The sequence below is a fragment of the Xenopus tropicalis genome, chromosome 4, assembly GCF_000004195.4.
Source record: "Xenopus tropicalis strain Nigerian chromosome 4, UCB_Xtro_10.0, whole genome shotgun sequence".
NCBI lineage: Eukaryota > Metazoa > Chordata > Amphibia > Anura > Pipidae > Xenopus > Xenopus tropicalis.
Window position 1 is genome coordinate 115,987,399 of NC_030680.2, and position 108,599 is coordinate 116,095,997.

At 40.3% G+C, this 108,599-nt stretch overlaps 4 protein-coding genes and 1 long non-coding RNA gene across 10 annotated transcripts; 2 read left to right on the forward strand and 3 right to left on the reverse strand.

Annotated features, from left to right (window-relative positions):
- Window positions 1-254: 254 nt before the first annotated feature.
- l3mbtl2 (L3MBTL2, polycomb repressive complex 1 subunit) lies at window positions 255-30,421 on the reverse strand. Of its 6 annotated transcripts, none has more exons than XM_004913802.4 (19): window positions 30,319-30,421; window positions 29,578-29,809; window positions 27,236-27,369; window positions 25,965-26,088; window positions 25,754-25,833; window positions 24,116-24,233; window positions 23,725-23,859; window positions 22,705-22,793; window positions 22,119-22,350; window positions 21,852-21,931; window positions 19,000-19,104; window positions 18,517-18,664; window positions 17,456-17,538; window positions 14,917-15,151; window positions 11,583-11,648; window positions 10,837-10,932; window positions 4,095-4,145; window positions 2,400-2,549; window positions 255-2,090 (listed from the first exon to the last, which is right to left on the reverse strand). In XM_004913802.4, the coding sequence occupies exons 2-19, from the start codon at window positions 29,774-29,776 to the stop codon at window positions 1,981-1,983; spliced, it is 2,235 nt and encodes a 744-aa protein (XP_004913859.2). In that variant the 5' UTR covers window positions 29,777-29,809; window positions 30,319-30,421; the 3' UTR covers window positions 255-1,980. The 6 variants fall into 6 exon arrangements, 5 of the variants coding, with proteins under 5 accessions (XP_004913859.2, XP_012816923.2, XP_012816921.2 ...); XM_012961469.3 differs by lacking the exon at window positions 30,319-30,421 and adding an exon at window positions 30,299-30,316; XM_012961467.3 differs by lacking the exon at window positions 30,319-30,421 and adding an exon at window positions 30,090-30,279.
- Window positions 30,422-31,257: 836 nt separating this feature from the next.
- LOC116410290 lies at window positions 31,258-33,904 on the forward strand. The gene is made up of 2 exons (XR_004222242.1): window positions 31,258-31,424; window positions 33,717-33,904. It is a non-coding gene; the product is annotated as an uncharacterized LOC116410290 (long non-coding RNA).
- A 7,784-nt stretch (window positions 33,905-41,688) lies between these two features.
- On the reverse strand, window positions 41,689-50,838 carry chadl (chondroadherin like). The gene is made up of 5 exons (XM_002934737.5): window positions 50,739-50,838; window positions 47,282-47,442; window positions 45,313-46,971; window positions 42,889-43,055; window positions 41,689-42,035 (listed from the first exon to the last, which is right to left on the reverse strand). Exons 2-5 carry the CDS (start codon window positions 47,432-47,434, stop codon window positions 41,849-41,851), a joined length of 2,166 nt encoding a protein of 721 aa, XP_002934783.2. The 5' UTR covers window positions 47,435-47,442; window positions 50,739-50,838; the 3' UTR covers window positions 41,689-41,848.
- Window positions 50,839-55,249: 4,411 nt separating this feature from the next.
- Window positions 55,250-63,707, forward strand: hebp1 (heme binding protein 1). The gene is made up of 4 exons (NM_001004901.1): window positions 55,250-55,514; window positions 60,579-60,717; window positions 61,814-61,994; window positions 63,309-63,707. Exons 1-4 carry the CDS (start codon window positions 55,437-55,439, stop codon window positions 63,481-63,483), a joined length of 573 nt encoding a protein of 190 aa, NP_001004901.1. The 5' UTR covers window positions 55,250-55,436; the 3' UTR covers window positions 63,484-63,707.
- A 1,641-nt stretch (window positions 63,708-65,348) lies between these two features.
- On the reverse strand, window positions 65,349-75,975 carry gprc5a (G protein-coupled receptor, class C, group 5, member A). The gene is made up of 4 exons (XM_002934728.5): window positions 75,877-75,975; window positions 72,063-73,029; window positions 69,990-70,051; window positions 65,349-68,785 (listed from the first exon to the last, which is right to left on the reverse strand). The coding sequence occupies exons 2-4, from the start codon at window positions 72,991-72,993 to the stop codon at window positions 68,690-68,692; spliced, it is 1,089 nt and encodes a 362-aa protein (XP_002934774.1). The 5' UTR covers window positions 72,994-73,029; window positions 75,877-75,975; the 3' UTR covers window positions 65,349-68,689.
- Between the last annotated feature and the right edge of the window lie 32,624 nt (window positions 75,976-108,599).

Here is a 108,599-nt window from a genome sequence, read left to right on the forward strand (position 1 = left end):
GCTGTAAAAGACCATTGGCAATCACTATTTATTGGGCTGTTTGGGCCTCTGTGTATTGGAAATGTCAGGGCCTATTCTGACTCCCAGTCCAGACCAGTATGGGACCAGCCAAACCTAATTTGAATTGAAATTACTTTTTAACACAAACCCTTTCAAATAAGTGGGGAAAAATAATTGTTTTTATCTGAAAAAAAACATTTTTTTTCAATTCAATACAGCCTTTTGTGTTAAAATAAAGTCACATATTACAAGGATTTTTTTTCTTTTTACAAAAAAGAAGTTTATTTACAAAAATAAAGTATTTATGCCAGATATTACAAATTACTTTAACTGACAAAATATATCTTAAAAGTGTGTATGCTTTTGAAGGGCAAACAAAGGCTTTAACAAATCTGTGTATAAAAGTTGTTTACTTGCAAGCACAATGTCCCATGTAGAGCAGAACTATGCAAGTAAAGTTCCCCCTTCACGTCCCACCTCACTGGTAGGGCACTCAGCAACTCTTCATGTATCACAGATTATGCAGTTGTGAACAGCTGGATCAGGAGATGGCTGGTATCCAACCGCTGATCCCAGTTACCACTACCCACAATAAATGTTTTGCAGTAAACCTGCTGAGGCTTTTTTTCCTATTTTTTGGATTTCTACAATTGTATTTGGTTGCAGCACAGAGCAACAACTAGAAGCTAAAGCTTTTTTTCGTAAATATTTTATACAAAGTTCACCAATCATTTTTTAATTTTATAATACAGCCACCAGGTGGGCACCAGCTAGAGCAGTGATCCTCAACCAATGGCTTGTGAGCAACATTGCTCGCATATTGCTCACCACCCCCTTGTGTTGCTCCCAGTGGCCTCAAAATAGGTACCCATTTTTAAATCTCTGGCTTGGAGACAAGTTTTGGAAGTATAGAGATGCAGTTTTACTCCAAGTAGAGCCTCCTGCAGGTCAGCAGTCCTTATGGGGCTACCAAATAACCCCTTTTTTAATGCTTGTGTGGCTCACAACACTTTTTACATCTGCGTGTGGGTCACAACTAAAAAATGTTTGGGGATCCCTGATTGAGATGGTAAAGTAACCTCAAGGGTGGGTAACACAGAGGGCAATCTCTGTAACTGCATAAAGTTGCAGTACATGGCATTTGGTACAGGTGTCCAGTCTAAGTAAACAGCCCTGCACACATTTGATAGGTACTCTTAATAGAAGAGCAGCTATGAAATCAAAGGCAATTTCTGACATAATGAGAGAAAAAAAAACTTATATAAAGGGCTAAGAGAAAAACACAACTGCAGCATATTTGCCTTTCACATGGATGTGCCAGCATTTTGTGAATGAATAGAGATTCAAGTTACTTATCTTAAAGATTTTAAATTGAATAATCCCTATACAGTGGATAAAAGAATGCTGCAACTGGATATCAGACCCCTCTTCATCCTCTGCAGGTATTTCATCAACATATATTGCTCAACAATTGACCAAAACAAACAAAAATACCCCCACTGTATATACATAATAATATTTACATAAATACACATCTTTTTATGAAAACCCCCAGGGGCCCTATTTACAAAGAGTAGACAAGCACTGGCCGCAAAGGGATTCTGTCACGGAAAAACATGATTTTTGCAAAATGCATCAGCGTTGCTCCAGCAGAGTCCTGTACCACAATCTGTTTTTCAATTTCATTTTGAAATTTGACATTAGGCTAAAATGCCACTGTTGAATCCATCATCTACAGTCCCCAACCTTTCAAAACCAGTTGATAGAGGATGATTTCATATAAAGGTCACATGGGCCAAAATACATACATACATACATACATACATGCCAATAAGCATTCTTCAAAGCAATTAACACTAACCAACTGTTCTTAATGCTGCCTATGGTCACTTTCATTCTGTTTACAAAAAAGCACAAGCTGGCCTTCTTGGATTTGCTTATTACATGAACAGCTATATTATTGTTACATGTAAAGCTGCTTCATAGTTCCACCTCCTCTTCTTCTTTAATTTCCTTTTTCATGTCCTGGTTCTTTACTTGTTCGAGTTCACAAACCTCCATCTCTTCTTCCTTTATTTGCACTGCGATAACTGCAAGACATGATACAATGAGTAAAATGCTCTGTGTAGCAATGCACCACAAGATTTAAAAGAATGAGAATAACTGTTGGTATACTAATAGGCAGTAAAAGTATATTCTTCTAATGTGCAAAAATAAGAGCACTATAGAGTTGTTATCACTTTAATATACCAATTTGCCACAGTCTTGCTCCAATAATTGTGTGTACTTTGTTAGATAAAGATTTCAATTTTGCCATAGCAGGGATTTCTCACAACTCTTCACTAAACGTTCCATGCTGTATGGTTCCCCCAACCCAGACACCCTCCAATTCCACTTACTCTCGCCTTCTTCAGACTTTGGGTTGCACATATTCTCTCTGCTGCTGCTGCTATCTTCCATCTCAAGGTCAGCTGGCACAAGATCCACAGAATTCTTGCCAGCACTTGTGGAAGGCACCACTTCCATGACATGCTTATTTGCTGGATCATCTTAAAGTGAAATGTAAAAACACTGTGAAAGAATAATAATAATAAGACTAGAAAGAAGGTAAGAATGCACCAAAGGATGAACTAGAAGAACTAAAATAACCTAAACTTATAAAGGAATTCTGTCATGATTTTTATGGTGTACTTTGTATTACTAAATTACACTGTTTATATTGCAAGCAATTCACTCTACCATATAACATTTTAATGTTAAACCATTAAATGCATTTTTTTAGTTGTAATATTGTGCCTGAGTCTGCGCTATCAGAAAGAGCCAGCACTTCACAACAGAACTGCTTGCTGATAACCTATTGTTTCCCCTACTCCAGTGCTGTCCAACTGGCGGCCCCCCTCTGTGTGGCCCCCCACCTGTCTGGCCAGCATTGTGTCACTGTAGGCTGCCTGTGTGTGCCATACACACAAGCATCATAGAGCAAGCAGAGTATGGCACACACAGGCAGGGTAGGGAAGGCAGAGTATGGCACACACAGGCCGAGTATGGCACACACAGGCCGAGTATGGCACACACAGGCCGAGTATGGCACACACAGGCCGAGTATGGCACACACAGGCCGAGTATGGCACACACAGGCCGAGTATGGCACACACAGGCCGAGTATGGCACACACAGGCCGAGTATGGCACACACAGGCCGAGTATGGCACACACAGGCCGAGTATGGCACACACAGGCCGAGTATGGCACACACAGGCCGAGTATGGCACACACAGGCCGAGTATGGCACACACAGGCCGAGTATGGCACACACAGGCCGAGTATGGCACACACAGGCCGAGTATGGCACACACAGGCCAAGTATGGCACACACAGGCCAAGTATGGCACACACAGGCCAAGTATGGCACAAACCAGCCAAGAATGGCAAACACAGTGAAAGTATGGCACACGCAGGCAGGGTAGGGAAGGGAGAGTATGGCACACACAGGCAGGGTAGGGCAGGCAGAGTATGGCACACACAGGCCAAGTATGGCACAAACCAGCCAAGAATGGCACACACAGTGAAAGTATGGCACACAGGCAGGGTAGGGAAGGCAGAGTATGGCACACACATGCAGGGTAGGGAAGGCAGAGTATGGCACACACAGGCAGGGTAGGGAAGGCAGAGTATAGCACACACAGGCAGGGTAGGGAAGGCAGAGTATGGCACACACAGGCAGAGTATGGCAGGTTTTTGCTGTACTACAACCATTCATATGGGTATGGTCATGTGATAACATGGGTGTGGTTTCAAGTGGGTGCAGTTTCAAAAAGGGGAGTGGTCAAAACTGGCTTCAATTATCGGCCCTCCACCACGTAGGTCGGAAAAATTCCGGCCCTCGGTACAACAGAAGTTGGACAGCACTGCCCTACTCAGTAACTGAAGGAGTCATGACTTGGCTGAGCTAGACTTGGATTTACTAGTGAGTGCTATTCTCATACATGACAGAATCCATTTATGGTCAATTTGCACGTATCTGCTTTTTCTCAAAAATTCATATATTGATCAGTGCCTACTGTAGTTAAATCAAAGTTTCTCAGATTTTCTTACTTTTGTCTTCTGGTGTCTTCCCTACAGCTTTAGTTTTCTTATTATATTTTCCTATATAAAAAAACAAAGTGGCATGGGAAATTGTGGCAGTGTAGGTTCCATTACGAAAGTAAAAAGGAGATTTTGTGATACTCACCGTTAAATCCTTTTCTCTCAGGGCGTCTGTGGGACACAGGGACCATGGGTATAGTAGGTACCAGCAGGAGGCAGGACACTAGAAGAGGAAGAAGAGAACTAACCCCTCCTCCCTGCTACTATACCCCCACGTACTTCCTGCCTAAGCCAGTTTTGTCACAAAGAACCATAAGGTAACGATCAACTTAATAACTATATACATGTAGGCAGAGAGAAGTTCAGAAGGTTTATCCGCTTCCAGGGGGGGAAGCCCTGTGTCCCACAGACGCCCTGAGAGAAAAGGATTTAACGGTGAGTATCACAAAATCTCCTTTTCTCTTGCAGGTGTCTGTGGGACACAGGGACCATGGGGACATACCAAAGCTGTCCCTTGATTTCAGGGTGGGAGAAGCGGACTGATAGGTAATAGGAGGACTAATTGATTGCCGCCTGTAGCACCTTTCTACCGAAGTGCGCGTCAGTTGCTGCGAAGACCTCGAATTGGTAGAATTTGGTGAAGGAATGAATGGAGGACCAAGTAGCGGCCCTGCAGACCTGTTCAGCTGAAGCTCTGTTTCTGAAGGCCCAGGAGGATCCTATGCCCCGGGTAGAATGACCTGTGATGCGAATGGGAGGGGATTTTCCGCGGGCGATGTAGGCTCTGCGTATTGCCTCCCGGATCCAGCGAGATATGGTGGTCTTGGATGCCTGGTGTCCTTTCCGTTGGCCGGAATGGAGAATGAACAGAGAGGTTGTGGCTCGTGTGTCTCGGGTGCGATGTAGGTAGAATTTGAGGGCCCTCACTGGGTCGAGGGAGTGTAGCGCCACTTCCTTGGGGGATGTCGGATTAGGACAGAATGATGGGATGGTGATGTCCTGATTGATGTGAAAGACCGATACCACCTTGGGAACAAAGGATGGTAGGGTCCGTAGTACTGCTCTATCCTCGTGAAATATCAGGTATGGAGGTTGGCTGGACAGTGCATTGATTTCTGACACCCTTCGAGCTGAGGCGATGGCCAGAAGGAATACCGTTTTCCAGGTTAGCCAGGGTAGGGGAATGGTGGCTAGAGGCTCGAATGGAGGCGCTTGTAGAGCCGTTAGTACCAGGTTGAGATCCCACGGGGGCAGAGGTTCCCGGAAGGGAGGGCAAATGTGAGATACCCCTTGAACGAATGTGATCACGTCGGGTAGAATGGCTAGCCGTTGTTGGAAGAGGATGGATAGTGCAGAGATTTGAGATTTGATGGAGCCCAGCGACAGACCCTTGTCTAGACCTGATTGTAGGAAGGACAGGAGGCGCGGGACCGATGGGTCCTGAAAGGAAAACCCAGCCTGGTTGCACCAATCTCTGTAAGTGGTGGTAGGTCTTAGAGGAAACGGGTTTTCTGGCTGCCATCATGGTCCGTATGACTTCCTGGGAGAATCCCTTTCTTTGGAGGACTATCGACTCAATTTCCACGCCGTCAAATTCAGGAAGGTTGGATCGGGATGGAGGATTGGTCCCTGAACGAGAAGGTCGGGGATCTGAGGTAGTGGCCACGGTTCTGCTCGGCTGAGAGCCATCAGTTCGGTGAACCATGCTCTTCTGGGCCAATGTGGAGCTATCAGAATGACTGTGCATCGTTCCGATCTGATCTTTCTGATGACCCTTGGTAGAAGAGGAAGAGGCGGGAAAGCGTATGCGAGATCGAAGTCCCACCTGGTCGTTAAGGCGTCCGCTGCCAACGCTAAGGGGTCTCGGCATCTGGACATGAATTGTGTCACCTTGCGGTTTTGGCGGGAGGCCATGAGGTCCACTTCTGGAAGTCCCCAGCGAGCCACGATGTCCTGGAATATTCCGGGGTTCAGGGCCCATTCCCCCGGATCGATCCGTTGTCTGCTGAGGTAGTCGGCCTGCCAGTTTTCGAGGCCGGGAATGTAGATGGCAGAGAGGCGGACTTCCTTCGCTTCTGCCCACGTCAGGATGCGGCTGACCTCGTTGAGGGCTTGCCGGCTCCTTGTGCCCCCTTGGTGATTGAGGTATGCAACCGTGGTGGCATTGTCCGATTGGACTTTGATGTCGCGCCCTGCGAGTTGGTTCTGCCAGTGCCCGAGAGCTAGGCGTACCGCTCTGATTTCCAGAATATTGATTGGAAGGCGGGCTTCTGCGGTCGTCCAGGTTCCCTGAGCTGAGAGATGGCCCAGGACTGCGCCCCAGCCTTGGAGGCTGGCGTCCGTAGTAAGGATGAGCCATTGGGGTTCTTGTAGGGAGCGTCCCTTCTCCAGGTGCGTCGGGTTGAGCCACCAGGTCAGAGCCACTTTCGTCTTGGACAGTAGTTTGAGTGGCTGGGACAGAGAGCTGCGGTTCCATTGATCCAGGATGTTCCACTGTAGGGCCCTTAGGTGGAATTGGGCGAAGGGAACTGCTTCTATGGAGGATACGAGTGACCCCAGTACCTGCATGGCCAGGCGGACTGAGGGCTGAGGGTTGTGTAGGAGTTGCCGGACTAGGCTCTGGATTCTGGCGATCTTGTCTGGTGGTAGAAAAACCCTCTGCTCGGCCGTGTCGAATACCATGCCTAGGAAGGGCATGCGCTGGGATGGTGTTAGTTTGGACTTTGCCTTGTTGATCTTCCATCCCAGAGCGGTCAGAGATTCCATAACCAGAGAGAGTTGGGATATGGATGCTGGTAGGGAGGGGGCCTTTAAGAGTAGGTCGTCCAGGTAGGGTGTGATGGAGACCCCTCGTGATCTCAGATAGGCTGCGGCCGCCGACATGATTTTGGTAAATATCCGGGGGGCCGAGGTGAGGCCGAAGGGGAGTGCGGTGAACTGGAAATGCTGGTTTTTGAGAGCAAACCGCAAAAACTTCCAATGGGGAGGGAAAATCGGCACATGTAGATAGGCATTTTTGATGTCCAGTGCCACCAGGAACTCGTTTGGGTTCATGGCTGAGATGACTGACCGGAGGGACTCCATCTTGAATCGGGAAAAGCGAATGAAGGCGTTGAGGTGCTTCAGGTCTAGGACGGGTCGGAATGATCCGTCCTTCTTTGGAACGATAAAGAGGTTGGAGTAGAAACCTCGATATTTTTCTCCCGAAGGGACCGGGACAATCACCCTTTCGTCCAGCAGGTCCTGAATGATGGTGAGGAAGGCCTTCTGTTTGTTTGAATCTGGGGGGAGTCTTGACATGAAGAAACGGTTTGGTGGTCTGGACACGAATTCGAGCCGATAGCCTGAGGAGATTATTTCGTGTACCCATGGGTCGGCGGTGAGGCGAAGCCACTCGTCTCGGAACAGGCGGAGTCTGCCTCCCACCGGGGTGAAGTTTTGTTGTGGAAGGTAGTCATGCTGTGGCAGCCTTGTTGGAAGTCTTGCCCTGGGGTTTCTTATTTTGCCAGGAGAATTTTGGACGGCCCTGAAATCTAGGTTTGTTGGAGGGCTGAGATTGGTAGTCCCTGGATGAAGATGATGATGTCCTGGATGGCCTTCCACGAAAGAAGCGTCCCCGTCGAAAGGAGGTACGGTTCTTCGGTTGTGGGAGTAGGGTGCTCTTTCCTCCGGTAGCCTGGCTGATGATTTTGTCCAGTTCAGGACCGAACAGGAGCTTGCCCTTGAAGGGGATGGAGGTTAGAGACTTTTTGGATGAGAGGTCGGCTGACCACAGTTTAAGCCAAAGAGAACGGCGTGCCGCTACCGAAAGAGCTGACGTGCGGCTGATGGCTTGAGCAGCGTCCAGGGATGCTTCGCACAGGTAATCATTGGCATCTTTGATCTGGGATGCCAGGGTCGCTAATTCTTGTCTGGGGGCGCCAGAGTTGATTCCCTCCATGAGGGAGTCGGACCAGGATTGTATGGCCCGAGATACCCATGCCGATGCCAGAACCGGTCTCAGACTTTCTCCGGCCGCTGTAAATGCGGCTCTGAGGAAACCTTCCGTCTTTTTGTCCATGGAATATTTGAATGAGGAAGCGTCGGGGACCGGAAGGGCAGTGTTCTTGGAAAGGCGCGAGACGGGAGCATCGACTGAAGGTGGCGTAGACCACTTAAGAAGGGTGTCCTGAGGGAATGGGTAGGAGCGTTGGAACCTCCTATTGGCTTGAAATCGCTTCTCTGGCTGATCCCACTCCGACTGAATGATGCTGTCTAGCTGTTCATGAGTGGGAAACATGGAAAATAGCATTTTCTGGCGTTTGAAAAGCGTTTGTGCTGAGCTCTGAGACTCTGGGGTCTTGAGGTCGAGGCAGGAGATTACTGCCGCGATGAGGGAATCTACGGCCTCTGATGGAGGTCTGGAAGGTTCCTCGGTGTCAGCAAGGTCATCATCATCCGATATCTTGCCCTCACTTAGTGACTGTCTGTCCCAGTCGGCTGATAGTTGAGGTGATTCAGGGTCACTGTAGTCCTCTGCATGCATGGGGACGTGGCGTTTGAGGGATTTGGGACGAGTGTCCAAGTCTTCCCGATCTAGCTTGTCCAGGAGTTTGTCCAGACATGCGGCCAGTTTGGGAATGCCCGTGGATAGAGAGACTGCCCAGGATGGAGGGTCCTGGCTAGGAGCCGCGGTCGGTATCTGTGCTGTGTGTGCATCTGCAGAAGTGGCATCATCCGCAGGTTCGGCAGCTTGGACCGGTGGAGTAGGGTCCTGGGCCTGGGAAGCAGTTTCAGCCGTAGTTTTGGAGCAGGCGGAGCAAAGTGGTTCCTTTCTGCCGGAAGGTAGGCGTTTGCAGCACCTGGCGCAGGCGAGAAATTTGACCTTGGAGGAGCTGGAAGCCCCCCTGGAAAAGGGGCCCCCTGAATTGCCCTCTGCCATAGGACTGAAAGAGTTAGTGCAGGAGCAAGCGAATGTTAATGCAGAGCACTACAAGAGTTATGGTGCTAATGCAGAAAAAAGGGGTGTAAACAGAGTAACGACCCGTGTATGGTAGTGCCAGTACAGAGCTAGTACACAGTGTCAGTACAAAGCTAGTACAGTGCCTGTTGGGGAGCTAGTACATAATTTGAGTACATGCCAATATAATATCCAGAGAAAGTGTAGTGTTAATACACCTATGTAGAATGTAATATGGAAAAATTACATATGCTCTGGGAGAGAGGTGCTTTAAGTGCTTAGCAATGCATAAGGGCAGTAGAGAAGCATTAGAAATATACACACATACAGTCCCCAATGAGGACCCAACCCCCTTAATGCCTTTCTCCCTCTAGCCAGCGCCTGACCCCTGCAAGTAGAAGTAGAAAAAATTTTGACCGTGGTCCCTGTGAGCCCCGTGTGCCAGTGCCTCTGCCCAGGGATTGCTGTTCTTGAATTGTCCGGAATGAGCAGAAGTGGCCGTGCGATCCGGAGGAAGGAAGGAGAGGGCGCCCAAGTGGAGGAGAAGCGCGCGAAAGAGTGGCGCGAAGATCGCTGACGTCACCGCCGAGCAGGAAGTGGAACGCATCGGTGGAACGCAGGTGGAACGCATCGGTGGAACGCAGGTGGAACGCATCGCTGGAACGCAGGTGGAACGCATCGCTGGAACGCAGGTGGAACGCATCGCTGGAACGCATGGAGGATAGACGCTACGGAAGAGCCGCATGGGACCTACAGTGAACAGCGCTTGTGAAGGTAAGAGGCTGAGGCAGTGCAGGCAGGCAGGCAAGCAGGCAGGGCTGAGCCGGGCAGACTAGGAAGGGGAGCAGAAAGGAGCACTTGAGGGCTGGCAGGACGGAGAAGGCAGAGCTGGAGAGAAGGGGGGGTTGGTTGTGCTGATTAGCCTGCTGGGAGCAGGGCTACTATGAGAGGCAAGCTTTAATGCCAGATAGTAGGCACAGTACTGGGAGGCGCTGGGCAGCTTCTGCGCTCTGTATTCAGAGGCAGGGTGTCTGCAGGGCTGTAACTTACGTGCCCCAGCGTCCTTCACTTTTTCCCACGTAGGGGGAAGCCTAAGTAGAGTAGCTCCTGTTGGAGGCCTCTAGGACGACCCCGGTTGCCAGATTGAATCTGGCCGAAGAAAAACAGACTCGAAGAGTAGGATGATCCTGTCTCCTTGTGGGACACTAGAAAAAACTGGCTTAGGCAGGAAGTACGTGGGGGTATAGTAGCAGGGAGGAGGGGTTAGTTCTCTTCTTCCTCTTCTAGTGTCCTGCCTCCTGCTGGTACCTACTATACCCATGGTCCCTGTGTCCCACAGACACCTGCAAAAGAAAGAGGAAAAGTATGTGTATGTGTATTTTTATGCTGAAAAAAGTAAAGGAAGCAAATTAAGGTTGGAATGATGTAAGAGTGTAAAAGGTGATCAATAAGCTGATTTCTTTAAGATAAGACTGTGGGCCAAAAAGGGGTAACTAGTAATTAGCAATCAGCAGGCAGCATATTATATATATATATATATATAGGCCCACTGTTTGGAAAAAAACATCTGATTGGTTGCAATTCATTACTAAACCTGGGCAAGGCCTTTTATTACATTACTCTGTCACTGTCATTTAGCATCACTGGGCAAATTTGTTAGTGGGCAGTAAACCATGGCCACCAATCAAATTATTACATTTATTGTTCTACCTTCAGCTGGCAGAAAAAAGCAATCACTGATTGCTTGCTATGTGCTACTGCCTATGATTTGCCCAGTGTTGAGAAATGAGCCCCTGTTGCATGTTGTCTTACGCTTGGGCTCTTCAAGCAGTTGGTTAGATATGTTCTTTGTGCTGTCGGTGGATCTTGTTTTCTTGTCTGATTTCTTCCCCTGAGGATTCTTCTTCTCTGGAATTTAAAGGAGGATGATAAGAAGGTGTTTTTGCACTGGTGCATGGGGTAGTGTGTAAACAGCAACCCAGAATGGAAGCAAGATTTGGGAAAGCAATGAAAATAAAAGATGGGGAAGAAGACATGATGCAGATAAGCATATTCTTAAGTTAAGGTGTCTGTACATGGGCAGATTTAAGCTGCCAATTGGGGTCCTTCAGACTGATCTGGAAGCTTATCTGCCTTTCTACGAGCCCCTCTGATGGGCCTGCCCGAGAGATAACTGGTAGATAATCAGCCAGATATCAATAGGGTAGGCTTGATTTTTCAGTCGGATTGAGGACTGTATCAGCTTGTTGACGCGGTCTTCTAGATGGCCTGTATCCCCATTGTTGTGGTCTGGTCATTTGGTCCTAGGGCCAAAAGATCGTATCAGCCTGATATCGCCCACTGATCAGGGAGAGATCTGAACAAGTGATCTTATGTTTATGCCAGCTTTAGTCTTGCTTTCCCACTCTCATCACACACAGACAACTGTTGAAGTAAAAGAAAGGCAGAAAGAGGAAGGAACAAGGATGACAGACCATCATTTCTTTCTTGGAACAGAATTTCAAATGACCTTGGCACAACTGGCTACGAAAATAAATGTTTGATAGAGGAACTCTTACTTCTCTTTCCAAATGCAGCTTTCTTCTTTTTCTTGACTTCCTTAGGCTTTGGCTCTTCTTTTGGTTCTACATGTGAGAGAGAACAGTGTATCATTGCAGTGGGGTGGGAAAGTGAGATAAGCAAAACATGAGAATGCTTTATAACGTGGTATTACCAATTTTTACTAAGTAACTATCTTATTACTGGAAACTAACTTACAGCGATACTGGTTCATTCCTGTGTAGGAATAGGAATCAATAGGGTGCTTAGACTCCCTTTCTGCAATTTTGTATTTAAACACAAGAAGAAACACTGTTGAGATGTTTAAATCTTCCCCCGCCCATAATTATCTCTGTAGGGACATGCTCTAGCCAGGGCCGTATTTACCATATAGGCACTCAAGGGCCTGTGCCTAGGGATACAGAGCTGTGGAGTTAGAAGTAAATTTGGGTACCTGGAGTTGGAAGTATCATTAACTGAGCAGTTGGAGTTAAAGGATTTATGAACTGATTCCAAAGCCCTGCAAAATACAGTGTTGGTGCTAACCCTATTGGTGGCCACAATGGTCTGCTGCGCATAAAGGTTTGCAGGGGAGCAAACCTCTAATAGGCTGGAGTAATAATGGCTTTATTTATATTCCTGTATCCACTTTAACTGTGTTAGTGTCTGCATTACCCTTTATATATTTTTGTACAGCCATTAATGATCATGCTTTACTGAGTCAGACCCAACCACAGGAATTTAGTGTAATGATTTCAATTACTGGCCTAAGTGCTCATGGAGCATGAAACACCTAAGGACATAAAAGTGTTGCTTAAATAAAGTAGATTGTTCTTAACGTATTTTTTTTTCATTGACTTTTTTTTTTGTTTTTCTCCTGTTTTTGATGTTGGTGGATAATGATTTCACTGCCCTACTGTACTTAGTTTGGGATCTCCTGCCAAAACAGTTAAAAATAAGTCCTTGCAATGCAGAATCAGAATCTAAATGGAAACAGCCATTTCACTGAGGTGCAGTCCACCCAGCAATAACTAGAAGCCATTAGAGCTTCATCAAACATATGATTTATTGTGGTCTTCCAGATCTAGAACTAAAAAAAAATCATATACACATTAATTAAAACCCAACAGGATTGTTTTGCCTTCAATAAGAAGAAGGAAAGGTATTTTACTGTCAAAAGATAAGCCAAATTAGTTTATGCTAGAATGCTATATTTATTCTGTAGAGAGCTGTACCATACCTGAGTAAACCAACCTTAGAAGCTCCCTCTGTTTGTTTAAGATAGCAGCTGCCATTTTAGCTTGGTCTCAGTAGCTTCAATGCTGCAGCTTTCGCTGCCGGTAGCTCTGATTACAAAGATTCGAGAGGGAGCAAATTCTCATGGTAGGGAAAGGAGGAAAAGAGGGAGAGAGGAGCAAACTCGTGCATGTGCCCTGAAGAATTATTGTGAGAGAGGGAAGTCTGACACTGAAGAACATATGTTCACAAAAGAAGACAAGAAATCCTGTGTTTCTTTTGACAGAGTGCAGCGTTTCTGTGAGTGCTTATGGCTGTATTTACATAGACCTTTCTGATAAATTTTACTTTGTTTTTACTTTTCCTTCTCCTTTAATGATATATTAGTGGGGATCAAGTACAAGGTACTGTTTTATTATCACAGACAATAAGGAAAAATATTTGATTAATATGAACCTATGGGAGATGGCCTTTGCAAAATTTGGAAGTTTCTGGATAACTGGTTTCCTCTGGATAATGGATCACACACATACAAATACAGCTGCTCTGTGATGGCCTCAGAGGTTGTCTAAGAGAATATTGGGAGCAACAACACCATGAAGTCCAAAGAACACACCAGACAGGTCAGGGATAAAGTTATTGAGAAATTTAAAGCAGGCTTAGGCTACAAAAAGATTTCCAAAGCCTTGAACATCCCACGGAGCAATGTTCAAGCGATCATTCAGAAATGGAAGGAGTATGGCACAACTGTAAACCTACCAAGACAAGGCCGTCCACCTAAACTCACAGGCCGAACAAGGAGAGCGCTGATCAGAAATGCAGCCAAGAGGCCCATGGTGACTCTGGACGAGCTGCAGAGATCTACAGCTCAGGTGGGGGAATCTGTCCATAGGACAACTATTAGTCGTGCACTGCACAAAGTTGGCCTTTATGGAAGAGTGGCAAGAAGAAAGCCATTGTTAACAGAAAACCATAAGAAGTCCCGTTTGCAGTTTGCCACAAGCCAAGTGGGGGATACAGCAAACATGTGGAAGAAGGTGCTCTGGTCAGATGAGACCAAAATGGAACTTTTTTGGCCAAAATGCAAAACGCTATGTGTGGCGGAAAACTAACACTGCACATCACTCTGAACACACCATCCCCACTGTCAAATATGGTGGTGGCAGCATCATGCTCTGGGGGTGCTTCTCTTCAGCAGGGACAGGGAAGCTGGTCAGAGTTGATGGGAAGATGGATGGAGCCAAATACAGGGCAATCTTGGAAGAAAACCTCTTGGAGTCTGCAAAAGACTTGAGACTGGGGCGGAGGTTCACCTTCCAGCAGGACAACGACCCTAAACATAAAGCCAGGGCAACAATGGAATGGGTTAAAACAAAACATAGCCATGTGTTAGAATGGCCCAGTCAAAGTCCAGATCTAAATCCAATCGAGAATCTGTGGCAAGATCTGAAAACTGCTGTTCACAAACGCTGTCCATCTAATCTGACTGAGCTGGAGCTGTTTTGCAAAGAAGAATGGGCAAGGATTTCAGTCTCTAGATGTGCAAAGCTGGTAAAAGACTGGCAGCTGTAATTGCAGCAAAAGGTGGTTCTACAAAGTATTGACTCAAGGGGCTGAATAATTACACACACCCCACTTTGCAGTTATTTATTTGTAAAAAATGTTTGGAATCATGTATGATTTTCGTTCCACTTCTCACGTGTACACCACTTTGTATTGGTCTTTCACGTGGAATTCCAATAAAATTGATTCATGTTTGTGGCTGTAATGTGACAAAATGTGGAAAAGTTCAAGGGGGCCGAATACTTTTGCAAGCCACTGTATGTATCTATAACTTTCTATCATAATTTTTCCTCTAAAAAAATTGAAATTTTGTTCTTGACCTGGGACCTTTAATAATATCCTGGGCATGTGTTCCCAGGAAGCGTATGTAGTAACCTTGAAAAAAACTAATATTTGTGGCACAAGAAATGCCAGCAATTCCTTGTTATTACTTTACATCACTTACTTTGACATGGAACTGACCTGCACAAAGTAGAGGAGAGATGGCAGAGCAAAGATTATACTAAAAACAAGTGCATTTAAAAACAAAAAATACCAATATAATGACTTTCATACCATCTTCCACAGGGGGTTGAAGTTGGTATCCAAGCAGTTCACACCAGCCTACAGGATAAATGTCAGGGGATTCACAGTCTACCCACTGGTCATATTCAACATCCCACCCATCAAAGTTAATTCTGAGCAGACGTTGGACCACTCGAGTAATAGTTGCCACACAGATAAGACGTGGTTCCATTAGATCCACTGCTTCCAGTTTCATACCTGGCTCAAAGCCATGGTTAGGACAGTCCTGGCCAGAACAGAGAAAAAAATTATATGAATTATTAAAAATATTGGACTCTCTATTATATAAATGGATCAAATTACCATCGATTTAAAATGTATTTTTCTTAAGTGTCCCTTATTTAAAGGGATGATCTGATAACAGAAATTGAGATGCAAAGCTAGTGGCTGCATAGTATCAAGTTTAGTAACAAGAGCAACATTTGCCCTGGTCCTATACCTAATAAGGGAATAGGGTGTTTCCTATAAAGGGAGGTACAGTGGTGTGAAAAACTATTTGCCCCCTTCCTGATTTCTTATTCTTTTGCATGTTTGTCACACTTAAATGTTTCTGCTCATCAAACACATTTAACTATTAGTCAAAGATAACACAAGTAAACACGAAATGCAGTTTTTAAATGAGGGTTTTTATTGTTAAGGGAGAAAAAAAATCCAAACCTACATGGCCCTGTGTGAAAAAGTAATTGCCCCCTGAACCTAATAACTGGTTGGGCCACCCTTAGCAGCAATAACTGCAATCAAGTGTTTGCGATAACTTGCAACGAGTCTTTTACAGTGCTCTGGAGGAATTTTGGCCCACTCATCTTTGCAGAATTGTTGTAATTCAGCTTTATTTGAGGGTTTTCTAGCATGAACCGTCTTTTTAAGGTCATGCCACAACATCTCAATAGGATTCAGGTCAGGACTTTGACTAGGGCACTCCAAAGTCTTCATTTTGTTTTTCTTCAGCCATTCAGAGGTGGATTTGCTGGTGTGTTTTGGGTCATTGTCCTGCTGCAGCACCCAAGATCGATTCAGCTTGAGTTGACGAACAGATGGCCGGACATTCTCCTTCAGGATTTTTTGGTAGACAGTAGAATTCATGGTTCCATCTATCACAGCAAGCCTTCCAGGTCCTGAAGCAGCAAAACAACCCCAGACCATCACACTACCACCACCATATTTTACTGTTGGTATGATGTTCTTTTTCTGAAATGCTGTGTTACTTTTACGCCAGATGTAACGACACGTAAATGACACGCACCTTCCAAAGAGTTCAACTTTTGTCTCGTCGGTCCACAAGGTATTTTCCCAAAAGTCTTGGCAATCATTGAGATGTTTTTTAGCAAAATTGAGACGAGCCTTAATGTTCTTTTTGCTTAAAAGTGGTTTGCGCCTTGGAAATCTGCCATGCAGGCCGTTTTTGCCCAGTCTCTTTCTTATGGTGGAGTCGTGAACACTGACCTTAATTGAGGCAAGTGAGGCCTGCAGTTCTTTAGAAGTTGTCCTGGGGTCTTTTGTGGCCTCTCGGATGAGTTGTCTCTGCGCTCTTGGGGTAATTTTGGTCGGCCGGCCACTCCTGGGAAGGTTCACAAATGTTCCATGTTTTTGCCATTTGTGGATAATGGCTCTCACTGTGGTTCGCTGGAGTCCCAAAGCTTTAGAAATGGCTTTATAACCTTTACCAGACTGATAGATCTCAATTACTTTTGTTCTCATTTGTTCCTCAATTTCTTTGGATCTTGGCATGATGTCTAGCTTTTGAGGTGCTTTTGGTCTACTTTTCTGTGTCAGGTAGCTCCTATTTAAGTGATTTCTTGATTGAAACAGGTGTGGCAGTAATCAGGCCTGGGGGTGACTACAGAAATTGAACTGGGGGTGTGATAAACCACAGTTAAGTCACTTTTTCACACAGGGCCATGTAGATTTGGAGTTTTTCTCCCTTAAAGGGACAGTAACACCAAAAAATGAAAGTGTATAAAAGTAACTAAAATATAATGTGCTGCTGCCCTGCACTGGTAAAAGTTGTGTGTTTACTTCAGAAAGTCTACTATAATTTATATAAATAAGCTGCTATGTAGCCATGGAGGCAGCCATTCAAAGGAGAAAAGGCACAGGCACATAGCAGATAACACACTATTGTATTCTACAGAACTTATCTGTTATCTGCTATGTAACCTGTGCCTTTTCTCCTTTTTTCCAGCTTGAATGGCTGCCCCCGTGGCTACACAGCAGCTTATTATATCAATTATAGTAGTGTTACTGTAGCAAACACACCAGTTTTACCAGTGCAGGGCAACAGTACATTATATTTTTATTACTTTAAAGCTCTTTCATTTTTTGGTGTTACTGTTCCTTTAATAACGTAAACCTTCATTTAAAAACTGCATTTTGAGTTCAATTATGTTATCTTTGACTAATAGTTAACGGTTTTTGATGAGCAGAAACATTTTGTGTGACAAACATGCTAAAGAATAAGAAATCAGGAAGTGGGCAAATAGTTTTTCACACCACTGTATATGGTGATGTATTAGAAACAGCCATAACTTACATGGTTAAATAATCGAGCAGGCGCTGCTTTGGAACCAGTTTTCTCCAAGTATTCATCCCAGGAAAATGTTTCTTTGGTATAGCCTGCAGGTCAAAATAAAAATTGCATGCTTTTTATTTGAAGGGGGAAAAAGCAAGGATGATTATTGCAATTTTTGTCAGGTGTGAATGTCACAGGACAACTATACACTATGAATGGTCCTTGCCTACATGTGATTATTAACAGTTCCAGACTTCTGAAATGCTGGTTGAACAATTTAAACATGGCTATGGACATCTGTGCATGGTGGCCCTAATGGATGTTTAGGATAATCCAACAATATATAGGATATACTTATATTAACTATTAGGTTTGGATGGAAGGCACACCCCAGTGTATATGGCTGTAACTCTAGCAGCAGCAATGAATTTACATTTATTAAGTGATCAGTAGTTCTTTATTTTAACCTCTGTTATATTAAAGGAAGAGTAACATCAAAAATGAAAGTGTTTTAAAGTAATTAAAATGTATTGTTGCCCTACACTGGTAAAACTAGTGTCTTTGCTACAAAATTGCTACTATAGTTTATATACATAGAGCCTCTCCAGCAGAATCCTGCATTGAAATCCGTTTTTCAAAAACACATTATTTTATATTGAATTTTGAAATTTCACATGGGGCTAGCCATATTCTTCATTTCCCAGGGAGCTACAGCCATGTGACCTGTGCTCTGATAAACTTTAGACACACTTTATAACCGAGATGCAAGTTGGAGTGATATCTTTCTCCTCCGTCTCCTTCACAGCAGCCGATCATCAGAACAATGGGAAGATAGCAAGATAGCAGCTCCCAGTACATATCAGAAGAGCACTCAATAATAAGAAATCCAAGTCCAGCTTCCCAATCTATGAATATATATGTTCACAGCAAATATTACTTAATATAATCATTAAACTTCTGTAAATGTTTAGCAAAATTTAAGTAAATCACATCCACTACAACCACCATGTTTCTGCTCGCCTCCTTATTGAATACAAATATGTGGCTTGCAATATAAATGCATTTAAAATAATAGAAATTACCTGGAGGCTGTGTCAACTCAATATCATACTGATGACAGAATCCTACAGGAAATATAGAAGGTGATGAGGCATGGTAACAAAACCACTCTGAGCCATCAGCAGAAGGTGCACTATCAAAGCCCACCATGAGATATCCATCCAACAGAATCTGTAGCAGATTGCAAAAAGAAAATATACAAACATCAAAGTATAAGTAGTAGTATAATAGTAATTATATCTAACATGGTGCCAGCAAAGAAACAGTGTACAAAGATAGAGGGTGTAAGCAATAACTGAATAATGGATCAGTGTTCTATGCATGGGCTCTAATAATAAAGTGTAATTTTGCACACCTTAGTGCTCTAGCATTTGGGCACAAGAAATGTACTTTATTGTATTTTGATATAACATAAAAATAATCTGCAGATTTTTGTTAGGTTCTCTGGGCACTCGATGGAGCATGATGAATTGTGTTCTTTATTGAACTATCAGTGTATTCCTTACCTTGCAGACAGTAGCAACACAGATATTGCCAAGATTTAGTGGGTCAACTGCTTCCAGCTTCATTCCCTCTTCAAACCATGTTCCCTCAGGATATGCAACTCTCATCTACAAAAGTTTTTTGCATAATGAAAAGAAATGCAATTCTAAGCAACTTTCAAATATATGTTAATGAAAGATTTTTGGTGGTTTTTAGGTTATTTATAAATGATAATGGGAAGCAGTGTTTCCCTCCTCTCCTGTCCCTGACTACTTGTACAGGTATGAGATCCCTTATCCGGAAACCCGTTATCCAGAGAGCTCCGAATTAGGGAAAGGCCATCTCCCATAGACTCCATTATAAGCAAATAATTCAAATTTTTAAAAATGATTTCCCTTTTCTCTGTAATTATAGAGAACATTGTACATGATTCCAAGTAAGATATAATTAATCCTTATTGGAGGAAAAACAAGCCTATTGGGTTTATTCAATATTTAAATAATTTTTAGCAGACTTAAGTTATGGAGATCCAAATTACAGAAAGATCCCTTATCTGGAAAACCCCAGGTCCCAAGCTTTCTGGATAACAGGTCCCATACCTGTACAATTAAAATATTGTATCAGCAGTCAGCTTCCTCCAGCCAAGACTTCATTTCCCACAATGACCTGAGAAGAAATTTGAGAAGCTTGAAAGGCATTTTGAGAACCTGGCTGGAGTGGTGCTGATTCTGACACATTGTTCCTGTAGTCCGGCAAACAAAGAGGGGAAAGTAAAGTACAGAGAGAAACTTGTCTCCGTTTGCAGATATAACTGGCTTCTTACACTTTTAGAACTTGCACTGTAACACCACACATTTTTTTTTTAATGAAAGGGGATGTTAATATTCTAATGTTTGTCTGAATGTGAACAGCTCATGTAATGAAAAACATTTTTCTAACTAATCTTCATTTTTAAAAGTTAAAGGAAAACTATACCCCCAGAATGAATACTTAACCTACAGATATTTCCCTTTTAAATCTTTTTCCTTGAGCTGCCACCTGCCAGGAAATAATGCAGCTGTAACAGGAAGTAGTGTGGGAGTAAAAGACAGAACTGTCCTTATTAATTGGCTGATGTGACCTAGCATGTATGTGTGCCTTGGTTTGTTTGTGTGCACTGTGAATCTAATGATCCCTGGGGGCAGTCCATAGTACTTAAAAGAGCAATCTTCTATTTAGGATTCTCCAGTGGCACATACTGCCATATCTTTATGAAAACAGTTTATTTACATGAAGCAGGGTTTGGATGTATAGTTTTGCTTTAGGCCTTTTCTACTATTGCAGCTACTTTTTGTTGGTCAGTTTCTCCAATTTCAACTAAGGATGGGAGCCACCAACACCCTGATTGTGACCTCATGTCCTGCAAACAGGATGGCAAAGGCGTACATTTAGCAATTCAGTATGTCCCTTTAATTTGCTTGCTATTGATCCAATTGGCTGAATCATACCATCAAATCATAAAAAAAATATATATAAAAATTAATCCAAATGGAAGCTCCCAAACCATTCAGTGGTGGGGGAAATTAAACGGGATGTGCCAACTTCTGGACCAGCAAAGAGCAGTTGTAGTGGGAGATAATGTGAAAATGCTATTAAAAGTATATGGAATGGCCACCTAGTGGAAGAGATGAGAAAACTAGAAAGGATTACACACATTATACATAACAGAAGCAGCATATATTAGAAAATATGGGAGCCATGGCTCTCTTTTTTTAAAATCTAAAGCCCTCATACAAGCTTAGGAATGCTATGCTAGACTACTGCCTAGACAAAAAAAAAAAACCCCTTCACAATAGGTTTCCAGATTCTTAACAATAATTAACTCGCTGTCTTGACTTGTCACTGGGTTTGTCTGATGGGCAAAATTTGTCTGATGGTCATCCCTACCCTTTTGTACCCCTCATTTTTGTTTGAAAACTGAACATCCACATTAAAGTTTTTTAAAGGGGTGGTTCACTATTTCATAGAATGTACTATTCTGAAAAAACACAAATTAATAAAATAAAAAATAAAAAAATTAAATTAAAATGAAGTTAATTTAAAGTTAATTTAGTTTCTGCTGGAAGTAACGGTCTAAGCAATTGATGATCAAGACACAACTTCAATTTTTAAGTTGAATTTCTGTTGCCACTAACATTGTAGCTGTGAAACAGGGCCAGAGGCAGAAGAAGCAGGTGTCTAGGGTGCAACTAAGGGGCTCCTAGTATCATGCATCTGCTGCCTGCAGCACTGAGAATGCAAGCAGTTGGCAAGTAGGTTGGGCAGACATGGGAGCGTCTGAACCTTGGGCACCTGTAGCTCTTAACCTGGCCCTACTGAGAAAAACATAATGCACAATACAAGCCATACATTTGGTTAATAAAGCGGTGACTGCAGGGAAAAAAAGAAATACTATGGGGCAGATTTACTAGTCCACGAATCCGAATCCCGAAAGGGAAAAAATTGTATTGGAAACTTTTTGCGACTTTTTCGTCGCCCTCGCGATTTTTCGTATCTGTCGCGACTTTTTCGGCACCGTCGCGACTTTATCGTATTTTGTGCGATTATTTCGTCGCCGTCTCGATTTTTTTGTATTGCGCGATATTAAACGCCGGAAAACCCAATCCGATTTTTTTCGTGACGGCGACGAAAAAGTCGCGGAAAATATACAAAAAAGTCGCGACGGCGACTAAAAAGTCGCGAAAATACCGATCATTACGAAAAAACGCGTTCGGACGCTTTTGGTCTGTTCGTGGATTAGTAAATCTGCCCCTATATGTTGGGAAATTAAATGTCTTGGCATTCTACCACCTTCTCTACAAGGTTACCCTTATTGTTCATTGGCTGTTACTCTTACTTGTTTGAAGAGGTGAGGCACTGCATCACAGTATACCTTGCGGAAAGTGGGATGACTGGACATTTCAAATCGCTTCAGGTCTTAAAGAAAGATATACAATAGTGAGTTACAAAATCTAAGTCCTCTGCCCTTCCACAACACAATTCAAAAAGTGACTGGACAGAAGCCTGTATTGTATTAACCAAGAACCAAAAAACCTTAGCTGGGAAGGATGCAATAGATATATTTCTATACAACATTTAGGAACTATATACAGAAAAAAATTACCTGGAGGTTTGATATTATGGCCAACCTTACGAGCCCATCCTACAGGATGGATCAAAGGGCTGGTCATGTGGCACCAGAAATCATCATTTTTTTCTCCATCCTCATACAAAAGCCTCATTCGACCTCCAATTACTGTATCCACCACTGCCGATCTCATTCGTGACATCTTCATCTTGTCTACAGCCTCCAACCGCATGCCCTGTCTGAATGGGCATCTGAAGCTCTCTGCCATCTGAACATAATTTTTCCTGAATTAGTAATTAATACCAAAGACAGAAGGCGGAGACTAAAGAATGAAAGAAAAGCAGTAAAAGCTTCCCAGGACCCAGAGAAATATACAATCCCTAATCCGGGGGCAAGATGGACTCATTCTTATCTATATTATTATTCATAATGTAAATGGGCAATTACAGACTTTACCATTATATCATCAAGGTGCCCCCAAACACCTCCCTCCTAGTGGTCCAACCCTATTGGTCCCACTTGCTATCCAAGGATCTTAGAAACACATGCCTCTGTTCCTTCTTCACAAGTCTATATATGTAAACAAGGGACAAATACACATTTCTGCATCTGTTTAGATAACCTTGACATGGAAATCCGCAGGTATGGTATGGGAGCCGACCAATTTCTTCATAAGGTATTCTCTCCAGTCTGTAAACTTTGAAAGGATGGCTGCAAGGTAAGAAAACATGTGAAAATCATCTTCAGTTTCTGGGTAATTTGAAGTTCTCTTTTTTGCTTTCTATACCATGTGTTATAGGTATTTTCTTTTGTACAAGATACTAATTAAGGGGCTGGTTGACTTTCAAATAACTTTTTGATTGGACTTTTTCTTTTTTTATAGATAGTTTCTGAATTATTTGCTTTCTTCTTCTGACTCTCACCAGATTTCAATTGGGGGGGAGTCACCGACCCCAGCAAAAAATGCTACAATTAAGTACTTATCGTTATATTAAGGCCATCTCCTATTCAAATTCCAGCCTCTCATTAAAATCAATGCCTGGCTGTAAGGTTAATTTAGACCACAGCAACCAGCTGAATATAAAGCTAAATAACTAAACAAACACAAATAATAAAACAATTATCACAGAATAGCACTCTCTACATCATGCAAAACATTATTTTAAAGACAAACAACCCCGTTACGTATCCACATAGCCTAATATGAGTTTGATATCCTGGGCACAGAGGTTTTGCCCAAGGCCACAATAAGTTGAGACCATGATTACCAATAACAGACCCAAACCCCCAAGCCCACCAGCATAAAGAACCAGTAATATCATATAGTGAAAATGTATTTTAGAAGATACAGATCATTTATATACGGGTACTGATAATCTTATTAGGCACTAAGGCATTACCAGAGTCTGCCATCACAGCATCATCCGCAGGGCATTCCACAATCTCACTGCCCTCACCGAAAAGAACCATGGTAAAAGCACACATTTCAGGATTAACAACTCCGCTCAGGAAGCCTCATATACATCTGTTGCCTCACCCTTTCAGTTCTCTCCATAGACATGACTGGAAGTACAGCTGTCTTTAGAAAACACCCATACTAACACACACAAAACTTTTTTTTATTCTGTGAAATATTTCATACACTGGGGTGGAACCAATATTTTGCTGTTTACTGCACACCATCCAATGGGATGAATTTCCACTGTTCCCAAGTTGCACCAGTAGTTATGGCTCGAGTCTTCTTCAAAACCTTCATACTGAAGTAAAGCCTTGTAACCTAAAGGAATAAGCATTGCAGTTTTAGGTACATGCAAGAACATATATCATATAAAAAATTTGTACATTATGTATATATTATATATATTATTATCGGAGTAAGGCTGGTGCATATTTTTATATTAGACGGGCTATGGCACACATCAGAAGAGAATCTGCCCCATGCGGAAGTTGATTTATTTTCTTTTGCAGAATTCCACAGGCCACAGAGAAATATAAAAAAAAAAACAGATGGACAGTTGCAGTTACAGTCCTACCTGCTATCTTGACAACTGAAGAAATCCAATAGACACGACTGGGAAGAACAGCATCCGTATTTAAACTCTCTACCTTAATCCCCTCTACAATATCATCCCACTGATCACAGAGAGGAACCTGTGCAGAAAAGGAATTCAGTGACTGAAGGTACAAAACACCCATGATGGTATGGCATTAGGCCAAACCCCCTACATTCTTGTTTTAATATTTGAACAAAATGAAAAACTTTTCATTAGTAATAGATTAACTAGTAGGCCCTGTCAGATGTGATGTGAAGCTTGTGACCAGACTGCAGGGAAATAATAGTTGCTTAGGCTATGCAGAGGCACATTCACAAAATCTTTAAAGGAAACAAGCACATTGTAAATATATACTCAGCTTTAAACGCTTCCATTAGGGCCCTGTGTTTCCCTGCGGTGCAGCAACCTGCATTCAATGGCAGGGAAGCACAGAACAAAACGCAATTAAGTCTTTCAAATGTTGCCTGTACTCACGCAGGCGCATGTAAGTATTTTATGCAAGTGAAATGCTTAAAAATAAAATAAGACCTTGTGTAAAAAGACAGGAAAAATAAAACCAAGTTACAGGTCCTTTCAGTTTTACTTATTGTAAACTGAAATTCAGGTTAAACAGGAAAATTCAATCATGTCAATCCCAGAACTAAATGTCTAACATTCACAAGTAAGTGTGGGAGCTGCTATGTCACACTAGAGCCGGGATCCCCAACCTTTTATACCCGTGAGCCACATTCAAATGGAAAAAGTTTTGGAGAGTTTTATGGAATCAAAACACAACTCCTAACAAGAAATGTTCTATAGCCTGCTGTACAAACCAGGCATCTATGCAGCCCCATAATTGCCCCTAAAAAATGTTTGAGATTAATGAATGCGATACATCAAATTCCAGTGGTGGAAAACCAATCCAGTGGCAGCCCAAGAATCTGCCCCTAATGCCCACCCCCTAATGCCCACCTTTTTCAGCCGATGATCAATGGACCCTCTGGTACCTGGATACCACAGAGGAACACATTGCTCTGTGAATAAAGAAGGGCTGAAAGTAGTAGTGGGGAAGTTGGAGGGGGAACTGTTATAGCTGGAGGTACTCACTGTTTAGGGGAATGCCAGACATGTGCCCTCCATTCCCCAGACCCTTCTTTAGAATGAGCACTCTTGCTATACAGGCCCTGGTAACAGTAAAGTCTGACTGGATGGTCTGTTCACAATGACAGGTAAAGGCTTTATTCAGGTCTCTGGTTCAGCAACTAGTTCCAATGCTACCCAAGGGCCAGTTACACAGTCTATTTGCAGACATGGTTTAGATCTAATCATTGCATCCTTTAGGACACTAGTAAAAATGTGCTCATTTCTAAGAGCACAGGGGGTGTAGCTTTCGACTAAGGGGTAAGTTCTTCTAGCATTCTGCCCCTAGTGGTGGAAGCTATATACAGCTGTTCCTGCTCCCCAGGTGATGTGACACAAGGATAGTGAATTGATTGGCCCACTGCTTAAATCCAGTTACTCAACAAGGGAAAAAAGGCATGCAGCAGAAACACAAATTAAGATGAAAATAGTTAAAGTATTTGTGAACAGAACATACACATCAGGTAATAGAAGGCATAGATTCCATCTAAAACTTACATGTCTGAAGCAGGTGACAGGGGCAGCCTCAAAGTTTCCTTCTGTAATGTATTTTCCCCAATCGAAGCCCAAAGCCAGAGCTGGAAAAGAAAATGAAGCCTCAAGTTAACAGTGCCCTATTAAACCTGAAATGCACCGAATGAAGGATTCAGCCAAACCCCAGCCTCTTTTGCAAAATTCTTTTTCTAAACATTTTTCAGTGAATCCTCACCATCTTGCCCTGTAGGTGTTCCGTCAACCGGCTGCCCCGTGCTCTGTGAATTCAGGAAAGCTTTTATTTTGGCAGACCAGGATGCCTTATGTAGTACTTTTGCTTTCCTTGTCGGTGGCTTGCCCTTAAACAATATTAATCAGCAAGAATTATTATACTGTTCCATTAAAGCATTGTAATTACATTTCTGTGGCTGCGTCAAAGTGCAATGATAGATGGCTCATTTTGTTGCATCAACAAAACGCCCACAAATTCCTTCCAAAAGCAAGTAGTGTAAATCGATGGAGGTAACACACAAATTGCATGAAAATGCCTACTACTGAATTATTGAGTGATAATGTGATTGATGTGTATTATCCAGGCTCCAAGTTGGCGCAACAAAAAACTAACATTTCTCTTTATTTCCCACTATTGAAAAATTGTATTTAATACCTTGGTGACTTTTACCTGAGTGAAATCACATTTTTGGGCTTTGAGTCTGTGTCACTTTAGGAGGCTGTGCCACCCAAAGCCAGACTAGATCCTAGTGTAATTGCTGGGGGGTATGTTTCAGAAGAAAATGGAAATGAAAGAAAAATGACACACATGCAGTGTGTTTAGATTAAGGGCTGATGCATTTAATACATCAAAACTGATTTTTATTAGCCTTGCTGCACGACTGCTTAGTTTCTCCTTGTATATCCTACTTAATACATAAATCTATACCAAAAACATGCTCTCTATTAAGACTTGATTAATAAAAGGGGAGAGCACTCTTATGCAGAATTACTGCTGCAAAATGCTTCATTGCAGATTATTACTTGGTATTTAGCAGTCAACAATAAAGGATTTTGCAAAAGTAATTCTGCATAAGAGTGCTCTTCCCTTTTATGAATTTGTTTGTGGATACATTGTAAGACTTACGGGAAGTCTGAGGATCGATGCACTTCAAAAGTTTTCATTTCGGCAGATCACTGCAATTGCTACAACTACTCACTATTAAGGCTATGTTTAACCACAATTTCTAAAAAGACAATCAAGTATCAAATTGCACAAAAAGGTCTTTAATACAAATGTGACCCATGTACAAAATTAACAGTGTGTGTGTTTCTAATGTAACGTGCCCTAAGTATCAGAAGTCAACACTTGGGACTGGCCTTCTCAATAAAACCTTAGCCTTCATTTTTAGTTTACAACCTCAAATGTATCCTTAAAGAAAAACTACAATGGAGAATAAAATAGCGCCAGAATTTGTTTAAGCATGTGCTACCAAAAAACATTTAACAGCCTACCTGCAGCCGGGCCAGAATACTGGCTTTCTTGGAGTTGGAGGAATAGCTACGTGAACAGGAGACATTACAGAATCTCTTTGTTTTGGAGAAGAAGGTTCCACGTGTGCCCACAATCCCGCACATCTCACAAATAGCTGGTGAGAGAAGAGGCAGAAGCAGCAGGTCAGTATAGTAAAACTTTGGTAGGGTAACAATTCTATGTGCCATAAAACATCCCAAAGCCATTTCTAACAAATTGGCTTTTCTTTTGCATTGAATGATTAATTTACATCTAAAATTTCAGGGGAAAAAACTGCTGTTTTGTTACAGCAGAACTAGCAACTTGCACCCATAGCATCTTTCTAAGAAATAACCAGCCCTATGCCAGCGGTTAACATAAATCATTTCAAGGCTCATTCACAGCCAGACTCACTGTCTGATCCCTTCAGTTACAATAGTATCCCTCAGCCTGTAAATAGAGCATATGTATGCTGATCCAAGCTGACAGTGCAATGGTGCACAGTGCGCAGTCACAGTGGGCACACTGTAATACACACAGCAACTATCATGGACTGATCTCAAACCTGCAAATGTGACTCCTTAGTAATTGCTGGCTCTAATTCATACATAATCAGACCAAGGATTTTTTTTAAATGTTATAAACAATTTCTTTAAGGAACACACCCAGCTCCTACAGTTTCCTAGCAATACAAATATATGTGTGAACTTCATTGTAACCAGAATCCTTAAGGCAAGCACAGTTATATAAAACAGCCATCACTTTAAAACATGCAAAGCTTTAATAACAAAGCAACAATGTCTTTAAAATGCCCTACCCCCCACCACAACCCTAATAACATTCAAATTAAATACAATGGTACCCTGCTTTCATGTTGAAGTAGGTTAGCAGCCGATGTCTGGCATCCACGGGCTCTGTGATTCTTTTGAGGCTGAGACAGGAGGTGGCTATACACGCACCGATAATATCGTTCGGTGCATGGCAAGTCAGCGAGGCGACTGATATCGCAGGAGGCTGCTGATATCGTTCAACTCGCCGATTGGATGGGTTAGAGGATTTTGATTGGGTGCCACTGAAGGCACCCGAGCAAAATCTATGTTCAGGGCTGAATCGGCAGAAGGAGGTAGAAATCCTATTGTTTCTACCTCCATATCTGACAATTCATCCCTGAACGTCAGTGGAGGGTTGGAACAATCTTTTGTGTGACCGATGGTCGCACGAAAGATCAAAAATCGCCACGTGTGTGGCCAGCTTTAGGGTAGGGATCTCTTCAGTAGTCAATTTCCTTTCAGTAAGAACCATGATAAAACAAAACGCCTTTTGCTCTTTCTGTCTTGGAGAACTGGGACAGTAACACCAAAAATGAAATTGTACCAGAATAATTAAGATATTATGTACTACTGCACTGGTAACAGTTGTGTGTTTCAGCTGTGTTTCAGAAACACTTATAGTTTATATAAACAAAGATGTTCTGTAGCCATGGGGGCAGCCATTCAGACTGTAGAAAAGGAGAAAGGGCACAGGTTACATAGCAAATAACAAATGAGCTCTGTAGAGTACAACAGTGTTTTACTGAGCTTATCTGTTATCTGTTATGTAATCTGCACCATTTATCCCTTTTTCAATTTGAACAGCTACCACCATGGCTACACAGCAGCTTAGTTCATATAAACTATAGTAATGTTTCTGAAGCAAACACACGACCTTTCCGGTGCAGGGCAATGTTCACTATTTCCTTTTTGGCTATGTGCACAAAAACATTATTTTGTGGGTACATTTTAAACTTATATGCACTTATTTAAACATGCAGTGCAGTGCTCAGGTCAGAATAAATTCTTTGTGTGCATGGCAGGCCTGAAATGGCAATCGCCAGAGGGGCTAATGTAAGATGCCATAGACAGTCACTATTTATTGAGCTGGTGGGGGAGCTGTTTGGGCTTCTGAGTAGTTGAAATGTCAGCGCCTATTTCAACTCCCAGACCAGACCTGTTACAATTTGTTGTGTGTGTTGGCTCAGAATGTGTGCACACACACTATCTCGCAGTTTAAAGGTAAAATTGGTGCAGGGCAATATTACATAATAATTTAGTACACTTTCATTTTTTAGCGAAAATTGGAAAAATTGGCATTCCTTTGGTACAGACTACTCAATGAAAGAGATCATAAGCCAACAACTAGTAGTGGCCTAGTCAAAATGACCTAGTTGTTTGGTACTTAAATATATTTAATGGAAGGCTTTTTATTGTTGATCAAAAAACAAAATGCTGACATATTTTTTGCTATAAGGCCATTATAAAGACCTTCCAAAACTGCAGTGTAATCTTTCATAATCAAATGTATGTACCTGGTTCAGCACTATTCTCCTCATTGGCCTTGTTAGCGCTAGAAGATGATTGCTGCAGTGATGAAGACCCTTCATTTTCCTCTTCATCTAAACTTGAATCCCCAAGACCAGAACTGATATCACTAAGTCCACTGCTATATTCTCTGTAACTGTCATAGCCACTGAAAAGATCATAAACATCTTCTGAATCGCCTTCCATTGAAAGATCCTCAAGGTGCCGGGATGAGCCAATCTGTGAACAGTTAATGGCAATCACCATCACTCTCAGCAAAACAAATGATATCATTTACCACAAACACCAAATGTCATACAAATTCTATAATCCAGATATCCCAATTAATCATGTTTTATTGTACTAGAACAAAAAATGCTCTCAGTGACAGTCAAGCCTACTCATTTCCCATTGGCTGACGCTCTGCTAAGTAGAACATATAAGGTTGATTGGTTAATTTAGTAGGTTAGAAAATGTATTTTATAATCTATTACATTAGCCAATAAAAGGTTACACCTACCCAACAATTTCTTGTTTAAATCTATGGCTGACAAAGTATAACATTGTGCCATGCAGATACGAGTGCTACTCTCTATTTAACAAGAATAAGGGAGATGATGTCTTATTTTAATGTGTATAAAAACAAGAAAATCTATTTTTCCCATACTACACCCTCTAATCCCAGTTAATGCGAGTGCCCAACAGTCCGCTTTCCCTGACACAACTCACAGTCCCAGTTCGCTACTTACTCCTGCAGCTGCTCACTACAAGCCTCATCCCACAATCTCTCACAAAATCCCGACTCCACAAATCTCGCGATATTCGGCGTCACAACTGCACGCAAGCGTAATGACGCACCGCGTAGCATAAATAGAAGCGGCTAGTTGCCCGCAATGTGTTTTTCATCTGCTTGCACTTCCTGCTTTTGTAATTACTTCATTCTTTTTGTTAGTTACCCGCCGTGCTCTCCTCCACCTCAGCTCCCAATATTTCCTCAGAAGTCATTTATCATTTCTAAGCTTTGACTTGTGCTCGGGAACTTAAAAATGACTTTATCCTGGTTGCTAATAGTCTCTCTGCCATCAGAGTGCTTTCTCCCCATTTGATCAAAAAAAGGAAAAAAACAAATTGGTGCAAACTAAGGTCAGGGTGAAGTTGATCATTTTCCAGCTTTTGCACGTTTATATATTTTTGTGCAGAATTAATTTAGGGTAAAATTGACCAAAAGTAATAAGTTTCTTTAGTGCTAAATAATGTGCACCGATAAGTTCAGTAGCAGAAGGTTCTGGGGCTCTTAAAGGAACAGTAACACTAAAAAATGAAAGAGCTTTAAAGTAATAAAAATATAATGCACTGTTGCCCTTCACTGGTAAAACTGGGGCGTTTGCTACAGTAACACTACTATAATTTATATAATAAGCTGCTGTGTAGCCACGGGGGCAGCCATTCAAGCTGGAGAAAAGGAGAAAAGGCACAGGTTACATAGCAGATAACAGATAAGTTCTGTAGAATACAAAAGTGTTTTATCTGTTATCTGTTATGTAACCTGTGCCTTTTCTCCTTTTTTCCAGCTTGAATGGCTGCCCCCAGGGCTACACAGCAGCTTATTTATATAAATTATAGTAGACTTTCTGAAGCAAACACACAACTTTTACCAGTGCAGGGCAGCAGCACATTATATTTTAGTTACTTTTATACACTTTCATATTTTGGTGTTACTGTTCCTTTAAAGGGACCAGTGCTGGCAGGGGTTTTCCTAGTTTATTACAGAAGCTGTTACCCATAATTATGCTTTTTTTTTTGCAGCCACAAAGAAGGGATTATGGCAATTTGAACTAAAAACATTGCATTATAGGTAAATATTTTTCCATGCATGCAACAAAATTTTCAGCTGGGTCCTCATCATGTTATTCACAGAATCTTCATTATGTCTTCTATACCATAAATATCCTGGGTCTGTGGTGTGCAAGCACTCACTATCAGCCATGTGACTACACAGTTTGGGGCGTATCAGTAATGTGAGGGTGGAAGTTTGGAATGAGAAATTTGTGGCGTCATCTTAACTAGTAATTCCACCTTAACTTTGCATACAAGGCTCTGCTCTGGCCAGATTTTAGGGACCTTAAAGGAACAGTTCTGTGTAAAAGTAAAACTGGGTAAATCAAAAATGTTTCTAATATAGCATACCCCCCAACTGTCCCGCTTTTCGCGGGACAGTCCCGCTTTTTATGGCGCATCCCGCTGTCCCGGATAGTTCCATGAATGTCCCGCATTGCGGGACATTCATGGAACTATCCGGCACAGAGGGATGCGCTTGCTGTACCGGATGTTCACGCTTCGTCTGCGGCTTCGTTATGCCTCTCCTTGCGCTGCGCGACAGGCCCTTTTATAAGGTTGCGCCTGTGGGTGTGACGTCATTACGAAGGCATAACGAAGCCGCAGACGAAGGCGGAGCGCCTATGGGAGGTACTGTGATAGGGGGACACTGTGTATTGGGGGGCACTGTGTATTGGGGGCTACTGTGTATAGGGGGACACTGTGTATTGGGGGCTACTGTGTTAGGGGCACTGTGTATTGGGGGCTACTTTGTTAGGGGCACTGTGTATAGGGGCACTGTATAGGGGGACACTGTGTATTGGGGGCTACTGTGTTAGGGGCACTGTGTATAGGGGCACTGTGTATTGGGGGCTACTGTGTTAGGGGCACTGTGTATAGGGGCATGTGTATTGGGGGCTACTGTGTTAGGGGCACTGTGTATAGGGGGACACTGTGTATTGGGGGCTACTGTGTATAGGGGGCTACTGTGTATAGGGGGCACTGTGTATGGGGGCTACTGTGTATAGGGGGCACTGTGTATGGGGGGTACTGTGTATGGGAGACTACTGTGTATTGGGGGCTACTGTGTATTGGGGGCTACTGTGTATTGGATGGTACTGTGTATTGGATGGTACTGTGTATGGGGGGGCTACTGTGTATGGGGGGGCTACTGTGTATGGGGCGGGCTACTGTGTATGGGGCGGGCTACTGTGTATGGGGCGGGCTACTGTGTATGGGGGGCTACTGTGTATGGGGCGGGCTACTGTGTATGGGGCGGGCTACTGTGTATGGGGGGGCTACTGTGTATGGGGCGGGCTACTGTGTATGGGGCGGGCTACTGTGTATGGGGCGGGCTACTGTGTATGGGGCGGGCTACTGTGTATGGGGCGTGCTACTGTGTATGGGGGGCTACTGTGTATGGGGCGGGCTACTGTGAATGGGGGGCTACTGTGTATGGGGGGCTACTGTGTATGGGGGGGCTACTGTGTATTGGGGCATAGTTATAACTCACTTATAACTGACTGCCTTCTCTCTATATTTGTATTTTAATGTAGGAGTTATATTATATATATATTGTTTTCCTTAGGTCGTTCAGTATGAGGGTATAGCACATTTTCATCTGCTCCCGCCATTTGATCTATATAAAAGTGGTATTTTTTTAAAAATGGGGTGTGGTAATTGGGGCGTGACCACAAAAGGGGGCGTGGTCAAAAATTTGCCACGCTGCGCGCGCCGTCTTTTTATCCCTCTTTTCATTTTTCAAATGTTGGGAGGTATGATATAGTATGGTTAGTTAGCCGGAAATGTAAATCTGTAAAGGCTGGGGCGGGTGGATAAAAGGCAAAACATACTTTTTACTAAGACTGGAGATAAATACCACCAGTAATGTTGCCCATAGCAACCAATCAGCAATTAGATTGGAACAGTCACCTACATGTTAGAAATATAAAGCAAAAATTGGTTGCTATGCAGCATCACCTGTGATATTTACCTCCAATCTTATGTCCCTTATGCCCCCCCTCAAGTTACTGATTGGCTACTGACTGGTAACAGGTTAGAGAGATGCAAAGGAGGAAGTAGTGTTCTGGCTATTGCTTTAGACACCCATTACCTCCAGCCCTTAAAGATTACATTTTTGGCTAACTATATTGAAAATATTTTTTTATTTGCACAGTTAATCTATTTACCCAGTTTCATTTTTACGCTTAACAGTTCATGTAAAGGGGTTGTCCACCCACAAACTAGTTTTTAGGCAGCTTGCTGTTATACATTTTTTACAATTGTTAATTGAATTGCGCCTAAAAGCAGCATTTGTTTCTTTTCTCTGCAGAAATAGCACAAGCTACTGATTAACAAGCCTGGAAGTGATCTGATTTCTTCTACATTGTTTATTCTACACAATTCCATGGGTCAGACCCAGAGAACAGAAAGGGACAGACAAATACTGCTTTCAGTTTCATTTGCAAAAAACACTGAGCATTTTAAATGACTATTTATTAAAAAATTACTTAGAATTTATTTTTTTTTGTAGTTCTTGGGTGTAGAACCTTTACCACCTTTATCCAAATTTTGCAGCATCTTGTTGTTTTTCCCAAGGAAGGCCCTCTGGAATCAAGTAACTTGCCATGTTTTTACATTATGCTACATTACGTTTATGAGTGGGGCTGTCTAACAGCAGCAAACCTAAGGTTGCAGGTGCTATAGGCAAGCCCCACCCTAACTCGGAAAATCCATTTATTCAGCTTACAGATGGGCCAAAGTTAGGAAAGGCAGGCAGAAGTGGTACCTCATTGCACCAGCATCATTGTGCCCTAGGCACCTGCCTGTTCTGCCTACCCTCAGCTCTGGCTCTGCTACCTAATAAAAGAAATAAATGAGAAAGTAACTCACTAGACTACAGAACCATAAGGACTCTTACATGTGAACATTTTCATATGCGTTCTTCTGTGGTGACTTTTATATGCATTGTACTGCAAGGGAAAACATGAGTTAACAAATATTCTTTCCTACTGCGGCAGTAATCACTGCACCACATGGAACCACCACACACCCAGTGGATGTGATAACAAGACATGTTAACTCCCCAGTTGTTTATCAGTAATACTCTTGCTTTAAAGGGCAGCTATCATCGAAAATGTGCCTCCCCCACCAGAGGTGCAGGCTAATGGAGCCCACATGCCAGCAATTTTAGAGGGATAGTGCCCTTTAAGGTCATCATAGCTGGTCACTGCAGCAACAGGTCTGTCAGTAATACTAATTTAGATATCAATCTAACTTACTCGCTTATTTGAAATGGATACAATTGTCACCTAAAGTCCTCCTATATCATGTGAAGCAGTGGCACAGTGAGCAAGGGTTAATAAAGTAACAAGTGTTTCCTGTGCATAGTGCATACTGAAGTATTGGTATTTAGTAGTTTTCTACCTGCTACTGGCATCTTCTCAACTTATGGGTATGACAATTTATTTTTACAGTAGAACCCCCATTTTACGTTTTTCAGGGGACCATGGAAAAAAGATGTAAAATCAGGGAAAATGTAAAATGAGGGAAATTTTTATTTGCAACACAGTTCCTTTATTGAGTTATTTCACATGGTTTAGCAGTTAAGTACTGAAACAACTTTAAACACATACAGTACTGTAAAACATTTTGCATTTAATGCATGTGTTTGCTAAAAGTTTGAATATCACTATAAATGAATAAAAAGAAGCGGAAAAGAATACTGTACAGCACTATATTGTTCCATCTAAAACAAAAATATGTACTCTTTTAACGAAAATCTGCACCTTGTACAGCCATTTTAATAGAGGACTGGTGTTTCTGTTCTGTTACAAATTCCCCATACTTGTGCAACTCTCGCGGTATTTTGTACGCTCCCAGATAGGCGATAGTGGTGATGCTGACCTTCCTAAGATGGCACCAGTGATCGCAAGATATGGGGGAAACTTTAATTCCTAAAGTAAGCTGTATTTTTACCTTAAAATTAAGCGATTTGCTAGGGAGAGGCATGATAAAAACAGTGTAAAATGCGGGAAATTCTGTAATGTATGTATGTAAAATCTGGGAACCCATAGGGATGTATTAAAATTGGTGGGACCACAACAAAATGGTGTCAAAAGCGGGAAAACTTTAAATCCGGGGACGTAAATTCGGGGTTCTACTGTATGTAATTTGCATTGATTAGTATTGTTAATACGTATTTGTAAAGCGCCAACATATTCCACAGCACTGTTCAATATATGGGTGTATACATTGAATATACAGATTTACATAAAAGAGCAACCAATAACATACAAGGGGTGAAGGGGCTAAATATTGTAAGTGCAACCAAAACAAAGTGCAATTCATTTAAAAAATAAAATTAGTTTTCATCTGGTGCTGATATTTTTATTAGTACCAGTGACAAATAAAACAATACCCTAATGTGTCTGCAGCACTCCACCTTGTCTCTTCTCTGGTTGCACAGTGTCAAACCCTTGCCAGGGATAAACCACATACAGAACAAAAGTCACCAGCACTCCTTAAATATGCCAAAATCCATCTGTATTGTATTTAAAAGATTAAAAGTAGCATACAAAAATACCTGTGACATCCTGAAACATCACAAGTATTTTTGTTTTGTATATATACTAACCATGGATGCACGATACCTACACGAAGCTGTATAACGCATCATCATAGATAATCCTAAATATAAGGGTCCTCCTGTTGAGTATGCATTATTGTTATTGGATTTTGTGTTATGCAGAAATTATTTTAAGTTTGAAAAACAGTTAAGTGATACATATTTATGTTTATTCGTCTTTGCAGGACTGTACATATGTAACAGTCCAAGAGAAACACACAATTGTAAGTAATGTATCTTTTTTACATCTATATGCATCACATTGCTTTATCACAGTGACACCTACTGGACAAACATCAGTAACACGGACACTTCATGAAGATAAGGACTGTAGGATAACAGATTATTAACATTTATTTATAATCGCCAACATATTCCGCAGTGCTGTATAATAATACAATAAGCTCACAGTTGGACTTTTGATGTCATTTGGTGCCAAAATTCACATATGGGGATGGTATGTAATGTATTGGGCCATTTGGTAACTGTGTCTTTGAAAAAGGTGGGACCAAAATGTCTGACTTTTTGTATTTCACCATGTTGTAATAAAGTTACACTTTTTTTTTAATCAAGAGAGTGCTGATCAACATGCAAGTTATAATATTTAAAAATTTTTTATAGGATCTAGGATTCTTCATTTTTAGGTTTCTGCTTTGACTGCCACACAAAGGGTTTACAGGGCTTATATATCATTCATGAAAATTCTTGCTGCCAAGAAATATTGTATTTTTTGCACTTTTGTGTCCCGCTCCACACTAAGCATCCTAGGAGCAAGTCAATGTGAAATACTTGTGACGCTATCCTGAATAAGTGCTGCATGGATTTGACAATTTATTTATAAGGAGTTCACTAGGGGAAGCACATATGTGTCACCTCTCTTGCCCCCTACCCATGTTCTTACCCCAGCAATTTGATTTGGCATGAGGTGCTGAGTGCAGGTAAGCCCCAGATGCATGTTGCACCCCTGAGAGCTCTTGCACTTGCACGTTAATAATTGAGGCCCTTAGTGTTTCTTTAATGTTTAAGTTGCCTTCCTAAGGTGTCTCTTCCCATTGTTTTATAGCTTATACATTTGATGTTGCATTGACTATAAATCACCCATTTTTTGTTTTGTACCCTTTGGATTGCCTTTTTTTCACACATATGGACCATTTTGAAAGTTTCAAGAGGTTATTTTAATGGTTTATTTATTTATTTGGTTCATAGGCCTGCTGCTTTATTCACTGGGGCACCTGCTTTGCTTTTGTACTCAGTAGACTCTATTCATAGACTCTATATTTACAGTAGCCTTACTTTAAATGTCTTTGTACTTTGTTAAATGTTTATTGAAGCAGTAGAAGTCTTAATAAATTGCATAAGTAAGTGTAAGACTGACCAGAAGGGATGACTTTGACGTAGTTGGCCAGCTTGAAGTATATTGCAATATATCGACAAACAATCCCAGTTTTGCTTAAAGGGGAGGGCATTTATTAGTAGCTTAATGCACAGAATGTCTTAATGACCTATATATATTGCAGAGGATCTCTTGTTGCTGTCTATATGTATTTTGTGGTCACAACCTCATTGCGCCCCTGCCTAATGGTTTAAAATTTAATGGTTGAGCACAACTTTCCCTTTTTGTGCTATTGTTAATATAGGAGCAGTGGCCAGCTCCATGTTGTAGTGTTGTAGCTCCCACCCTTTCCCAACTACATTCAGGTGATCCCAGTGGAGCCAATGAAAGGGCAACCATTTGGGGGTTTTAACCTTAACGCAAGCAAGTTGCAGGTAAATCTCAGTCCCTTTGTTAAATGCATATTAAAACAGTAGAATTCTTAATGAATCAAATAAGTAAGTGTAGGACTGGCCAGATGGGATGACCTTTACGTAGTTGACCAGTTTGAAGGTATTGTAATAGATGGACAAACAATCCCTGTTTTGCTTAAAGGGTAGGACATGTCTTAGACGCCACTTGCTAGATATTTTTTCTTGGACATTGATCTTCTGTATAATGTCCCTTTTGACATTCATTTATGTGATAAAATTGTGAGAACAGTAACTAGGGGGTATATGAAAGGTGAAAAGAGAGTTTCACCAGAGGGAAATTCAACCGCTGTCTGTTCTCTGGAATAGATTTTTTTATACAGCACCTACTGAGAAGGTTTATCAGTTTGTGACTCAGTGACGTTAAGAATTAAATTGCCCTATACATTTCCCATAAATACAGTGGCTTGCAAAAGTATTCGGCCCCCTTGAACTTTTCCACATTTTGTCACATTACAGCCACAAACATGAATCAATTTTATTGGAATTCCATGTGAAAGACCAATACAAAGTGGTGTACTCGTGAGAAGTGGAACGAAAATCATACATGATTCCAAAAATTTTTTACAAATAAATAACTGCAAAGTGGGGTGTGCGTAATTATTCAGCCCCCTGAGTCAATACTTTGTAGAACCACCTTTTGCTGCAATTATAGCTGCCAGTCTTTTAGGGTATGTCTCTACCAGCTTTGCACATCTAGAGACTGAAATCCTTGCCCATTCTTCTTTGCAAAACAGCTCCAGCTCAGTCAGATTAGATGGACAGCGTTTGTGAACAGCAGGTTTCAGATCTTGCCACAGATTCTCGATTGGATTTAGATCTGGACTTTGACTGGGCCATTCTAACACATGGCTATGTTTTGTTTTAAACCATTCCATTGTTGCCCTGGCTTTATGTTTAGGGTCGTTGTCCTGCTGGAAGGTGAACCTCCGCCCCAGTCTCAAGTCTTTTGCAGACTCCAAGAGGTTTTCTTCCAAGATTGCGCTGTATTTGGCTCCATCCAACTTCCCATCAACTCTGAGCAGCTTCCCTGTCCCTGCTGAAGAGAAGCACCCCCAGAGCATGATGCTGCCACCACCATATTTGGGGATGGTGTGTTCAGAGTGACACATAGCATTTTGGCCAAAAAGTTCCATTTTGGTCTCATCTGACCAGAGCACCTTTTTCCACATGTTTGCTGTGTCCCCCACATGTCTTGTGGCAAACTGCAAACGGGACTTCTTATGGTTTTCTGTTAACAATGGCTTTCTTCTTGCCACTCTTCCATAAAGGCCAACTTTGTGCAGTGCACGACTAATAGTTGTCCTATGGACATATTCCCCCACCTGAGCTGTAGATCTCTGCAGCTCGTCCAGAGTCACCATGGGCCTCTTGGCTGCATTTCTGATCAGCGCTCTCCTTGTTCGGCCTGTGAGTTTAGGTGGGCGGCCTTGTCTTGGTAGGTTTACAGTTGTGCCATACTCCTTCCATTTCTGAATGATCGCTTGAACAGTGCTCCGTGGGATGTTCAAGGCTTTGGAAATCTTTTTGTAGCCTAAGCCTGCTTTAAATTTCTCAATAACTTTATCCCTGACCTGTCTGGTGTGTTCTTTGGACTTCATGGTGTTTGGGTTGCTCCCAATATTCTCTTAGACAACCTCTGAGGCCGTCACAGAGCAGCTGTATTTGTACTGACATTAGATTACACACAGGTGCACTCTATTTAGTCATTAGCACTCATCAGGCAATGTCTATGGGCAACTGACTGCACTCAGACCAAAGGGGGCTGAATAATTACGCACACCCCACTTTGCAGTTATTTATTTGTAAAAAATTTTGGAATCATGTATGATTTTCGTTCCACTTCTCACGTGTACACCACTTTGTATTGGTCTTTCACGTGGAATTCCAATAGAATTGATTCATGTTTGTGGCTGTAATGTGACAAAATGTGGAAAAGTTCAAGGGGGCCGAATACTTTTGCAAGCCACTGTATATATCATGTATGGGCAGTTACTAGTTAACTTACCAGAATGTTTTGCATGTTACAGGAAATCCAAGTAAATACAGGGTGAATATACATACTGTAGAAATATACAAGACCCTAATGATATTAGTAGCTCTTCTAATCAATGTTCCAAGGAGGATAAATATTTTTCCATTTACACTATATTTGTTCCTTTGTTTTTATTTCTTTAAATAGTAAAATGTAATAAAAACTAAATCAAGGAAAACATTGCTGCTCTTTTATTAAGGTGTCCCTTTAATAGGCAGTGTTATCCGTAGCAAAAGTACAAAGTCAGCTGAAGGTCTTTGCTAATAAAAAGGAAAAGTTCCAAACAAATTTCTGGTATAATGAGTACAATGGTACAATATGGCACTGCAGTATACAACATGTATTGCTCTACTATGTAAAGTAGTATCCTGTGTGATGGAGAGATACATTTTTTCCTGTTTTGCCATTATATTGAAAAACATTGATAAAAGCAAATGGCAGAGGGCAGAATGAGTTTATATTTTGCCTTGAATGTCAATATAAATATAAAGCCTGACATCCTAAAGCATTTGAATAACCAACAATGCAGCTTCTTATTATAAAATTAAACTATAAAAAACAAGCGCAGTATTAAAAAATGTCAATTATATCTCAGCCTTAATTAGAGATGATGAAGTTTTATTGCTACACTGTTTCTTACAGTTCATAAAATACCTAAATTCCAGCTAGCCTATACATACCAGCAAATAGAAAAAAGGTTTAATATTTAGATGACCACCACCCTCATTCGCCAACTGGCATGCAATTTAAATCAAAAGGATTCATTTTTAATGAAAGCGACTATAAAACATAGATTATGCCTTGTCATTTACAGATATACATAGAATATATAAATGATTCCATAAGCTGACAGACCAAAATACACATTATAAGGCTGGTATTTTCTGCTGGATAAATGTCATATTACTGTGCAAAACTGCATTTTTATGCATATATCAGTTACCTTATGGAACCTTCATCCTAGGCTTCACCTGCCAATAAAATGAAAGACACAAGGGCGTACCTTTACATAGAAAGAAAAGAGGATTTCTCTTAAAGGAACAGTAACACCAAAAAATGAAAGTGAATAAAAGTAACTAAAATATAATGTGCTGCTGCCCTGCAATGGTAAAAGTTGTGTGTTTACTTCAGAAAGTCTACTATAATTTATATAAATAACCTGCTGTGTAGCCATGGGGGCAGCCATTCAAAGGAGAAAAGGCACAGGCACATAGCAGATAACAGATAAAACACTATTGTATAATACAGAACTTATCTGTTATCTGCTGTGTAACCTGTGCCTTTTCTCCTTTTTTCCAGCTTGAATGGCTGCCCCCATGGCTACACAGCAGCTTATTATATACATTATAGTAGGGTTATTGTAGCAAATACACCAGTTTTACCAGTGCAGGGCAACAGTGCATTATATTTTTATTACTTTAAAGATCTTTCATTTTTTAGTGTTACTGTTCCTTTAAGGTGCAGAAAGGGGGGTTTCTACTGTGAAGCTGCAACATTGTCTCCCTGATTCAGATAAAGTAGCTTAAAAAAAAAAAAAAAAAAATTAGGATAAAGGATAAAATGCCTCTTAAGCAAGTGAGAGAATACTGATTGCTGGTATTAATACACATATTAATGTTTTATGTCTACGGCCTGATTTTTTATCCATAATTTAGTTAGAAAGCCATTTTTTTACAACTTTCTTCAAAATCAAGGCAGCTCCAAATGGGTATTTTTCAACCTCCTCAAGATTAACTAGATGATAAGTAGGAAATTCTTTGAGGAAAAGGTTAAACTTTATGGACAGTCAGATCCGCTACGAGCGTTTTAAGATAACTAATACCCAGATTTTGACACTGCTTAGAAAACCAGTCCACACTTTTATTCAGTTCACTTCTGAAACAATGGCTTCTGCATGAGTGCCACTCTTTGCTATTAAGTTCTAGTAATGTGCAAGATGCAGAGATGTACGATGTGCTGCAATATAATTTAACACAACCATATAGGTTCCTTTGCTGCTTCATCCACGTTTTGTTTTTCGATTGGCAGTTGGAATGTGCTGTGATCTTTTTTTCTTGTTACTGTTTGTTTTTCCTGCATCATTTCCAGGGCATGTAGAGAATGGTGCATTTCTGACCTTCTGTCCCTTTGCACTGCTTGGAGCGGCGCATGTTGCCCCCACCTTCAGATTTAGACTGTTGATCCACCTTAGGTATAAAATAATAGGCAGTTAGAACATAACCTGCTAAAGAGTGGACCCAATAACTTTTAAAACAGTTTGTAGCATATCAATGTATGCATTTACAGCACCTGTAATTGTGTGTGTATGTTGCTTATAGCTGGAGGACCTATTGAACTACTAGCGTATGTATTCTACAGACCATTGGAGCCCCCAGTAAATATGATAGGGTTTAAGAAATGACAGTAGATGCCCCGATATTCTTGATATCTCTGAGATTCAGTTGGTGCCTATATACTATATTCAGTTGGTGCCTATAACTATATACACTTCTCTCCTACTTAGAACTGGGTAAATGCACAATTCCCTGTAAAGACTGAGGTGGTCATATACTTTATAATCACAAATGCTCCTTTGGGCACTTCAAAATTGTACAGTGCAGCCCCCTACTATAGATTATTGTGTGCAATGACCTTAACATCAATACGTTCAATCTCGGCTGTCTTAGCTGCTTCTATTTTACATGGCCCAGCACTGGCATCCTTATTAACAGCAAAAAAGGGCACAATTGGGCATTTTTTGTATGCTGGGTTTGGCATCTGCAAATGGCTGCAGGCCACTGCTCTCCATTTCAGAGTGCAGAGACCTACATAGGCACCCTTGGGTCAAGAATGACCCCTACAGTGTTTGAGCATTAGCAGTACAGTCTTTAGAGATCACCTTATTGTGTATTAATCGTATGACAGCTCTCATACAGAAAAGAAATGGAGAATTAATGTCCAGTGCACGCAATGTACTTCTGTATCAGTTAATTTAAACATATTTATGGGCATTTAAACAGAAAGTAATAATGAGGGTATAGCCACTTATAGATTACTTACTTGTGGAGAGGTAGCAGACGGCAGTCACAATGGAAGGGGTTGTTTGCTAAATTTATGACTTCTAGTCCAGTGAAAGGCTTCATGTTGGGAATGTTCTGTAGTTTATTGTTATCTAGGTGAAGACTTTTAATTCCCTGTCCAAGTCCAGAAAATCCTCCACTGGAAATCTTAAGATCATCAGTACAAAAACATCAAGAAAAAGAAAGAGTTTATTTACATTATATACATTTTGGTATAGTATGCTTTATATGTTAGTTTTTTGTTGATTTGTTAATTTGAGCCAATAAATGTTTCTGCTTTTTATTCATATGCTGATTCGAGACCTATCAGTGGGATATAACTTTTAGATTCCCTTTCTCAAACCTAACATTAAAGGATTTGGCTTTCTATAAACAGTTCCATGAGAATTCATGAACATTTGTTATGTTATGTGATCTGCAAGCATTTCAGCCTTCACTGTACATTGACTGTAAACCTTCTCCCTCTGATCACTTCTAAATATCTAGATTTCTGCCAATAGCTAACCTGTTGCTTTAAATCTACCATGACCTACCTAAAAAAAAATGTACCCATAAAAAAGCCCTACAAATGATGATAAATACCCTTCAATCGACTATAATGATAATCATGGGGACCCTGCTGGTATTTTAGTTGCAATATTGCCCTGTGTTTGAGATTGTTGTAAACAACAACATTCATTTTTAGGTGTAGTGGCCCTTTAAAAATGGGTACCATTTGCAATCAGGACATTTTCTATTGTGGTTTATTTTAGAAACCTCACTAAGCAGCCTGGTGCACATATGAAGAGAGTTAAAATAGTTGCCCAAACTGCATTAAAAAACATTGTCTAAATGCCAAGAACATTAGCAACATGACATGAGAAGTCACAGGTGCCTGTGATTTTTGGCACATAGGAAGAGTCTGCATTTGCCTTCTATATGCTAATAAGTGTGACTTAGGGGCCGACTCACCAAAGGCCGAGAAAACGAGTGTTATTTTTAGCATGTTTTAAAAATATTATCACTTCTTATATTTTGAGAATTAACGATCGATTCACATCGATTCAGACATTTGTCTGAATTGAGAAGCGATGGTATTCTAGTTATTTATATGGCGATGACATATTTTTAAGAGAGATTTTAAAGCATGCAATATATTTATGTGTTATTTCGTAACACGTGATATTAGCGTACAATATTACACGTAACTGTTACTTTCTGAAAACTACTGTTCTGAAAATGACAGGTTCCCTAAAAACTCGAGGATGTATCACTCTAGGGCGATCACATACTTGATTCTCTTTTTCACAAAAACTCGACTGCAAACTCCATGTTGTCTTCACAAACGCTCACAGACCGCAATGTTTTTGGAGTAACACCTACTCCAAGTAGGTGTTACTAGTAGCACTGACTATCGCCATATTTCTTGCTTTTAATGCTTCAGATATGTCTGTGAATTATGCGTTAGTATTATTTCTATTAGATAATTATCGCAATAACGATTTGAGATAATTGAGCTTTTTGCATATGCGATATATGTAGTAACACATGCGAAATTACTTTGACGAATGATTACTTAATTAACAAACACTTTTTAATGCATAAAACTATGGGGCTGATTTACTAATCCACGAACGGTCCGAAGGCGTTCGAATGCATTTTTTTCATAATGATTGGTATTTTGCGATTTTTTTGTAAATTGTTGTGACTTTTTCGTAGCTGTTACGACTGTTTAGCAAATTGTAGCGACTTTTTCGTAGCGTTACGACTTGCGCGAAAAGTCGCGACTTTTTCGTAGCCTTCGCGCAGAGTAAGAAAGTTTCGGATTCATTCAAGCTTCAGTATCGTGACTTTTCTTGGGCCAGGTTGGAGCTGCAGAGTGCCATTGAGTCCTATGGGAGACTTTCCTTGGGCCAGGTTGGAGCTGCAGAGTGCCATTGAGTCCTATGGGAGGCTTCCAAAATCATGCAAAGTCTGAAAGTTTTGCCCGCCGTTTACGAGCGCTCAATACGAAAAAGTCGCGACAATATACGAGCAAATCGCAACGGCTACGAAAAAGTCGCGACTTTTGGCGCAAGTCGTAATGGCTATGAAAGAGTCGTGACAATTAATGATAAAGTCGTACTGGCGGCGAAAAAAAACGCAAAAAATACGAAAAAGTCGCAAAATGTTCGTTTCCAATCCAAATTTTTCCCATTCGGATTCAAATTCGTGGATTAGTAAATCAGCCCCTATGTGTTAAGTGTTAATGACCTTTAGTGAATCGGCCCCTTAGTATGAGAAATCTATAGTGGTCTTTCGCTACTAAAAAGACCACTGAATGTTTACCTCACTGTTAGAATAAAGGTGTGCCAATTTGGGCACTCCTTGTAACATACACTGAACATGGCAATACAGAAGAGTTTTCTCCTGCTGGTAACCATACCTGTTCCAGGCCAAGGTCGTTGAGATACAGGTGCTGTAGTGAACGAGCTACTGGTAAGAAAGCTCCATTTCCAATTGATCTGATGAGGTTCTTGGATAGCCTAAGCTCATTTAGAAGAGGCAGTCCTTTAATAGCTTGTGTTGGGACCTCCATTAGTAGATTCTCATCTAGATGCAGTTTTTCTAAATCTTTGTTGTTTTTAAATGCAGATGAAGCGATGTAGTTGATATTGTTGCCTGTCATGTAGACCCAATGCAACTTGTCTGCCCCAGACATAAAGTTATCAGAGAGTGAGCTGATAGAATTGTACTGCATGTGCAGAGAAAAAAGATTAGGGAGAAATTTGAAGGTCCCCTTTGAAAGTCTGGTGAATCTGTTGTGGTCTAAGTAAAGGTAGCCAATCATTGGGGCGTCCCTAAAGACTTCAGGGTCAATAGATGAGAGATGATTGTGAGATAGGTAGAGATAAACTAGATTTTTCATCCCTGCAAAAGCTCCAGGCTGAATTTCATTAATCTGGCAACTTTGAAGATGAAGTGATGCCACATTTTTCATTTCTGAGAAGGCCCCTTTGTGTATGGCATTGAAAACATTTTTACGCAGATCTAGGAGGGTTGTGTCAACAGGAAACCGCTTGGGAATCTGCTGGAGGAATTTATTTTCACAAAGCACATGTTTATCATCAGGTTTGCAGTCACAGCTCCGTGGGCAAGAACTTTCCTCTTCCGGTTTTGGAGTTATTGGGGGTAGATTATAGTCTTCTTCTGGGAAATTGCCACATTTCAGGTCAATGGCTCTCAAAGAATCTAAATGATCTCCCCGGAAATGTCCTGGGCCAGAGCAAAAAAGATCAACTTTTACCTTTGAGAAATCAGCCCATTGCTTAAAAGACCTCAGTTCACAATCGCAGCGAATGGCATTTCCTGTTAGGTTCAAGCGATTTAGATGTTCTAACCCTGCTAATACCTGTATTGTCCGTATCTGGTTGTTACTCAGATCAATAAGTGATAGCTGTGGGCTTCTTTCAAAAGCTTTGAAAGACAAATCCTGTATTGCCATGTTATTAAGAAAGAGCTGTTTGAGGGACGCCATCTGAACAGCTTCCTCTGAAATGAAAGTCATTGGATTCCATCCCAGTTCTAATCTAGTGAGACCAGACATTCGTGAAAGTGCATCAGTTGGAAGGTACTGGAGTTCATTGTGATCCAAACTAAGCCTCTTTAGGTTTGGAAGTGCTGCAAAGGCCTCATTAGATACCACATTAATCATATTGTTTGAAAGACGTATCCACTTAACTTGCTGCAGACCCTGAAATAACATATCTGGCAAATAAACAAGGAAGTTGTCTCCAAGATGAAGAAAGTTCAAAAAACCCAATTGTCCAAAGGCCCCGGGCTTAATCTCCTCAAGCCGATTCTTTTCCAGTACAAGCTGCTGCAAAGATGATAGCCCATCAAATGACTCCTGGTATATAAAACTGATTTTGTTGGAGCCTAAGTTGAGGTAAACCAATCGCCCAAGACCTCGTAAAGCACCTTCCTCAATCCTTTCAATATTGCATTTCTGAAGGCTGAGGTGTGTTAAATATGGTACAGATAGGAAGGCTCCATTGGGAATGACTTTCAGATCATTTCCTCTGAGATCCAACTTTTGGGTGTACTGTAAAGCAAGAAACACATTCAAATAATATTGCCTATGTGTTTAATTATATTGCTTCATTTGTATTTTTGTGAACATTTAAATCTCCGAGTGTCCGAGTGTTTCCTACCTCAGTCTATACAACAGACATTAATATTCAAAGTTATTGGATGGCACAAAATCACACAGTAGTATATTAAACGTTTTGCAATTTTAACCCAATATATAGATCACCGTTATTTCTCCTAGTACTGCAGTCTCTGGCATGCTGTTAGTGAGTGATCTCTGATCTCTTGATATCAAATGCTGAGACTGGAAATGATTGACAGACCTGTGGGATTGAGGTAGGGACTTCTGTGAGGTTCTTGTTTGTACAGGCCACAAACGTTCTGATGTTGTCACAGATACAGACTCGAGGGCAGCGATCACAAAGCAATGGTTTTACAGCTGACATGATGATCAGGGTGAGAACAAACCACATCATTGTTGAACCTAAGGAGAAGTAGTACATAACAGGTGAATAGTGGGACAGCAATTCAAGGGGGAAACAGTGGATTGTATATTGCAATAACTAATTGAATGAACTTCTAAATGCCATACTCTCAAGATGCATTACTAATGGCATTGCTGTCATTCACATGTTTAAGTCAGGGGAGCCTGAAACCTGTTTCTGTCCTGTTTTGTACTATAGATGTTTGCACAGTTCGTAACATGGGGAGGACTAGCAAAGACTAACTTTTTATATGTATGACAGACACCTCTTTCCTACTTCCCAGGATTTAGTATGCCATTTTGTGCTACCTTGCAGTTTAACAGTCACAGTTCACATTTTATTCTAGCTGAAAAACAGTAGATGGCTGTATTTACATAGACCTTTCTAATAAAGCTTACTTAGTTTTTACCTTTCCATCTCCTTTAACACTCCAGTGCTTAGTGCAAGGGCTTCTTCTAATCATAAGTGATTTAAATGTAACCCGTGCATGTTTTTGTGAGTATCCTGTAATTAAAAGGGATACACTATTGAGCCTTACAGGTTCCACATTATATTGCAGCAGAAGTGTCTAGAATCTTCTGAGGTGAAATTGAAAATATTTCCTGCTAAGCCCACTGGTAACAGATTAACTGTTAATATACACAATATAGCAATACTTGTTCATTATGTTGAAATTTGCTGTCTAAGCAGACTGAGAATGTACTTTGGCTAGCAACATTTTTATTTCAATGACAAAATTAGGAAGTGTCACAGCAAAAATAGCTAAGGCACAGCCTGAAGTCCAGTAAGGGTGAGATTTTTTTTAAAGCCTATTTGCTGTTCTAAATAATTCTGGAAGCAAAGCTTTAACACAAGCTAAGATGAGATTTAGGGGCTTATTTGCTGTCATTGAAACTACATTTGAACTGTATATACTGCAAAGTTTTCTTATACATGAAACCCTGATATGAGCTAAGACAGGAGCAGAAATAGGGGCAGGACAGAAGTGGCTGCCCAGGGCACAATAAAGTGAGGGGGTGCTACCTAGGGGGAGGACAGTAATCTAACATTCAGTGGGGGCAGGTGAGAGAGAGAGGCACTGGCAGAGAAGGATACAAGCAAGTGACCGCCAGTGGTGGTGTCAGGGGGAAGGTGTGCAAGCAATAACCAGCAATAGTGGGCATGGAGCTTTGGGCACCAATAAAACTTTGCCAAGCTGAGCTGAAGTAGATACTGACCAAATTCAAAAGGACAATGAAAGTTACTTGGCTGGAATTGATTTAGTAAGAGCAAAAGTGTTTACTAACACACCTCCTTGCCTAATGGGGCAGCATAAGCAGAGATGCCAAGCCAGATGCATAGTTATACAGGGGTATTTTGGTCACTCTTGTCACGCACTGGCCTTGCCTCTGTTCTACTCCTGGCATTCTCCCTGCTTCTGGTGACAATACCCAAATTGAGCAGGTAAGTTAGGTTTGAGGAGCAAATAACTGACTGCAGGAGATGGACCTGTTACTGCGAGAGAATAAGAGACTTCTGACAAATACAGGAGAGTTGACATAAGCATTCAGCTATACATATTTCTAATTCTTGTTTTAATTTGACTTAAAGTACAACTGAAATAAAAGATTTTTCTTGCCAAAGGTAGAATTTTGATAATTACACTCAAACTGTAATATGCAAACGAGTAGTTGATTCAGGTTTACCAAAGGCCTAAGGCACTTGTAACAATTCCTGGACCTTCTGATCACTACTTTTTTCACTGCTCAGAACTTGGAACCGAAGCACTTGAAATTGTCCCCAAAGAAATTGTCAGAATGCCTATGAACCACTGTAGGGTCTTCCTGTAGGCTCTTCCCTGATTTAAATTCTTAGCTTTCCAGTTACCGAAATATTTGCTCAGTTTCAATAAAAATGATTTTGTAAATGAGTTGTTCGAGAGTGGTCTGGCCTTTTCCACCTGAACTCTATGAATTACAGCCTCAGAAACAACAGGAAAAATGTTGGATGCAGCTATAATACCAGAATGGATTCATACTCTTAAGTTTACATTCATTTTGACCATGTCGTTCAGTTGTTCAAACTCCTATATCACATGTACCTTTTGGTTCTGCTGACTTTTATTGTAAAACACAGCATTTACATATTTGATAAATAAAATCCTCTCTCTTTCTCCTATCTAACGTAATCAAAGTCAATATGTAGTTTGATTTTTTTTTTTTTTGCTTAAACTTGTTTCACACAGATCTGTAAGCTGATCTCTCTGCTTGGTGTCCAGCACTTAGACCTGACGTTTTCCTGGAAGAATGAAAGGCTTATTCAGTTAAATGCTCCACAGCACACAGAGGAAACGAGAAGAGTGAAAAGGCAGTCTGTAGGCAAATTTCTTACAGATGAACAGTATGCCTACTGTCAACACACTGCCTCCAAATGCCTTATGCACTCCTTCCCTTCTATCACGGGCAAGAGAGGTCAGCTATCTGCAACATTTTTATTTAAATGTACTGTTGGATTACTTTTAACAGGTTTGTACTAAGATTAAATACGCACTCCTGCTAAAATACAGTTGCTTATCAAATAAAAAGACATATTAAACTTGAACACTCCAAATTTTTATAAATGAGGCAAACGATTTCCCTTGCACATTCATTTTAGTACAGTTACTTTCTCAGTACCCTAATAAGCAGTTAAGCATTTAAAGTAAGGCAACTTGTGCCTGGCAGCCAAAAACTGGATAAATAACCTGTACTCTGAAGTAAAGAACTTATACAAAGGAGATCTAGGTCTAGTGGCCAAGCAATATAACCATCATCCAGTCTTTTTTGTATTTTGTAAGGATTTTTCTTAGTTATACCCTACTACGTAAGGGTATTACTACACCCTCCTTTCAAATTATTATCTACCTTGTCCCCTCAAAACAGAAATAACAATATGTAAAGCCTATAAATGTGTAAGTTAGCAAGTATCACTTCTTAACCTAAAGGAAATCCTACTGGTGTATTTCAGCTAATAATAATAATAAATAACAATATTTGAAGTCTGTAAATGCTATTACTTCCTCTTGAACCTAAAAGTAAATCCTGCTGTTGCATTTCAGCTAATAATAAATAACAATATGAGGTTTGTAAATGCATAAGTAAGCATGAAAATTTCACTAAATAAGCTTTTGGGATGACCCAATACTGTGTGTGCACTTCTTTTAATATTAAGAAATCTTTTCTAAGTGCCATCATATTCTGCAGCATGTTATTTGCTTTTAAAGTTATATAAACACAATCTTATTCTGCAAATGGCAAAAAAAACCCCAGAGACTTACTGTGCGGAGTATCCAGCAGGTGTGATATACATGTAGGAGTGCTGCCGAATGCTGGAGAAGCAGGGGGACTCTGGCATTCACTGAGTTGTTATCCACAAGTGCTATCCCCCTTCTAAGGAAAAGAGAGGAGGAGACGAGCAGAGCGGGTGCCACATTTCACATACCTACTAAAGCTGGGTCTTATTTGAAAATTCCCTAGTGGGTTTATAAAGGCAGAGGAAGGGTACGGATACCGTAATCTTCAGCACTTCAAATATTTTACTCACTTGAAAGTTCTCTTCTTTTAGTCTTACTAGGGAAAAACAAGTATTTCTACTGTAAAACTCATGTTTACAGTATAATCCCCAGTACAAGGTTTTGTTTCCATGCACCAATGTTGTGATGGTGTCCCGCACACTACTTGCAAAGATTTGTGTGGTGGTGCTGATGCTCCCTAGATACCTGGTGTGGTATCACTCTAGTCAGAATAGTTGCAAAATAGGAACCGCACACACAGCTTAATTTGAACAAAAATTTGCTACCCACATTTGGTCACAGAGTGCAACAAGAGACAATATTTTGCTTCTATACACCATTTAGTGATTTCACTGTAAGTTCTTTGAAATGTTTTTTTGTGGCTGGAAACACTTGGAGCAATGTTATTTTATATTAAGATTAAATACTGTTTCTGGGGTTGTAAACATGCATAGCTTTGATTTGTGCCACTGCAATGTCAGTGGCTCAGTGGGGGCATGCTTTTAATTTTCGTCTACACATACAGTTGGGGTAATTAATTAAAGTGGCCAATAATCTGCTGAGTTACAGTAACCCACAGGACCCAGTAACTTTTATTCTAAAAGTTATTTCACCATGAATGGTGCAAAAGCGACTAAGGACTTAGAGTGTAACCTAATGAAAAACATGACAAGCAAGAGCCAAGTAACCTATCAAGAGAGATGAAGAAAGCAAATTTGAAAGTGTTGAAATCTATCTCAGTTCATTTGGTGTTTCGCACGGCGCTGCGATTTGCCTAAGTTGCCAGAAGTTTCCTCTCACCGCACCGCGTATTCCATTCCACCGGTAATTTACATTCTAGCCGGTGGGATGGCATTGCGGGGAGATTAGTCGCCCGCGACAACTGAGATTTGTCGTGGCACGACTAATCTCCCTGTGTACCCCTGCCCTAAGTGATTATATTTCTCTTTCATAGGTATCAGGCTTTTGGGATAACAATGGCAGGACCCATCCTAAATGTAGCCAAAGGCAGAAGAATAAGTTCTCAGGATCTTGGAATAAATGTATCAAAAGAAGAATTATAATCTAAGGAGACCACAAGGTTAAAACCACTTAAAAGATATTGACTAAGGTAGTTGGATCTATACAAGCTCCTTGCAATTTGCATCTAAGGCCAGTCTTCCCTTGTAGCCTGCTATGATGAGTTGTTTGCACCTGGTACAAAGTACAGGACACACAATGCAAGTGTAAATATGAAACTGGGTAAAATAGACTGTGCAAAATAAACAATGTTTTCATTGTAGTTAGTTAGGCAAAAATGTAGTGTATAAGGGCTGGAGTGGGCAGATGTCTAACATAATGGCCATAACACTACTTCCTCCTTTACAGCTTTCTAAGCTGTTAGCAGTCAGTAGCCAATTAGTGACTTGAGGAGGGCATATGAGACATAACTGTTCAGTTAGTTTGCATCTGAATCTGACGTGCGTGCTCACAAACTAACGGAACATTTATGTCCCATGTGCCCCCCCCCCCCTCTAAAGTCACTGACTAACTAAGAGGTTAGAGAGCTGAAAGCAGGAATGCACCAGAGGAAGGACCCATGTGGTCTGAAACATGTAGTGCTATGCATCTCTAAATAAAGTTCTACACTTGTTAGCACAAACAGGAGCTCGCCGCTGGATTCCACTTATATATAAGAAACCAGTCAGCAATTACCTTTGATTAGTCTGCCACAGACAGAATACCGGCATCAGCTCTATAATTGGTTTCTTTGGATTACTGCAATTTAGCCCAGTGAGCCCCACTAAATAGCATCAGGAGGCACAAAATAAGCACTTTGTGTAAGTATCTCTAAAATATTTGAGCAAAGGTTCAGTAAAGTGCAGCCTACCAGGAAATGCTACAGGAGGAACACAACAATGCAGCAGTGGCAGGCAAAGCCGGCTAGGTGCCTTAGGCAACCTGAACGGCCATCTTGCTCCCCACCTGTGTAAACAAGCATGCTCATGCATGAACATGCCAATGAACTCAGATGGTGAGGGGACAAGGGCCCAGACTAAAGGTGGCCATACCTTTATAAGATTTTAGTCTTCTTCTGACGAACATTCAGATATGGATTATAAGTTTAAATGCAACAATCTAAAACTAACATTCACACTGAAATTGTATGAAAAAAATAACCTTAAAAATAACATGAAATAGCTGGAAGACAAAAATCGTACGAAAGTGACTTCCTGGAAATGCATTGTAGGTCCCCCTAGGATAACCTGTTTGATTAACTAAACGACCAATCGCTATGGTGTGGAAATTATCGGGACGATAATTCGGAACCCACACAAGGTCTGAAAATCACATGAAACGTAGTTTTGTATGATTTCAATGGTGCATGTATGTCCATCTTAAGGGCAGATGACAAAAGAGGTATGTACCCCCCCCGTAGTTGTGCCCCAGGCAGGTACCTCTTCTGCTTACCCCTAGTTCCGACCCTGCATGGCAGCAGCTTCATTACTCTACCCCCCTCAGCCCTCTGCTTATCCTGCTGCTTTCCCACTGCTGGCCTGTCTATATATTTGTATTTGCCCTAACGTTCCTCAAAAAAACAAGGCTGGGTTTATATTACATTTACTAGTATCTGGGGCTGGAAATTACTGGGCCCCACAGCTAAATTATTTAAAAACATTTGGAAATAAGACATTTTTGCTAAACCTATACTGAACCTGCTTATCAGTCAGTGCCACACTGGGCTCCCCACCCTCTACCTCTACAAACTTTAGTAACTTACCCTAATTTACATACCCCCCCAACTGTCCTGCTTTCTGCAGGACTGTCCCGGTTTTTATAGCGCATCCCGCTGTCCCGGATAGTTCAATGAATGTACCGTATTTCTGTAATAGATTATGGAAATGTGGGACATTCATTGAACTATCCGGGAGAGCGGGATGCGCCTGGCTGGAGCTGGGCGCTCCTGCTCCTTGTGTGGCTCCTGCTCCTCATGTGGCTCCTTGTGCGGCGGCGAGAGGCCCTTTTATAAGGTTGTGCCCCGTGCGTATTGAAGTCACATGTACACACGGGGCGCAACCTTATAAAAGAGCCTGTCGCCCCCACTCAAGGAGCAGGAGCTGCAGAAGAAGCAGAGGGAGCGTCTATGGGGGCAATTGGGGGCACTGTGTATGGGGGCACTATGTATGGGGGGTACTGTGTATGGGGGCACTGTGTATGGGGGGTACTGTGTATGGGGGCACTGTGTATGGGGGCACTGTGTATGGGGGTACTGTGTATGGGGGCACTGTGTATGGGGGCACTGTGTATGGGGGGTACTGTCTATGGGGGCATTGTGTATGGGGGTACTTTCTATGGGGGCACTGTGTATGGGGGCTACTGTCTATGGGGCAATTGGGGTACTGTCACTGGGATCAATTGGGCGCACATTCTATGGGGGTACTGTCTATGGGGGAACTTTCTATGGGGACAATTTCCATGGGGGGTACTGTGTATGGGGGGTACTGTCTATTGGGCCATTGGGGGCACTGTGTATGGGGGAAAAAACTGGTATATAGTTATAACTCACTTATAACTGACTGTCTTCTCTCTATATTTGTATTTTATATGTAGGAGTTGCTATAATGTTTTCCTTAGGTAGTACAGTATGAGGGTATAGCACATTTTGCATCTGATCCCACCATTTCAACTATATAAAAGGAGTATTTAAAAGATAAAAAAAATGGAGTGTGGAAATTAGAGCGTGGCCACAAAAGTGGGGAATTTATATCAAGCCATGCACATTATCTTGTACCTTATCTGTTTGTCCCTTGCAGCCCCCCCCCTTTATATGACTTTGTTAACACCTTCCACACAGATATTTCTTTTTCCTGGTTATTTGAGCTATGAGCTGAATGATATATATATATATATATATATATATAGAGAGAGCACCACAGCTTCATTGTTATCAGCTTGAAAAAGGAACTAAAATGTTCTGAAAGCTTGCTATGGTTATCTTAGTTAGCCAATAAAGGTATCACCTTTATACCACTTTTGTTATTTTTATTTCAAAAGGGTTACCCTGTAAACATGTTGACTGGCTAATACCTTTCCCTGCCCGCTACCTTCTGTCAGAAGCTCACATACAGCAGTTTGCCTTATTCCCTACTGCACTGGCCGCCTATACAGCCCTGCCTCACGGCCTGTCTCCTAGATACAAGCACGTATCCATCTTACCCCACTAATAACCACTGTTTGGCGAATTCTTAAAATCCCCTCCCACCCAGCCTGACAGGAAGAGACCCGGAGGGGGTTGCGAAAGAGCGAGTTGTATAACACGGAGCTCGGTTGCACTGGGAGCAGTTTAGCGTGTGAGTGGGGGCAGCAGGGAGGGGAGGCCGCAGGGAGCAGCACCCAGTGGAACAGGCGGGGCACCCACAATACACTGACAGCTGCCCGGGAGATCGCCACACACGGTGCAAGTGCAGCACAGGCAGCGCCAAGATGTTCGGGATGATAAAGAACTCGCTGTTCGGAGGGGTAGAGAACAATGAAGGGAAACTTGTGAGCAAAGGAGAGAAAGTAAGTGCGCTAATGGGAAACAATAACCACTGCAAACCTTGGTAATCTTTGTATTAACTCCAACTAATGTGTGTGCAGAATGCTGGGAGGTGTAGTTTAGTAACAGAGAACGTTAATAAGCAGCTTCACCCTACAATGACTGACTGAGCTACAGGTTGGGCAGGCTCACCGAGCACTGTGTATATAATAATATAGCCCAGTGGTTCTCTCAGAAGGCTAGTAAGGCAGTGATAGCTGGGGGGGGGGGGGGGGGGGGCAATTATATTCTCTCCTCTGCCCCATTTCCCCTGGGTTCCATATTACACAAGCAGGGAATGGCTCACAGAAAGAAACAGATCCCTGTGCTGTCCCTATCCAGCTGCCATTCTATTCCCATTGCATAAAGCCCAGCTCTCTATTTTCCCTGTAAAGCCAATGCATGTAATGTAACATAAAAGATTATTGTTACTGATACTTTGTTATAAAGCAAATTAAAATGTAGTAAGTTTATACCTTGCATACAAGGCGACTGATTCATTCTGCTAATGTTTGAAAGTTTAGACAATCTAGGATCTTGCATCAATTTGATATCAACTCATTAACCGTAATGTCACGCTAGTTTCCATGGCAACCAATACTAGACATGAGTCAAAGTTAAGAAAAGAAATAGCATATTTTAGAATCACACTTATCATGTAACCTTTGATGAATAGATACATGCATTCTATCTACTTTGCATTTGGGCAAAAAGCAGTTTTATATTTAAAAATTACACTTTACTAGAATAGATTCTCTTGGGTCCACAGTGTCTGACTGGGATGACAGGGGCCCACCAGAAAACTGTTTTTTGCCCAAATTCAAAGTAGATAGAATGCATGTATCTATTCATCAAAGGCTACACTATTTTTATCACTTCTTACTCAGTCTCTGTATATTCTATATATTTAGTTGCTTTGTTCCCATAGAAAAATAAGTAAGGACCATGAATTAGGCCAAATGGCTAGAAGCAGGAGGGCTCACTGACAACTGGGCCCAACAGGAATTTTCCTGGTATCACTGTGGCTGAGTTCAACACTGTGGGTCCATGTCTGTGTAACAAGTGGTGGACATATACTAAAGATATTATAGCCCAGAAGCTCTGTAGTATGTGTGTAGCTGGCAATCTGTCGGTTCTGGCAAATGCCAGAGGGACTGCTATAGATGCCATAGAGAATCACTATTTTTTGGATTTGTTTGAGCTTATTTGAATCCCAGTCCAGACCTGGTCACAGCACGGGGTGGAGGAGATTGTTGAAACATGCACAGTTTGGTGAGTGTGGAAATCATGATGGCAGCGCTGTGCGTTATATCTAACAAAGCACCTGATCTGGAAACTGGCACTTATACTGTAATGTCACCCACTGTGACCTATAGCACTTATATTTGCCTATTTGTGTCTGTTAGTTACCCTCCCATATAGATTGTAAGCTCTACGGGGCAGGGACCTCCTTCATCTTGTGTTTCTGACTCTTATTGCAACTGTACCTTGTATTTATTTGTATTTATTGTTGTACTTTGTATTTATCCATTATCTTTAACCCCCCTGTCTGTATTAATGAATTCTACTGTACAGCGCTGCGTACATAAGTAGCGCTTTATAAATAAAGATATACATACATACATACATACATACAACAAAGCCAACTGGGCCTTGGATCCTTAGCCCTGTAGCCATTCACAATGCTATTGTTAGTGTGCTCTGCTCCAGCTAAATTTTACTTTCACAGTCTGTGCAAATAGTAGAAAGTAGGTTAAAGCAGCAATGTTACAAAGTTTACCCTGTAAAAAAAATATTGCACAATTGACATATAACAGCAATAAAACCCCATTAAAGTAGGTTTTTAAAGGATTTTCTGGGGATGACAAATAATTAAACCAACACTTGTAAACCGGTTATAACACAGCACAGAATAACATTGCTGGTTACAAAACCTGTATAGTATATTTAGCTTTTCCTTCTTGTAGTGAGCTTATTTTTTCTAGGCTATTAATCATGTATATTATATGTATATATAATAGATATATAATTAATTTGGGTTGAAAAAAGACAACTGTCTATTAAGTTCAACCATTCCCGCTTCTTTGTAATCTCCCAGCATCAACTACCCATATTAGGGCTGTAGCACCTAGGGTGTTACCGCCGCTGTCACCCACACCTACAGTGAAGGTAAAAGGGAATTGCATGACTTGTGGGAGTGAGTTTTTACCATAGTTATTACTGTAGTCCTACCCCTGTTGCAGTGGGGGGGTCTGTGTCCCCTACGGTTATTTCAGTGCCTGTAGGAAGAACTAAGTGTGTCATTGCCCCAGTGGTATATGCCAGGGGGTTAGTGGGTGTAGGGACATCCATGACTTACACTCATGAACCTAACGTATTAGCCAGTGGAGTGGGAAATACCAGCAGAACAAGTGGTTTATTGGCTGTGATGCCTTAGCGTTGGATTTAGACTGCTTGGGGCCCTGGGCTGCACCTAGATTTTATGGTCTATAGAGCCACTTTCCAATCACCCTACCTACTCCTGCTCACCTGTAATAGAAAAACCAGGGCTCTATGTAGTGGCACCAAACACTGGGTAAAAACACAGTAAATCAGTGACATTGCAGCCACAGTTCCCCGGATGCCAACAATAACCCAATGGGCTCACGTTGGAGAGGCAATGTCTCAACAACATAGGGCTCTCAGCAGCATTTTATATTTTAAAAATAATGCAAGTGTTTTTTGTCTATAACACAGTGCAGACACAAGCTCTGTTGCAAAGGGAGTTCTATTTGCCTGTAAGCAGCCCTGCATCCTGAGACCAAGCCCAGCAGAGAATATGTGACTCAGCAAACTGGTTTTCCAAGATAACAAATACACACTGTGTTTTGAAGATGACAATTCCTGTTCTCTTTGTGGAGTTAACTCTAGCTTGTCACACAGTAACCCTAGTTCTCACTCCTCTTGTTATAAATGAAATATACGACTGACCTTTTTTGTAGCCAAATAAGCCTTCTATCAAAATATATATATAGCAAAAGGTTGGAGCAGGGTTAATGTAACCCTGTTGTAAAATAAAAGGATATTATCAGTCACTGAGGAGTTCCTTGAACGTATAAAAACACAAGACTGAAGGCCTCATGCTTTTATACAGATCATGGAATTCCGAGGTGACTTAATATGCTCACATTTTACAGTGGGGGGCACATTATTTCTTATAATATACAAGTTTCATTGAGACATGTGACAGAAATTACATGACTAAGCACAGGAACTGAATCCGAACTCTTCCTCACATGGCTTCGAGGCAAATAGTTTGAAATACTGCTTAAATCATGGAGTTGCACAACCGTATCGAAAGCAGAAGGCTCCGGGCTTAGTAAGCAAACTGGGGTATTCTTTAGCAAATCACTTGGGGGTATATTTACCATGCTGTGTAAAAAGTGGAGTGAAGCATTACTGGTGCCCAGGGCAACCAATCAGCAATTAGATTTCAACAGAAAACCAAAGCAAAGCATCTGATTGACTGGCAACATCACCGGTAATGTGTTACTCCACTTTTTATACAGCATGATAAATACACCCCTTGGTGTACACAAACAGATGGGTAAGGGAAGAAAGTAGAATAGCTGGTAGGTAAGGGCAATACAATTCTCCATATCTCACACTACCTTTTGATTGTATATGTCACATGATTTAAGCTGGCCATACACGCACCGATACTATCGTACGAAACCTCGTTTCGTGCGATATTCGGTGGGTGTATGGCATGTCGGCGAGTCGACCGATATCGCAGGAAGCTGCTGATATCGGTCGACTCGCCGATCGGCCAGGTTAGAAAATTTTGATCGGGCGCCATAGAAGGCGCCTGACCAAAATCTGCCGTCAGGGCTGAATCGGCAGAAGGAGGTAGAAATCCTATTGTTTCTACCTCCTTATCTGCTGTTTCAGCCCTGATTGTGTGTGGCGGATCTGACGATGTTTCGTGCGACCGATGGTCGCACGAAACATCGTTAGATCGCCACGTGTATGGCCAGCTTTAGTTAAGGTTCTTTATTTACTCACATTGGGACATGGCTTGCATTATGTAAAGGTGTGCACCACTAACATGGTTTTGTCCTTCTCCCAAGATATAGGACATCTAGGAAATCAGCAAGCCCTGATTTTCTTAAAAGGTATCTAAACAAAACAAAACAAAAAAGCAAATTGATATAAACTTGTTCAGAGTCATCCTCTGAGAACTTTTGCAAATTACAATCATTTTCAGTTGTTACTGGTTTCTGAGATAATAGCAGCTCAAAGGGGTCATGTAATAAAGGGCAGAAAGTTTGCCAAGGTTCAGTAACCCTTAGTAACCAATCAGTTTGTTAGTCACCTATTTTAAAGCAAACATCTTATTGGCTGCTGTGGGTTACTGCTCCTTGGAAAACTTCATGCTTTTCATTACATATGGAAGTAAGAAATTTGTATACGTACATTTAGTTATATAACAGGCTTTCAGATCAACAGCTCTCATTGAAGGTCAGAGTGTCATCAATCCTAACTGCCTATGTGCTGTCCTTGTTCTTTCAGTATTTATTTAACCCTGGGTTTGCTGAATCTTAGTTAAGCCCAAAGCCTCCTATTAGCTGTCTAAAACTGCAAATATCCCAGAAACCACTAAAAATAGAAAAGTTAAAGAAGCAACCTGAAGTTTACATCAGTTTGATCTGTGGGTTTAGATCCCTTTAATGCAACACATAATCCCATGGTGACTTCTAATACTGTATATTTTATAAACAAAGTTGTGGGGTACATTTATCTTTAGGTGGACTTGTGATTTTATGTCATTATAGGACTTCTCTCTGACTTTAATAGCCTTATAAATGACAACAGAGGGTCCTCTATATACCCGTGTCTTATCTTTGGAATGTAGATGTTGCTGCTAGTTTGTACAATAGGCCAGTTTGGGCAATGTAAGACTGATCTGGCCCTATATCAGTTACATTAACTGGCATACAATGGACTGTATAAATCACCATGTACTGTTATTTCTAAGATTTAATATAAAATTGTATTTGTGTCCTCAGGATGGAGTGGCTTTTGAAGAGAGAGAATATGAAGGAGGGAAATTTGTCTCAACAGAAGTGTCTGGGAAACCATTTGATGAAGCCTCAAAAGAAGCTGTTCTGCGGCTCCTAAAATATGTAGGGGGCTCTAACCAAAAGTGTAAGCACACCAGAACCTTTTCTCTTTTTTTTCTATTCATAATTTCTTTCTTCAGGCGTCTACAACATTGGACTGGGGGTGTACAGAGCCCACTAGAGTTGCAACCCAAGGGCCCTTCTTGCCTTCTTAAGGGCAGCCTCCTGACTTCCACCCCCCGTGCCTGTTTCTTCCTCTTTAATCTGTGGCTATTATCATGTAGGGGAGGGGCAGCCCTGGACTGGGGAGTGTCTGGAGTCCAGTCCGGGCTTCCATAATGATAATAATGGTGGTACTTGGGCAATAATTCATGTGAGTAATAATTCATACTAATTATTAAAACAGGGATTGTTTGTCCATATAGTGCAATATACTTCAAGCTGGCCAACTATGTCAGGGTGATACCCCATCTGTCCAGTTCTGCACTCACATTCATCTGATTCATTAACAATTTTGTAATAAAGTAAGTTTTCAGGTAAATGTTGAAGCAGTAGAATTCTTAAAGCAACAGTAACACCAACAAATGAAAATATATAAAACAAATTAAACTATAATATACTGCTGGCCTGCACCGGAAAAACATGTGTGTTTGTTTCAGAAACACTTCTAGAATTTATATAAGTACCCTGGTGTGTAAGGGGGCAGCCATTCAACAGGAGAAAATGCACAGGTTATATAGTAGCTTACAGATAAACTCTGTAGAATACAATGGTGTCTTATATAGTGTTATTTACTATGTAATCATTGGCTTTTCTCCTTTTTATCAGCTTGAATGGCTGCCCCATGGCTACACAGCAGCTTATTTATATAAACTATAGTATTGTCCTTGAAGCAAACACACCAGTTTTACCAGTGCAGGGCAATAGTAAATTATATTTTTATTACTTTAAAAAACATAAATTTTTTGGTGTTACTGTGCCTAACATTTTGGCACCCCCAAGTGACTTAGCCTTTCCTTGTCCTTTAAATGCTTTTTGGCAGACTTAAAGTATGGTGATCCAAGTTATGGAAAGATCCCTGATCTGGAAAACCCCAGGTCCCATGCATTCTGGATAACAGGTTCCATACCTGTATGGTAAACATGTGGTAAGATTAATTTATGTCTTATTTATTTTAATAGATGCCGGAATGGGCATGACATCGCCAGTCGTCATCACTAGTTATCCAGCAGAGAATGAGACCTTGCAACCCAATGTAAAGGTCCTGCTCCGAATTCCCAGCCAGTATCAGGCAGACCCCCCAGTCCCTACAGATGACACCATACATATTGAAGACCGTGAGAGTGTAACATTTTATTCCACGTAAGTACTTTAAATAAACCTCCTGCTAGCCTGCTTGTTTCAGGGTTTTGGGCCATTCTGTTGCCAACGGTTTTAAAGGCTGGCTGCTCCTACGACTCTCCACTTACCAGTAGGGATGCACTGAACCCAGTTTTTCGGATTCAGCCAAACCCCTGAATCCATCCTAAGGGATTTGGCCAAATACCGAATCCGAATTAACATATGCTATTTCGGATTGGGAAGGGTTAAATGTCCACTTCCGTGTTCACGTGGCAACATTTAACCCTTCCAAATCCTAATTAGCATATGCTAATTCAGATCTAAATTCGGTTCGGCCAGGACTGTGGATTCGGTCAAATCCCAACCCTGCTGAAAAAGGCTGAATCCTGGCTGAATACCGAACCGACTCCTGGATTCAGTGCATCCCTACTTACCAGGTACCTATTTTCCTGCTGTTGCATATGAGGGCTGAGATAGGGGACAAATAACTAGTGTAGAGGGCAATTCTGCAGTGTCTAGCACATCTTGTTAAAAACTAAAAGTTTGGCTCTTAAATGAGATTTCCCTAGAAATAACCATCTGATGTTTGGTTATTGCCTTCCACTTAGCACAGGGCAAGAAAGTAGGTTTCTGAAAAGGGGATGTTCATCTTTAAGTATAACTTTTTTTATGTTATGGACTATCATATACTTAGCAGCTTTGCAACTGGTCTTTATTATTTATACTTTTTTAATTTTTTTGCCTACAACTTTATCTTTCCAGTTTTTAAATGGGGGTCACTGACCCAGCAGTCCAAAAACTATTGCTTTTTTATCATTTTTGATACTGTTTATTGCTTAACTTTTGATTTAGTCCCTCTCCTATTCATATTCCAGTCTCTTATTCAAACCACTGCCTGGTTGCTAGGATAAACAAGACTCTAGCAACCAGATACTGTAATTGTTGAAATTCCAAACTGGAGAGCTGCTGAAGAAAAAGCTAAGAATATAACTTTCTATGTCAGACTAAAACTTAATCTAAAGGGGAAATAGCCCTTTATTTCTTTTATGAAGTTGCTGTCAGTTGTAGTTTTGGTAAAAATTGAGCTTTACTGAAGCAAAGAAACTGGGTAGAAGGCATATTACGGCTTGAAGAAGTACCCTCAAGTAATCAGACTTAAGTGATGTGTTCCCATCTTTCGTCGCCCAAAAGATTCTCTCTGTTTTATCAAGAGCCATGCACCAGCGAAATAGAGGTTTAATCTTTTGCATGAACAAAATCTATGTTATCTATATCTAGATGAACTGCAAAATGACTCTTTTCATGTCTCTTTTCTGTTCTCTATGGTATCCATAGGCAGTTTGGAGGATACGCCAAAGAAGCAGACTATGTATCCCATGCAGCCAAACTACGTTCTTGTCTTGGTCCAGACATTTCTTATCATACTGACCACTACATGTGCTGTGGCTATGACCCCCCAATGAAACCTTATGGAAGACGTAACGAAGTCTGGTTTATTAAGAACAATTGACAACAATTTGGAACACCTGAAATGAGAAGTTTGATTCATGAACCAGGCCAGCTGTAGGCTCCACAATCCCACTTGTGATACATACCCAGTCTGATAGACCCCTTTGGGATTTTCCAGAATGTGCAGTGCTTGACAGATGTAATGGTAAATGGGTTGCAGGGTTTTTATAAAGCTTTGACATTAGTTGCAAACGATATATATTATAATAAAATAATTTTAATGTTTCAGTTGCATTTTTTTTCTGCATACGTGTGTGCGGTGCGTGCTTACATTATTGTTTGGTAATGAGAATTGTCTTGTGAGAGCTGTTACAGGCTTTCTGCGCAGGGATTTGCATATCGAGTGTATAACAGGCAAGCTTAAAGGGATTCTGTCATGATTCTTATGGTGTTGTTTTTATTACTAAATTACACTGTTTACATGCAGATAATTAATTCTAACATTTAAAATGCTATTCTTGAACCAATAATTATATTGGTTATAATGTTAGTGTGTAGGCACCATCTCAGTGCATTGTGCCTGATTCTGATGTTTCAGAAAGAGCCAGTGCTGCACAATGCAACTGTTATCAGCTAAGCTGTAGTAGGAGTCATGGCTGGAGTTGGTTGTTTACTATTGAGTGTGGTTATCATAACTACCCTAGGTGGGGCAGGGAGCATTTTTTGAATGCAGGTGTGAGAGAGTTGTTATCTTGTTACCTATTGATGGTTCAGCTGATCAGCTGCTGGGGTGGGAGGAGGATGATATCACTTCACATTTCAGTGCAACAATAAAGAGTGACTGAACCTTATCAAAGCGCTGGTCAAATGGCTAAAGGCCCTTGGGAAACTATGAATGTTGAATTTAAAAAAAAAAATGTTTGCTATTTAAAAAAACAAAAAACAAAAAAAAAAAACAACAACAGATTTTAGTGCAGGATTCTGCTGGAGAAGCTCTATTAACTAATAAAACATATTTTCTCATGACAGAATCCCTTTGAAGGACAATGAAAGTAACCATTACTGAAGCATCCCTTGGTGAATACAATCTTATTTTTTCTGTGGTGCTATTTTGCCTGCTTTTCTCAGAAAAAATCTCCAACTTTACAATAGTGTGTATATGCCTCTCCATCTTAACTATACTTAGCATGCACTTAGTTTGCTTTTGGGGGGATTAAAAAGACTGGCATTAACACAAATTTGACATTAAATTAGTGTAAAATGTTTGTTTGTGCCAAAATGTTTTTTTTTTTTTGAAAAAAAAACCAGTTGGAATAGAGTAGAGAGGTAGGCAGGAAAGGCATGTGGCTATGGTGCAACGGTGGTGGGTGTTAGGCACGTACCTCTTCAATGGATTACCCCAGTCCGGGCCCTTAAAACCCCTCCCATCGCTTGTTGTTAATCTCCACCCCTTGTCGACAGCATGTGCGGGAATTAGTGTCGGACTGGCCCACCAGGATACCAGGAAAACTCCCGGTGGGCCCAGGTGTCAGTGGGCCCTTTTGCTTCTAACTATTTAGCCTATTTCATGGTCATTCCTTATTTCTGTATGGGAACAAGAAAGCTTGATGGATGGAAGAATAGAGTATAGTATGTAAAGAAAAGAGACTAGGATAAAAAAGAGTTTGAGGGAGGAGAGGAGAAATTAAAGTTTTGAGAGTGGGTCCATTGTCCAGAGTTTTCTGGTGGGCCCTTCCATCTCAGTCCGACACTGGCGGGAACGGCGAGGTGTCCGGCTGAGTTGCCTTTGCTTCATGGGCAGCAGAAGAACCTCCCCTGGTGACTTTAGAATGTACATTTTATACACTTGCCTGGGGGTAGTGAGTGGAACCCCACATTTACTCTGCAAATGCAGTTATGCAGTAACACATTACACAGCAAGACTAATCTCTGTATATAATACATTGCTTTATTAAGACATTATAAATAATTTAACACACATATATAATCAAACATTTTAGCATTACATATACTTTATGATGCTGCTTATATTTACATTATTATGACTGTATTGACAGGATAAAAGAGGGTTAAAAAGAGGATGTTCACCTTAAAATTAACCTTTAGTACCATGTAGACATCAGAACACTATGACATTTAGCAACTGGTCTTAATTTTCTATTTTATGTTTTTTTTGTTATGCAGCCCTCAGGGTTGGAATTGAAACTGTTATCTGGCTCTAGGAGTTAATACTACACTAGCAGCCAGGGATAGTTTCTCATTTAGAATAGAAGTTGCCTAGCAGAAGGCCTGAGAAACAAGGTAATCAAATGAAAAGTCACACAGTCAATTTGTTGCTGGGGTTTAGTGACCCTAATAATCAGTTTTCTGGATAAGGGGTCTTTCTGTAATTCAGATCTCCTACCTTAAGTCTACTAAAAAATATATTTAAACAGTAATTAAACCCAATAGTATTGTTTTGGCTTCAATAAGGATTAATAGTTTCTTTGTTGGGCTCAAGTACAAGGTACTGTTTTATTATTACAGAGATAAAGGGAATCATTTTTACAAATATGAATTATTCGATTAAATGAGAGTCTATGGAAAATGGCCTTTCTCTAATAAGGAACTTTCTGGATAATGGGTTTCCGGATAAGGGGTACAAAATAATTTGATATTACTTGTTACCTAGACCAGACCGGGTTGATAAAACTAGAGATGGATATAGACATTATCTCAAATGCAGGATTTGTTCTGGCTTTAATAGGAAAATGCTACTTACTATCATCATACTGAAAGTGAATTTAAAGGTGAATTTTCCTTTTCAAATGTTCATTTTGTCTGAAAAGATGAAGTGAATCTAACAAAGCCGCACTCCGTATGACAATTCCTTTCAGCATTCATTAGCATATTTATAGACATTACCATATATTTGTTTGCATAATCACAGTGACTTTACCAGTTCTGGTATCTGTACGTCATTATCACGGGACCAGCAATTACCATGACTGTTCCATGAGTTGCCCCAGTTTCTGTGTAATTATTGTGCCAATATTTGTTATTCGACTTATTCATATTTGTAAGCTGCTCTCACCAGAATACTTGTACCAACGCATAGTTTCAACATACATCAACTTTATTGCATTTTATAGATTAAAATGTTTAAAAAAATACAAGCCATGTGATATGGCCTAGCTGAACGGAGAAATGATAACTGTATAACATGTAGGCATTAAATTGTGTGATTATTTTTCCCACTTAGTACATAGAGTGCATTCTTGAATAACCCTGTAAATAGCTAGAAAGTACTGTGATTTGGTTAGGTTTGCTGAAGCCACCCTACCACTCTTCCACTTCAAGCCAGCCATAACCAGGCCAACTCCCTGCAATCATGGATCCAAAAAACTAAGTACGGAGCAACATCCACACTGCTGTTTAAAAAATCATTTCTTTATTCCATCTCCTTAAAAGCATGTTGTGCTTATACAGAAAAAGACCATACGCTTGACGCGTTTCGTGGTATCGCACCACTTTTTCAAAAGCTGCAAAATCATGGGAAATATAGGAGCATAATCTCAAGAGCAAGTTACTATAATATGGCCCCAGTTAGCAGCTGCCAATGATTCAGTTGTAGTTAAAGGGGTTGTTCGCCTTTGAGTTCATTCTTAGTAATATTTGGAGACTATTTGCAATTGTTTTTTATTTTTTATTATTTGCAGTTTCTAAGTTATTTCAATTTTTGTTCAGCAGCTCTGCAGTTTAGCATTTCAGCAGCTCTCTGGTTGCTAGGGTCCAAATCACCTTAGCAACCAGGGAGAGGTTTGAATGAGAGACTATAAATAGGATAGGACCTAAATAGAAAAATGAGTAGTAAAAAGTAACAATAACAATAAAACTGGAGCCTCGCAGAGCAGTAGTTTTCTGGCTGTGACCCCTACTTGAAAGCTGCAAGGCATTAGAAGAAGACAGCAAATAATTCAAAAACTATAACAAAATAAATAATGAAGACCAATTCAAAAGTTACCTAGCACTGGCCATTCTATAAAGTACTAAAAATTAACTTTAAATTGAACCACTCCTTTAACAGAAACATATATTTCAAGTACAATTGGCAATTGCCTTGTTTTATAATGTCTTTAAACATTCCCAGGACTATGAGACTCTTTAGGCGCTATAGGTGTATTTTACTGAATATGGGGACAGAGTCTCATCCAAGACAATCTTAGTTTGTGTATGTAAGCCCTTCTGCCCAATAAAGATGTTAAGGTGATATCCAGTTGTGCTTACTATATACTGAGTGCCATGCTGAAAATCCTTTCTTGTTTTCTAAAACCAAGGCTTAATAATTATAATTTCTAGACTAAATCTGATTTGGCCAAGGTTAACAGAGCTTTACTGTGTTTGATTCAAACATGGACCAGGAGTATCCACCGACCATGCCTGGACTGGCAGTCTGGGGCTGCCAGACACTGACTTGTTTTAGAAATACACAGAAATATATGGTGTGCATAAGGCCTTACACCATACAAATGGATACACACAGTATGAGTATGAGTAGTTCAACAGTGGTTGCAAACCAGTTTACAGAGATGCGCATTCAAACCTTGAAAGCAACTGCTGTAACACCACCAATCACCACTAGGTGGCATATATGTAACATATAGATGTAGAAATATATTTTGAAGTACCGATGCAGCAGTTGTGATATTTTCTGGTAGAATTTTTTTTTTTAAATGGTGGCAGGGAGAAACCTTAAAATGAATTAATCTTCAATGGGGTTAAACTGTGCTAACAAACTAGGCAGATAAAGGCCTGGACTGGCAATCTGTGGGTTCTGGCAAATGCCAGAGGGGCTGCTGGAGGATGCCATAGACAGTCACTATTTGGGGGGCTGCTTGGGCCTCTGTGTACTTAAAATGCCAAGGCCTATGTTAAATCCCAGTCCAGACCTAAAATGGCTAAATAATATTGTGTTACTTTACAGATCATCTAATGTGCCAACTTTATAGATCAACATTACGGCAAAACAATTGTTAGACTTTAGTAGTTTCGGTGCCAGTGGTAAGAACTAAATAAATTACTATATACTGCCAGGTACTATTGCAAGAGAGCAATTAAATGTCTTTTCCCTATATTATTAATAATAACAACAACAACATTTCTGTGTTGGTAGTTGGATCCACTCCAGAAATTCTGGTTTCCAAATTCTTACTGTGCAGTGGGATGTGGGGGACTGAGGTGGTAGCCTTGGATGTACGTGGCAGCATCTCACATTCTGCTTCTTCCACTTACATGCTGGTCAGATCATGGGACCGGTACTGCATGTATGGGTTTTGGCGTTGCTGTGGGCGAGGTATACTGAAATCCTTTATTTGTTCTAAGTCCTGTGAGAAACAGAGTTAAAAGAATACTAGTTAAAGCCTTCTATTATAATACCAATTCATTTATAACACAAGCATTGGTAGTGATAGCAGATAGTATTAAAATCCAGTGAATCAAATTTCTTTTAAAAGCAGCCACACTTTGGGGGAGATTTATCAAGACACGAACACTCTGATTTTTTAGCACCCGTGCAACTTTTTTGAACGCCCGCGCAATTTTTAAATCTCCTGTACCCGGTGCAACTAGGTAGATGCCTAGAGGTGGTTGTGGGTTGTCCCTCGTGCGCAGGTGAGTGGTGGAGCTTAATATGCAATCTAGTGATGTGTAAAGTTAATGTGAACTTAGTCTGAGATATTATAGAATTATAGCAGCAAAATTGAACTATTCCCCCTTAGCCAGTTCTGTCTCAGAGCTGCCAACCAACCATGAGAGAAATAATGATCCACCCCAGGACTTTTTGAGACCTATATTATCCCTTATGACACAGGGTTGGCTGACAGCTCTGGTCTTGGTTCAATTACATGAAAAAATAAATAGTAATCAGTCTCAAAGAACACTCTGTGCTTGATTTACCCTTTAGTCTGGACACAAGCTGTCTAACTCCAAAGTGTGGTGGACTGATATACAATATACTACATATCTGAAGACTGGACTATATTTAACTGATGCACAGAAAGATATTTATGGAGACATTGGCAAACTAATGGATATAAATGGCTGTATGTGGGTTAGAGGAACCCATTGGGAATGAGATGTGAAACTTGCTCCAGGTATAGTTATATATGAGTTTTGTCATTGCTGTGAGCCCATCTGGTTGTTATGGGTTTCTAGACCTGTTAGAGGTTTAGAGGATGCAAATTGAAAAAATGGATGCAGTTCTCCAAATGTTTGTGTTTTGAACCCTGCCTTCTACTGTACTGAAGTGCTGCAGGTCTCTATGATCCATTTTAAAGCGCAGAGACCTGCAGCTGCTCTCATGAATACAGCAGTGCCTCTTTTGGTAGTGCTGTATTCATGAGAAATGCATGGGGGTAGGCACATAATCTTTTGCACCGCACTTCTGGCCGGGGCCTTGTAAGTGACCCCTTTTGTGTCTAGTCTAATTTTACCATTTCAGAACTCTGCATTTTATATTCCAATTCTTAATCTTATACACCTCAAAACTGAACCATCAGTTGTGCTCTTAGGAGAAATTCTTGCACTTACTCTCATGGCAATGGTAGCATCGTTCTGTGAAGAAACAGGGGAACATCTTCCTGAGTCTTGTCCTGTAAGGAGAAAGGGAATGAGCAGCAATCAAAACTCCAGCATATCCAGTATTTAAGGGTGGCAGTAATTTAGTGCTACAGTGGAATAATTGCTGTGTGTGTGCATTGGTATTGGGCTGCTGTACTGTGCTCTGCTAATAGAACATTTGCTGGGTTAATACCACTCCATACACACATTTAATAGCTCAGACACCTGTGAATGACAGCTACTGTTATCAGGGCCGGAACTAGGGGTAGGCAGAAGAGGCAGCTGCCTAGGGCGCAATGATTGAGGGGCGCCAGGCAGGAGCCTCTCCTGCCTACCCCTAGTGCTACTTTGTCATTGCCTCCGCCTCTTAACATTAGTGGTGGAGGCAATGACCGATCGAATTGCACCGCCCCCCCTGCCCCTCCCCCTGTGTTTTGGTGCGCATGTGCCGTTCGGGGGGGGCGGGGAAGTGGGCGGAGTTGGCCCACCGTGTTGCCTAGGGTGCCCCGTCGGCTTGGCCCGCCCCTGACTGTTATATCAAACAGCATGCCTATTCTTTCTAGTGTCAGAACGAGATAACTGAATAGTTCATAGTTGATAGGATAGGATGACAGCAACACAACTTACAAATTATTTACAAATACATGCAAGATGCAATCTATACAGCTACTACAGATAGGGGTTATGTGACAAAAGGTGCAAAGTTTGCTACAGGTCTAGTTACCTATAGTAACCAATCATCAGGCAGCATCTTATTGGTTGCTATGGGTTACTGCACCTGGAGAAACTAATCGGGGAATGTAATATAGTTTGCTAACGGAAAAAACATTCGCATTTGGACTAAAAATTCACCTTGTGAACAATTTTGCCATTGTGCTAATGTAAAATAGCTTTTGCAAACCCTTTGCCATACATGTGACAGTAGGATAGCGATTGCGAATGTTTAAGCTTGTGCCAGTGAACAGTACATGTAATTAAACTTCTTAATAAAAAAGACGCTAACAATTATGCCATCTTTAAGCATGGTTTAGCATTTGCAATGTGCAATTAAAATTGGCAATGCAACAGTCAAATGAAAAAAAAATGCGAAATGCAAATATTTTTTCTTATTTGTGCACAAATCTTCTTACATTCCCCTCATTACTGCCTTATATGGTTTGTGTCTAAGTGCTTCTCAGGTTATAGTATAATAGCTTGGCAACTATAGAGAATTGATGACAAAAGCAAAGTATACAGATAAGGAGTGCGAGATACACGGGTGTGTATCATGGCATCATCCTATCACACTGTTTCTAACAAAATGTAATCTGCATTACTGTATTTATTTAATTTTTTTCATTGTTTGCCCCACAGTTTGTAATATTACTGTAGTGTAAAAACATAGAGTTCTGCCTAAAAAATAGGGATTTATTAATAAAGCTAAATCTACATGTCCATTTTATCCCACATTGTCTTATCAGTTCATTCCTCAAATTCTTTCCAGTGCCATAAATACTTTATATTCTAACCATGCCATCACACCCACATTGCATCAAATTCATCCCTTGTATTCTGGTGGGACATAGACTTTGTTTTGAAGTTTGCTGGTTTCATTGAAAACTCCTTTCTGCAACTAATAATTCTATTGCATGCACCCTCATTAAGCATAACCCATATAATGTAAGGAGTAAGGTGTGCTAGAGTTCTTATCACCTATAGCAACCAATACTGAAGTAGTATTTACAGGTCACGTGTTTAAAACCCAGCATCTGATTGGTTGCTATGAGTTACTGCACCTGGGCAAACTTAGTGCCTTTTATTACACAAGGGGTTTAATATTCGTATAGATTATCTAAAACAGTTTCCAACACAAAAAAAAATCTAATTTTGCTGATATTGAGCAGTCTGAGCAGTTTCAAAAGTGTTTGTGTGTTGGCCAAAAGGTAAGTGTAATGGCAGAGGTATAGGTAGGCTGTATGCATTGTTTTGGGGATATAATTAGAAACAGCACTACTATCAGCATCAGATAGTATAAGAGGATAATAATAATAAATATGTACAAACCTTGGTTGATGTTTTCATGGGTGAACACTCGATTATCCACTCCAATGGTCTGTCTAAGTAGACGGGGTTGAGTTTGGACACAGTCTTTCTGTGTGTCTGGTTGGCATCGGGTCATCAGACAAAGCTCTGGTACTATATACATCATGAGGAAAACCCAGCCGTTGGCTACTAAAGCAATGGCTAACACTGGGTCATCCCAGTTGTGATTGCCCTGATTTAGTTCTACATTTCCCCTAAGTAACATACAGATCCAGGCCACCCAAATGCCCACGGATAAAAACATTGTGACATAAATATGTGCTCCATGTCTCTTCCAGTATTTGCATGGTCCACATAAACTGATGACTGAAACAATAAGGGTGATGGCCATTAGCAGATATACATAGATGAGGACGAGTACAAAATCTTGGTTTATCTGTTGATAATTGGTATTTGTATTGAAGACAGAACAAGGGGTTGCGCCCCTCACCAGACTGAGCACAATATAAAGAATTGCTATTACTACCTGCACCAGTGACAGAAACAGCACCATTATCAGCATCACCCACCAACAGATTCCAAGTCCACCTCGAACAAGCTTCACCAGCTTAGAAGCATGGGCCAATAGGCAGGAAAAGCAGATGGCAAACAAGACTCCAAAGAGGAAGAACCTTGTTGGGCAGGTTTGGTCAGTCAGTTCAACAATGAAGGCAAACGTAAGGCCAAATATCCCAAATGTGGCGACGAGGAAGATGAACTGGACAGGAACAACAGCCCGCTTGGCATAATCACCAATACGGGGGACCATAATGAGAAGGGCTAACATAAGGACAATGCTGAACACAATCCCGGCTGCAGCCAGGGTTTCCAACACAATGCCCCATGCTGCATTTGTGTCACAGAGGTAACTGAAGGGTCTAGCAACACATGTAGACGTGGTGGTGGTAGACATGATGATGGTGGGATTCAGGTATCAGTTGAGGACAACCTGCGAAAGAGAAACATATGAAGATTATACTGCTTTGTTACCTGACCACTACAAAACCAAAAGTATAGTATAAATGTATAAGTTTTACAGATTTCATTAAAAAACATTTTTAATACCACAATGCAGTGATATGTAGAGGGTAAGTATACAATCAAAGAATGTAACAAGGATTGAAACAAGAGCACTGAAATGTGCAGAGAAAAAAAAGCCTCTGCTACATTAGTTTGCAATCCAGGGGTATTTATATCCTATTGCAAAATCATATAGACCTATGACAAATACTAATCATAAAATAAAGAAAATACATTGGTGAAAAGCCAATTATGAGAATTCATTTTTCATAACAATGTTTAGGTATATATGCAATGATTTCTGACAAGTAAATACAGGTATGAGATATGTTATCTGGAAACCCATAATCCAGAAAGATCTGAATGACAGGAAGGTCATCTCCCTTAGACTCCATTTGAATCAAATAATTCAGATATTTAAAATGTAATTCCTTGTACTTCATCAAAACTAAGACATAATTTATCCTCGTTGGTGGCAAAACAATCCTATTGGGTTTAATTAATGTTTAAATTATTATTTGGTAGAACTAGGGGCAGATTTATCAAAATTCTGATTTGTATAGTCTTAAAAGTTTTATCTGCCAAGGCTAAACTCACAAATGAAAAAAGCACAATCTTTCCCTATTTATTAAAAACCACACCAACAACAAGAAAAAAAAATGCGGATGCCAAATTGTGAACTTTACATCACGAATAGCACAAATAGCTCCCCCCGAAAATACTAAAAAAAATGGGATACCATTAAGTGAAAGGAGCACAAAAAAAAATGCCTAGGCTAGCTCCCAATGACTTCTACATGACCTCAGCAGCTTTTAAATGGTGTATTTTTACATTAATGGCAAAAAAGGTTGCAGTTTTTAGTATTTAAAAACTGTGATTTTTAAAAACACAAATCATTAAAAAAATATATGACCATTGGTAAATCTGCCCCTTAAGGTATGGAGATACAAATCACAGAAAGAGCCTTAATTCAAAAAACACCAGGTGCAGAGCATTTTGGATAACAGGTCCCATACCTGTACCAACGAGGTGCACGCTGACAACAGATAAATACATTAGCTTTGAGCCTTGATTCTTTGCTGCAGGATTCTGGGAGTTGTAGTCCAGCAGCATCAAGGGGAACAAATTTCTTCATTTGATTAAGACCCAACAAATTCATCAACACCCCAAACGTTGCTCATTTAAACATTACTACTGATCTGAGGTTGTATTTAAGGTTGCTACATTTTACTTTTGTGTCTCAATTTTTTTACATATGAACTCAGCAATCTTCAATTATTGGTAAATGCCAGGGGCAATAAAGTCTCATAAATTCTTCTTGCCATTTTATTGTTGCTATAGACCGGGAAGAATTTTGGAGAGGGAGCACAAGTGTCAGCAGGGGTAGAACATTCAATATTTGTACAGAGACAAACACAAAGACTGAAGTGGTTTCTAGGAGTGTCCAAATGCACAGAGAGCAGATTATGGGTTTGAACTATGATTACTTAACTTTCATCTGTGATTGTGAAAGTGCATCCGTTCATATGGTGAATAGAAAAAGGTTCTTAGCACCATTTATATAGGGCTGCTATCCAGTTATGGAGTCAGTGGGAATAACTGCCTGGAACATATTGGGATTCACATTTTTCCAGTTTTTTTCATCAGGGCTCAAAGTCATAATGAATATTTCCTTTTATCTATCCAGATATTGGCAAACTGCAGCAATTAAACTGTTCAGCCCTTCAGCTCCCAGAGTGCACTACAGTCAGAGGATGCTGGGAGCTTACGTTCAGCAACACATAGGACACAAACAACAAACTGTCAGTGGGCGAAGCAAAGGTACTAATCCGCTTTTTCTTTTTTTATGTTCTGTGTTTAACAGTACCGGACAGTACAGAACAGAACAGTACAGAAAAATTGGGCCCTTAAAGGAACAGTAACACCAAAAAATGAAAGTGTATAAAAGTAACTAAAATATAATGTGCTGTTGCCCTGCACTGGTAAAAGTTGTGTGTTTACTTCAGAAAGTCTACTATAATTTATATAAATAAGCTGCTATGTAGCCATGGAGGCAGCCATTCAAAGGAGAAAAGGCACAGGCACATAGCAGATAACAGATAAAACACTATTGTATTCTACAGAGCTTATCTGTTATCTGCTATGTAACCTGTGCCTTTTTTCCAGCTTGAATGGCTGCCCCCGTGGCTACACAGCAGCTTATTATATAAATTATAGTAGTGTTACTGTAGCAAACACACCAGTTTTACCAGTGCAGGGCAACAGTGCATTATATTTTTATTACTTTAAAGCTCTTTCATTTTTTGGTGTTACTGTTCCTTTAAAAGTAAGATGGGCCCTTGGGGGAAAAACCCTAGACAAAAGGATAAAGGACATACTATACTATGTAACGACTGTTAGATATTTTCAGTCTTAACCACAACTACAACAAGCTTCAGCCACCAAGAAGTTTATCAGTAGCTGGGAAGCTGGAAAAATACTGACTTTTTTCATACCTAAAACTGAATTTTCCTCCAGACCCCAGAAAGGGTACAAGAACACTTGAAATGTCCAGTAACTTGTAATTAATTATAATAAATATTATTATTATGACAATGTTAATAACATTTTTATGTTCATATAGAACTATTAACGTATTTCACCCAGTCTAATCCAAATTTAACCCCGAATGAATTAAAATTTATGCAGAATTTTATTCCTGTAGTAATTTGTATTTTTATTATGATGTTGCTGCTAGTGAGCACAGGATGTAAATTGCTTAGAGAAGATGCCTTACCTTGGGTGCCCTGCCTTGTTCAGGTGTGGAGAGTCTGGTGGCAGTGTGTGCCCTGGGCACAGCAGCAGCTTTCTATCTTACAAAGAGGGAGTGTGCTATAAATATGGGAGGCGGAGGGAAGGCACACCTGGACCTGTCTGACTGCTACTTATACAGTAATATTGGGAAATGTAAAGAGTGAGTTATAAGCAGGACCATGGATGTTAATCAAATGTTGAGGGTGGCAAGAAAATCTCCGTATCAGCCAGAGGATTAAAAGGCTGCATTTTACCGTACTCAGTTGTTTCTATACATTTAGGGACATATTAATCCCCTGCTCACTCAAGGGCAGATTTATCACAATGTAAAATTAGAGCTCACTACAATAAAATTCCACCACTCTCTTTTTATTTCTATTGAAATTTTTAGAGGCATATTTATCAAGTTGTTAAAGTAAGAGTTAACCATTGATTAAATATGCCTCTAAAAGTCCCATAGAAATGAATAGAGGGTGGCAGAATTTTACTGTGCGGAGCTCTTATTTCACAGTTTGATAAATTTGCTATGAAAAGAGAGAATTTCTCCCTGGTAAACTGTGACAAACACTAGTTTCACTCTGATTAATATGCCCCATAAGGTCAGATTTACAAAAACTGGGAAACATGTCCTGAGTGAGTTTTGAGTAATCACAGCTGCGCCAAATATTTTTGCAGTCTGCCTGGTGTCAGTTCCAGTGTTCACTCATGTCATTTCCAGTGTTTCCATGTGAATGATGTCTGGACCCAATTCTTTAGGAACAAGGGCACTGTGTTTATTGACGCAGGGCGCTGGGAAAACCCTAGAGCTACTGCCTACTGCTGCCTACGTCTGTGACCTAAACAAGCCCTTACTTATCTGATTACTGGTCTACCCCTCCATCACCATATTCTCCCACTTCACATTGGTCTCCATGATGCATTAGTTCATGTATAATCCATAGACTGGACTGCAGCTTCATATAAGCATCTACATGTGTGCACGCTAAGCCATTACACTTCCTCTTTAATATTTGCATGCAGCTTGCCAATGCTATTTGCAGTTTGGCAAAGTCTGGAATCTTTCCGTCTCCATCACAGAATATTTAGCTACCTCCTGCATAGAGTAGGTGATAATGGCAGGTTACCTGCATTGGCATCAGACTGGCCTTGTTATGCGAAGTTTAAGAGCAAACTCAGAGCAGGTAGATTCTTCCCAGCATTCCCAGTCTCCATTATGGTTGGGGGGCAGCAGGGCATCACACCTGAAAGTAACTCCATGTAAAGGCTCCCTCATCATGTCACGTAGAGAGCAGTTGACAATACTCCTATTGGATCAACTTTTCTTATTCTTTCTAAACACCGACATACTAAGGGCCATTTATGACCACAGGGAACGCAAGTGCAATAGCACTAAGAAGCGCTAGAGTGTGCCCCTTAGTGCTCATTGTAGGAGTACTTGCACCCCCTGGATGCTTCACTCTGCACTGAGTGCCATTGGGTGATAAGGACTGATGCATTTTTCTGCTCCAACCTTGTGCCTCAGTATGACATACAAGTTAGGGGAAGTAAGGAGGCATAAGCTTAGATCTCCTATGAGCCTTTTCCCACTCGTCCCTGTCTAACACATGCTGCACTTGTTTCTCTATGCTCCAAATGCAGCATTTTTTTGCATTTTACACACTGCACCGGGCATTGTGAATGAGTCCTAATGCCTTTACACATCTCCGGTTCCCGTTTGGGGTTTCAGCAGCGCGTCTTGACTGTAACCCTTTCCTAAAGGTATGCCAGGTAGGACTGTACTACAGTATACCCAGGACACTTAAGTTCCAGTTGTCAGGCAACCTTGGTAACTCTCTGAAGTAATAGTGATAGAGACTGGGAAACCTGATACAGATATATTAATATTGTTTTAAGGAATTCCCCCTTTGGGAATCATATTTAGAATACAAAAATAAAAATACACCAATATAATATAAAAATCACTTTTATATTAAAAAATAATAAGTTAGAAGATACCAAATATGACTCTTCTATCTAGCACATACAAACTCTCTTTTTTTTACAATCTATATAAAGAACCAACACACTTAGAAATATCAGATGGACATAGTCAAGGCATCACTCATCCTTTACATAATGCCCCTTAAAAAGAGCTGATAACCCCAGAGGTATTGCTTCATTCACCATAGTACCTTTCTTTAAATATGCCATTGTAGAGTTTTTATATTAGGGCTGTACAATTATAGTTCTGCCATTAACCTACAAAATGTGGCTTAATCACTGTGGTACTCTCAAAAGCACCACAGACAGTTTTTCAGTGCTACCGCTCTCAGTAACAGCAATTAGAAGACTGATAAAATTAGTAAACAGTCTAGAAAAGGACAGAGAAAAAAGACAAAAAGTCTAAGATTGTTACACCACGAACATGCTACACATGTAGTATTTATAACATGCAGATTTCATTATTATACATAATCATTCTATGTTTATATAGTCCTTCATGTATTCTTCTTCAATTTATAGTCATTAGAGGAAATGTAATAAAAGTCATACACTAGGTTTGCCATTTGGCTGGTATTCTACTGGCCTGGCTGGTGAAAATGTTGCTTGATGCCAATGTTATTAATGGGAAAAAACATAAAAATATAGGAAGGCCAGTATATTTTTCCAGAAAAGGTGGCAACCTGCCATAGACTGAAAAAAAAAAATCACAATAAATAATAACAAAAAGTAGCATTTTGCAATGTAATACTATTCATTTGACATTTATTACATTGCACATTTTATTGGATATAGTAAATTTTTAGGTGGCTTAAAGGTGGCATTGCATCTTGGTGCAAAAATAACTATTCAGTAAGAAATGTTATTACTAATTTTGCACTGGTGCAAACTAACACTTTCCTCCACCAGTGCATGGAGATCATGAATACTTTATGGGTGTGCAAACGCTATATTACATTTGCGAAAGGTATGATTGTTCTCATGATGCAATAATTTTTTGCATTACACATAGTTATTTTGTTCCACTTCAGTGCTTTTCATCTAGCCCCTCATTAATTCCGCTCCCTTCCATAGGATCCTATACTTGCATCGACATTATTTTTTTTGTTGGCTTTCTTATAACACCTTTTCTTCTTATATTTTGAAGGGAGGACTAAAGCCTAAAAATAAATATGGTTAGAAATAATTTATATTTATATTTTACACACTGAACTTAGGTCCAGCATCTCTATAAAAGTAATGATCCATCATTAAATGTTTCCACAGGAGCTCCCCATCTTGGATTTTGTTAGAAGTGTCAGTGACACTGCATATGCTCAGTGCGCTCTGGGCAGCTGTTAAAAAGTTGCAAATTACCAAGCAGAGAATGAGGTTTGTCATTGAGGGTGATGCTACAGGACTGATTATTAAATTCTAATTCTACTTGTGCTTGTTTCAGAGCTGTCATGTGCTAATAATCTAAATTATTAACAGTCAGTCCCTAAGCTTGGACAGCAACTCAGAGCATGTGCAGTGAATCAGTAGAAAAGAAGATGGGGAGCTACTGGGGGTATATTGGGAGGCACAGATCTTCCCTGCTAAAGGGCTGTTCTTTCCTTGGGCTGGTACAGAAGCCCAGAACATAATGTACAACATTTCTAGTCTATTTCTTTAGTTAAGCTTTAGTTCTCTTTTGAAACATCCGTTATATTTTTTAGCAGTTTTGCTAGTGTTATACTTAAACTAAAACTACACAGGATAATGAAAAATTGAGGATAATGAAATATTGACTGCAATGCTTTATATTAGTTCTGCCAGACCGTTAACCCTTTCTTTGTAGTTCAAAAACACTATCGGGTTCCATAAGTAAGACAGCCCTAGTTTATATAAACCACAAGGCCCCTCAAAGTCTGGCTCAGACCTTCCAGCACTGTTGATGGGCCTGAAAGTGTCTCCTATTTCCCCTGACTCCCACCTGAAAACTATAGGCCTGTTAGTCTGACATAAGTGATAGGAAAGCTTTTGGAAGGGGTAATAAGGTATAGGATACATAAATGCATTGCAAACTACATGGTTTTACAGAGAAACAGATCTTGCCAGACTAATTTGATTGCCTTTTATGAGGAGGTGAGCAGATGTCTGGAGAACAACTGCGTGAATTTATACTGCCAAAGGTAATGATAGGCGGAAGATAAATGATAAATGGTCTGAGGCTGATAAATGGTCTGAGGCTGTTTGCCATGGTTTGGGCTAGGGTGCCTGGTTCCACTGAAAGCAAATCATAAGCTTAAAGTATACAGTAACTTTGTTGACAATTCAGGGCTTCCTACTTGTGGCAATAGTTTAGGGAGTGTTCTTTCCTGTTTCAGCACAATAATATCCAAATATACATAGCTAGGTCCTCAAAGAATAGGTTTACTGAGATGATAGTGGAAGAATTTGACTTGTTTGAATGGAACTTGACTGCTTTCTGTCTGTTAGTGGGGCCTGGTACCCAACATCAGTACCCAACCTCACTAAATCTAGTTGAAAGGCTTCCCAAAAGTGTAGAGGCTGCTATAGCAGCAAAGAGAGGGAGGGACAACCTCATATTAGTATCCTTGCTTTGGAAATAATATGTTGGACTGGCAAGTGTCTGAATACAGTAGCCCATATAGTTTATTTGTAAATATAACTTCAACTGAAAGTATTTCATTCTATTCAGAATTGCTGGTCTTTACTCTCGAAATTATATAACAGAAACCAGCCCTCCTCCACTCATATTTTCAGTTCCCACAATGCCTTGCCCACTTTTTCACTGGTTTGTTAGACAATCTAATACTGCTTTCAGTACTAATTATATTTCCACATTTCTCTAATACCATTGGAAATGTTTCATTATTATATGCAAGAAAGTTGTTTAGAATTAAATTTTTTGTTATTTTGCATTCAAATTGAATCTGCATGGGGTTCCAATTTAAAGGGGTTATAAAGGCAAAAAATGATAATCATAGTTTGCATTCTTTTTGCCATATATATCTATATATATATATATATATATATAATTTGCAACCCTTTTCAAGTATGAAGTGTTCATTTCCACATCTCCCACAAATCTGGTGTCCTCTCCTCTGCGTGCATCCCTGCTAACCCTAAGGCTAATGCCGCACGGAGAGATTAATGGCCCACAATTAATCTCTGCTACTGCGAGCGATGGATATCTCTGAAATGCAATCTCTCTGAATGAAAGCGAATCTGCAGTGGAAAGGCCTACACATCACTTTATTTTTCACAAGTCCTGCAGGCAACTTTGTGCTGCTTTGGTAAAGGAAGCGACTTGTATGCCTTTCTGCCAGCCATTCACTTTGTTGCCTGTGGAAAAGCATTTCGGAGAGATTAGCTTGTCCCTGACGTTAGTCATATTAAAGCAAGCATATATATTGGAGAAGCCAGATATCAGAAGAAAATCTGTAATAATAAAACAGTACCTTGTACTTGATCCCAACTAAGATATAATTAATCCTTATTGGAGGCAAAACAATCCTATTGGGTATAATTAATGTTAATGATTTTTTAGAAGACTTAGGGGTCTATTCATCAAAGTACGAGTTCGAATCCCGAATTGGGAAAAATTCGGATTAAATACGATAATTTCTGATGATCGCAAATATCACGAAAATGCTTATAAAAAAATTGTATTAGTCACGATAATATCGTACTGGCGATCCGAAAGTCACAACATTTTCATATCTGAACGATTGTAAACAGCAGGAAAACCTTTCTGACTTTGATCCTTCTGTGCATGATTTTGGAAGCCTCCCATAGGGCTCAATGGCACTCTGCAGCTCCAACCTGGCCCAAGGAAAGTCTCCCATAGGGCTCAATGGCACTCTGCAGCTCCAACCCGGCCCAAGGAAAGTCTCCCATAGGGCTCAATGGCACTCTGCAGCTCCAACCTGGCCCAAGGAAAGTCTCCCATAGGGCTCAATGGCACTCTGCAGCTCCAACCTGGCCCAAGGAAAGTCTCCCATAGGGCTCAATGGCACTCTGCAGCTCCAACCCGGCCCAAGGAAAGTCTCCCATAGGGCTCAATGGCACTCTGCAGCTCCAACCCGGCCCAAGGAAAGTCTCCCATAGGGCTCAATGGCACTCTGCAGCTCCAACCCGGCCCAAGGAAAGTCTCCCATAGGGCTCAATGGCACTCTGCAGCTCCAACCCGGCCCAAGGAAAGTCTCCCATAGGGCTCAATGGCACTCTGCAGCTCCAACCTGGCCCAAGGAAAGTCTCCCATAGGGCTCAATGGCACTCTGCAGCTCCAACCCGGCCCAAGGAAAGTCTCCCATAGGACTCAATGGCACTCTGCAGCTCCAACCCGGCCCAAGGAAAGTCTCCCATAGGGCTCAATGGCACTCTGCAGCTCCAACCTGGCCCAAGGAAAGTCTCCCATAGGGCTCAATGGCACTCTGCAGCTCCAACCTGGCCCAAGGAAAGCCTCCCATAGGGCTCAATGGCACTACGCAGCTCCAGCCTGGCCCAAGGAAAGTCACGATACCGAAGCTTGAATGAATCCGAAACTTTCGTACTCGGCGGAACAAGACGATTTTGTCACACAAATTTTGTAGCAAAATATGAAAAAGTTGCTCGACTATATGAAAAAGTCACAGAAAATATGCACAGTACGATCAAATACAAATTTTTTGTAATTCAAACCTGTTGTACTTTAATACAACATTAAAGGTATGGAGATGCAAATGACCGAAAAATCCCTTTTTCAGATCCAAACATTTTGGATAACAGGTCCTATACCTGTATTACCATTACTTAAATACATTAACAGGGCAATTATAGGGCCCTTTTTGTGGTAACTAAAAAGTTAAAGTTTAGTGGTTTAACTGATGCATAAGGTAGTTGGAAAAGTATTTTGTTTATGATTTATTATAAAACTCAATTCATTCTTACATCTTGCTCATAAACCTTGTTTTATAGATTTCCTACAGTATAGCTGACAAGGAGGGAGATATTTACCTCTGACTATTTATTTTACAAATTTTGGGGCTGCAGGATTTTGCACATTGTGGATTGGGGGTGCATATCACTACAACATTGACCTTGGGTAACTGGTAATGCTGCGCTTTAGTGAAATGCCATTTATGTTGCAGAGTGGAATATTAAAAGGAATAGAGGTGCCGTATATAATAAGAACAGTCTGTTTATCTGTTACATTTTTATTCAAAATCACCATTTGCTGATCAAATATTAATATTCTTATCTGCATTTAATATTGTCATTGTTTACTACTGAATTAAGTGCGTATCATTAAAGGGCGTGAAGAAGTCACTAAGGAAACGCATCAACAACCTCTAGATTCTTATTCCTCTGCTCAGTGTGACTCAGTGTGGCTGTTTTATATCTCCACTCCTGCCAGATCATATAAATTAGTGAGAAGCCTCTTAGGAATCCGGCCGTGCAGGTAAAACAGAAAGAAGAGAGTTTCATATCATATAAATATCACATCTACCTCATCTGCACTGTCCACAATGTCACATGTACCAGAGCCGCAAATATGATCAATACACATCCATCTCAGAACCATCAAGCAGTTAAATAGCTTACTTTAGAAGTGGGAATGAAGTGAGAGATTAGGTAAATAGGGAATATAGGGAAAGTTAGATAATTAGGAATAATTTAGAGACCGGAGATAAGGGGATGATGGAGAAGGAGTCAGCTAACAATTGTTCCTTAACTTGAGGACAGGATGTGACTCATCAGCTTTAACGTAAAATAATAAAGTAATAACAATAGATACGATAATAGGGCTCAATTACAAACGCAAGTGCAATTTCAGCTGCAATTTACCAAGTTATTTACTTAGAATGCTGCATTATTCAGGCATCTGCTTTTTAAGCATGAGGTTCTAACGCAATAAAGCAGGCATGGGGTGGTATGCATTGGGATGTACAAATTAATCTTGAGCTAGGAGCACTTAAAGGGAATTCTCACTAACCCTATGGTTAGATTTCTGGTTTCTGCTGTTGTTATAACCAGTAGCATATAACCCCAAAAAACAGAACTAAAGCACAATTGCCAGGGTGCAGCACTGTATAACCCCCACTACCTTTTACCTTCCTCTATAAATGTTAGAATTCTTAATTTATCAACATATTCTGCAGCTATGTACAACATAATGCAGTGCTATGTACAATACAATGGTGTTTACAGTGTTATGATTTTACAGTTTTATAATGGGTGTTTTGCCTGCTTGTCTGATGTTCTCATATATACGCATTTGCCATTACTAAATACAATCCACCACCTTTGACAATGGGTGTTGGTATAAAGCACCCGTTGTAAATACCTTCTTGACTCTCCTTGCCACTTATTATCCATCACTGCTGGTTTTTCTGGGGACCGAAACTGGAATACGTGGAATTTTTCATATTTACTTAACTATCTACATCAAACAGTTGCATTCTTTCTGCTTGAGTAGTGATGGGCTTGACATTTTTATGGTCATAAATGTGTAACTGAACCCCTGAGTTTATTATTCATGACCCGGCAGAGAACAGGCTTTTATTGATTGTGCCATATGGGGCATCAGTGTGCACTGACAATTTTTCTATGTGTTTTATGTTGTGATTGTAACTTCAATTTGCTCCAGTTATGTCACATTATGTCTTGATTGTATTGCATCTAAGCAACGTGTATTCTATAACACCAGGGCTGCGCAACAGGAGGCCCAGGCCCATCTCAAAGGGATTAGTAGTCTAGGAGTCAATCTTTCTTTACAAAATGTTACCATAAAATGGGTTTGCTGTCTGTATAGACCCAATCAGAGAATGGTTGGGTTGAAGTGTTGGAGGGTTTATCATTGTTTTGTAACAGAGAAATAAGAAAGGATATAAAAAAAAACAACATGAGAGGCTGAAAGTTTGCATAGCTTTCATTTTCAAACAGCTAACCAGTAAAGACTGCCGAATGACTGATATTGGATACTAGACAAGTAGCAAACTTACCATTAGTCCCTATAACTATTTAATGAATTTGGGGTCTATTTTTTTTTACAGGAAAGCCACATAGCATGCTAGGGAAGGGATGTGTAACTATAACTTTCAGGTCATCAGCAGTTTAATACTGCATCTCTATGCAGGCTCTGTAAGTACAAGGATATAAAAACCCTAGAAAATGTACTTTATCTGTATCCTTTGTGTGATCCCCTTTTAAGGAGCATATTTTGGCCCAGTGCTGTCCTAGGCACAAGACCAGTGAGCACCCCTCTGCACAAGGGAAATCGCCTACCCCTCCCACCTCTGCTGCCAGATTTGATAGGAAAGTATCCGGCAGCAGGTAAAGGGGCTTTTTTTTCCCACCCAAAGTTTTATCTACCATATAGACATTTCAAGAACTTCCCCCCTAAAGCTGCCGCCCAGCACAGACCTTTGAGTGCCTTTATGGTAAATATGCCCCTGCCTCTTTTACTAATAAGCAGCTGTTTATTTTTTTATTCAGCGCCCTGGCAGCTGATTATTGTGATGAACAAGTGCACCAGCACCACGACAAGGCTGCTTCTTTCCTTTGGTTTACACTTGGTTAAAGAGCTAACACCAGCTGTATAGTGTACCTTTGCACAGTGTATGTGGCTGGCCTTACAATTATGTTAACTGGGTTTGTGAATGGATATTTATAACCCATACAGTTTAATGGTGGGGGTAGTCATACACATTGTATACATTTTGCAGCATTTGTAGCTATAAAAACATTGAGCAAGAGGAACCTTATTTTGAAATGGTAAACTGCAGATAAGTAAGTGCAATTGTAATGGACTTTTAATTTAATATAAATATGCTATATAATAAAAATCATAATACTTAAAATAAAAATAAAATAATGTGTATTATAAAAATGCAGGTTTAGGCTGTTGCCCGGGCTCTTCCAAGGATGTTCTAAAGGGATACTACCATTAAAAATAACTGGTTATATTATTAGTTAAAATACATGATGTATAATTAAAGTAAATTAATAGATACTTACATTATGTCATGCAGTTTCCTGTTATGTAATATAACCAGTTTTCTTGAAATTATTAATATGTATGTTTGTCTGACAGTTGATAATTCTATGACCCCTTAGACAACAAGGGTAGCACTGTAAATAAAAGAGACGGTTGGGCTAATTTACAAATGCAAATGTAAGTGCAAAACCCTAGTTGGGATGCAAAACTTAATACATTGGCCCTATTCACACAAGGTACTTGCACTCATACATACTCCTAGCAAGTTACTTGTGTAAAAATCATACGCACCTGTCCAGTCTGTCCTGATCAATGGTGAGGAAACTTCAGGCGACTTTAATAGGACATGAGGAAATGACCCTTACCTGTGAGCCTCAATTAAAAAGTATCAGTTTTGAGCCAAAGATAAGTAGCTATGTGGGAGCGCCCAAGGAACAATTGTACAACCAAAGTGTGGGAAAGTAGGAAACACCACTATTAGCTATTAGGAATTTAAGCAATAAGATGTGCCCAAAGAGGAGTGACTAGGCAGAGTTAAGACTAATGAGGGTTGATTCACTAAAGTGCGATAAAACGACCGCTATTTATAGAATGCGTTAAAAATGTTATTGTGTCTTACTTTTCGTGTCCTAACGCACGATTCACTAAGAGTATATTTGCGTTAATTTAGACGCGATGCTGTTTGCGTTATTTAAGTTGCGAAGACTATTTTCGTTCGGTATTTGATGCAATGCTACTTATCGCGTGCACGCCATATTAGCCATACACACCATTACGTTTGGAAAACTACTTTTTTTTGAAAATGACCGTTTTCCTGCAAACTGGAGGCTGCATCACTCTAGGGCCAACACAGACTTGAATAAATCCCACTGCAAAGTCCATATTGTGTTGCCAAAAGCTCAGGAACTGTACTTTTCTATAATTACCGCCTGCCCCAAGTAGGGGTTAATTTTCGCATAGACTAATGGGATATTTAGCGCGTCTAAGCGTTTGTTAATCATGCGTTAGTATTATTTCTGTGTGAGAATGATCACAACGCGGTCAAATAAACGCATGCAGTTGCGCGCTATTTAACGCACACAATATGCGACTTAACGCATGCGATAATACTTTAGCGAATCGTGCGTTTTTTTCGCGGCAATTTTAACACACAAAAGCATGCGATAAGCGTTATCGCACCTTAGTGAATCAACCCTATGGTGTATCCTGCAACACAAGTCCATGGAATGCTGTGTGTTCTGCTTGCCATAAAGACCACAAATCTCAAACTAACAGTGTTGATTTAATTTATAATTAATAACAGTCATTCGGCTACCTAAGATGGAATGGAAGATCCTGCTACAAACCCAGCATCTAAAATGCTTTCCTACTGTAGAGGAGTCAAAGCTTTATATACCAAACTCATTTTTTGGGGAATTCCATGTTTTCAGTTGTGTTGTACCAGAATACATTTTAAATCTCACAGACTGACTGTTTGGCTTGCCTTGTGGCCCAGCCCCCCATTGACATCAGTTGGAAGCATATAGATTTATTTTAGGCCATTACAGTTATAACTGAGAATTGCTTGGGTTGCTAAATGAAATAATGCAATACACTTGTGCTTATTTTGGAGGAATGTAGGAACGCAGACGAAACTGTAAAGATGGAATAAAAGGTGTGGCTAAGTGTCAGAAGGATTTTTTTATGAAATGTAAAATAAACAATAAGGGATCCTTGTTCTTATGACATCAAATGTATACTGTGCTTATATGTATAGACATGCTATCAAAATACTCTGGATGAGTTCATTTAAGATCTGGATTAGTTTAAAACATTGAATGTGTACAGCAGGGCTTGGCCACTTGAAATTCATCTCTAGCTTTGATAGTATTGTGCAACTGTCAGTGTACTGAAGCTCTCACCTTACACATAGCACTACATTATGGAAGGGTGGGGAAAATGTTGTGGTATCTTTATAAAGAAAGGAATTTAAAGTATCTGCTAATATGGTACTCTTTTGGGTGGATTCCCTAATTTATATAGGATTGTAAACCCTCTTCTTATGTGTACAGTTCTGTTCTTAATGAACTTTCATGACTATCGTTCATTGTCTTCAAACTGGGATATTTTCAAGGTACTGTATTTATGTGAGTGTGCATACACAGAATTATGGAGGCCTTTCTATAAAAACAGCAGTATACATTTAGTTTATACATGTTTGTATGCTTGTCTTTTAGAGAAGCTGATGGTCAGACAGCACGGTGGGGTCTAAGTTCAAGCCCAGCCAGGGCACTATCTATAAACAGTTTGTATGTTCTCCCCGCATCTGATTGGGTTTCCTCCTTTTCTGGTTTCCTTTCCCACAAAAACATACAGGCAGGTTAATTGGCTTCTGACTAAATTGTGATAGGGACCTGTGTTCCTGTAGGGCAGGGACTAATGTAAATAATGTAGAATCTTGCTGAGGAAGTGTGGTTGCGCTATATAATTAACAGGAAATAAACAAGTGTGATCACTCTTACATAGTTATAACAAGAAATGGTGCCACTAGCATCCATTGTAGATTAATTCACCAAATCCTATAAGGTACACTAGCCCCAAACCCTCAGCTCAGGAGGTGAAAAACCGTCAGCAATAGGTAAAAAGAGTGGCCTCCGAGTACTCTAGGAATCCACAGGGCCACAAAAATAAAAATCCTCTTTATTAAAGTTGAATAAAAAAAAAACATCTGTAAAGGCCCTATGTGTTTCGTGGTGAAAAGGCACTTAGTCATGAATAAGTACCTTTTAGGCACAAAACTGTAGGGCCATTGGAGATGTATATTTTTTTAATTTAACTTTAATAAAGAGGATTTTTACTTTTTTTGTGGCCCTGTGGATTCCTAGAGCACCTGGAGACCCCTCTTTTTACCTATTGCTTATTAGGGGTGCCTTTTCCCCTGCCGAAAGCGGGACAGGGGGCTGGCAGTGACATCATCATCAATTGACTGATTGCCACATTAATCTAGGAAAGTCCTGCCCAGTTTTCCAAATTAGGGAAACCTGGAAGGCAGTTTTGACCTGGACAGCCTTTCTGAAAATGGGGCTGTCTGGGTCAAAACTGGATGGGTGGCAACTCTATTGCTCCCATTCTCACATAGCTGCAGAAATACTGAGTTCCAGGTATAAGGTGTTCTTACTGTCACTGACCAATGTTTGCACATCGGCCATATTCATACATCCCCCTTATTGTTGTCTTAGTGCAGCAAGTCTTCATTCTGCTTTCTACAGAGCATTATTAAATGATTAACAACAAAAGCAATGTCACATTCATTTACTACTGTCCTAGCTCGCTGGGATTAAGCTGGTTTATATTTAACCTTCTAGGTGTCACCCATCAGAAATCAATGTTAAGGATAAAAGAAGTAAAATTATTCTTGGCATGTTCCAATAAAAACAGACTGCTAGGAGTTTGGGTGTTTCCTATCAATTAGCTGTGGCATGCAGTGGTTGTTATTAGTCTTACTATGACTGATCATTTATGGATCACACAGAAAACCAGATGTTGACACTATGGTTTCTCTCACTTTAAGTCACATGTTCCTTCAATAAGTAACAGAAATGATTACAAGAAGACTCATAGGGCAAGGTGTTTGGTACAGATGCTTACAAGAATTGTTTCTCAGAGCTGGATGCATCTCACTGAAAAACAATGGATAAAACTCACCCAGTACTTGGTGGTGACACTCCTAGGTCCCCCTGGCAGTAATGTATAGGAGAAGATGCTAATGTATTAGGTACATTATATGGTACATATACAAATACATTTATATCTACAATGTCAAAGAAACATATGTATGTCTTGTTCCCATATACAGTATACCATACTATTGCAATTGTTGTAGTGTGGTTAAAAACTCAGAGTTCCAAAATATGGGATAACCTCAGAAAAGCATCAGCCTGTGTCACACACAAAGAAACAAACTACAAAATTCTAATGCATTGGTACATGACCCCAGTAAGGCTGCATACTATATACCCAAACTCACCATCTACATGCTGGAGACAATGTGGAGAGGAGGGAACGATAGACCACATATTCTGGGGATGCCCAGCTATAACAGAATATTGGAAACAGATATCGACTCTCCTGGAACCACTACTAGGCAGAAATCTGCAGCCAGATCCTCTGACATTCCTACTGGGATTACCATTCCCAAAAATAAAAAACCATCTGCAAAAACTAGCCAACCTAATACTAACGGCAGCAAAAAGGCTAATTGCCCGACATTGGAAAAAGACAACCTCTCCGACAAGTACGAAATTGGAGAACGCAATTTGGGACATACGCCGCATGGAATATATAGCAGTCCTCCACCAATCCCGAACAGGGACTTTTAATAAAATTCGGCTACCATGGGACTTACTGCTAGGGATGTAGCGAACCTCAAAAAAAAAGTTCGCGAACCTGTTCGCGAACTTCCGCCGAAAATTGCGAATATTCGCGAACTTTGCGAACCCCATAGACTTCAATGGGAAGGCGAACTTTAAAACCTAGAAAAGCCATTTCTGGCCAGAAAACTGATTTTAAAGTTGTTTAAAGGGTGCCACGACCTGGACAGTGGCATGCAGGAGGGGGATCAAGGGCAAAAACTTCTCTGAAAAATTGACACACGCCGTTTTTCGAAATGATCGGTAATTTTGCGACTTTTTCGTAATTTCCGGCGCTTTCGTAAAGTTATCGTAAGTTTTGCGACTTTTTCGGAGCATTCGTAACGTTATCGTAAGTTTTGCGACTTTTTCGGAGCATTCGTAACGTTATCGTAAGTTTTGCGACTTTTTCGGAGCATTCGTAACGTTATCGTAAGTTTTGCGACTTTTTCGGAGCAGTCGTACCGTTATCGTAAGTTTTGCGACTTTTTCGGAGCATTCGTAACGTTATCGTAAGTTTTGCGACTTTTTCGGAGCATTCGTAACGTTATCGTAAGTTTTGCGACTTTTTCGGAGCATTCGTAACATTATCGTAAGTTTTGCGACTTTTTCGGAGCATTCGTAACGTTATTGTAAGTTTTGCGATTTTTTCGGTGCCGGCGAACCCAAATTGCGAACATCACGAAAAGTTCGCGAATTTGCGGACTTGCGAACACCCGATGTTCGCGCGAATTAGTTCGCCGGCGAACAGTTCGCTACATCTCTACTTACTGAATCCACTAACTGGACACACAGATACCTCAGACCCCCCAGCCTGAATAGAAAAATGACCACAAAGGCACACATGAAGGAAAGCGACCCAATCACACCCGAAACCTTCTTTAAAAGACCACCCGCAGATAAAAGGGAAAAAAAAAGGACCCCCAGACCCCCCTTGCCAAACTAAGTATCTGATACCCGATATACCATATAACGATAATGTGGATGTTATGTTACAGGTATCGGACCCCTTATCCGGAAACCCGTTATCCAGAAAGCTCCGAATTACGGAATGCCCGTCTCCCATAGACTCCATTTTAATCAAATAATTCAGAATTTTAAAACTGATTTCCTTTTTCTATGTAGAAATAAAACAGAACCTTGTAATTGATTCCAACTAAGATATAATTAATCCTTATTGGATGCAAAACAATCCTATTGGGTTTAATTAATGTTTTATTGATTTTTTAGTAGACTTAAGGTATTGAGATCCAAATTACGGAAAGACCCCTTATCCGGAATACCCTTGGTCCCGAGCATTCTGGATAATGGGTCCTATACCTGTATTATGTTATTTTGACTTTACCCCCTATTGTCCCTCCCTCCCCTCACTCCCCCCCCTCTCTTCCAACATTCTCACACCCCATGGGCCTTCCCCTCCATCAGGTCCAACTGCTCCCCCCTCCTTTTTTTTATTCTTCCCTCTTTCCCTCTCCCCCCCCCTCTTTTTCTCTCCTTCCTTTTTCTCTCTCATTCCTGATGAGCCCCCCCCCCCTCTTTCCCTGTTTCATATCAAAGCAACTTACAGAAACACAATTATATGTATAACCTGTTCTTAAAAATAAAAAACATAAATAAAGAGTTATAAAAAAACCCAAAAAACTCAGAGTTCATATCTGTCCTTTCTCTACTTACCTCCATGTAGATGGTGTTGTGTAGAGAAGAGTTATCAAGACTGGCAAAAACTATATCTGCAATAGTGAATTTAACATTTTATGGAAAAATTAGAACTCCACAGTATTGCCAACCCTTCCCAAAAATGATTTAAGAACCCAATGTATATTTTGATTAAACTATCTCTTTTATCAATGAATCTTTATTACCAGGATGTATGTGACAATAAATATACATATTTACATAAATACAGGTATGTGGCCAGAATGCCCAGGACCTGGGGTTTTCCTGAAAATGGGCCTTTCCCTAATCTCCATGCCTTAAGTCTACAAAAAATAATTTAAACAATGAATATTTTAGTTGGGATCAAGTACAAGGTACATGTACTGTTTTATTATTACAGAGAAAAAGGAATATTTTTTTTTAAAAAAATTGAATTTTTTGCTTACAATGGAGAGGGCCTTCCCGTAATTCGGAACTTTCTGGGTATTGGGTTTCTAGATAACAGATCCCATGTATAACCTTGGGCTACACTCCTGTTATATCAACTCACTGTTGTATTAATGTTTATGCCTCCCATATTCAGAATAACACTGTAGCATGTACCACTATTATTGGCATAGGTTGTGATTTGTTGAACAATTCCAATTTGATATTTTCATTTAGTTTGGTGCTGTATTCTAAATATCCCTTTATCTTTGCAAAAAGTGCCCATAAATGGCTGAAATTTCTATGGCAGGAAATATTTTACTTGGGTCCAGAATGCTTACAGTAGTTTAGATATGTGAAAATGAGCTTTAATATAGAAAATCAGAATCCTCCCCTCTCAATATTCAAGTTCCAGAATAAAGCTGGTCATACATAATAAAATAATTGTACAAACCAAAGTTTCTTAAAATTTTTGGAATGTGTATGGGCTCCGAATTATCGCCCAACAATTTTTCAATCTGAATATTAGTTTTAGATGGTTGCATTAAAATGCATGATCGATAGCCTAACATTCATTGTAAGACAACTAAAATCTGAACGTGTATGGCCAGCTGAAGAGATACCCTCATGTTTGATTTATCTATGAAATCTAGTTTTTTGGGGTTAAAAAAATGCTGCAGGCAAGTAGGATAGCATGTATGGGTGCACAGAATATTTGAGTTCAATAAAATGTGTGGCTTCAGGACATGTGTGGGTGAGCCCAAAGGAGGGGTACTATCATTATTTGTTATTCCTAGAAGGAATGATATTAAAGGGTAAAACCAGCAGGAATATGGAAATACAGATTCACCTTAAAGACAGTGTATATAGTTTGTTTCCTATTAGTGAAGGAGCAGTGCCTTTAATAGGCAATGTATTGGAAATTATTGTAACATAATATGGAGAAGGATCCAACATAGAAACTGGAGTAACCAAAATGTATTTTGTTAAATATTATTTGGAAGATGTATTTATTTTATATGGAAGGTTTATTCATTTTCCCCTTTCTTGACAATTTAAAGTGTCCCCAAAGACACAATTTATTTAGTATTGATATCTATCACATTTAAAACAATTTAAGACTTGGCTGGCCAGCCTACCAACATTCACAAACACATATAATCACATTCATTTGTTACCTTATATATACTTTATATTACTAGGAAGAAAAAAAATAAACAAAAATCAAAAATTCAAAAAGAATCTTTATGTAGGACATTGTGTAAGACTGCAATATACTGTAAAAGATGGAAGATAATATAAAAAATTACAGTGTAAAAGCTCTATGTACAAATACAGTAATTGTGTCTAATGTACTCAAAACACAGAACACTATGCTGTATACCTTTGTGTAGCATTCTATGGAGGCACTTATAATAAATGATGGCAACAGAATATATTCACTGGGGAATGTGCACCCACTAAAATAATCAAATAGGCATGCCCAATAAGGGGGTGCCTCCTATTTTTGATGCTATGTGAAATGGCAACTTCAAAGAAGCTTTATATAATAGTTTAAAAATTGTTGTCTGTCCCTAGGAATAAAGGATTTGTCTAAGAGAGGAAGTCAGACACCCTAACAACATGTTTACAAAAAAGGAGACAAGAAATCCTGTGTTTCTTTTGATAGAGGACTCTGTGCAGTGCAGTGTTTCTGTGAGTGCTTATGGCTGTATTTACATAGACCTTTCTGATAAAGCTTACTTAGTTTTTACCTTTCCTTCTCCTTTATGGGGACATGCATGTTTTTATTTCAGTACTGTAATGGGTGAATCTGTACAGGAAGGGTTAACCTACAGATTTGTGCCCCCCTTCAGTTGTCAGTACAGTTTCAAGTTCCCCATAAAGCATTTCATGGGCAGTTTTAAGGTAACTCTCTACCACTGCATTCCTAGTTATATCTCCACCTGGGTCTATCACTTAATATGTACTGTGTTATTGTTTTACTATTCTAGAGCCCAGCTGCAAGCACAACCCCCCTGAAACTACATTTTCTTTCCCAAGGTTTGCTGTATCCCTACAGGTAATTCCTTATACTCCCTCTGCAAGGCTCTGTGTTTGGGTATGAAAAACCCTCCCAGCCTTTGTCTTATTATTCTGACAGTCTTGCTCAGAATCACACAGAACCTATGATAAATAAACTTCTACGATATTTGAATGTCCATAACAGTCTATTATTTCCTTGGGCTTAAAGGAAAAAGAAAGCCAAAGTCACTTGGGGGTGCCAAAATGTTAGGCACCCCCAAGTGACTTTGACCACCTACCTTTTACCCCGGGCTGGTGCCCCTGTGAGGAGGGAACAGCACCAGCCCGGGGCACCTGGAGCGGATCGTTTCCGTGTTCTGGCTTCCTTTTCCGGAATGCCAGCGGTGGGCGCATGCGCAGTAGAGTGAAAAGCCGACTTTAATGTTTAAGTTCGGCTTTTCACTCTACTGCGCATGCGCGCGCAGCGAAACAGAAGGAAGGAAGCGCCGGCAGCTACCCCGGGCTGGTGCTGTTCCCTCCTCACAGGGGCACCAGCCCGGGGTACGAGGTAAGCGGTTAAAGTCACTTGGGGGTGCCTAACATTTTGGCACCCCCAAGTGACTTTACCTTTCGTTTCCCTTTAATGTTTTAATTGCATCATGGGGTAGTGTTTACTAAGAATGGAGGTAAATATCACTGGTGTTGTTGCCTGTAGCAACCAATTAGGTATTTGCTTTGATTTCTAGCTTGTAGGTGACTTTTCAAATCTTATTGCTGATTGTTGCTATGGGCAACATCACCAGAGTTATTGACCTCCAATCTTAGTAAACACGCCCCTTATGCTCAAATACTTAGGAAATGCAAATACACAAACGTGGAATGTAATGAATTAGTTTGTTAAATGCCAAAAAGATTAAATATAATACACGGCTTATGTTTATTATGTAGACATTCATTCATTCATTACATTATAGAAATTCTATTAGGTGTGACTTGGTGGAAAAAGAAGAGGCCAGACTTGTAGACATAAAAAAATAACTATAACTCTGAAGATTTTGGCACTAGAGTTTTGCACACCTCATACTTTACATATTTAATTCCAATGGTTTTTGAAAGAGCAAATGCCTAGGCTACGCAGATACAGGTGGTGAATTATATCGATTCCCTAAACTCATGCCACACAAGTTTTGACTGCAGGGTTCCTCCGCACTGCTGCAGGAGAACAACTTTTCCTGACAGTAGCTGCTTTTAAGACTTTTGAATGGTGAACATGCTGCATACGCCAAATGCTGGAATTTTTCAACCAGAGATGCCTCAATTCCTGTGTGTCAGTGCCAGTATCTGCCATAGACAGTGCATATTCCATCCAAATGAACTGGTGGCAAAGGGCATTTTGAGTGCTACTGTAGTCTCTGGGATGACTACACAGGTTAAAATGCCATTAGTTATTTGAAGTAATTTGAAGTGGTAAATAAACCATCCAGAGGTTCTTGGAAGCTTTCTAACAAATAAAAAGATCATGGATCTGTATACACTTTAGCTAGGTCTAAACCAGTGTCTGTCAAACTTTTTCAGATCAAGACCCACTTTCAGGTCCAATCTGTGGCCAGGGCCTCCCTTGAAGGGCCAATCTCTGGCTAGGGCCCCCTATTATTTTATGAAATAAGTACAGGTATAGGAAAATATTGGTGTCAGTCATTGAGTCACAGTCAAGAGTATATTACAGAAAATACATGTTTACTCACCCTAATTTTTACTCTTCACGCACCTTCAGGCAGAGACCCCACAGCCACTGCTCCAAGCCCCCCCCCCCCCCCAGGAACCACTGATCTTGACCACCTACAGGTCCAGAATGCTTGGGACCTGGGGTTTTTAAACCTACCAAAAAAATGATTTAAACATGAATTAATACTAATAGGATTGTTTTGCCTCCAATAAGGATTAATTATATTTTAGCTGGGATCAAAGTACTGCTTTATTATTACAGAGAAAAGGAAAATAATTTGTGAACATATAAATTATTTGCTTAAAATGGAGTCTATGGAAAATACCTTTCCTGTAATTCAGAGCTGTCTGAATAATGGGTTTCCAAATAATGGATTCCTAATTGGAATTTTTCCACCAGCAAGAGAATTAAAGGAAGAGTGTCCTGTAGGGGCTTGAATTTCCCACTAAAGGCAGTTGTGTCATGGTCTTTTATCTGTCTCTCTCATGGAAATCTCATGGAAATCTGTAAGATGTTAGAGCTGGAGTGACCGGGTGAACAGGTCTATGTGTGAACATTTTCCACGGGGAGGGGTTGCTGGGGTGGCAGCCAAGAAAAGCATCTGAAGCAAGTATAATCACAACTTCTGCTGCAAGGATCAGGTACATTCCTGATAAATAATAACACCCCGGCCCACACCAGCTGCAATTACTTGGAAAATGTATAGTCTACCTATGGAAATTGAATTATGACCTGTACAGCTACAGTATCTATTAAGATCACTCATTTTGGCTGTGTATACTTTTTAATGGAACATCTTGCAATGTTTTATGAAAATATCATAGCAAGTTTTAAATGATATAAGGCAACTTGTCAAGGAATAGGTGGGACTTCCAGAAATTCTAATGCAGAACAATTTGATTTTGATTTGTTAATAAACCTTCCATTAATCCCTTTGTGACACATAACTGCCAGTATAACTGCACTGTCTCTTCACAAAGCTCTTCTTGTCTGTCTTACTTGGCTGTTATTTTGGCTATTGATCTTCAGTAAACCACAGTGTTCCCTTTCTACTGTTTACCCAACTGTTATTGGGAAATTATAATAATATTGTGCTACGATACACCTATAAGGAATATCAAAGCGTATTGTGCCCAGCTACAGTGTAACAAGCCTACAGCATTGAAGACCTTTTAAACCAAAAATGGCAGATCCAGCAACTGGAGGAGCTACTTCCCAGGTTTTGGGGATGGGAGTTCAAAGCATAAATATTCTGATAAATAGGATACAATTACCTGTGAAATTAAAGAATACTTAGGGGCTGATTTACTAATCCATGAACGGTCCAAGGCGCCCGAATGCGTTTTTTTTGTAATGATTGGTATTTTGCGATTTTTTCGTAAATTGTCATGACTTTTTCGTAGCCGTTACGACTGTTTCGCAAAATGTTGCGACTTTTTCGTAGCCTTCGCTCTGAGTACGAAAGTTTCGGATTCATTCAAGCTTCAGTATCGTGACTTTTCTTGGGTCAGGTTGGAGCTGCAGAGTGCCATTGAGCCCTATGGGAGACTTTCCTTGGGCCGGGTTGGAGCTGCAGAGTGCCATTGAGCCCTATGGGAGACTTTCCTTGGGCCAGGTTGGAGCTGCAGAGTGCCATTGAGCCCTATGGGAGACTTTCCCTGGGCCAGGTTGGAGCTGCAGAGTGCCATTGAGCCCTATGGGAGACTTTCCCTGGGCCGGGTTGGAGCTGCAGAGTGCCATTGAGCCCTATGGGAGACTTTCCTTGGGCCAGGTTGGAGCTGCAGAGTGCCATTGAGCCCTATGGGAGACTTTCCTTGGGCCGGGTTGGAGCTGCAGAGTGCCATTGAGCCCTATGGGAGACTTTCCTTGGGCCAGGTTGGAGCTGCAGAGTGCCATTGAGCCCTATGGGAGACTTTCCCTGGGCCAGGTTGGAGCTGCAGAGTGCCATTGAGCCCTATGGGAGACTTTCCTTGGGCCAGGTTGGAGCTGCAGAGTGCCATTGAGCCCTATGGGAGACTTTCCTTGGGCCAGGTTGGAGCTGCAGAGTGCCATTGAGCCCTATGGGAGACTTTCCTTGGGCCGGGTTGGAGCTGCAGAGTGCCATTCAGCCCTATGGGAGGCTTTCCTTGGGCCAGGTTGGAGCTGCAGAGTGCCATTGAGTCCTATGGGAGGCTTCCAAAATCATGCTAAGTCTGAAAGTTTTGCCCGCAGTTTACGTGCGCTCAATACGAAAAAGTCGCGACAAGATACGAGCAAATCGTAATGGCTACGAAAAAGTCGTGACAATTCGCGCAAGTCGTAATGGTTACGAAAAAGTCGCGACAATTTACGAAAATTCGTACCGCAATCGCAAAAAATACGAAAAAGTCGCAAAATGTTCGTTTTCCAATTCGGATTTGGATTCGTGGGTTAGTAAATCAGCCCCTTAGTAGTGATGGATACAGAATTTTTGTATTGGGGCAAGTACAAAATCCTTCACTAAAGATTCAGCTGAATACCGAAGGGAATCTGAACCCTAATTTGTATATTCAGTTGCAAAGAAGATCACCAAAAATGCATCCTGGGAGCTGCCCATTAGTCACATGTCACATGACTTCAATGGTTCTGCTGGGACTTTAAGCTTTGACTGAATCCGAATCCTGGAAAGCCTTAACCAAATTCAGTGTGTCCCCAGTGCCCAGTAACAGAAAAAGGTTCATTGCTCTTTCCAAGATAATTTCCCCAAAGTGACTAATTTAATCTCCTGCTATAGACTAAACATACACATATTTTGGATTTCTTATCCCCTAAAGATTGTTGTAGTGCAGCAGAATCTCATGTGCTTTTACTAGTGTATTGCCTTTTTTTTAAAGAGTAACAAGTGCGTGTGTGTATATGTTATAAATTCGTTCAAAAATCAAGGGATTGTAATTAAATCAGTGATTTGATAAAGTATCTAGTGCTGTAAAAAACATTTGTGCCACAATTCATTAAATTGTTTGATAGCAAATATTGAAATACTTGTTTAAAGGAAAACACTAAAAAGAAATATGCATAGAATGTTGTATTTTATAGACTGAACTGCATCACCAGCATAAAGGTTCATAATCTCTATAACAGTATTGATCCAGGCCTTCAATGTAGTGCACAGGGGTCACCATCTTAGATTTTGTTAAGAGTGTCAGTGACACTGCACATGCTCAGTGGGCTCTGAGCAGCTGTTGAGAAGCTAAGCTTAGGGGATGTAGCAAATTATCAAGCAGAAAATGAGGTTCACATGTCATAGATGCTGATGCTTAAGGACTGATTATTAAAGTGTGATGCAAAGTGCTCTGGTTTTTGAGCAGCCAATTAATGAAAATCTGAATTAATTACTAATAAGCTTTGTATTGTGGCTTTTATATTCTATTTATACAGTTTATTGTGAGTCGGTCACTAAGCTCAGGTAACTGACAGCAGCACAGAGCATGTGCAATGAATCAGCAGAAGAGATAATGGGGACCTACTAGAGGCATATTCAGAGATACAGATCTCCCAGAGATATTCCAGAGAAACTACTAACTCAGGGAATTGCTAGATAATCCCTAGGGATATCAACAAGTGGGAGAAGACAGACACCCAAGGGCTGTGGCCTCAAAATTACTTTCTCTAGTAAGTAATTCCTTAATTTGTAAATTAATTTATGACGGATATGCAAAAGTGCTTTGGTACCTGGGGTTTTCCAGATAAAGGATCTTTCCATTTTGGATCTAAAAAAGAATTTAAACATTAAATAACCTCAATTGGATTGTTTTGTCACCAGTAAGAATTAATGATATCTTACCTGGGATCAAGTAACAAGGTACTGTTCCCTTATTACAGAGAAAAAGAAAATAATATTTAAAAAGATTAATTATTTGCTTAAAATGAAGTTTATGAAAGATAGCCTTTTTGTAGTTCAGATCTTTCTGGATAACAGGTTTCCTGAGAAAAGACCTCATACAAGAGGGTTTCCTGTAACCCATTCCTTTTCCCATTTTCCTCACTTCATTAAAATAAGCAAACACTCAACAGCAGATACCCAATGGGGCCTATTTATCAAGCTGTTTAGAATGTTTTACTACAAAAAAAATTGTAAAACGTGAAATTTTAATCAAGCTGTGTTATTTTCCTAACTCCCTCTCCTCACTCCTCACTTAATACAGTCCATCTATGCTGAAATCATCAGGGAGAATCTATTACAAAGTTAAAAGTGGTGCAACTCATTAAGGTGTGTCTTTTGATTTTCTCCAGAAATGTAGACCTTGGGGCTGAGGAGCAATTCTTGAGCATAAAATGATGTAAGAAGCAGTGTAAACAGTGGTGTAATATATCAAGGTGTGGGGTTAATAACGTCATGTATTATATATTATTTGCTCCAGAAGTTTACATCATCATCATTTTACTCCACCTTAACTAAAGTCCATGAGAAAGAAAAAAAATAACTTGTTAAAAGTGATGTACAAAGCGACATTCAGATTTTTGTGGTTCTAGAGTTTTTTGAAACTACGACTAAACTCATTTCCTCAATTGTCAGTCATTTTTTAAAAGATCCAAATTGAAAAAGCACAAACAAAAGAAGAAGCAGAAAAAAAGTGAAAATGGCAATGACAGCATAAAAAAACACATGAAAATATCTAAAACCACAAAGCAAAGAAAGATTTTTGAGTTGTGGAAGGGACATTTGTCATTGACTTTTATATAAATCTTGACAGGTTTATAATCTCCCGAAAAAATTTTTTTTCTCTTTTTTTTTTTTTTATCACAAAATGTGATAATGCTTCAAATTTATTTTATATGTTGATAAATACATATGATATTTCACTATTTAGCATTTAGTGAATATATGTAATTTCACATAGATGTCTATGTATACATTTATTTGTACTTTAATCTATACCAGGCATCCTCAAACTACGGCCTGCGGGCCGGATACGACCCCCCAAGGTAATTTACCTAGCCCCCACTGTGATCTGACGCAAGGACGCAGTGGGGAGCCGGAGGAGGGAGCGGGAGGATGCAGGGGGGGAGCAGAAAGCAGCACGGAATCGGCCATAGTATGAGGACATTGAGGGAGGGCTTTAGTCCGGCCCCCCAACAATCTGAGGGACCATGAACTGGCCTCCTGCTTAAAAAGTTTGAGGACCCCTGATCTATATCATACACGACAGAGTAGTCATTAAAGGAATACTGCCATGGGAAACATGTTTTTTACAATCAGTTAATAGAGCTTCTCCAGCAGAATCCTGTTTCAAACAGATTTTTTTATATTTTATTTTGAAATTTCACATGGGGCTAGCCATATTCTTCATTTCCCAGGGTGCCACAGCCATGTGATCTGTGCTCTGATAAACTTCAGTCACACTTTACTGCTGAGGTGCAAGTTGGAGTGATATCACCCCCCTCCCAGCAGCCGATCAGCAGAACAATGGGAAGGGAGCAAGATAAAGGCTCCAAGTAGATATCAGAATTGCACTCAATAGTAAGAAATTCAAGTCTGGCTTGGGACTCCTCCAGTTACATGGGAGTAGGAGAAACAATAGGTTACCTGAAAGCAGTTCTAATGTGTAGCGCTGGCTCCTTCTGAAAGCTCAGACTCAGGCACAATGTACTAAGATGGCTGCCTACACACCAATATTACTACTTACAAATTTCTTGGTTCAAGAATAAAATTTTAAATCATAGAGTGAATTATTTGCCATGTAAACAGTGTAATTTAGAAATAAAAAGTACACCATAAAAATCCATAGAATCTCTGTAATCCATACACATAAAATCTGTACACTAATCTATACATACAACCACGTGTAAGGGACACAGGATACCTGGAGATTAAATGACATGTAAAGCCTACATTTTCCTACAATATATAAGTTGAGCACATCTCCCACATCCAAATGGCATAATTTGTACTGCATATATACTCTTCCACTAATTACATTTTTGTTGGGGGATTTACATGTTCTAAGAGACTTGTTAGAGGTCAAAAGGAACTGAACCGGGGTCTCTAGCATGAGATTCTGCATCAAAGGCCGATCAATTGAACTCTAGGCCAAATCTATATATTAAGTGGCTGATTTATTAACATTCAAATTTGACTTTTTATTCCAAATCAAAGTCTCCAAACTCAAATTTTCAAGATTTATTAAGCACAAAAAAAATGTGAATGCAAAAATTCAGCATCTAAAAGCTGGCAAGTTTTCTAATAAAAAAGCACAAATTTGAGATTTTTTTTAATAAATTGGTCTTCTCATCAGTACAGGTATAGGACCCATTATCCAGAATTCTCGGGACCAAGGGTATTCTGTATAAGGGGTCTTTCCGTAATTTGGATCTCCATACCTACTAAAAAATCAATAAAACAGTAATTAAACCCAACAGGCTTGTTTTGCATCCAATAAGGATTAATTATATCTTAGTTGGGATAAAGTACAAGGTACTGTTTTATTATTACAGAGAAAAAGAAAAAACTGTTTTAAAATTCTGAATTATTTGATTAAAATGGAGTCTATGGGAAACAGGCTTTCCGTAATTCGGAGCTTTCTGGGTAACGGGTTTCCAGATAAGGGATCCCATACCTGTACTATATTGTAGATCATATTATATATATTTTATAACCTATACATTTAAACTAATCTATACATTATCTGTACCATAATCTGTACATTATTTATAAAGTGTATGTATACATACAGCTATATATTAAATATATACTGTAAATCTATATCATATATATCTATATCTTTATATTAATGTACCTTTATGACATTTATGATCCCTTGAACATATGGGTTTGCACAGTCGCTTGCAGAAACTGTCTAAATTCCTAAATGCTCTTGTGTTTTCTTCAGTCAATTGTTTTGGCTCATTGTTAAACTGGTTTTAATAAAAAATTGTGTTTTTCTCCCCCACAAGCAGTTATTTGAAAAGAATTAAAAGTCTATCTATATATCTATCTATCTATCTATCAGTCTATCTATCTATCTATCTATCATCTATCTATCTATCTATCTATCATCTATCTATCTATCAGTCTATCTATCTATCTATCTATCTATCAGTCTATCTATCTATCTATCTATCTATCTATCTATCTATCAGTCTATCTATCTATCTATCTATCTATATCTATCTATCTATCATCTATCTATCTATCTATCTATCTATCTATCTATCTATCTATCAGTCTATCTATCTGTCTATCTATCTATCTATCTATCTATCTATCAGTCTATCTATCTATCTATCTATCTATCTATCAGTCTATCTATCTATCTATCTTCTATCTATCATCTCTCTATAATCTGTACATTAAGGAGATTAATGACGTCCAGGTTCAGAACGATACATTTATGTGTCTAATCTATTTAAAAGTTATACCAAAATCTATACATAAACAGCCTATTCATTATACTGTGCTATTATCTGAACATTAATAAACACATTACATTACATTCATGCCATAATGTTTAAAGTAATTTTAACAGGAATCTATATATTGCGTGGCATTTTTATCAAAATTTGTATAAAAGTCAAACAAAAATAAATTGACAAATGTTATAATCTCTTTACAGCCTTAGGCTAAGGCCCCACGAAGAGATTACTCGTACGCAATAAATCTCTGCTACCGTGGCTGACCTATCTTCCCCAAAATACATATGCTCTGCTTCACGCAAAGTCGCCTGCAGGAGGAAACTTTGTGCACCTTGAAGCAACGTGTATGCCTTGTCATGGCTACAAAAATAGACTATATTGATCATTTACTCATAATTGTCTCTATGTGTGTTTTAGCAGAGGCAATGAGAATTGTCTATGGCAGGACAAGTAGCTGCTACTAGTAGCTCTGTGTGTCTTTACCCTAAGGATTTCCTCAGAAGATCTTTAGCCAGAAGGACCCATTATCTCCTCTGCAAGAGAAATATTTAACATTAATGCACTCAGTCTTTATGTAGTATTCAAAGAATGCTTAAAGGAGAAGGAAAGGTAAAATCTAAGTAAGCTTTATCAGAAAGGTCTATGTAAATACAGCCATAAGCACTTACAGTAATGCTGCACTGAGTCCTCTTTCAAATGAAACACAGGATTTCTTGTCTCCTTTTTTGTAAACATGTTCTTAGGGTATCTGACTTCCTCTCTCAGAAAAATCCTTCATTCCTGGGGCCAGAGTCTGCCCAGTTCTCTCCTCGCTCCCTTCTCCTTCTCCCCCCTCCCATAAGAATTCATAAAATTCACCCCCCCACCCTTAGGAATATGCAATTTGAGCTATAACAGCTAGAACTGCAAGCAGGAAACTACGAAGACTAAGCTAAAATGGCGACTGCAATCTTAAACAAACAGAGAAAGCTTCTAGGGCTCTTTACTCAGGTATGATAAAGCTTTCTGCAGAATAAATATAGCGTTCTAGGTGGCAAATCTATTGGCAGTAAAATGCCAAAATGCTGTTTCTTCTCCTTTAAGATATAAATAAGGTATAAATAATAAGTGGTACCGAGGGTTCATTTTGTTATCAAGCAGCAGATATGAGATGGATGCAATTTCTTAGAAAGTATTTTTAGGCCAATATCTTATTGATAAGCCTAAGGCTTCCCATTAGACCTACACAGTATTGGACCCAATTGCTTGGGTTTGTAGCAAACAGCTTGGTGGTGTTCTAGCAGTGAAGGAGTTAACTGATGCCATATGATTAATAAATAGCAGTAGCTTGTCATCTAATTATCTACCCACCAGAAATTAGGGATGTAGGTAATTACTCCTGTACTGGATGGAACTATAAAGAAAAAGTCAGGGTATGTTATCCAACCATACAAAGGAGCTAGAAAAGCTTGACTGTATATTTGCTGTACCACAAGTCCTTAATCATACATACTGCACATACCATATCTTTGGCACTCTATAACACTGGGAAGGGGTGGAGTATTTATCTACTCACTGATCTCACAAACAGTCATCACAAGTGTAATAAGTTAGCTCTGTTTTCTCTGTGACTGTAAAGTATTCACAAATTGCAATGCTACCCAAAATCATCCTAATTGCCTTCCTGCTCCGTTACTTCCAGGAGCAGCTGTTTTTTTTTTTTTGCTGATGTCACTTTAAGCTAATATAATTATAAATAACTGTTAACTAAAAATGTATTTTAGTACATGTAGCACATGTCCTATTATTATTTCAAATACAGCCTAATCCAAAATCATTTTAAAACAAATAAAATAAAACAGTGGGTACATGGAGGAGATAGTAGATATAATTGTGGGGCAAGGAGCAATTTTTGCTTTTATTTTCTTTATTCTTATAAAGCCAAGTGCAGCAGCGCACAAAGAATTTAGTAAGCCACTATGGGTCCCTGTTTGGAAGGTTTGGAACCTGTGACTAAGTAATGTGCTCTTATTGGTTCAAAGGCTATTAATAAAACAACTCCAACATTCCTTCTCCCCATAAATAAAGAAGAGGTGGGATTAAAGCTAATGTCCCACAGAGCAATTTATTTGCCTAGGATAGATCTCTGCTACCAAGGGTGACTAATAGCTTTAAAATGCCTTTCCACTGGCAGCAAAGGGAATCACTGGTGGAAAGGCCCACAGCATCGATTCATATTCCGAAGTTGTCTGAAGTTGCCTGCAGGAGAAAACTTTGCGTGTTTGAGTGTAGCAGTAGTGAGATCTATTGCTGATGACTAAATCGCTCCATGGGACATTACCCTATAGGGCACCTATCACCCTAATAGAGCCCACACTCTGGTTGGGGCAAACCATAGTCTTTTTTTAAAAAAAAAAAATTACAGTGCTAGGTTGCCCAAACCGGGAGGGAGATAAGGAGCAGAGGAGTGAAGGGCTTTGAAAGTTAGCAAAAGGATTTTGTATGCTATCCTTTGCTAAAGATTTTACTTGGGGCTGAATAGGTCCCCTCCTAGGAGAGAGTAAGAGGATCCTAGCAGAAGAGTTTAACATTGATTGTAGGGAAAAAAGGTGGGAGTCTGAGAGACCAGTTAATATTACAGTAATTTAAATGGCATAGGATAAGGGCATGGATTAGTGTTTTAGCTGTTACTTGTAAAAGAAAGGGGCGTATCTTGGCAATATTACATAGGAAAAAGCGTCAGGTTTTGGCAGTGTTATTAATATGATTAGAGAAGGAAAGGGACTGGTCAATGATAACCCCCCAGACAGTGTGCTGAATTAACAGGGTTAATGGGCTTGCCATCTATAGTTATTGTGAAAGGAGGAGAAGGGCTAGGTTTGGGAGGGAAGAGCATGGGTGCAGTTTTAGCTAGGGTGAATTTGAAGTGGCGTTGGTTCATCCAGGAGGCAGTTAGCAATTTGGGTCAGTGGTTAGTGAAGGGGTGTCTAAATATCTCTGGATGTCATCTGCCTATAAGTGATATTTAAAGGAGAAGGAAAGGTAAAAACTAAGTAAGCTTTATCAGAAAGGTCTATATAAATACAGCCATAAGCACTCACAGTAATGCTGCACTGAGTCATCTGTCAAAAGAAACACAGAAACATCCTTAATTCCAGTGGCCAGAGTCTGTGCAGCTCTCTCCTCTCTCCTGCTCACCCTCCCATAAGAATGCTAAGAACTCCCTCCCTTAGGAATGTGTGATCTCACCTCTAATGGCTAGAGCTGGAGCAAGAAGCTATTTAAAATGGCAGCTGCTGTCCTAAGCAAATGGAGAAAGCTTCTAGGAATCTTTACTCAGGTATGCCAATGGTTTCTGCAGAATAAATATATTGTTCTAGGTGGCACTAACGCGGCAAATCTATTACCAGTAAAATACCAAAATGCCTTTTCTTCTCCTTTAAGACTGCATATTGGGAACACTGTGTAAATGACACATTGTTCTAGAAGCAAATAAACAAAGGGCATAATGGGTGAATAGCCTGTACCTGTAATTGTACTTGTAGAAATTCTTATACATAGTATAATATCTATGCAGTTACTGTCAGCTTCTCACACAGTGTCAATATAATACAATATAAAATGAAGATGAATGTGGAGGCCTTGGACAATCCTTAGGGCCCTCCCAAGGCTGTAATTAACCCTATCTGCCTTCAGTTGGACAGCACTGATCTATGCCAATGTGAAACACTGGGGTAATTTCAATAGCATATAACCTACTACACTCTAAGCAACTATAGCCATAGGACTAGCCTGGCAGAATCACTGGTATGTGCTTGATTGTTTTTTTTCCTCTGTCTACAGCAGCCATGCACCCACCCCATTTAAATAACAAGTCCTAAAATGAATGTATCAATTTGTCAGCAGGTACTTGTTTTATTTGACTACCTTTATTTCTATAGATTTCTTTGTTATAATAGGATCTTTATACCCCAATGATTTGTTGGGGTATAACCTGTGATAAGTGCATGTTATCACTCAGTCTGGGCTTTCTGTATAAGAGATCAGTACCGACACCTCATGCTGAACCTTTGTGTGAGAGTCTGGCTATGGGTGGCACCTTCCGAATCTGAGAGATGCTCGTGCTTTGAAGTATCTGTCTGCGGTAGTCTGGCCTTTGTTTTTCCTGTGGGTAAAACTGGTGTTTTGTTGTGTCTGCCAGGGAGAGGCTGGTGCTTTCTTGTGAGAAACTGGTGTATTACTAGGTCATTGGCCCAGAACAAAAATAACCATTTTTGTTTTTCTTAAAATATCCTTTTCTTTTACCCAAAGTTGTAAGCAATATATACTTTATATTCTCAGCTGCCCATCGCAATGGTGGAGGAGGAAGGGAGTGGAGTTACAATTCAAATGCATGTAGGGACCCATAGGTATTAGAGTCCCTATGGCGTTAAATCCCTACTTCCTAGTTCCTAGTGCTGTTGCTGGGCAAAGCACCATGTATCTAGTTCATACTATATTGTGCCTTATTGGTTTACTTAGGATGACCACTCCCCTTGTAGACTGATAAAGTGTCTAGCAAGGAGGGGTGGCTTCCTCTTTGGCTGCCTTCTGATTCTCAGGTAACATCTCCATCGAGCCTGGGATCAGACTTGGCCCCAGTAAAAGCCATTTGCCCTAGAGTAGCCCCTTGGTGCTCTAGTGAAAGTCGGGGACAGGGCCCCGTAAATGAGGTGAAGTTAGCAGAGGGATAGATCCTGTAATAGCACACTCTATATAGTGTGAGATAGTCAGGGCTATCTAGCATGAGCAGCATTCGCTCCACCATAGGAGATCTTAAAAGGGTTTAGCAATACCCAGGCTCTGTTTGCCTTACTGAAGGGACCGTATCTTCCCCTGATCCACCGTTGCTGTAGGGATCCGGCCCAGTACCAGGTGATTATCCATAGGATTGCCTATATCTCCTTATCTACCTCCACTGTGGTGTTACTGTGCCATGCCTAACTACAACTGTTATTAACTGCTTCATCATCTACCTCAGTATCTGTGAGTATTACCCTGCATCATCCTGTGTGTAACAATAAATGTTAATAGTTGATCAGCAAAGAACCTTCTGGCGTCCTATTTACTATCACTACACCATACAGCATCAGGGAGGTGTAGTTCAACACCATCCTCGTCTCCAAAACAGCTCCTAAAGGTCATCTCCCACCTAGCGGAGGCCCATCCTG

Bases quoted from the DNA above. Each gene is read 5' to 3' on its own strand.
- l3mbtl2 (XM_004913802.4), bottom strand. From the start codon at position 29,776: ATGGAAGGCGATTCAGAAGATGTTTATGATCTTTTCAGTGGCTATGAC. The intron at 24,234-25,753 runs GTAAGTTTTAGA...TTTTCTGCACAG, and splicing joins CTGTCACCTGCTTCAGACAT to GTTCCTCTCTGTGATCAGTG. The intron at 2,091-2,399 runs GTAAGTGGAATT...CATGTCTTGCAG, and splicing joins AAAGTCTGAAGAAGGCGAGA to TTATCGCAGTGCAAATAAAG.
- chadl (XM_002934737.5), bottom strand. From the start codon at position 47,434: ATGATGTGGTTTGTTCTCACCCTGATCATCATGTCAGCTGTAAAACCA. The intron at 46,972-47,281 runs GTCTGTCAATCA...CTTGCTTTACAG, and splicing joins TCCCTACCTCAATCCCACAG to TACACCCAAAAGTTGGATCT. The intron at 42,036-42,888 runs GTAAGTAATCTA...TTTATACCTAAG, and splicing joins CGTCTGCTACCTCTCCACAA to GTGGATCAACAGTCTAAATC.
- hebp1 (NM_001004901.1), top strand. From the start codon at position 55,437: ATGTTCGGGATGATAAAGAACTCGCTGTTCGGAGGGGTAGAGAACAAT. The intron at 55,515-60,578 runs GTAAGTGCGCTA...TTGTGTCCTCAG, and splicing joins TTGTGAGCAAAGGAGAGAAA to GATGGAGTGGCTTTTGAAGA. The intron at 60,718-61,813 runs GTAAGCACACCA...TTATTTTAATAG, and splicing joins AGGGGGCTCTAACCAAAAGT to ATGCCGGAATGGGCATGACA.
- gprc5a (XM_002934728.5), bottom strand. From the start codon at position 72,993: ATGTCTACCACCACCACGTCTACATGTGTTGCTAGACCCTTCAGTTAC. The intron at 70,052-72,062 runs GTTTGTACATAT...TTCTCCTTACAG, and splicing joins CCATGAAAACATCAACCAAG to GACAAGACTCAGGAAGATGT. The intron at 68,786-69,989 runs GTAAGTGCAAGA...TGTTTCTCACAG, and splicing joins ATGCTACCATTGCCATGAGA to GACTTAGAACAAATAAAGGA.